Here is a 135,818-nt window from a genome sequence, read left to right as displayed (position 1 = left end):
GGACATCTGCTCTGTTCGGCTCGCCTCTCGACCTATCTTCTCCATTCAAGCACTTTCTCCTCCCCTCTCTTCTGGTCCTATATTTTAATCTCCTCTCCAATATTTACTCCTTTTCCTACTCACCTCCATGTCATTTGCTCTCACTGCCTTGTCAGTACACTCTCTCTCTACCGGTCTACTTTCTCTGAACACACTAAAGTGAACTGGAACTAAATATTATCAGTAAACAACTGGTAGTTCTTAACATGATGTGTAGGAATGAGCATTCACCATATCATATCTAATGACAATTATTATATTAACATTACTGGCTCATCTTTTGTACTATTGTATATACTCTTAATCCTATTGCGCTCTGAGACTGAAAAAAACTGGTGAATGACACTGCAACCCTTCCTCTTGCTCATTCCTCTTCTCTGTAAATGAAACTACATGCAAACAAACACTAATAAATATATATGCAGTAAATAAAAGCTGTCATTATATGTGTGATTAAGATTTTATTGTGCATGTCAGTTAACTTAATAAACAGTTTACATTATTACATTATTTCTAGGGTTACAGATATAGTATTATTATAACATTACACAGTCTGGATAACATTCATACACAGTCAGCAGCTTCTCAACAAAGCTGAATGTACAGAAAACACAACATAAATTATAGATGATCTTGATTATGTGTACTTGGTGTAAAGCCTGATACAGATTTGTTTTTCCATAGTCATATAGAGGCGACCCAAGGACAAACTGCCTTTCATACTGAACACTTGGGGCAAAACATATGCATATATTGCTTATATAGCATTTATGCTTTTGTTCTGTAATAATAAACATTTCAAAACCTCATGCAATCTAAATATTAGCAACTATAAAGAAGGGTTTGCACTGCCGGTGTTGGCATGGTAGCACATCAGTGTGGGTGTAACACAGCTCCAGGGTCAGGAGGATCTGTTCCTGAGCCTCGTTTCTGGTTACTGTTTGTGTGAAAATAATTTCTTCTGGGTTTCTTTCAGGTACTTCAGTTTGCATTCATGTCCCCAAAAATAACAGTAGGTGTATTGTTAATTGCCCATTGTGAGGGTTTTAGCATAATGTTTTCAGGTAGGCTCTGGACCAAAAACAGCAGGATATTAGGATATCGGGATATCAGAATAAGAGGCCACTAAAGATGAATGATTTAATAAAAAACATACTAGGAGGATTTTCAATATGTTTTTACTTTAGTGTTGTTTATTACTTTTGCTTTCCCCTCACTGTTTTCTGCCCCAAATCTTGTTATGGGAATAAGGGAGAAAATGAGGGTTGTTAGATGCTTCCTGAGACACAAGCAGCCAGCCAGCCACATCTTCAAGAGCTCTGACTACATATTTGAAGTAGTGTGCTTCCTGCTCACTTCCAATCTCGAACGCTCCGAAATTGACTGCTGTGTGTGATTGATTGGGGTAACAGGAACACTGTCCTTACCACACAGAGAACACAGCCAATCAGTATCCAGCTTTCTGCCATGGGCAGCATGACCCCAATTGGTATGGGTTATAGGAAGCTAACTAAATTCATTACAGACTTGGAAGCATGTTCGATTTTATTTAGTACAAATCCTATTTCCAAAAAAGTTGGGACATTGTGCACAATGCAATAAAAAGAAGAATCTATGAATTGTTTATTTTCTTTCATTTTTAGTAAACTGACAAAGGTAGAAAGAAATGATTTCCAATGTTTTCACTGATCAACATTGTATTTTGTAAACAGCTATATTAGCCTGCACATGAAGCAGTAGAATATTGTGGGTTTTTTCTAGCAGACTGAAAAGGGCTGTCTTTGTCTTGAATTGGACTCTAATAACCATACAGTGTGCTCAAAATAGTAACCACACCAAGAAAGAGTATAGATAGTATATGCTAACCCAATCATTGCACTGCTGTAATGTAATTGTGAATAACAGTGGCAGACAGTGTTGCAATTAGCAATACTCGCACAACTACTTCAAAGCAAGCTACATAATAAATAATGTATAATACATAATGTATAATACAGAGCATAATTATGTAAACACACACACACAAACTTTCAGCACCTTTGCTTCATTTCTATAGCCGCATTCTGTTTAAATTATTAAATGAATGAGATGATCATTAACAGGCTTAATCCACAGTTTAAATGATAATAAAGTTAATAGCCACAACAACCTTATTTAAATTCATATATTTCATACCCTTGTTTAACAAAGATATTAACATATGACATATAATTGTAAGTACTTAAAATGATTTGCCTTCATCAGAAGGTGGTCAAGCTCACCATTTTTGTTTGTTTGTTTTTTGGAAGATGTGAATAGAAATAGTAGTCAGGGAAAATAGTAGTTGTGTGAAAGGACAATAAAATGGCTATAAACAGCAGATCTATCTGTAACCAAAGACAGCTCTAGCAGGGACCTATGGTCACCACAATATGATCGTTTGTTCAAACAAAACTAAGCAAGATAATGTAAAACAAAGTTTCTTATTGTTGGGTTTTGGATTTCAGGGGCCAGGAAGCATGTCACACAGGGTGTGTTCGAAAACCTAGTGAGCTCTTTACATAGACATGCATGTTCTACCCGTGTCTGCGTGGGTTTCCTCCGGGCGCTCCGGTTTCCTCTCACAGTCCAAAGACGTGCAAGTAAGGTGAATTGGAGACACAAAATTGTCCATGACTGTGTTTGATATAACCTTGTGAACTGATGAATCTTGTGTAATGAGTAATTACCGTTCCTGTCATTAATGTAATCAAACATGACCTTAAAATCCAAATAAACGCCGCTCAGGTGGCGCAGCGGTAAAAAGAAACGCGCTGCAACCAGGGCTGGATTCTGAGAGCGTGGTATCGAATCCAGCCTTGCTTTACCGGTTCGAAGCTGAGTGGCTATATGAGCAACGATTGGCCGGTTGCTCATGTGGGGGGTGGGACAAAGAACCGGATGTGGGTCTCTCTCTGTCAGAATGCGATTGCGTTCTCTGCCGGCTGATTGGAGGCGCTTACACAGAGATGGGAGGGGGTGCCCTTAGGGTGTGTCTCTCCGCATGCAACGCTAGGTGGCGCCAAACTCGTCAATGTGTGGGTGGCAAAGATGCATCTGGCTGCTGCTCGTGTTTCGGAGGGGATACGGGTTAGCTTCAATCACCTCCGTCAGGGCAGGGTTCGGCATAGACAGAGAGGAAGCACGATGCTAATTGAACAATTGGATGCGCTAAAAGGGGAGAAAAAGAGGTAAAAAAAATCAAATAAATAAATAAATAAATAAATAAATAAAAATAAAAATCCAAATAAACAAACTTCACATAGACAGCATTTTACGTCATCCTTCGCGCGCTCACAAGAAGGCTGTTTAAATTCTTAGATGCCTTAAAATGCTGCCTAGTAAGGTACCTTAAATTTTAACTGCATTTTGACAGAATAATGAGGGAGCGCTGAGGGCAATCTCAGCAAGAACTGAGTTCTTTTCAAATGTAAATAAATTATTATTGATTTTTAATTTGTATTTGTAAAGTGTATTTTGCCTTGTCAGGGACAATTGAACTGTTTTCGGTACAGGGAGAGAGATGTTTGCTGACATGCTAGTGTGTTGTGGCATCTCATCCCGTTGGTTTGAATGGCATGAGGCTAACTGTGTTAGCTTAGTAAGCGAAAACTGTGAAGTAGCGCGTCCGAATAACCTGATTTATAAGTTGAGGACTTATTAGAATCCTCTCTACTGAGGCAGGCAGCTATGTAGACGGTAGACAGCAGGGCAGCTCAAACAGACCCATAGAATGTTCCAAGACCACCGATTCTTTTGTTATCTGTTATGTTGAGCTAATTTCATTTGTGACAGGAAAATTGGGCAGATTATCTTGCAGTGTTTTTCTTGTGATTGATGAGGTGGTGTCAGGGTGTCACAACCTCAGAGAAAGATATGTGGAGTAATGTCTTACAGTGTGAAAAGTGTTTAAACTTTTGCTTCAACCAAACAACAAGCTTTAAAAATGGCGACATTTCTGCACTCTGTTTATTATTGTAGCTTCGTCTTGTTAGGTTTTCCCGCCTTTACTCTGTGTGACGGTTGGTGCGCGAGACTGCGCGTGCGTAAATGCGCGCGCTCGCCCGTTCCAGCTGCTGCTACTAGCGCTCGAGCGCTGAGAGTCGGTCACAGAGTGGCCGTTAGGAGCTGCTGAGGGAGGAGAGCTGTGGAGGAACTAACACTGAGGATTTATTCTCATCTAAATAAGTTTGTTTGGATTGTTTTCATTTTAAACTCGGTGGCGTGAAGTTCTCACACTTACGGAATAGGTGTTAAAAGGTTTTTTTTTCTTTTAAAGAAGAGAGGATTTTAGGGGGCTCCTCATGGACAGGTGTATACGCAGGAAAGTGGATTTAACGGACCAGAAACTCGATACCTGTAATTTAATGAAACTTACACGGTGAAGGTAGGCAAGAGTTTATTTAAATAACTCCTTGTTTTATGGAATTAAGCACTGTTTTTAGTTTTACATTTACTGTTGAATTAGGACTGTTAATAATGACCATTTCTGTTGAGATTCAGGGTCACAGAAAGGGAGTTTGTTTGACTGTATGTGTAAATAACAAGTGTGTAGCACAAAGTATCTTCATTTGCTTGAAATTGTGTGTTTTTATTTACAGTTTAAAGAGAAAAGTATCTTAATTTATTACTAAACAACCACTTAACTATTTAAATTATATTCACTACAAACTCTAATTTCTCATTTTGGTCCAGCACAGATACTTTCTTTAAATAAGCCTCAACACAAATCATCAATTTCAGAAAGGTGAATGACTGTTTTCCAATAGTAAATAACTATATGAAATAATTACTACACCAAATAAAATGTTGTATGGTTTATATAACGTATTTGCTGTAACATGGAAACACACAACCCAAATTATTTATTTAAATGTAAATAAAGCTAAACTATTACAGTATTGACTCTCATGACACGTAGACATGAATAAATAATAAACGGAGTGTCTATTTGCACCCGGGTACACATTGCATTCCCCACAAGCTATTCGTACCCCAAAAAGAAAAAGAGCAAACAAACTCAACTGCGCATGTCTACCAACAATATATAAACACTATACATGGACATGCTAAAGGTCAAGGGATAGCAGTAAATTGATCATGAAGTGGCGTTATCTGGGGACGGCTTGGAAATGCCCATATCTGTATAAGTTGTGAGGTATTATCTTGTGAGTAAGGCTGACCACTGGTGCTCATGGCAAGGCGATGCAAATTATTGGCGTTTGAGTGAGGCAATATTGTGGGTACCAGACGGGTGGGACATTTAACATTCCTTAATCCAGTGTCACATGTACTGGGAATATGTCATAGAGGGACCAGAGATCCTGCACCTACAAATACCACTGACCTGTGGGTGGGTATCCAGATGGCACGGGTCAACACCCCTCCAGATATTTCCGTCCACTTGTGGAACCAATGCCTGCTGCACTTAGCCAGGCTAAAGGGGTACCTAACATGATACTAGTTCCTGTACCAAGACTTTTGGCATGTCAGTATATATTGCTATTTTACACCTGGGTGTAGATAATGTATAATGTAAATAATACAATCTGAAAATATTATACAATCTGAAAATAATATAAAAAATAGTGAAATTATTTGTAATCTTGTGATATTTACACCTGGGTGTAAATAGTATAAATTGCTGTTTACACCAGGGTTTAAATTGTACACTTTGCTGCTTACACCAGGGGTGCAAATAGCATCTGCCATAAATAAATGGGACATGTTTGGCATGGATATCTTTGAGATGGATGTTAATGATTTCTGCATAATACAGTTTGACTCTTCTGTATGGTGGGTTTTCTAGAATTGCAGCATGTTCTGGGTCAGATATAAACATACAGTACACCAATCAGACAGTTGCTGTTCATAACCTTCATAAAACTGTTGGCACTCAACTTTAGCCACTCAAATCGAATTGGAGGAGTTTAGCAAAATCTGCTGGTTTGTATATGCTTGATAGGGATGTGTTCAGTAAAAGCTGAGTACAAGCCATTCCAAAACATTGCTGACATGGGTTTTGAGTCATTGTCATTTTTGAACACCCAGTTACGTCTATTCTTTCTACGTTTTTGGTTATTTCATCCAATTTATACAATGCACAAGCTCCTAGATTGCTTGACATTTACCTCCCTGAACATACTTCATCATTGTGGCCAAATAACTTGATCATTGTTGTAAGTGACCACACAACCACATAACTCTCATACTCACGTCTTTCTTTGACACTGTGATTAGCAACAAATTTTAGTCATGTGTTGAGTAAGGTGTCTGGTTTTTTTTGGCACAACACCCTTTAAGTCTATGGTGATGTAAAGCTTGATTGACTATGAGCAGTTACATTTCTATTCAGACAGTTTGTAACTCATTTTATTAATTGACTAACTGATTGACTGGTAGTTCATGCAGTACATTAGATCATCTAGCAAGCTGTTTTGTGGTTTTGGTTGTAAAGAATTGTAATACTTTCGGTTGAGGTGATTTAACCAAAAGTATTACACTAATAAGAAATTAGGTTATGCCGAATTATTTGTGCTTGTATTTAATTATATTGGAATAAAAACACTTAACAACCAAGGTTAGAACAGTTAAGTTAGGGGTGGAACAGTAAGTACAGTCTTACAGACCAAGGTTTAATCCTGGTCTTCACGTGTTGTCTGTGGGGTACTCAGGTTTTTGATGGCTACCTATGAACAAGATCGTGTGTATTGCCTTGCTATAAACTGGTGCCCTGTTAAGGGTGAATTTGTATCCAGTGCCTGGTGTTTTTGATATACTCTGTAGACCACCATGTCCCTGATAAGGATGAAGTATTATTAGAATAAATCAGTAAGTAAAATAAATCATTCCATCATTAAGTCTATAAAAATAGTGTGTGCTTTTGTAACACACTATTTCGGTCACAAAGTTTCCAAAAAGGCAAATTCTTTTTCCTGCACCGAAGCGTGTGTTGGGGTGCATGCATGTGCGTATTGCGTGTGAGAGCTAGATGAAAAGATAAACCTGCAGGGAGCTGGTAGAGAAACAGTGGAAAAAATAACTGTGCTTGTGGCCTGTATCCCAAATCTTATTCCTAATATTATTAATAAAAACAAACTATTTAGATCTCAGTGAAAAGGGCAGGTATTTATGTTATTTCTGTACAAAAGGCTCAGTACTGCTATAGTAATTATTCAAGCACAAATCAGAGCGCCACAGGCTTTGAGGTGGACTCCCATGGCTAATTTTTCCATTAAGCGTAACATTACACAAGCGCTGCATCCATGGAGAGGTTGTTCACCACAGTAAACATCAAAACACCAAGGTCAAAAAAGCTTGATTAGTTATATGAGCCTTCCTAATAACCAAATATACTGGGTCCACGTCATTTCATTTTGATCAACTAATTTATTCTGGTCAGGGTCACAGTGGGCCCTTGTTGCATCAGAAATCACTGGGCACAGGGTATGAATATTCTGAATAACCTATTGCAGACATAAGCAGTGTAGTCTGTGTGTATGCCTGTCTGGCCGATAGCACCGCTGAGATTTGACTCAGAGTGGTGGGCTGATGTAATAGACTGCTGTGCTACTCGAGTGTCCGAGTGTTATTTTGTTTACAGATATTGGTGAAGAACAGCTGTGTTCTGTCTTTATGATCTTTGTAATATAGAAAAGTGGTTACAGTGTTATTGTCTGAAATGGTCATTTGAATGCTATTATTTAAGCCATGCATCACTGTAACCCACTCACTGTAGTGCACTACACACCACAGATATACAGTTCATAATGTTTTGGGACACGATTTGTGATTTGCGACACATCATCTACACCTTAAAAGATTAGAAACTTGCTTGTGTGCTTGGCTAGTACATATGTGGTTCAGTCAGTTCTGCTAGCATACACTTCATTACTTATGTATAATTTTTTTTTCTTTCTTTATTAATGCAGTGAACTAATGTCACCCAGTTCTGTCCTGTGATTTCTATTTTTGCACTTTGTATTCAGAATATTCTGTTAAATAAAACAAAAAAAATGCTGCAAATTGTGGCATGGAGGCACAGTGGCCTTCCTGTGTGCATTTTGCAAGTTCAAAGACATGCAGTCAGGCCAATTTGAGCTACTTGAAACTGCCCTAAGTGTGTGTGTGAATGTGTGTGTGTGTGTCTGCCCTGGTGACCTGTCTGGGGTAATTCCTGCCTTTCGCTTAAAGAAACAGAGCCACTGCAGCCCTGACCAGGATGAAGAAGTGGTGAAACAGACGGTGAATGGATGAATTAACACAATATTCTCTATCTTCTTTGTTTTGTAAAAAAAGGAAAGGAATAGTCAATTGTATTGTAATTAAAAGTCACTGAACTGTGTAGAAGAAAGGGATGTATGGAATACAGTAATCTCCCTCTAGCCCACTAGCATGAGTGTGCTCCTATTTAAAACTGTCTAAAAACTGTGAATCCTGGACTGTATGCATCTGCAGAATGCACTGTCAGTGTAAAATGTATGTTAATCGGATTAAGATTTCAAATGAACTAATTTGATTAATATATTCAAAGAAATGTATTTATGTAAAAACAAGGAGACTATATAGTGCTTTGTAAGCACTTAAGCTCACTAAAGAAGCTGGAAACAGATTTGTGTCAGTTTAGTCTATTTGTTTTTGTTTACATTTCATAGTTTTCAAGTTACAAAAATGCAGAATCAAGGTTATTTTCTCTTAAATATTTGGAGGTTTCATTTGTAATCCGGTCCTTTTGTTTACTCACACAATTATGTCAGATCAAATCAGATCTGTACAATTTATCAAATGTATCTAAATTCTAGGGTGGCAGGGAACTCAGGTGGAGCAGCAGTAAAACACACTAGCCCACCAGAGCAGACATTTCGATTTCGATATCAGCAGTATGGGTGCCTATTTGATATCATTACAGTTATTACACAACAGTTCGCTTTACCAGGGCGGGCTAAAGGGATTTCTTACACCTGCTGCAGTTATGGTCATTGCAGGCTGATTAATGGTGCCTGTATAGAGATGGGGGATAATGGAGAATCTTCATATAAACCCACCTCATGCAGGTGAAACAAAGTGGTTGGATACTGCACACATGTTGGAGGGGGTGTGTGTTAGGTTTAGCAATGTTTTATTAAATTGTGATTAAGTTTTAGTGAAAAAAATTCAGTGCCAAACAATACAATTAAAACGAATATACAAACCACATTTTCAAAGGATGATTGGGTATACAATTATTAAAAGATAATTGTCAATTTAAAAACATTTCTTAATGCAAATAATTTATATTTTTAATGATCTACTTTCAATAATGTGAAAATGTTCAGGAAATCCACAGGAATTTCAATCAATGTATGTCAGAGCCAGAAACCACTGTTAAATGTCTGTGACCTTCGAGCACTCAGATGGCACTGGCTTGCCTTTAGGCCAGATCTGTCTCCTATTTAAAGTGTATTGTGCATTATTAAAGTGAGAACAGACACTGGCAACTATGGACTGGCAGCTGAAGTATCATATCAAGCAAGGATGGACAAAAATTCTACTTTCAAAGCGGCAACTGTTAGTGTTCTCAGGGTTAAAAAGTGGAATAGAACAGGTGATGCAACACAGAGGTAATATATATATATATATATATATATATAAAGGTTGGGAATCACTTTAATGCTATGTAATATCTAAACACCTTGTTTTCAGGACACAGTGTGGAATGTTTCAATCTGTAGTCGGACAGAAAACAAAAAAAAGAAGAAAAGGGGCTTAATAAGCAAGATAGGATCTTTAGGGATTTCCTTACACTGGTGTACATTGCAGCTGAGCTTGTAGATGATGAGCCAAGTCCAATCCTTGCTTGCAAAGACTAAGCCTTTGGTGGATGTTCCTTTTATACTATTGATGATTTCACCTGTTACTCATTAAACTGCTTATTTTGGAACCTTCCAGAACATTGTCAATGGTATAACCTTAGTCTTACTTTGCCTCTGTCCCAATGTTTTCTGTGTGCACTGTGTCACATGTTTTTGTTCTTTATATTAATGAAATGCAGTTAGGTTTGTAAGTGAAAACAACCGTTTTTTAAGGAAAAATTACAGTTTTTCACACCACCTGCTGAAATAAATTAAAAGGACATTTTTTAACCAAGAGTATTAATCAAACAGTCAACAATTTATGATTACCATCTTTAGTATTGTGTATTAATAACAACCTTTACCAGTGTTTGTCAACCTTTACATTGTGTATGTCTATAGTCCTGAGTTAGGTGACATTTAGACATCCCAATGGCTTTACAAACTTTCTCGTGAAACTTTACTTTTAGTTCATCCAAGTGCATTTTAAAATAATGAATAATGTATAGACTTGAAACAAGACTTGCTATTATTACAGGCTTAATAAATAATGTCTCCATAATTTATTCATAAGTGTTTGTGTTGTTCAACTGACACCACATCCTATGCTCCTACCTTAAGTTGTCTGGTGACAAGCTTAATTCACTTTCTTGTAAAACCTCTGCTATTTATTAGTACATGTAATTTTATCCTGGCTTATGTTCGGCTATTATCACAGCAATGCAAGTATACGTTATGGCATACTAACAACACAATGTCAAGGTCAGCCTGATCTCCTGGAAATAAATATGTGGAAAAAATGTTGACCTGTGCTAGCACCTTCTCTGTTTAAATATCAGCTGGGACACAAACATGGACATTTACATGTAGACAACGTAATGGTGTAGCCACTGTTTTTTTGAATATGATACATTGCGTGTTACAGACGTCACTATGTAAGCACACTTGTTTTGTAAATTTTCTTATTTAAACACTTAATAAATTGGTGAAGCTGTTAGATGTAATTTGTGCTGTTAAAAAGTACAGTTCTCATAAGAGAAATGAACTTTTTAAACACTATATCCTTGTGCTGCTGTGGGTAATGCTAAAAACGTCTTAATAATAAAGCGAAGACAGAGCTGCTGGGCTAAGTTTGACGAGTTTTTCCGATAACAGACTTTGTTTTTCTCTACCACATTTCCGAAGGTGCCATTCTGCACCATTAAGCTTGCTAGTGGACTGAAATTATGAAAAACCACAGACATGCTTTTGGCTCTGGTAAAAGCATTTTAAATTCTAATCTAGGATTAAATTTGCTGCTTAGTCAACTGAGCTCCAGTAGTTATAATATTTCTGCACATGATAATGGTTTGAAGCACACAACAGAAAATCAGCTAGCTTAACTCATTGGCTTATCTGAAAGATTTTCCGCATTCAGGGAGTGGCATGTATGCCCCCTTTCCATGGCACATGACCTTTTTACATCATTAATGCCAAACTGAATAGTTGTTTTCATTGCCAAGTGACCTGTGTCTTGTAGAGAATGCCGTCACAGCAATAGGAAATGGAAATTGGACGTTAGGTAAAGCACTGATATGATATAGATGTGTACCATTTTGTTATGTGCAATAATAATGGGCATTAGTGTCACATTACCAAACACAGAGATCTATTAGATCTATTCTATACATGTCTTCATGTCTTTATTAACAGAGCCCCCTCTGTAATGATGTTAAGTGTCAGACACTGATTGGTATGAATGATTAAAGTAATAACTTACTGATTTTTTATTTAATTCTCTTAATCTGTATTTTTAGGGCCTCCTCTGGGTTCTAAACCCTCGTAGCTGATGGAAGTCTTGGAGGAGTATACTTACAATGAGAGCTTCCTCACAGATGGCCTTGGTGGTATCAACGCTACAAATGGAGGTGGAAGGCACCAGTACAATTACTACGCCATGCTTCTCACGCTGCTCATCTTCGTCATTGTATTCGGAAATGTGCTCGTGTGCATGGCTGTGTCTAGAGAGAAATCTTTGCAGACCACCACCAACTACCTGATTGTTAGCTTGGCTGTAGCCGACCTGCTGGTGGCAACTCTGGTTATGCCATGGGTGGTATATCTAGAGGTAGGGGTATATCCATATCTAAAGTTTTTATATACAGTTTGTAAAACCCTAATCGACTTTATATTGACTACACGCTCTTACTACAAAATTGTAAAAGTGCTAAAAGTACAAAAATTATGTGTAGTTCATGTGTGTAGTCAGTAGAAAGCCGTTTGGGATTTGTTTGCCCTAAAAGTTGTTTACTTTGGTAATTGTGACTTGGACAGGCAAGGCAGATTACCAAACTTTGTGTACATGTAGGGCCTTTTGAATTTCTAAATTAAAGGTGTGGTTTAGCTGAAATACTCATTCACAGCTAAATTGCGAATTGAACCTTAATGATGGTCCATTTTTGGCTTATATCTTCTAGTCCCAGTCTGGCCACACAGGCCTTAGGAAATAAACACCAGGCATTTAGAAAACTGATATACACTCAGTGTATTTAATTATTTAGGTTATATATTTATGAGCTCATTACCACATACCTGACATTTATCTGATTAGTGGACCATAAATGTAACGTCACATGTAAGATCCCGATCCTTATCCATGTTTTACAATGTTTATTTTGGACCACAGTCTGTGGGGGAGATCCCTCCCTTGTGTGTATCACTGAGCCCTTCTAATTGGTGATTAAATTACCCAGTCACAGAATCAATTAGATGCCGTCACATTAGAGGCGCTGACTCATACTGTGCTGTTAACTACATCTTTACACCATGTAGATTAATCAAGCTGCAAACTGGACAGGAGTTTGTACAAACAGAAGGTGTTTGCTGAAAATTGAAGACACCTAAATCAACTTAGTAGCTCATTACAACTTGGATGAAAAGACTGAACATTTGTTCACTTACTCATTTGTTTTTAAAAGATGTGTAAAAACAAGAGTGCCTGAATAAGCCCCACATGGGAAAAAATAAGAACTTACTAAACCCACAGACAGTGACCAAATGCAAGGTCCTTCTTAAAAGCTACATTGCACATTGTTTGTACATTCACTCATTCATAATCCTGGTCAGGTTCCGGTACCCCCAGAAACAATAGGTGCAGGACAGGAATACACACTGAACAGGGTGCCAATCCACTGCAGGGCTTTGGACTAAGAATTAGGAACATTTTAAAAACTATTATTTCAAAGAAGGGCACCATTAATTTACTGGCCATTATTGTATAATATCATAATATGTCCTGTTGGATGAAAAAAAATAGTGTGATTATATTTTTTATTTTCATCAAATTCTGCAGTGTTCATTATGCTACCATCATTAAAGATAAATCATAATGTAATGCCGTATCACATCTGAACAGAGTTCAGTCGGTAGTTGCCCTCATTAGGTCAGCACAAAAAATCATGATGATCATTGATGAACTGATCCAGACAGCCCACAGCTGCTTTCATTAGAAGTAAATAATCCTTTAATCAGTGCGGGAGACGCAAACTCCAGAGGCAAGCGTTGTTGGACGATCAGACTGGATGTGTGTGTGGCTCTGTCTGCCTGAGGACACACATTAATCAGAAGCTGTCAGGCTGAGCAGTACCGGGATGCTTGGAAGACACAATGAGATTGACCTGAGTTAGATTAGTTCTCCGCCAGAGTTTATGGCGCATTACTAAAGCGGAGCCAGACACTCTCGTACTCATTAGATGCAAATTCATTGATCTGTTGCATCCAGAAGTAGAAAATTGCAGCCGTTTGATTCAGCATTTTTAGTGCGGTGGAAGAAAATTATATTTGTATTTTTATGATAAGAAAAATATATAATACACATGCAGTATGCATTTTAATGTGCAGTGTTTAGCAAGAATCTGACCAAAACTGTTTACAACAGCAGCAGGAAAGGTTTTACTGTCAAATCCATCAAAACACTGCGACTATAGCCATCAATCTTCTGGTATCTAAGCTTAATAAATTTCAAAATTTTGATGTTTGTGATGTTTTACTAAAGGTGGTGGGTGAATGGAGATTCAGCACAATCCACTGTGACATCTTTGTTACCCTTGATGTAATGATGTGCACAGCAAGCATCCTTAATCTTTGTGCCATTAGTATTGATAGGTGAGTATCTCTGTAATAATCTCCCCATTATCATTACCCAGCTCAGCAGGAATGCACAGTAACAAGCAGGAGGTCCTGGTGTTTTGAAGAGAGTTTCACTAGAAAGCTTTGAGAAATACGTCTGTAGGACTTGATCCTAGCATGGAATGTAAACTAGAAAAAAATAGTGTTTTATAAACTAGAAATAAAAATAATAATGACTTGAACTAACAGTTTATTATTCAAACATCCTGAATCAGAGAATTTACAGAATGCAAACTTTTCAAGTGCTTTTTAACAACTTAACATTGGTCCAAAAAATGTGTTATTAAACTGAGTAATCTATAATCTGATAAAGCCAAACCCTCTGGTGGATAATAAATTGGGGCATGGCTTTGTCAACAGCTAATCTAGATTTTTAACATTAGTCTTAGTGAAGACTCAAATCAGGATTTAACAATTAAAATTCTATTTAAATTAATGACAATATTATATCTAAATATTTATTTGAAATAAACGAATTATGTTCTAACAGAATTGACTATGAGGGGGTTTGGTCTTTATCAGATCATAGAGGGTACCAAGCTTTTAGCCATCAGTGCTCCGAACTGCAGAAACTGAGGCTGAACTCACACCGTAATCATACACACATTCTTCATTTGCAGCATTCCACTAAGTGCCAGGTAATTAGGCAACAATAATGTTTTACTTTCATACTGTAGAATAGTTTAATTCAGCTTAAAAAGAGAAACAGTGAGAAGGTTAGAAAACAAAATCGTTTTTTAAATGGAGCACATTTAAGGTTTATGGTATTATTGTGTTCATATCACACCGTGTTTCAGAACGAAATCCTCGATTTAATGTCACATACTTTGCTGGGTAAATTTTAAGGCTGGGACATAATTGACCACATATTGAATTGTATTGTCTGTAAGATTACCCACAAACGTACTTAAAATAAATGGAACCACAAAGACTATTACAGTGTAAGATAACACTTTGCTGTTATGCTAAGACACACCCTGCACTGTAGTGTTTTCAAATTATACAACAGTAACAAAATTAATACGCCAGATATTTAACTGCTCATTAACAGTCATAAGCTTAAGCCTTTAATCTTTATTCTGTAAATTGCTTTTATTTGTATCCTAAATCCTTACCATTAGCATGCTAAGCACCCACCGTCAGCATCCACGTCTGACTGCAGGAGACGGTTATGATTAATTATATTCTGGTCGTTTTCAGGACCAGTATCCAAATTCTCACGTAGATGAAGTAAAGTTATTACAGTTTTATTTATCATTTTTAATGGTTGCTGTAGTAAAGCAAAGCTCCTAATATCCCATTAAAATGTAAACACATTACTGAGTTTCATGTTTTATTAATAATAAACATCGTAATGCATCGAACATGGCTGTAATGTAGAACAGAGGGACATAAACACAGTGAGCAGAACCATTAATTACAAGCACTAACAAAACTCATAAAAGATAGAGATGACGTCAGTATCTTAAAGCTCTGTTTGAGAACATTAGTGTTATTATTATAATGCAGAGTTTTGATTTTATACTGGAGCGTGATGCTAAATATCCACATCATTAAAAAAATCCTTACACACAGATCCACATATACAGAGTTTAACATGCAGTCAGACTCTCTAGTTCAGTTCCAGCTTCAGGTTCTGGATTTTAATGTGGAGCAGCTTTGTTGTTTATTCGAACAATGTGGTTTGTAGGTTAAAAAAAGAACAGGAGAATAAATAAACAATATTTTCATTATACGATACCCAAAAGCCAGTTGGCTGCTATGAAAAAGCCGTCTTAAAATTAATTTATGGCTGATATATTATTAATGAACTGAACATAATTTACCGTAAATAAGTCCACAGCTGTACACATTAATAGGGATGCAGACATGTAAGCTCAAGCTCAGTAAGCTTAAGCTCAAACTCCTACCAAGAGACTTTAAATAGGTAGGTTTATAAATGTTCAATATTGGTACTAATCAATGGGATTAGCACAATTTAGGCTTTATTCCTTGTTCATACCATTGATTTTATTTGTGTCGTTACCATAAATCCTCGCAATTAGCTAGCTAAGCTTTAACATCTGTCAGCAACCACATGACAGCAGCAGCCATCTGTACTGTTTGGATATCATTTTATTTTGCGAAACAGCCTAAAACATGATAATCGTTTCCTTTTGTTATATCAGTCTCTCTGTATAAGAGTTTACACTATTTTTTACAGCTAATTGCTAGATTGTTTGGCATCAGTGTCTTGTATCTTCTTTCATCACAGCATCGTTATTGGGCTCAGGGCCGGTTTAAAATCTTAAAACTGTTCATTAATGCTGTTTATCAAAATACCTTCTTGTACATGAGAAACATGAGTGACATACAGTAACTGACTTACTGCACAAAAGGCTGAATATATTTTATATTTAGCATAAAAGTAAACAAGTCTGTTGCACTAACCCACTACCACTGAGGTTCATATTTTGCATGTCAGTGGTGTTGTACTTGGCTGCACAGACATAATTGGCTATGTCTTTGTTGGCTTAATGGATTGGCATCCTGTTCAGGGTGCCATGTGCCCACATCTTGCTTGTTTATTTATTTATTTTTTTTGTTAGAGTTTCCAAGAATGTTTATTACTAATGTTCATTCCAAGAGGAGAAAATGTGGGGATTTTGTTCTTTTTGTGACCGAATTTAATTCCCTCCTCAGGTACACAGCAGTGGCCATGCCAATGTTGTACAATACTCGCTACAGCTCTAAGAGAAGAGTCACCGTCATGATATCAGTGGTGTGGATCCTGTCTTTTGCTATATCCTGCCCCCTACTGTTCGGACTTAACAATACAGGTACTGTTTGATACATAAGGGTAGATAGATGTTGGTATCAGATTATTCTGAGAACAGAATTTGTAAAATTATTCTGTTCCCTTCCAAATTTGCAGAGAGCGGCGATGATGCCCTGTGCGTAATCGCAAACCCTGCCTTTGTAGTGTACTCTTCTATTGTGTCCTTCTATGTGCCCTTTATCATCACCCTGCTCGTGTACGTGCAGATCTACGTGGTGCTGCGCAAACGACGGAAACGTGTCAGCACCAGGCGCACATACCCAAGCAGCAACATGGACTCAGGCAACACTTTGAAGGTAGATCTGTGTATTTGAACGTACATAAAGTGCAGGTTTTTTCCCCTTAAGGTAACTACGTTTTTAAAACTTGCACTTTACCAAAATGTCACTGTATAATAAGGATTTCAATTTTAAAGGAGGTGCACTTCAGACACTCTTCAGAGCATATCTGAAGTAATATCTCGTATAAGTAGCTGACCTTAGAGCGGCTTGAACTGGATGATGCATTTTATGTTTCTTTTACTGAGCCTTCAGTCACTGCAGAAATCAATACGTGTACTACAGGAAATGAAAGCTGACCCATACAGTCTCTATTATCCTGAAACATGCTGTATGCCATTGCTAAAAAAAGACAATAACAACCAGCACTTAGCTTTTTACTGAAGCTTATTAAAAACAGGAAATCCTGTTGTGCCCACAAACTTACATTAAAATGTTTTTTTACATTTTCTGCATGTAGCAGATGCTTTTATCCAAAGTGACTTACATTACTATGAGTCCCTAAGCTACAACTGCACTCTAGTTTATCTGTCATGCTACATCTTGATTGTCATTAGTGGTGGAAAGAGATGCAAACATTCTTTACTGTAATTCTCTATAGTAAACAGTTTGCACCTAAAGGGTCACCACTGCATTAGCCTCAGCGCCATCTATTACTAACAGGTGTATAAAGTCAATTGTATATTATTTATCATTATAATCAAAAGCTTAATCCTGATCCGAATGCACCCAAATCAATTACACCCATCTATTAAATGAATGCTTCGAAATTTGTGACAGCAGTTGAAGGTGCTTTTCTCTTTCCACATGAAAAACTGCCCAAATCCAGGTGTGCATTTTTTAGGTACTACTAGCACTGTTTTGTCACCCAGATGGTCCTGTTGAAGAAGGACAGTGATGACCCCAGATGTGCTTTTTAAACTTTTTTCTATTAAATCCTATTTGGTTCAGTACCTGATTAAGTAGAGTGATGTGTGCTTGTGTTGGAATTCAACAAGCACTGCAGTGGAATAGCTACTATACATTTATGCTAAAATAAGAACAAAAATCTTTTCATTTTTATTTTAGATGTATATAAAGAGAGAGACAGAGAGAATATATGTACAGTATATATATATATATAAATATGTAGTCTGTATAGAATATAATTGTAGTTATGTATTATATGAACAAATCTCAGGTAGACAAAATGAAATATGTTATTTTTATAATAACATGTTATAGTTATTTTTTATCTGAAAGTAAAGCAGTTATAAGAAAATTCTCTGACATTTGTCCTTTCCCTCAAACACATCTATTACTCTAGTGACGGATTGATCCTGTTTCTTCTGTTTCAGAAATGCACTCACCCTGATGATGTGAAGCTCTGCACTGTCGTCGTCAAATCCAATGGGAATTTTCCTGTTAATAACAAAAATGTGGTGTGTCACTTTTTACTCTCTTTAAAAAAAATATTATGTCTCAGGGGACACATTATCAGGAAACTGTCAGCCCATGTCAGAACTTTCTGCAGTTCTGACCGGAGGTTGTTCTTATGCTGTCAGAAAATCTAGTAACTGCAGGTACTCCTGGATTTAGAAGGTTGTTTGTGAGTCTGTGAGTTTCATTTATATTTACACAGTGAGGAAATAATTCATAAAAGATTCAAAATGTTAACTTGTCTAATGTTAACATAATCAGATGCATAAAATATGTAGAAAAGTCTTAACAATCTTAAATATATCTTTGAATTACATGCACGTTTAGATGTGAAATCTAAAATATTATGTCTCATATTCACAATTTCGTATGTATTCATGTAAAAAGCATGGAGTTCTAAAAACCTTGCCCTAATAAAGCCTTAGTATTCAGCCCATTAAAATGCTTTTTGATTTCATGCGCATAGATATTTTTTCCTTTTTGTGTCTGTTTACAATAGCAAATTGTTTAAGGAAAAACTGTGGGAAAGAAAAAAAGAATATTAAAAAATCATACAGACTACCTTTGTTTTTGTGTAATACTTCATCTTGCCAACTTACTTTATTAGGAGTAAACATCAGAGTAAGACATTTATGAATCAACTGTTTTTAATTACTTCATTACTTTAATGAATTAAAAATAAGTAGCCAGTCTATGTGAGGTCCATCAGTATGGTATGACCTGCCCACACAATCAACAAAACAATTTTAAATATGACCACAAAAATACAAACTGTGTCTCTGTAGAGTTACAGACTAGACTAAGCTGTAGTATTTTAAGTAATTTAATAAAAAAATCCTCAAGGCCTTCAGACATTAATGCATTTTAATAGCTCGTTCTCTCATAGAAGAGCGTATAAATAATTAAATAAAAGGGCATCTCATTTACACGAGGCAGAAAAGAATTGTGAGCAAGCTGGCTTTGCTCCTGGTTTTAAAATATAGCTCAATTTAAACTGATGTAATTCTGCTCTTTATGTGATCTGTTGGGAAATCTATAACATAAAGGAGTAAAGTATCAGGCCAGTTAGTTCTACACGCGCAGTATACAAGCACTAATATGTTCACAGAGTAATTGTTTTAAATCCTATATAGAAAAAAAAGAGCTGAATGTGTGGAGCTGAATGCTACTAGGTCTGCACAGTCCAACGATTACAATTTGAAACTGTGTATATCTATGTATATGTAATTCTGGTCTCAAATAAAGCAGAAAAGTGACATGGTGGACTTTAGGTGCATTAGGTAGACTGGATGCCATACAGTAAAATGAACGTTGATTTGAATTTTACCCTCACTTATGGTTGTGTATGTTTCTCCCTTGTCCATTTGTGTACTTTAGTTTTCTTCCAAAAACATGCAGAATATGAATTTGGTACTTTAGTTTGCCTCAGGTAGGGCTTAGTAAGTACACGTCTGAGAGTATTGCCAGGTGATGCATTAACACAATGTCTCTAGGTGTGTTTATCCCTTATGCCTAGTGTTTTTTGGATGGCACCAGAAACCCTGACCAGCATTAAGCTGTTTGTAAAAATGAATAAATTACTCACGTGATTAAATATTGTAGTATCATCGTCAGCACTTGTCCAGATAATGGTTAAGTCCAGAGACAAGTCTGCGGTCTGCATAATGATGGATGCGGGATTTTACTGTGTTGCACAAGTCTGCTCTGTATCGACTTTAGGATGTCACATTACAAATATATTTGCTTGAGGAATTAATTAAAGCTGAAAAATGTTTGACTTTCCCCACACTTGCTGTTAGACCTCTAGTCGTGGTAGGTATTAAATAAACAAGCGTTTTATTATGTTAACAGTACAGGAGAGTGTTAAATGACCAATTTTAAATGCTGTTACATATATACGGTGAATAGGAATCCTGTCAATATTCACAGGAGTTCTTCTTTTACTCTAATAAAATATACCTATTTCATGTGAATGTATCTGGGGATTTGCCATCAACTTTTAACGACACCAATCCAAACTTCCCAATCCTCTGTGTGCAGATTTTCATAAAGGAGGTAGCCAACACTGCAGACGACAGCCAGATGGATGAAATCACAAACATAGATCCACCAGACCCGAAGACACTCGACCAGACACCTGCCAGTCAGCATGGGCTCCTGCTCCTCAGCACCAATCATACCGAAACAGATGTAGCGCCCTCTGCTCCTGATGTCTCGCTCAAACCACTGCGAAATGGGAAGGCGTACGATGCCTCCAAAGTGGCGAAAGCGTTTGAGACGCAGGTATCCCCGACCGGCAAAACACAGACTTCGGTTAAGTCCATTAGCAAGCGCAAGATTTCTCAGCAGAAAGAGAAGAAAGCTACTCAGATGCTGGCTATTGTGCTCGGTAAGCATTTGTTTGTTTGTTTGTTTGTTTGTTTTAAATAAGGAAAAGCCTGTCAGGACTTAAAAAACACTACATAGTCAAAAGTGTAACTCCAGCATGTGCTTGTTGAACATCAGGTATTACAATACATTGTGTCCCCTATGCTGTTAAACAGCCTGTACTTCTCTGAAAATGCTTTTCACCGGTTTTTAAAACATTACTATTGTTATTCGCTCCTTTAAAGTTAGGTCTGGCACTGATGTTGGGTAATAAGACCTGGCACACATTCAGCATTATTCAGCAACTGTAAGCTCTACTGACTCAGTCTTTTTTTACTTCAAACTATTTCATCAAGGAGCTCAGTTTGTGCTTTGGGACACTGTCATTTTAAAATGGAAAAGAACATTCCCTAAAGTAATGCCACAGCTCTGGAAACTGACAACAGTTAGACTGGTATAGTGTGCTATATTATTTAGTTTGCCATTTAACTGAACCAGCTTTCAAAAACAGCCCTAGACTATTATTCATGGTGCTTTCAGTCGTGTGGATTTGAACTTATTCAAAATGGATGGATGGATGGGTGGGTGGGTGGATGGATGGATGGATGGATGGGTGGATGGATGGGTGGGTGGGTGGATGGATGGATGGGTGGGTGGGTGCGTGGGTGTATGTATGGATGGGTGGGTGGGTGGGTGTATGGGTGGGTGGGTGGATGGATGGATGGGTAGGTGGGTGGATGGATGGATGGATGGATGGATGGATGGATAGATAGATAGATAGATAGACAGACAGACAGACAGACAGATACTATCTATAGATTTATCCCGAAAGAAAGTATTGAAAATGCGGCTGTTTGCCTGGTTTTCAACCAACCTGAACACTCACATCACCCCACTGCTGCGTTCTCTTTACTGGCTTCCAGTTTAAAACAATGATGCTGGCCTACAAAGCCGAAAATGGACCAGCTCCAAACTACCATAGAGAACTCATCACACCCCGCTCTGTACCACGCAACCTCCGAGCCTCACTCGCCTTGATCCTCCACTCAGGACTCAAGAAAGACACACATCAAGGCTTTTTCTGTCCTTGCACCCAAGTGGTGGAACGAACTTCCCCTGTCTGTATGAACGTCTGAGTCTCTCTGTCTTCAAAAGACGAATAAAGACCCACCTTTTTACTAAACACTTAAACTGAGAACTAACTTGTACTTTGTTCTAACAGGGTTTCAGCAGATTTGTATCCTTGGACTGTTGTTTACTTAAACTAGAGTTACTGTGAAAGCTCGTCTATAAGTCACTCTGGACACGATTGCTAAATGTCAGAAATGTAAATGGATTTCTGTTGGCGTGTCCCAAACCTGTAATACAGTGTATCACAAAAGTGAGTACACCCCTCACATTTCTGCAAATATTTCATTATACCTTTTCATGGGACAACACTATAGAAATAAAACTTGGATATAACTTAGAGTAGTCAGTGTACAACTTGTATAGCAGTGTAGATTTACTGTCTTCTGAAAATAACTCAACACACAGCCATTAATGTCTAAATAGCTGCAACATAAGTGAGTACACCCCACAGTGAACATGTCCAAATTGTGCCCAAAGTGTCAATATTTTGTGTGGCCACCATTATTATCCAGCACTGCCTTAACCCTCCTGGGCATGGAATTCACCAGAGCTGCACAGGTTGCTACTGGAATCCTCTTCCACTCCTCCATGATGACATCACGGAGCTGGTGGATGTTAGACACCTTGAACTCCTCCACCTTCCACTTGAGGATGCGCCACAGGTGCTCAATTGGGTTTAGTCCATCACCTTTACCTTCAGCTTCCTCAGCAAGGCAGTTGTCATCTTGGAGGTTGTGTTTGGGGTCGTTATCCTGTTGGAAAACTGCCATGAGGCCCAGTTTTCGAAGGGAGGGGATCATGCTCTGTTTCAGAATGTCACAGTACATGTTGGAATTCATGTTTCCCTCAATGAACTGCAGCTCCCCAGTGCCAGCAACACTCATGCAGCCCAAGACCATGATGCTACCACCACCATGCTTGACTGTAGGCAAGATACAGTTGTCTTGGTACTTCTCACCAGGGCGCCGCCACACATGCTGGACACCATCTGAGCCAAACAAGTTTATCTTGGTCTCGTCAGACCACAGGGCATTCCAGTAATCCATGTTCTTGGACTGCTTGTCTTCAGCAAACTGTTTGTGGGTTTTCTTGTGCGTCAGCTTCCTTCTGGGATGACGACCATGCAGACCGAGTTGATGCAGTGTGCGGCGTATGGTCTGAGCACTGACAGGCTGACCTCCCACGTCTTCAACCTCTGCAGCAATGCTGGCAGCACTCATGTGTCTATTTTTTAAAGCCAACCTCTGGATATGACGCCGAACACGTGGACTCAACTTCTTTGGTCGACCCTGGCGAAGCCTGTTCCGAGTGGAACCTGTCCTGGAAAACCGCTGTATGACCTTGGCCACCATGCTGTAGCTCAGTTTCAGGGTGTTAGCAATCTTCTTATAGCCCAGGCCATCTTTGTGGAGAGCAACAATTCTATTTCTCACATCCTCAGAGAGTTATTTGCCATGAGGTGCCATGTTGAATATCCAGTGGCCAGTATGAGAGAATTGTACCCAAAACACCAAATTTAACAGCCCTGCTCCCCATTTACACCTGGGACCTTGACACATGACACCAGGGAGGGACAACAACACATTTGGGCACAATTTGGACACAATTTGGACATGTTCACTGTGGGGTGTACTCACTTATGTTGCAGCTATTTAGACATTAATGGCTGTGTGTTGAGTTATTTTCAGAAGACAGTAAATCTACACTGCTATACAAGTTGTACACTGACTACTCTTAAGTTATATCCAAGTTTCATGTCTATAGTGTTGTCCCATGAAAAGATATAATGAAATATTTGCAGAAATGTGAGGGGTGTACTCACTTTTGTGATACACTGTATCTTTACATATCTTATCTCTTGGCATTCATACTCCGTTAGCTTGTGTGGCCTGTTGTCTTATAGATTAGCTGATTCTGCCCCTGGATGTTTGTATTTCACAATTTTAGCGCTTGCAGGACGTGAATTTGAGAAACTGACATGTTGAAAGTGGATGGTTGTACATACTTTTGGCCATGTAGTGAATCTGATATGATAATTACAGATTATTTAATGAAGGATGCTCGTTTTATTGTTCGTCTTATTGTTTTCAGGTGTGTTCATTATATGCTGGCTGCCGTTCTTCATCACACACATAGTGAACACGTACTGTAACGTCCCGGCAGAACTCTACACAGCATTTACCTGGCTCGGTTATGTCAACAGCGCCGTCAACCCAATCATATACACCACCTTCAACGTCGAATTCCGAAAGGCTTTCATTAAGATCCTGCACTGCTGAACGCGGACTCGTACACGTGTGGCCTCTGTAAAGCTCAGAACTGTTTTACAATCCTGGACCATCATGGACCATATTTGAGGAGCTTATGTAAAGCACTTCAGTCTAGGAAATGGAAAAAACAACATGAATGTATGTGAAGTTCTATGTATTATAATATCAGGCAATTTTGTCGTCTCATGCAACAGATCAGACACGTGTGGATGATTGCTAAGAGATGTTTTTCACTACAGCTCAACAGTATTTCTCTTTTTATTTAGTTAAACAATCATGAAGAACTGAACTTTATATAAATTATAATGTTGCAGTCTTCACAGTGGTGGGAACAAAGGTAAGAACCTTCACATTCAGCCGTGCAAGTTTGAATAGTCCTCAATTAATCTGAACTAACTGGTGCATTTAATTATCAGTTAAAATGTACAGTACATATTTATTTATTTTCTAATCATTTAATTTAATATTTGTTTATCATTTTAAATACTTCACATGTATTTTATTCAACACTTAGAAAATGCAATGCGGTGCAACCGAGTATTAATATAGTATTATACACCGATCAGGCATAACATTATGACTAACCCTAATATTGTGTTGGTCCCCCTTTTGCTGCCAAAACATCCCTGACCCGTCGAGGCGTGGACTCTGACACCTTTCTATCAGAACCAACATTAACTTCTTCAGCAATCTGAGCTACAGTAGCTCGTCTGTTGGATCTGACCACACGGCCCAGCCTCCGATCCCAGTGTGCACCAATGAGCCTTGGCCGCCCATGATCCTGTCGCCGGTTTACCACTCTTCCTTCCTTGGACCACTTTTGATAGATACTGACCACTGCAGACCGAGAACACCCCACAAGAGCTGCAGTTTTGAAGATGCTCTGACCCATCACGTTTTGGCCCACGTCAAACTCGCTCAGATCCTCACGCTCGCCCGTTTTTCCTGCTTCTAACATCAACTCTGAGGATCAAATGTTAACTCGCTGCCTAATAAATCCCCCCCACTAACAGGTGCCGTGATGAAGAGATGATCAGTGTTATTCACTTCACCTGTCAGTGCTCATAATGTTATGCCTAGTCGGTGTATAATTTTACTTATTTATTTATTTATTCATTCATTCATATGTTTGTTTATTTATTTATTTTTAGTACGATTTTTATCTTGATCAGGGTCCAGTTGGTCTGGAGCCTAACCTGGAAACATACAGGAAACAAGGCGAGAACACACCGTGGACAGTGAGCTAGTCCATTACACGACAGGACAAATTCACTTAGTCTTTCTTACTTACACATCTAAAGGCAACTGTCAGTGGTGTAAAAAAAAATTGACCCACCAATTGACCCACCTTCATGTTCCTAAATTATTAAATGAACTAGGAGTACCCAGAGAAAACCCGCAAACAAACCCTCATGTTATCACTGCAATCCCAGACTTCACTAAACATGTAAACATGGCATATTTAGTAATTACTCGTTAATTACTTTTGCTTTCCATTTGACCTCAGCTCTTACTTTAAGATACATTTAGTCAATAACTGTAAAATACAAATATATATATATATACATATTTATATTTTCCTATCCTGATAATCTTTTACAAATGTATTCTTCAGTGCCACACATGCATGGTGACACTCGGTAGAATCTAAGAGTTGTAAACCGCCGCGTCATCTCTCCACCCAGTTTGCAAAAAACATATCAGATAATGAATGTGCTACTGAACTACTGTATAATCTCACACTTATAAATACAATTTTATCAGACTCTTCAGTTCAGGACCAGACATCCACTGAATGTGTTAAGCCTGCTTTGAAAGAAACAACAACACAGCATGTTATGTTTCATAAACTGTATGTTGTACTATAAAACTGGTAAAATATCCAGTAACAATAATGTAATAAAAGACATGCTGAATTCAAATTTAGAGCTTTGTATTTCTTATGCTGAATAAAGTCTTTTACACCCGAACATCACACACACAAAGAGATTACAAAAATGTAAGGGTGCAAATATGAGAAGTATAATTACCAATAATAATTTTTGAATGCATTAATTAGGACGGGCGTCCACATGCTTTTGTCCTTATAATGTATGAAGGCAAGTTCACATTTAAATGAGTGAAATAGAAAAAAATTATAGTTTTAAAGTGGCGTAGTCAAGGTCCTGACCCAACAGAGATGCTGTGTGGTGACCTGAAACAAGTAGAGTAGGTGGTATAGGTGCTCAGTAACTTTGCTCCTTATATAAATGAAGTTTTTACAAAATGTGTTGTGTTATATGTGTATTACCAAGATTTGTTTAAATATCTGAAATCATTTAGTGTGATAAACTTAAAATAACGCAGGAAACATCAGAAACCAACTAAAATTGTTGTTAGCTAGAGCTGTAATCATAGTGACTTAAATTTCCTTTATTTCAACTGGATTCAGCAGGAACCTTGAAACTACAATATCACTAAGCATTTTGTATTGTTCCTAGGTCAGGTTGGCATGGGAGGCAGGTTTCTCGGTGCCCGAGGGAATCCTGTAACTAATGTAGTGGCGAGCAGCTCGACGTGCACGTGTGCTCTTTGGGTAGCACAATGTCATTAACCTCATGGCAACCGTTTGTGGAGCAGACGGCTGGGGACCTGAGCTGCTGTGCTCAGATTACCATGCTTTAGAGCACACAGATACACAACCTCACACTGTGTGAAGGAGAAAAGGATTACCAGTCTCACAGTGTAAACAGGGAACTCATTTATACAAAGGTACGCCACCCCACCACCACCACTTCATCTATTGACTGGGTTGGGCGTTTTTTAGCCTCATCAATCTCCATAGAAATACAATGACAGCAGAAAAGTAGAACTTTCACAATGTCATTGTCATATGATGCCACCTTTCCAACCAGTTAGTATGTCAGGTATAGCTGATTTGGTTAACTGGAAGTGCTGGTACTGTGAAGTGGAAGTCTGTTATTGATTGTACTATTCAGTACAGAGTGTGGAGTATGTAGATGTACTGACCTTAACCCTATACAAAAAAAAAAGATTGGAATCCTGACTGGAATCCAGGCCTTATCAGTCCCCAACCTACATACTACTAATGCACGTTTTCATGCAAGAAAGCACATTTGTACTGTCATGACAGATGTTTCCTCACCACCTTCCCCTAAATCTGTCTTGAACCCTGATTTTAGCCGAGGCTCGGTACACCTGCAGACGTTTCGGATCCATTTCACTTGTGGATGTCACTCGTGAAGTTTTTATTATTTGGGTAGAACCACTCTCACTGTGGTTCAGTGGAGCTTCAGAGCATTATAAAGCTAGTTTACATTTTACATTTACATTTTCGGCATTTAGCAGACGCTTTTATCCAAAGCGACTTACAGTTGTGACAGTAGATAGTCTAAGCAATTGAGGGTTAAGGGCCTTGCTCAAGGGCCCAAGAGTGGCAACCTGGCAGTGGTGAGGCTTGAACTGGCAACCTTTTAATTACTTTTGATTACTTGACCAGTACCTCTAGGCTACAGCTGCCCGCTGTGATTTCATTCACAAATCTAAAGTGGCGTCTTCTTACTTCTGAGCTGCTGCCAATCCAATCACAGCAGTAATGACAGACTATCTGGAAAATGAAAGCAAAATTGCAGGTGTATTGCACCCCCAATCTTTTTCTATTTTTTTTGTGATGGAGCACAGGGATGGAGCACCGTCTGCCTTATTTTCAGGCTTTTGCTCTTGTCAAAATAGTGTGACAGGAAGAATTTTGTGCTTCAGCCACTGACAGGCTTGAGGGAAGATTTGTGAGTTGGATAAGACCTTTATCAGGTTTTTGATTCTCTACCGGAGGCCAACAGATAAACTGTTGCAGCTGAATATATACTATATATTGTATGGCCAAAAGGATCCGGACACTTTACAATGAGCTTGTTGGACACCCCATTCTAAAACCACGGGCATTAATATGACGGCACCAGCACCATAAGATCTTTTTAAGACAGTGACAGCCTTTCCAAAGGAATTTGGAGTGTTCTAGTTCTAGTTATGCCTATTTAGTCAAAAGAACACTTGTGAGGTCTCGCAATCAACGTTCCAAATCATCCCAGTGGTTTTCAGCAGGATTAAGGTCAGGGCTCTGTATAGTTTCTCCACACCAAACTTGCCAAACCACATGTTTATCCAATCTTATTATATCCCATTAATAAGGTCAAATAATGAAAACTTGAATGCCAAGCACAATGGACCAACAGGCTGTTTCTCAACAGCTTTAAAGTTTTCATGTTTAGAAATCTACATTCCTAGTAAACATTTCAACAATCTGGGTACCAAAGAAAAGGATCAATTCCTCTGAAAAGGGTTTGTTTAGCACAACTGCACAAGAGAAGATCTATTCCAAAGTTTACTGCTGATTCCACTGAAAATGATTTCCTTAAAAACTGTAGCCGAGTGTTTTTTTTAGTGAGATAGTGATGAGGCCATCAGAAGCTGCTGGCTGAGAGGAGGATGCACGAACCCTGACTGATAAAGTGACGAGCTGGAAATTACTGTTGCGGCCTGTGCGCACTCCAAGCATTCTGCTCAACGAGGAAACAAATGAAGGGCTGGATTCCGAGAATGATCTCGGCACTTCTGCAGCTTTTAAAGGAGCTAGAATTTCCTATTTGAGCAAATTCGAAAGGGGACAGTCGAGCGGAAAATTACACCCATGCAGCTGTAGCTACAGTAGGTAATGGAGCGAGCCATGGATGGGGATCAGACGGTTACTAAAGGGGTGATACTGATGATGCTCGATGCATGACCAGAAAAAATGATTAATTATCTAAAGAAGCTTTCTGTGATGCTGAATCATTCTGCGATCTTCATCTTTTTCTGTTTGTATTATTTTGTAGAGTTACATCAGAGAAAATCCACTGCAGAGTGGTGATGAAACTGATGCTTTACTGTAACTGATTTAGCATTCAGTACGTTTCGCCATATCCTTCCACAAAGACGCAGTGTAAGGGAAACAATACCAAACTGTGTAGGGAAATTTTCTAAACTTTATTAAATAGAAACTGTAACTCAAGAGCTATCCTCTTTTAACCCCGGATTATTAAAATACAGTGTACAGTATATCCAAAAGTATGTGGAAACCACTTCTAACGAAGTTCAGGTGTTTTACAGGTTTCTTCAAAAATGCATAATATGCTTTGGATTTGTGGGAGCAGTCTAAAGATGGTCCTATCCTGTTCCTATCCTGTAGAGGTGAATTTGTAATACAGTACATCTGCTCTTCAGATTGCTTGATCTTATTTAAGAGATTCACTGTATGTTTGTCTTTTTAACTTTGTGCCTTTGCAGCTGGAGCAGTTTGTCAGTTTATATTATCCACATGGAGCAGCTTGTCTGTTTATACTCTCCACACCCTTTAAAATTTGGAATTTCTCTGTGTAGAGAATTCATTTACATATTGTTAAAAATGTTAAACACTAATCTCACTAGATCTTAAATCGAAGCAGTTTTATTTTAAATGGTCTAGGTCAGGGGTCACCAATACGGTGCCTGCAGGCACATGGTCGCCCGCAGGGACCACATATGACGCCCGCAGGGCATGTTCTAAAAATAGCACGAGTGACTATAGAGCTCCGTCTAAAAATGTTTAATCATTGAGAGAGAGAGAGAGAGAGAGAGAGAGAGACTCTTCACATGTGTGAATATTTATTATTATTATTAATAATAATATAATCATTAAAAGTGAATCGTGCAACTTTGTTATTCAGCAAGTTTGTATCAAACAAGTAGCCCTTCGTATTACTCAGTACCCTTGGAGTAGCTCTCAGTTTCACCCCTGGTCACGGTAGGTGGAAGGTAATTTTGTTATTTATTTAAATTGTGCCTCATTTTAAAAGACCTTGACTATTTAAACCTTCTCAGCAACCCACTGGGGGGCCTCATTGAGTCCACAGGGGGTCCCGTTTCATGTTATTGAGAAGAGTAAAAATAATCACACATGATGCAAGGGGAAAATCAATAGGCTATTATCGTACAGCACATGTGTTGTGGAAATAGAATATAAATCTATTTTAAACAACCTACAGCTGATGTTGGGTCTTCAAGAAAGGACAAATATTTGAGCAAATGTCAACAGATGGGGACTAGAAATGATTTCAATTCAGTTGTAAATGCAGTTGTAGATCCCGCTGAAATAGACCCAGGTGAGGAAGCTCCCAGGTACACAAGCTTTGCAAGCACTAGCACTAAACCCACTACATGAAGTAAAAATGAGAGCATACCTAGGTTTATACCTTCATTATGAATCCATCGAATTTCCAATGTGCAAAGACGCACCTCAGCTACAGTGCAACGTTTGTGCACAAGTGCTTTCCAATGAATAATCAGTCGTCTCCAAAAGTGTAATTAAAATAATCTAATCTAATCTAATAGAAAAAAAAGGGTTGGAAACATGAACACAAAATCAAGAACATAAATTTGGTTGGTTTTTAGACCACAAGTGTACACACACAAGAGAAAGAACAATCACACTTCATGCAACTAGACTGCAGGTAACAATTGCCTGTTTACCATGTTTTAACTCTTTCTATAAACTCTTCTATTGTGAACAGAATTGTGGAATTACTTTTCTCGAGGGAGACGGGATACAATGCTGGATACAATGCTGGATTGAAATGTAGGTACTGAAGAATAAAACACTTCTTTTCTGTCTTTTGAATGCGACATTCGTTATCTTAAGAATGCACAAATGCTACTCCAAAATGCAATCTACCAAACCGAATGAAACATGTATATGAAGATCCTGTGAGAAAGAACTCACTGTAAAGTCGGTCTGAAGAAATGATCCGTATAGGACTCGTTCCCAAAGCAAAACAAAGCAAAGCTCAGAAACAGCAGCAGTGAGATTTATACTGAGCAGAATAAATGGAATGCTTTATTATGATTGATTTGCAGCAAGGTGCGATCTTGGAACTGTGGGCCACCCACAAGTCTTAATTTCATTCCAATCATGAACTATTCTAAAGCATGTGCCTGCAGGTGGACACCTGAATCCACCATAAATCTAAAACCATGGGCAATAATATGGAGTCACCTATCTTCTCATCCCCTGTGCAGCTTTACCAGTCTACACTTTTCTGGAAAGACATTCCACCAGGATTTGGAGGGTGTCTGTGGGAGATTGTGCCCATACAAAAGCCAGACAAAAAAGCTTTTGTGAAGTCAGGCAGATGTTGGACAAGAAGGTCTGGCTCACAGTCAACGTTTTAATGACTTTCAAAGCTATTCATTGAGCTTGAGCTCAGGGCTCTTTACACCAGACCCGTCAAACTGTGTCTTCATGGACCTCGCTCTGTGCACATAAGCACAGTCATTCTAAAGTTTAAAAATGGCTTTTGCTTCAAAGTTGGAGGTGTAGAATGTATTTTATATAACTATGTAAGGAAAGAGTGAAGCCATTACTGAAACACTGGAACAGACTGCCAGAAAATATTAAATGTGACCCAAATGTAGAAATGTTTAAATGTACATTTAGCAGACACGCTTATCCAGGGCGACTTACAGAAGTGCTTCCATAGTAGACATTACCTTACTCGAGTTTAAGTAAAATCTGCTGAAACCTGTTAGAACCATTTTTTGCAAGAAATGAATAGTTAGTAAGTATATCAGTAAGTACATGTCAGCTTAAGTGCTCAGTAAAGAGGTGATGAAGGTTTTTAATCGTCTTTTGAAGACAGCGAGAGACTCCGATGTTCGGACAGACAGAGGACGCTCGTTCCACCACTTGGGAAACTTCTCTTTTGTGGGTATTCTTAGATCTGGACTTTCAAACAGGCAGTTATAGTGAGTACCTTCTGATAGTGGTCTGAGGAGGGACAAGCCAAAGAACTTGAAGGCCGTGGCGTCTGGTACAGACTAACAGTCTCAAATTGTGGATTATTTTAGTACTGGTGATGAACCCTGTGCTTTGGGCTGCGTAGTCAAAGTGCCCATTCTAAATCCTGTCCAACCTTAAGGGCACATTGACCATGCAGGCATCAGAACTGGGCATTAGAGCAATGAGGGAACTTTAAATGGTCAGATGAATCCTGTTTTCTTTAAGATGTGGACAGACAGGCACGTGTACATTGTTTACCCTTAGAAGAGACGGCAGAAAATGAGCGACCTGCTGGTAATGCCCTGGTGCCTCAGGTCTCAATGGTTCAGAGCTGGTTTGACAGCAAATTAGGCAGGTGGTATCATGTGAGGTTTCAATATAAACCTAATTTGACATGATAAGTGACTAAATGCATCAGATAGACTGCAAGTTAGGACTCAAATACTGAAATCCCACTCATGTCTGTTGTGACTAGTGCATTTTATATTGTTTTTAATACCAGCTTTGCCAGTCTGCTATTATGAGATGGCAGGAAGACACGGCCATTTTTATATCACATTATTTTGTATATTTAAAAAGGATTCCAGGTCATGATGGGTATTTCTTGGGTATAAAAAGTGTTGTATACTTAATTTTGTAAGTAATGCTCCAAGTACCCGTTTCTCACATTCCCATGAAGGATAGAGTTAATTTTAATAATGTAGTGTAGAGCAGGGAGATCAGTAAGCGGCAGACAGAGGAAGCTCCCGCAGTGTGGTGCCTGTAATCACATGCTCAGCAAGGTGAGGCTCATCCCCTCCGAGGCCAAATATATGGACAATTATTCGGTGCCAGCTGAGCCTGGGGCAGGTGTTGTGTTTGTTTTTCTAATGTGTTAATAAGAGTTCTCCTGACGGTCCACGCTCGGCACTCCACTCCACCAAAAATGCACCTCATTTATTCGTTTAGCCGCGTCTACACTGTCAGGGATTACTAACAGAAGCAATTCGTCTGGTCCGCCGGACGATCATTTGAGCAGATAGACATGATTCATGATTCCTATAAGCCTTGATAAGCATTGATTTGTTTTGTATCTTGTTATTGTTGTTAAAAGAAGATTTGTAGGCACAGTTGGCATTGCTAAGGTGTTGCTTATACTGTATACTAGATTTACTATGTGGCCAAAAGTATGTGGACAACTGACCATAAGCTTGTTGGACATCCCATAAAAATGAAGTTTTCTTTTTTCTATATTATATTGGAAAGGTTTTATAAAAGATTTTAGAGAGTACCTATGAGGATTTTGTAGTTAAAAGAGTGTTTATGAAGAGTGTTTTATTCCTTTGTTCTGTAAGAGTTTTTTTATATTTTATTATTTCGCACTGTCGCCTCACAGCAAGAAGGTCCTGGGTTCGATCCCCAGGCTGGGCGGTGCACAGTTTGCATGTTCTCCCCATGTCTGCGTGGGTTTCCTCCGGGAGCTCAGATTTCCTCCCACAATCAAAAAACATGCAGTCAGGTTAATTGGAGACACTGAATTGCCCTATAGGTGAATGTATGTGTGTCTGCCCTGCGATGGACTGGCGCCCCGTCCAGGGTGTTACTGTGTGCCTTGCGCCCATTAAAAAGCTGCGATAGGCACCAGCACTCCCCCGGCACTTATCCAACTCCTAATTGGATAAGCGGTTAAGAAAGTGAATGAGTGAGTGTATTAAGAGATTTGATCTGTGTGGCTCACTCATTTTAAAAAGCTATAAAAGTGTTTTGTAACCGTCCATCGTCAAATTTGTTCCAATAGACCTTCTTGAAAGTGTTTTAGATCAGTAAAACAACGTGAACAAGAGCTGAGAACACAACAACATTAGGGAAGAACGCAAATACGTTACCAGGAATGCAGCATTTCAGAAATGCTTTATTTTAAAAACACTTCATTTAAAAAACGCTGCATTTAAAAAACGCTGCATTTCAAAAACGCTTAATTTCAACGCTGCATTCGAGGGTCGCTTACAGCGAAAATGCTCCCGACCACTAGGGGCACTTTATAATTTCAGCTGTTAACATACAGTAGCTACAAACTCATGAGTTAAGCAATAAGCAGACACTGAAGACAAAGAGAAAAAACGCTTTATTTCAAAAACAGCATTTCAAAAACGCTTCATTTAAAAAACAGCATTGTAAAAATGCTGAATTTCAAAAACGCTGCATTTCAAAAATGCTGAAATTGAAAAACGCTAGCAAAGCAATAACCAGACGCTGAAGATAAAGGAAATTTGATGTTGGTTTAATGTCTAATTTTCAAAACAATGGTAAGTTTTCTGGTGTAGGCTGTTTGGCTGGTGCAGCTTAAATCACTGCTCCCAGTGGTGCTTAGTTTTTTAGAATGAAGTGTTTTTTGAAATGCTGCCTACCTGGTTACATATTTGTGCTCTCCCTTAATGTTGTTGTGTTTTAAGGTTTTGTTTGCTTAGTAAAGATGTTGTGATGTGACTCAGCAAGCGTAGTTGTTCCTCAAACAGTTGTCACCAATTATATATATACTGTATATATAACTGATTTTCTACAGGGTGCAGGGGTGAACTGTGGCCTGGGTTTGATTCTCTGGCCAGGGGGTTCTTTCTGTGTTCGCATGTTCTCTCATGTGGGTTTCCTTCTCATGCTCCGGTTTCCTCCCACAGTTCAAAGACATGCAGTCATGTGTTCAACTAAGTGTTCAAAAATCCATGAACAAGCATAATGCAGCTGATTTAACTGCAAAATCCAATCACAGTCTGGGTAATTAGCATCAGGTAATAATAATAAGTTCCTATACATGCATTGGCTTTTAATACGCAGTACAGTTTAAAAAGACCAGCAAGACAGGAGGGCAAAAATGTTGTCAGACCAGTTAAGAGCTCTCTACTACAGAGAGCACTGAGCGACTGGAATGCCATGAATGGATTTTATTCTTTGGCATCAAGGTGATTATCCGGAAATGCATTAAAAGATTCTCATTAGGGGCGGATCGGTCTATTATACAACCACAAAAGTGCTCAAACTTGTCCTCAGTCATCAACAAAGCACAGAAGCACAGAAGCATAGAAGCATAGATGGTGTTTTCCTTTATTGTAGAAGCCCTCATTCCTTCGAGGAGACGTGTCCCTGATGCTGGCCTTTCTGTTTCCTTCAATTACTCATCACATTATGAAAATATCCCTGAGTGGGATCAATAGAAACACATTAACGAAAGAGGAAAAATAAATCAGAACAGCAGAGGAAAGAGCACCGTATACAACGGGGAGGAATCAATACAGGAGATCAATGCGTCCGTCCTCCTCGGCCTCACTGATGTTATCTGTCATTATAAAATGATTTAAATGTCTGTCCTGGTCACATTGTCATCTACCTCTTCAGTAACTGCACCATTTCTTCCATCTGTCCCTGCGGAGCCAAGTCTAAAGCTGTCAGCCCTTTAGAGTCGACTCTGTCCGTAGCCGCATGGTTCATCAGCAGGGCTTTGACTATCGGGACGTTTTTGGACTGCACGGCCAGGTGCAGCGGCGTGTCCTTACAACCGTTCTCCGCGTTCACGTTAGCATGCCCGGCAATGAGCCGCAGCACGCTGGTAAAGCTCCCCTTGTGGCAGGCTAAGTGCAAAGGTGTCCAGCCTTCATCCTCAACCACATTTGGGTTAGCTCCAGCGCTCATGAGCACCGAGACGACCTCCTCAAATTGGTGGTGGCAGGCAAGGTGTAGCGCCGTCCATCCTCCCTTGCCCTGCGTGTCCACCAAGCTGCCGTTCTCCTCCAAAATCAGCACAGTCTCTGCGTGACCTTTCAGTGCTGCCAAATGCAACGGCGTCCAGTTCTGCAAAGTCCTAACGTTAGCATCCGCGCCATGGCTTAGCAGGATCCTGCAGATGCCTGTGCATCCTCTGAGAGCCGCAAAGTGCAAAGCGGTGTAGCTGCGTTGGTCTTTGCGATTTACATCTGCGCCGTGTAATAACAGAAGCCGCGTCACCCTAAAGTGACCCCCCTCGGCCGCTAGGTGCAGCGCGGTGGCCTGAGCGTTATCTGTTGTGTGTGGGTCAGCTCCCTTGGACAGAAGGAGACTGGCTATCTTCAGGTGGCCGTACATCGATGCTGTATGAAGCGGAGTACTTCCGGCTTGCACCTCTCGCTCGTTGACTTCGCTCAGCCGCGGGAGAAGATGCCTCACGACGTTTTCGTGACCGTTCTGAGCAGCGAGGTGTAGAGGAGTCCATCCGTCTTTGTCCTTCGGATCGGCTGCTGCTTTGGCATCCAATAACAAGCGAACACCACGGTCGTCACCAGCCTGTGCGGCGAAATGCAGAGGCATCCAGAGATCTTGGTCGCCGAGGTTCACGTCCGCGCCATGCTCCACCAGCAGGCCACAGATGTCATAAGACTTTTTTAGCAAAGCAATGATAAGTGGTGTATAGCCGCTGTTGCTCTGGCAGTTCACTGGTGCCCCATGATTTAACACCATTCTCACACACCCGGCATCGCCACTGGCAGCAGCATGGTGAAGAACAGAGCTGCCGTCTTTAAAAGTCAACGAGATATGATCTTTTTTTAAGACTTTCTTGAAGGATTCAAAGTTCTTGTGTTTTAAGTATAAATAAATGTAGTTATCTGTTAAAAAGACAGAAAAAGGAGTTTTAAATAATGAATGCTTTGAGCAAAGTTTGTCAATAAAACATTAACATCATATTTCAAAAACCAACCTGCCGAACCGACCTCAGGAATTTCTTTTGAATCCTGAATAAGCAAAGGAACAGAGTCAATCAATACATGATACATAAAAAGTAAAAACAGTAATAAATAACACTATAAATGCAGTCTGAACGAAGGGCAAGGGTACAAGGATGTTACTTCTGTAGCACCTTTAACTGCTGATAGAGCGGCCAAACATCAACTTACTCTCCTTAGGAAGGAAAACAAAGCTGATTCAATTTTAGACGACCTCCTCTTTATCGCACTGCCGGGTAACAGGTCTGGGACTTTCAGGACATCACTTAGAGCTTCAGTCAACAGCACCGTCTCTGTAGAAAAATAGACATCATTCCGCTGGGCAACTCTGAGCAAACAGAACACTAAAACTGCCAGTGGTTAATGGAGTCCTTCAGAGAATCACTTCACTCCAAGAGTTCAATTCTTCTCTGTTTAGTCAGGTCAGGTTTTTCAGCAGCAATTATGCAGTGGGAGAATTTTAGTTAACCAGGGGTCGCTCCTACAGCCAAATCCTTCATCATGGTGAATGTGATGGCTGTTAAAACACTACGGCTGAAATTAAGCTTTAATACATGATAAGTAGTAAAAAATCAGGTATTTAAATAAACTTTTTTTTAAATGCATTTTCTCCCCATTTTCCTCCCGATTTAGTTTTGTCTTCTGTTGCTGAGAGATACCAGATTGCATCCGAGGAGAGCACGTCGCTGTACACGCCTCTTCCGACACGTGCACAGCCCTCCTCTTCTCGCCCCTGCATTCTGCACAGGCGTCTCTTTCGCCAATCAGGGTCCTTACACAGCGTATGAAGACCCACCGAATATCCCGCTGCGCCACCTGGGCGCCTTTTGTACCTTTGCCCAACATTATTAACTTTGGCAAATGTTGATTAATTTTCAAAATTCTTTCACTTGTAACTTGCAGTTGCAAAAGCAGATGATTGGTGTTAAAATTGGTCATAAATTAACATTAAATTGTTCACTGTTGAAGTTGTCTTGTACCATTAATGTGAAAATATTATTGTTTGTGAAATTAATGTTTATTATTCTTTGTTATCCTTTCACAAGGTATCACTTCACTGATTGTTTAACATTTCCCAGTCATGGTACAGAGGTCCACATTGTATTTATATGCATTTATTACACGTAGGTTAAAATTAGAACACAACAGGAGAACTTTGACTATTGACAGATCCTCTAGGAGTCATTTTACTGAATTCTTTTCTCTCAGTCTCTCAGGGCCAGACTTTTACTGTAATGAAATTTAAGTCTGGAGAAACTATTGGGTGATTTTGTTGGGTAGAAAGAAACTCAGTTTCACTGGTGTAAGACAATCTTTGTCTTCTACAGGTCACAATTATTTTGTCTCTTAAATGTGTTTCAAATGATTTCATAAGTATAAAATCAGATTCTGAAGTTTTTATTTCTTTATTAGTAAATTTAAAGTATTTAAATTTGTTATTTTTACTAAGAAACCTACTTATGAGCTTCCTACACCCAATCCATCTCCCACCTCACACTAATACATAATGTGCAAGCGGCCTGCAAATGATTGCAGTCTAATACCAGATAACATTTACATTTTTGGCATTTAGCAGACGCCTTCATCCAAAGTGACTTACAGTACTGTGTCAGTATACTGTCTATGCAATTGAGGGTTAAGGGTCTTGCACATGGGCCCAACAGTGCCAACCTGGCAGTGGTGGGGCTCAATCCAGCGACCTTCTGATTACTTGTGCAGTACCTTAACAACTAGGCTACAACTGCCTAGCGGTTAATGTAAAAGTGTCCTAATCAGATGGTGGAAGATGAAACGGGAGAGCTGAGGTACTGCTCATCATGTCAGTAGTGAACTAATGTTCAACTGCATTTAGCTCACTGAATTGTGCTGGCAGTAATAAATCCTGGGTGTGTCTAGTCTAATTGAACCCAGTTATTATTCTAAACTTTATTTAAAGAATTGTAAAAAGTATTTGTCATAAATAGACAAAAATATAATGACACAAAAAGGACAAAAACCCTTTTACAGCCCAGTATGTCTGGGTTCCCTCTGTACCAACCTAATCCTTGCCTGAAAGTAAACCTTAATCAAACATAGTCGAGATTTACCTGCGAATGTTGGCCGTTCACTCCAGTCTTGGTCCCAGCATTGCTGCATCATGCCAATCATTTCCTCACACTCATGTGGCCTGTCGTCAGCAATGGTTTCCACGCTGGGCCTTTTCCCAGACGACACTCGTATCAATATTTCAGTCATATTCATTCCTGTGTTAAAAAGCCGTACAATCAGATCTATCATTGTTCTTATCATCATTATATAATCATTGTTTTTATCTTGAACTGAAATCATGATGCAGATGTACCAGTGTACGGTCGCGTCTGGGTCAGAATCTCCCACACCACAATGGCAAAACTGGGAACAGACAGTTTGATTAATTAAAAAAAGCTTTTTTTTTTAATATTATCAATACAATTTGCAATAATTCAGATTCTCACCTGTAAACATCATATTTTGACGTCAGAGGTTCAGGATTCTGGGTCAAAGTCTCCGGAGCGATGTAGTTAATGTTTCCCCGAGCTGCCAAGTGTTCAATGAACGCCGTCTTGTTACTGTAGTCTTCCCATTTAATCTGCCCAAAATCTGAAACCTTACACACGTGTTATAGAGAGCTGTTATTTTAATGTCACATATTCTGTTCTCAGTTTTCTCCTCAATTTAAAAACTAGATGCTCCACATTTGACATCAGTGACTGCAAATAAAGTCTGTCTTTAGGGGTACAGTGCCATGAAAAATCATTTTCCTCTATTTCACCATTGTTTGCAATTTTATTGGCCTCTTTCTTAGTATTTAACAACAAAGTTTGTTCCCTGTAGAGAATTTCACCTCAAAAATAATCAATAAACATGAATAAAACATTAGATTGTAGCAGGGGGTCCTAACTTTGTCCTAAAAACACTACAAGTGCTAACGCTGTCATGACTCACTATGTATTTCATTGTATGTGACTTTGGAGGCTTTAATCAGTAGCTAATACAGCAGACCTGCCTAATCCTAGTGAAATATTCCATTAATTACGGCTAGAAATAAGTGGAATTTCACAGTCACATATTTTACAGTCTTGATTGGCATCACGACTTTCCCAATAAATTAATTAATAATATTTAAAGATCTATTACCACAAATGTATAAATGTAACATTAGAATACAGCTATAAGGTTAGCTTATGTACTTCTAATCAATCTAGTCCACTTTGTTCGTGGGTAGAATCAAGTGGGATTTTAGTAATGTTGTCAAAGTACATACGAGGGGTCTTTTAAAAAGTTTCCACACTTTTGTACATAGCATTTCTCGCAGCGTCGCAACTATTTAATGCCATTAGCAAAACATTTATTCGGTTGAGCTTGTAGCCACTGATGCAGCGCTGCTTTCACATCATCATCACATGAAAATCTTCTTCCTCTTAAAGCTTCTTTGAGTGTCCAAAAAGGTGGAAATCAGATGGCGCTAAATCCGGACTATAAGCGTCTCTCAGACACGACCGATTACTCCTCCTCCTCCCACCCTCACGGCATATAACCAAAATATAAAAGTGCGGAAACTTTTCAAAGATCCCACGTAATAAGTGTATAATTATATAATGATAATAATACCAAAATAATAGAAAATATATCAGAATAGCTAGAATTTCATGAAGGGAACCATTCAGCTAACAAACCTGATGTCTAAGTAAATGATGGGTAAATGCTTTAAGGTTGTATAATATTTTTGATATGATATCTGATTGGGTTGTTGTGGATGAGTTTTGGTGACTAATCACAATACTACATCGTGTTTCAGACATTAAACCATCTCTATATCAAGGGTATGGAACCTCATTCACAAAGGGCAGATGTGGCTACTGCCTGGTTAGTATGAAAACCTGCAGCCACACCAGCACTGTGTGGGACCTAACACAGGACCTAAACAGCTGATTACGCACCTTGACATGCAGATGATCATCAAGGAGGATGTTGGAGAGCTTCAGGTTCAGATGAAGGAGAGGCGGTTTAATGCTGTGTAGGAAGTTCATGCCCATGGTGACCTCGTGGATCATTTGAAACTTCTTTGGCCACATTAAAACGTGACTTGTGAGCAGGTCCTCCAGAGATCCTTTGTTCATAAACTCCATTACTGAGGCAGGAGGGTCCTTGCGCAGCCCATAAATGGATATCAGGTATTTAAATTTTACATTCCCTCTTTTGGTGACCTGCAACATGTTTCTAAAAAAAATGGGAACACAGGGAACATTTAATTCAGATAAATATGTGTATGTTTATGCAGGAAACACTCTAGTCCATCACATGACAGCCACACAAGCACACAATCATACTCACAATCACACTTATGGTATTTCTAGTAGCTCCAGTTGGTCTGACTTCATTCACATACAGTTTGGTTAAACCCAGGCCCCCTCGTGGCACCCTATCTGACTGCTGCACCACCATGCCACTCTTTATTATTATGATTATTATTCGTAGTAGTAGTAATAGTAGGGGCAGCAGGGTGGCTTGTGGGTAGCACTGTCGCCTCACAGCAAGAATGTCCTAGGTTCGATCCCCAGGTGGAGCATTTCGGGTCCTTTCTGTGTGGAGTTTGCATGTTCTCCCTGTGTCTGTGTGGGTTTCCTCCAGGAGCTCCGGTTTACTCCCACAGTCCAAAGACGTGCAAGTGAGGTGAATTGGAGATACAAAATTGTCCATGAGTGTGTTTGATATTGAACTTGTGAACTGATGAATCTTGTGTGACCAGTAACTACCTGTCCTGTCATGAATGTAACTAAAGTGTGTAAAACATGACATTAAAATCCTAATAAATAAATAATGTAAATGTAATACAGAATAACTACAGGTTTCATCATTTCAGAAGCTGATTGGACCGCCGTACCTGTACTCCCTCGAGTCGTGGAAGCTTTTGACCGCACACCTTTCGCGCCACAGCCTGAGCTTCACTTTGTAGACATGACTGAAACTGGAGCTGGACACTTTATCCCAGTCTAGTTCAAAATCTTCTTTTTTAAAATAAGTAAATCTCTCCAGATTGCTGAAACTCTGTTTGTCGGTTGGGACAGAACCCTGTTCCGCCATGCTGCTGTTCTTATAAAAAAAATCTAATAATCTTTACTTCAGGTCTGTGCAGTAATATCATTCAACCAGCACACATTAAAGTGAAGCTGTTCCTGTTTTGGGAGGAGTTTAGGCCGTGTATTATGTGTACAGGAATGCTGCATAGCCAGTTCCTACAGCGAGCTGTACAGACGGGTAAAACAGCAGGTTTCCGTCACCTGAAAGCTATTTGTGCTGGGTAAGGTTTTCTTTTGCATGAACAGGATATCCAGTAAATAGGACGTGTCATTGTTCCTGGTTCGACTAGATCTGCTATGTTAATTCAAACAAATGCAACAATTTATCACACAGTACTACACATACCTAATTACACACATTTAATTACACAATTAGAGAAGCTGATTTACCTATTGGCATGTATTTGGAATGTGCAAACAAACTGAAATACCTGGAGGAAACCAATGCCAACACAGGAAGAGCATGACAGATTTCTCACAGACTGGGATTAGTGGCAAGATTCAAATCCATTCTGCCACATCGCTGCCCCCAGTGTCATATTTATCAGGACAGGTAGTTACTGGTTACTCAAGATTCATCTGTTCAAGTTTAATTTCAAACACAGTCATGGACAATTCAGTGTCTCCAATTCACCTCACTTGCACGTCTTTGTCTAAACTCAGGACCTTCTTGCTGTGAGGCGACAGTGCTGCCCACTGAGCCTTTCTGTGTATGACCTTAAAGGAAACTAAATGAAGGTACAATATTAGATTCTAGACAAAGTCCTGACCTGAACGCCGTTGAGATACTGTGCAAGATCTTAAAATGAAGAGTTCATGCTCAAAAACCCTACAGAGTAGCTCAATCAAACAGTTCTGAATTAGACACCGATGTAAAATAATGATTGAAATGGGCGGGTTTCCTCTGGGAGCTCCGGTTTCCTCCCACAGTCCAAAGAAGTGCAAGTGAGGTGAATTGGAGATACAAAATTGTCCATGACTGTGTTTGATATTAAACTTGAACTGATGAATCTTGTGTAACCAGTAACTACCTGTCCTGTCATGAATGTAACCAAAGTGTAAAACATGACGTTAAAATCCTAATAAATAATTAAATAACAACTTGGTTTGCCAGCAAATATCAATTTATTGTTTGCTTTTTTTAAATTTTGGCCATGTAGCGCCTTAGTAGTCAGGTCCATGCCTAAATATGTAAAATATGAAAAAAATTTTCCCTTCTCGTTTGTGCAGTCATGCTGTATTGAAATGAATTCATCACTCAATATAAAGTGCACGACCTGAAAAATAAAGTGAAAGCAAAACTGTCATTACGCCGGTCTCACATCACTTGATCTGTACAGTGAAACGAGAAATGAAAAGTAAAGCCCACTTTTAAAATCAATCCACAGCATTACGCTGTGTGCTCCCCAAAACCAGTCCAACCGAAACGTTATGAACTTAACTGCCCTCTCTAAACGTTCTGAGGGTTTGTTCTGCTGGGAATGCGGCTGAGGGTTAAATACTTTTGTGTTGATTATTTCTTCCTGCATTCCGGTGCTTTGTGCTTGGTTGTAGGGTATGATTGGAATGGTTGAGACTGTCCATCACATGTTTTGCATATTATAAAAGAATAAGCTTGAGTGCACATCCTGACATTAGTGCTTTCTCTCTGGCTGTTTCTGTGCATGTAGAGATGTCAAAAAAAGAGGTTTAATTAGGGATATACACCGATCAGCCATAATATTATAACCACCTCCTTGCTTCTACACTCACTGTCCATTTTATCAGCTCCACTTACCATATAGGAGCACTTTGTAGTTCTACGATTACTGACTGTAGGCCATCTGTTTCTCTGCATGCTTTGTTAGCCCCCTTTCATGCTGTTCTTTAATGGTCAGGACCCCCACAGGACCACCAGGTATTATTTAGGTGGTGGTTCATTCTCAGCACTGCAGTGACACTAACATGGTGGTGGTGTGTTAGTGTGTGTTGTGCTGGTATGAGTGGATCAGACACAGCAGCGCTGATGGAGTTTTTAAACACCTCACTGTCACTGCTGGACTAAGAATAGTCCACCAACCAAAAATCTCCAGCCAACAGCGCCTCGTGGGCAGCGTCCTGTGACCACTGATGAAGGTCTAGAAGATGACCGACTCAAACAGCAGCAATAGATGAGCGATCGTCTCTGACTTTACATCTACAAAGTGGACCAACTAGGTAGGAGTGTCTAATAGAGTGGACAGTGAGTGGACACGGTGTTTAAAATCTCCAGCAGCGCTGCTGTGTCTGATCCACTCATACCAGCACAACACACACTAACACACCACCACCATGTCAGTGTCACTGCAGTGCTGAGAATGACCCACCACCTAAATAATACCTGCTCTGTGGTGGTCCTGTGGTGGTCCTGACCATTGAAGAACAGAGTAAAAGCAGGCTAAAAAGGTATGCAGAGAAACAGATGGACTACAGTCAGTAATTGTAGAACTACAAAGTGCTCTTATATGATAAGTGGAGCTGATAAAATGGACAGTGAGTGTAGAAACTAGGAGGTGGTTTTAATGTTATGGCTGATCGGTGTATATTAACTGAAGTTTGTATTTTACTCATATTTAGTGTTAGATATGTTAGATGAGTGGATCATTCGTGTGCATGTGAATGTATTTAATATAAGCCACAGTGATAAATATTTTATGTGTTACACTTTCCATTTTCCACTAAAACGATGCCACCGCTTTCTAAATTTGTGCTTCTACGTTTGTGTTCCTTTTGTTGTATAAAACTGATAAATATTCATGTATTGTTTTCAAGTGAATCTGAGTCTGTGTCAGTTTCCTTTAGATTTTTTATTTGTACTTTTTCCACTTCAGTAACATGAGACCATTAAATGCTTTATTATTAACACTCTCTGAAATATTTCTGCCTGCTAGATGTGACTTGCCCCGGGCTTGTCAGTCATGGTGGGGATTTTTCATACTGATACTGTTTTATTTCTGTTCTATTTTTTTTATCCAGATGCTGTAATTGCATGGGTATAATTGTGTGTGTGTGTGTGTGTGTGAGTGTGTGTGTGTGTGAGCCCTGACAGATGAAAATGTTATCAACGCTGTGTATGGAACTTAGTTGCCCAGGGCGCCTGTACAGAAAGGGGAGGAGAGCAGAGATCGGGGTGTGGCTCTCCGGACGCGAAGCCGACCTCACGCCCAAATCCACCGTATCCAAGTATGGGTGAATATTTACATGTACAGTTACATTTTCAGCATTTAGCAGACACTTTTATCCAAAGCATTTTACAGTAGTGTGACAGTGTAGAGTCTGAGCAATTGAGGGTTAAGTGCTTTGCTCTAGGGTCCAACAGCAGCAACCTGAAAGTGATGGGGCTTGAACCAGCAACCTTCTGATTACTAGTCCAGTACCTTAACCACTAGGCTACAACTGCCTGTGAATAAGAAGGAGGACTGTGCACTCATCGGAGGGAGCGTGTGTCAGGCGAATATACACCCTCCTTGGATGCCATCGGTCCCCAGCAGCGTACTGGCTACACTAAATATGAAAAAATGCATGAATTGCATGAAAAAAATATTTTTTGGATGGCTGATTACCCTAGCTTACACCCGTGCCAGCACGGCATCACACTGTGAGCTAAAAGCACAGCTAGCCCGGCAGGCACAGGCACAGCGTGGACCTGCGAGAGAAGCCGAGCGTGAAACCAGATGTCTTACCATTTTTGCACTTCTACTAAAAACAGAATTCAAGCGCCTCTGACTTACACTTATTTATAACCTGCCAGCAGAAATGTGATTAATGAACGACAGCGAGTGAATACGCTGGGCAGAGCCTGGTTGTGTTGTTGCATAAGCAGCCACTGGCATCGGTAGCTGTGTGTTATACCCAGAGTCTGGAGAAAATAGAAACTGATACAGGAAACGGAGCCTAGAATCACCGGCATCATCATTATTACATCATAAGTTTGTAATGAACGTATCAGATTTATTAAAACGTCAACAAAACACTGCCTCTTATAAAACCGAGCCAATAGAAATATGATTTCTTCTTTTTCTCGTCTGCAGAACGGGAATATCTGGGCTCTTAGATTTGTTCTAAAAACATGAATTACAGCAATTACAGTAATATCATATTGCATGTTCTCAAAGCCACTTGGACTAAAAGCCTCTCAGAAACCTCCTAGAGAGCAATAAAGCTGAGAGAAATGGGTGCACATGCGATGAAGTAGAAAAAGGTCATTCTGATGATCACAGAAGGAAAAAGTGGCATCAGATGTGGTGGAGTAATCATGGGTGGAAGATTGGAGGTAACAGGTATCCTGAGAGGTGCTCAGGAGGGCTGAAAACTCTCCGGGGTTTTATCAGTCCCGGCGAGATACAGGGAGGTGAGAGAGACATGCAGATCTCAGTGAAGGTTTATCCACTGGAGCAGTTAATCTTCTGAACGAGACTGATGGTAAAACCGGCTCTTTCTGACAGGGCAACGGGAAGCGGGCGGATGTCTCGCGGATGTGCAGGTAACCTGGCTGATTTACCAGAGGGCAAACTAGGGGAAAAAAGCAACTTCAAACATAACACACAGGATTTAATTAAAGAAGAACGATCACTTTCACACCTTTATAATGCCTGAGCTTTTACAAAAGTAATAGTCTTTTATTGGTGGATTTTTGCTTTTGCTTTATTATACATTTCCCACCACCACCAATAATCCCTTTCCATGGAAAAAAATGGAAATTGCCAGCCCGCAGTTACAGTGGCAAGAAAAAAACTACTTAACTATCATAAGGAGGAAATCTTTAGGAGACCAAGAGTTTAAAAGCTATGCATTTTCAGCATTTTATATTATTATTATTATTAAATACATTATAAGTTAATGATGCAGATTTGAGAACTGATGAGTGTAATACAAAAATTAACCACATACTGTGATACTGTCACGTCACTCTCGCTGGTGAAGGCTTCATGTTTTGTTTTGTTTGGTGTTTCATTGTTTCATTTGTTTTATTTCTTCATTGTCCTCACCTGTGTTAAGCTCTTCCTGATTGTTCTGTGTATTTAACCCTTGTGTTTGCTATTGTTTGTTAGAAGGTTTGACAATTGTAACACCCAGTTACAAATCCTTATACTTTTTTTAATCACGGTCAGTTCCTTGTTCTTTGTTTGGTGATTTGACGGGTTTAACCGGTGCTTGTGTGTATGGGACACTTAGGATAAACAACAACAATGACTAGTGAATCTACCTTTTTATGCATGTATACATTTTTGTCCTACTTCTACAAACACCTGTTATAACACGTGTCTCATAATAATAATAATAATTAAAGGAAATTAAAATAATCAGGTTTGATATATTAATGTACTGAAGAATCATATTTCAGATTCAATTCATTTTACATACAACCATAATTCCAAAAAAGTTAAAACATTAGGTATTTATTTATTGAATATTAATTAATTAGGATTTTAATGTCATGTTTTACATGTTGGTTACATTCATGACAAGACATGTAGTTAAACAGTCATGAGCGATTTGGTACCTCCAATTTACCTCACTTGCACATCTTTGTACCCCCACACAGAAAGGACCCGGACCATTCCACCTGGGGATCGAACTCAGGACCTTCTTGCTGTGAGGCTACAGTGCTACCCACCGAGCCACCGTGCCACCCTATAGAACTGGACACTGTACAAAGAAGAGATATTTTACCTTTCTCACTTATAATGCCTGCAGTGCATTCCAAAGGGGCATTGAAAAATCGGGAGGTTTTACAACTCTGCACAGGTGCTTATTTACATCATTTGCCCTTATTCAATGAAGACACTCCATACGCTGGAACTTTTAAATGCATCTGTTTTGCCAATATAACCTCTTCTAAAACCCCTACAGGCGACAGCTGGTGTTGAACTTCTGGACGTGTCTGAAAAATCCCAAGAAGCTGAGGCAAGCCCTCCTAGCATAATATCAGCCTCTTGACTCAAATCCATCTTTACTGCGGAGCTCCCACTGCCACTGATATTACCAGAGATCTTGAGCTTAACCAAGTCAAAGACCACGTGTAAGTCGACAGCTGGGTTTAATGCATGTATTAAGTAAAGGCACAATTTAATTTGACTGAGTCACACCGTACACACAGGTCATTTTCTAAATTAGAGTTGAGCGCAGCATGAGACTTAAGCAAAACCTTATTTAATAACCTGGAGCGGGGATTAAAAACGTCCCTCTTTGTTCCTTCAGATATGAAAGTAAAATGTCAGATTTACCCACTGAGAAATTCAGGACTAGGAATCTTTAGCCTTCTTTGCATTATTGGAAAGTCTGACTTCACCTCGTGTTTATATGGTATTTACATATGGTATTTATACACAATACCAGTGAATACCAGTACATCTACGAGCTTACTGCAAAGTGGCCTTTCGTTTCTACAGAATTCAATGTTAGAGTGTCTGCCTGACAAATACACCGACCAGGCATAACATTATGAGCACTGACAGGTGAAGTGAATAACACTGATTATCTCTTCATCACGGCACCTGTTAGTGGGTGGGATATATTAGGCAGCAAGTGAGCGAGTTTAACAAGGGCCAAGTTGTAATGGCTAGACGACTGGGTCAGAGCATCTTCAAAACTGCAGCTCTTGTGGGGTGTTCCCGGTCTGCAGTGGTCAGTATCTATCAAAAGTGGTCCAGGGAAGGAACAGTGGTAAACCGGCGACAGGGTCATGGGCGGCCAAGGCTCATTGGGGAGTGTGTCAGAATACACAGAGCATCACAGTTTGTTGCGTATGGGGCTGCAAAAGGGGGACCAACACAGTATTAAGAAGGTGGTCATAATGTTATGCCTCATCTGTGTATGACAGTGTACCTTAATCATCATGGCTACAAAGCAGTCAGAATTCTTGATGAAAATGTTTTAGGAATTGTTGTTGTTAAAATAAGTATAGAGGCATGTGTATTTACTTGATTGTGTCTGCTGAAGGTGTTTTTAGTGCAGCATTTGATGCGACAATGATGGATGACGAAGTAGCGCGGAGCAAACTAACCTGATTAATCGTCTGTTCGTGCATGTTTGAAGTTTCTGAAGTAGAAGGAGGAGCAGAATGAAAATTCTCAACAGCAGCTGGTAAAACAGATGTTTTAATTTGGCCCCCGGTGTTGTCTGGGAATCCTGGAAATCTGGAAATGTTCGACGACTCGCTGCTCTCCAGATAAACTGTGAGCCAGAGCTACATTGGATTTCTGCCTAAGCCTTGATTATACTAGCAGATTGTGCTTCTGACTTCATGAAACTCGTTAAGCATTGAACCTTATTCAGTCCTGGAGAAGTCATAGGTCTAGGTGAGGTGATCATCCTAAACCATCACTGAGCTGCACTTTGGAAGTGAATCGTGGCCAGTCGAGCTTGTTGTGAAAATCAAAGCTTCGTAGTTCCCGTCAGGAACGGAATCAGACGCCGTCTGACAGAATTGGTAGTGACAGCACGACCTTTAAAGACTGGTAATATGCATTGCATCTATGTCTGCTCAGGCTGGAAGAGAGTTATATAGGATATTTTTGCTGGTGATCAGAGTCTGATGGAACAGATTAATGCACATTGCTGGAAGTAGTTGTCAACAAACTTGCGGTCTGTCTCACTGAATTATTTTAAGCATGCGCTGCTAAATGACGTGTGCTTAGGCCGGATGCAGATAAAACTCTACCAGAAACTGGAAATGCTGCAGTGCTGAAGAAGCCCCCTGACATCAAGGTCCTGGGTTGCCTCATCCACTGGAAGTAATCTCTCCAGTAGTTTTTTTAATACCCCAGAGGATACAGCGTTCTGTGTTCAACCGAGCAGTGATCAAGCCTGTCAGAAGATGAAAAGGTCTTTTTGTGAACTTGTTTTAAAACTTTTTAACATTTTAAAACTTGATTCTTCTCCTTTAAACAGTGCAGATCTGTAGAATGAGTGAGCTGACAGGGAGGGAGACTGGACAGCCGATTTCCACCCGTCTATCGCCACGCTGATGTGCTGCGACTCGTTTAATCAGTTACGCTTTTATCTCCTGCAGGAGTAATTCTTTGAAAGAAGATCTGAGTCCACGCTGTGGTTAAAGACAATCTTATTACTTGCTGCTTGACCAGAACTGATTTAGGGATTAAAAAGAAATGTTGCAATTCGGTCATGCTTTCAATCTTTGGGAGGGATTGAAATGGTCTCATTCACACCATTCACACAGTTTCTCCTCGTGCTCATGTGCCCCCTCCATGGTGAGTGAGTTCTTGTATTTTGATGCTTCTTGAACTGCTTCCTGGTTAGATGAACCTGACCGAAATGTAGTGCCAACATCGAAGATGGCATTGTGATGGGTCACTAAGCTCAGAGCAGACATAGATTTTTTTTGCTTCAGCTCCCCCTTTTGAAATTCCTCTTTAGGTTTTTAGGCGGTTGCAGCGGCTCTACTATCGGTGCGTAACGGACCTCTGTATGGCAGAATTGTCAAACATATTATGACTGGTTGGACCTTTTGTACAAAGGTCTATTTTCCATCATGGAGAACGGAATCTGTGGCCTTCTAAGGGTCAAATGTTTTCAGTAACTTTTGAGTCTCGTTTTTATTTGCACTTTCCACTGTCAGCCTCTTCAAGGTTATTCATTACTGCAGGATCACAGGCTGATACCACTGAGTCCCAGTTGTGGAGAAAAGAGTAATAGACTTTGACTTTGTGCTTTAAAGTAAGGTGTGAGACGAAGCAACAATCTTCACTTTGCCTCTGGCCAGACGAGGAGCCGCCGTCATGCCACCGTTTATCACCTCCGACTGTCTGAGGTGAAGCACTTTCCTATTCTTGTCAGAGTTCAGTGAGAAATCTGCTCATGTGCTCTCTTCACACAAACTAAATAAGCCAAGTTGCTGCTGTTGGGCCCCTGAGCAAGGCCCTTAACCCTCAATTCATCTAGAATCTAGAGTTTTTATCTAGAGCACTGACAGGTGAAGTGAATAACACTGATTATCTCTTCATCACAGCACCTGTTAGTGGGGGGGATATATTAGGCAGCAGGTGAACATTTTATCCTCAAAGTTGATGTTAGAAGCAGGAAAAATGAGTTTGACGAGGGCCAAATTGTGATGGTTAGACGACCGGGTCAGAGCATCTCCAAAACTGCAGCTCTTGTGGGGTGTTCCCGGACTGCAGTGGTCAGTATCTATTAAAAGTGGTCCAAGGAGGGAACAGTGGTCACGCACGTGGGGAGCGAAGGCTGGCCCGTGTGGTCCGATCCAACAGACGAGCTACTGTAGCTCGAAATGCTGAAGAAGTTCATGCAGGTTCTGATAGAAAGGTGTCAGAATACACAGTGCAGCACAGTTTGTTGCGTATGGGGATGCAAAAGGGGGACCAACACAGTATTAGGAAGGTGGTCATAATGTTATGCCTGATCGGTCTATTTGCAATAAAAAAAAAGTTAAGAATGTTTTGAGTTTGTCCCTTGACCAATAAATAACTCAACATTGTACATTTTTAAAGCTGGCAGGTTGCAAATCAGAACTGCATGAATATCTAATCATGCTGTATTTGCACTTGCTTTGCATTTTTAACATTAGGTTAACATAAGGTTATTTATTTATTTTGCTCTTCATCAACAGTCAATATCTCTTAGATAAGGTGTTATTATTCAGCAGAATCATACGATTTATGAACAGTTACCTAACTTACTTTAAAAAAAAGCTTGTTTAGTATACCTGTAAGTCTGAATGAACAAAACTATGAAACTGAGCTTTATAAGTCTACAGCTTTGGTTACATCAATTATTAAACCACTAAGATCCTGTCAGAGTTCAAATTTAAGGCACCAAAAACACTCCAGCACAACTAATCCCATCCTGAACACCTTGTTTTCCTTTTACCTTGTTTATACCTGGCTTAACATGAGTGTGGACATTTCCATCCTGCACTTCTATTCTGTGGCTTCTGAATGATACATGATTCTGTATTTATGTTCCGGCTTGTATGATGCAACGATAAGCCAATATTTTGATATTTTCAGTATCTATTAGTGAGCCCTGTCTCGACCTGACAGTTTCCCAAGAGTCCTGTTGAATCTGGTTTAGTCTTACTGCAGGCATTAAAATTCCAAGCAACATATTCACTTTTATAATTACACTCATGTAATGTAGATTCATTAAGAAGCCATCATGTGGACGTCGCAGGACTAACAAGAACTCCTGGAGGGAGGCACCTCCTTAAGGGGCCTGGATTAAAAACTTTGCCTTTTTCATGAGATGAAAGGGAAGCCTGAAGATACTGAGATTTGCACTGGATATCATGTACAAAACCAAGTTTCTGTTTAAAATGTTAATATGACGTCCAGCAAGTTTGACGTCCTGCTTGCTCACTTTTTAGTATGTCTGAAATGTCTAAGGACACGCTCACAACATCCCCATTAGTACACATGTTCCCCATTAGAATTCCACAAATAAATAGCTCAGACTTGTTCACAAATACAAATTATAATAAACAACCAAGTTTACTCATTATTAAAATTTATACACAAATTCTATTGTTTCACCATTTGGCAACAACCACAGAAACCTTTAATCAAACCAAACAGACGTGCACAGTCAGTCATTTGAGGTGAGAGGGAACTGAAGCATGAATTGTCCTCGAGCTGTGTGTAATTTAATCAATCAGCGTCATCGTTATGTAATTAAAATACATTTGCCAAACTTCTGTCTAATAAACACAGCCCTGGAGGAGTGTGGATTTCTGTGACCACTCACGATGGTTCTGGTTGAAAATCTGAAACACGAAGGATTTGTATGTGTGTCTGCATACGGTGTGCAGGTTTTTACTAAATCAATTTCATACAGGAGTGAAGGATCTTTAGTCCATGAAGCTCCCTGAGTTTCTCCATGTGCCTGAAAATGAGACCAAAGCACAGGGTCAAACCTACTGAAACCTCCTGAACTTACTTCAACAGGTCAGCAGTGTAAAAGGCTAAAAGACAAAAAAGCTCATATTTTCATAAATACGTCATGGCCTGTTTAATGTTTAGTTGATGCTTAATCAAAACTGCTTCTGAGAGTCATCCAAATGAACTTTGATGAGACCACAATGTTTGTGGTTTAGCAGAAAGAACCATGTCCATTAAGATAATCTGCAGTTGGATGCTGTATAATCAAAGACTAGGTTGTAGTTGTGATACAATCACATTTTAGACACTGAAGATTAAATTTACTCTACAATAAAACAATAACACCAATAGAATCAGCTCCAGTGAAAAACGCATCAAGTATGACTATGGTCCCGTATAAATGATACACAGCTTGAGACCAATGTTTCACTTATTAGTTCCTCTTTTTTTTACTAGTCAAAATCATTTTCATACCTTGAATAATGCAAAAAAGGTTTCATATTAATTGTGAAACAACACAATACTAATGCATTCAGAGATAGAAATCAATATTTGGTGGAATAACCACAATTCTCACTTACTCACAGCTTTCACTTATACGCCTTTGCATGTTCTCCACCAGCCATTCATTCTGCTGCTGATTGACTTTATGCCACTCTTGGTACTAAAAATATTAAACATCTTACTTTTGATCCTTGATCATATTCCAGTGGTTTAATAGGGTTAGGGTTAGATGTGAAATCTGATCTAATTGTGACCCAAAACTGCACAGTTTCGTCTCATGCTAAACAATGTCTCAGACAAGTTATTTAATTTAAAGAAATGGCAAAAGTATCAGGGCTTTTTTTAAAGAGAGGAGTTCAAGCGTGTATCTCTGCTCTTTTACCCATAGTGTGGACAAGATGTTCCTCACTGCAAGGATTTAGTAAAGCTCAAATAGCAGGAAATGTTTAAGATTTAAAGTGATTTTAATGCTATCATAAGCAGTTATTAAAAGCCACGAATGCAACGTCCACAAGACAGATTCGACAGTGAAGCGAAGCATTAAGCGGATTAATGCATTTTAAAATGCCTTTGAATGAACAACTAATCTTGCATCTGCATCTGTTTTTATTAAATATCACTTTGCTACTGACCTGCAGAAAATGATTACAGCTCATTATTTATTACTCGACTGTAGTACAATAGTAGGATAAAGATAAGAAGAAAAGTTCGATTAAAAAAAACACCAGTGTCCTGCACAGAGCCTAGACTTCAGCTCCACTGAACAGCTCTGGAATGGACAGCTCTCAACTGAGTCTTTTTTGACCAGCACCAGTGCCCAGGTATACAAATCATCTTTTGACTAAATAGGCACTAATTCCCAGTCATAATTCAAAGTCTTGTAAGAAGCCTTCCCAGAGGAGTGGCTGTTGTTCTAGCTAAAAAGATCACATAGAGATCACTGTATTTTAATACCATTTGTTTTTTAAATAGGATGTCCAACATGCTCATGGTCAGCTGTCCAAATACTTATGACCATGTAGTGAACCTTTATTCACACATAATTTACACATAATGTGTACTCATAAATTTGAACACAACAGTTCGTATTTTAGGCATAAACAAAGATATTTTCTTATGCTTTTTATGTTTTGCCATTGCTTTATCCTGGTCAGGGTCGTGGTGGGTCCAGTTATCCCGAAAGATTTTACTCAACAAGTAGAAATCATAGGGAAATCACATTCCACTAGCACACCAGCGCTCGAGTTCGAATCCTAGCTGGTCAGCTGGGTGCTCCCTAGTGGGCACAATTGGCCACTAGTCTGTTGGGTTGGGAAAAGATCAGACTTTAGAAGGGGCGGGGTCTTTGCTGCTGTGTAAGGACCTTGGTTAGTAGCCTAAGACGCTTGTACAGAAGTGGAGAAATGTGGTGATCAGCGTGTGACTCTCCATGCGCGAGACTGACCCCACAATTCGAATCCACCAAAGTATATAAGTATGGGCGAATAAGAGGGGGTTGGTGGACTGCGCAGTGCGCACACTTCGGAGAGAGCGTGTGTTAGGTGAATATACCCTTCTCGGACGCCGCTGGGGTCTCCAAAAGCGGAAGACTAATTGGCTACACTAAATTTAAAGAAAAAGGGAGAAAATGCTTGAATAAAATAGCACAACAAACACTTCATGTTGCTTTGACTAGGGACTTAATATTAGACAGTGGAAGATATATAGAGATAAAATGAGTGTATTATTGCGCTCGTGTGGGCGCAGCAGTCTACTATGCTATCCCACCAGCGCTGAGATGCAGGTTCAAATTTCAGCAGTGCTATCAGTGTCTACACATAATTGGCTCAGTCTGGGGAAATAGTGAAAGCCCTGCAACACGTCCTATTCAGGGTAGTCCTGCCCTGCTTGTGTTTCACAGTGGAACCGGACCTGCCATGACCCTGACCACGATACAGCAGTTGATCAAATAAATTGTATTTTATTATCCAAGTCAAATATACTGTTTTTCTGAAAATAAGAGTCCTCAGTTCACCCAGAACGAGGTTTTTTTTTTAATGCAGATCTGGGTTGTATTAATCCTTAATATTTTTCCCTCTCATGCTTGTCCAAACAGCTAATGTATTATTAATAAGAGCACAGCACTGTGTGAGTGGTAAACACACTGCAGATAACGAGAGCTGTGACTGTGCGCGTTTGCTTTCTGGAGTGGCTTGTTCCTTTGCATTCCACTGATCACCCGCGACTACGTACGAGCGAGCGCTCACCGGGGGTCACGGCGGGTGATGAGTGCAGGTAACAGGTCAGAAATGCACAGCTGTCAGAACTGACTGGCATTATGATCAGGAATGAGGGTACCTGGGATCGGCTTTGCATAACTTTCCCAGAGCGATGGCGGCGTTCTTTTGCACGTCGGTTCTGGCGGATCCGTCGGCGGCGTGCCGCAGAAGGTTCGGCAGGCAGTCTGTGCCCAGGAGACCGGCAGCCGCTCCCTGTACTTCCAAGCAGTGACCGAGACACAGAGCTGCGTTCCCAACCACCAACTCGTCAGTACTGGCCAGGAGCTTCCTCACGGTCATCAGCTCTGAATGAACGAGTTGGTAGAAACTCAACAATACAGTAGTAGTACTATTATCCCGTGTTACATTCTCCTGTTATTGTCACCTTGATTTTATCATTTTTATTATAATATTTCACATTATTGTTTACTTGTGGGCTTCATTTTATAGTTTTTCAATTCCATCTAAATCATGATTTGGGTTATTCTGCTCCTACAGTTCATTCAAACTCTAATAACAACTTTATCCTGATAAGGGTTGTGACGGGTTTGATCCCAGCTCCCCATAATCTTACCTGACACGACACCCAAAACAGCTCAAGGCAGAAAAACACCCTGGGCATGGTGGAGGTCTGATGCAAGATGTCATTCAGACCCAGGGGCCGTTCAAAAAATTTATACATTCATACACTCTGGTTTGATTTCCGTCAATAAAAGATTGGATTTTTCTCATTTCTTAGTGTGAGAACATGCTAATTTGCCAAAAGGTGATGTTCTTATAACCGTCTTCACCAGGGGTGTCAATAATTGTGAAGGGGACTGTCGTAGCCACCTTCTGCATGTTTTGGGGAGGATTTTACCTGAGGGAAACATGCACTGGGAGACACATGAACTCCTCACAGACAGACCAAAGGCAGGAGTGTTCTTAGTGCCTGGTGTCTGGGATGAAACTAGACCCTGTCCAGGATAACGTGGACACTGGAGACTACCATCAAATCATGGAAATTTTGATGCCAGTCCAGCACTTCAAATACATCTTAACTGGTATCAGTGAATCCATACATTTCACTGAGATGAACCAGTCTGTGTATTGTTTAGGGGTGGTACAGTGGCTCGGTGGGTAGCACTGTCGCCTCACACTGTTTGATTCCCAGTTGGAGCCACCGGGGTCCTCTTTGTGCGAAGTTTGCATGTTCTGATTGTGTAGGTTTCCTCAGGGTGCTCCGGTTCCCACCCACAGTCCAACGACATGCAGTCAAGTTCATTGGACTTACTAAATTGCCCTAGTGTGTGTGTGTTTGCCTAGTGATGGACTGGCGACCTGTCTGGGGTGTTTTCTACCTATCGCCCAGTGAATCTAACCCACTGCCACCCGAATAAGATAAAGCAGTGGTAAAACAGACAATGAATGAATGAATGAATGAATGAATGAGTTCTTTAGCAGGGCTAATCTTATTTCTCCACATACTGTGACTTTGTATCGTTGGCTGGATCAGGTTTATTACTCTGATATTAATTTGAGTTTGTAATGCCCACCCCCCGCTTCCTAATGTCCTGGGTGTTCAGTACTTACTCTTGTCAAGCTTCAGCAGCTCTTCACGCACCTGCTTGCTGGAGGCAGTACACACTGCCAGAGCTTTAATTGAGTATCTCGAGCTTGTCGGTCCGGCTCCCTGAAACCATAAAAGGCCTCAATTTATTATTGTCAGTAAACTTTACAGCATCACATTTGGGTGCCAATGAAAACTAATCTTCTGGATCGCATTCATCAGACCTAAGATTACTAATGAGCAGATTTGTTTGGTAATGCTAACACAGGTCAGTCGTGTTACCTTCAGGATCTTTAGCAGCTTCTTTACTACACCTTGCTGCACAACCTCATGAGTGGCGGCACTTGATTTGAGAAGCATCACACTCAGCAATCCAACCGCTCTCTAATCCAAAAAGAGAAAGATGTGTTGGTGAGAAAAAGAAGCACTTTGTAGTTCTCTAGATACGTTTTTAACCTGCTTTCACCCTGTTCTTCAATGGTCAGGACCCCCACAGGACCACCACAGAGCAGGTATTATTTGGGTGGTGGATCATTCTCAGCACTGCAGTGACACTGACATGGTGGTGGTGTGTTAGTGTGTGTTGTGCTGGTATGAGTGGATCAAACACAGCAGCGCTGCTGGAGTTTTTAAACACCTCACTGTCACTTCTGGACTGAGAATAGTCCACCAACCAAAAACATCCAGCCAACAGCGCCCCGTGGGCAGTGTCATCTGACCACTGATGAAGGTCTAGAAGATGACCGACTCAAACAGCAGCAATAGATGAGCGATCGTCTCTGACTTTACATCTACAAAGTGGACCAACCAGGTAGGAGTGTCTAATAGAGTGAACAGTGAGTAGACACGGTATTTAAAAACTCCAGCAGCGCTGCTGTGTCTGATCCACTCATACCAGCACAACACACACTAACACACCAACACCATGTCAGTGTCACTGCAGTGCTGAGAATGATCCAACACCCAAATAATACCTGCTCTGTGGTGGTCCTGTGGGGGTCCTGACCATTGAAGAACAGGGTGAAAGCAGGCTAAAAAGGTATGCAGAGAAACACATGGACTACAGTCAGTAATTGTAGAACTACAAAGTGCTTCTATATGGTAAGTGAAGTTGATAAAATGGACAGTGTGTGTAGAAAGAAGGAGGTGGTTTTAATGTTATGGCTGATTGGTGTATATATACACAAATTGACAGGTTGATGGGTCAGACCACAGCACACATTTTCACTTTCCATCCCTCCATCTCAGAAAATATGGAGAAAAACAATTAACATTGTTTGTAGATGCCGTGGTGAAGTCTGTGTGGTTGCATTCTTCACATACGCATGTTAGCATTTGATATTAGTTATCAACCTTGCCCTTCAATCTGAATGTTATCTGAATCTTTCAATAATGTTATGGACTGCAGATGGTGAAATCCTTACATTCTTAGAAATCATCCATTAGAGAACATGACAAACCTCAAAGCCATCTGTGCTCGTAAATGACTGAGCCTTTTGTTAATGCTTCTTTTATACCTTTTCCCATTACAAAACTGGTGTTATTGGCCAATTCTCAAACTTCCCAGTCTTACATTGCACCAGTCTCAACTTTTCTGGATTGTGTTGCAGGCAAAAAATCAATAAAACTGTTAGAATAAAACATGTTTCCTTTATTTCATTTGCACGTCTCACCTCCTCTTTATCCTGTTTAGTGTTAGTGCTTTTGTTTATAGCCGGTACGATAACGACGGTGAATGCATCACTGTCCGCCCAAAAACTTCCTGCAGATTAACAGGCTGTCCGAGCCGAGCCAGGAAGAAAATTGTGTCCATCATGGTGCAGCCACATGTGAAATAAAGTCAGCAGAACATCATGAACTGAATAATGGACGTAATTACAGCGGGTTATGTGGGAGCTGATGAATCCCTGCTGTTTCTGTAACACTGTGTGTGTGTTTAATTTCAACGTGTTTGCTTTCACTACCATACAGATCATATTCACGCACTATAAAGCAGGACACCGACAGGCCGGACATCCACGCCCGGCGTGTTTCTTATTATATTAAGACTATACAGCCGAAAGTAAGTGGACAACTTTTTAATTATTCATTTATTGATTCATGGTCTGTTTTACCACAGCTTTATCCTGGTCAGGGTTGCGGTGGGTCTGATTCATTGGGTGAAAGGTTAGAAACACCCCTGACAGGTTGGCAGTTCATCACAATGCAGACACACATACACACTTACCCACTGTGCCCCCGTGCCACTCCTCCTTATAATTATTATTAATTATTAAGAACTAATATTCTGTGTCATGCTTCCAACTTTGTGTTAACAGTTTGTGGAAGGACCGTTCCTGTTCCTTCATGTCTGTTTCTGTGTGCACAAATCCACAAATCCATAACGACAGGATTTGGTGTAAAAAACTGCAGTGCCACAGTGGAGCCTGACCTTCACACCTGAACTGATCTGCATATTTGTGGAAGGTGGGAGAAAATTGGTGTCAGTGGACGATCCCAGTGTCATGGAGACCCACATAGATAATAAACAACAGTGGCTGGAGGTGGGATTGAAACCCAGATCCGAAGGACCCTTAGTGCTGTGCAGCACACGCACCACCAGCTGCACTACAGTACCAATCTAGTAATATATATTGAAAAAGGTGCTTGGGTGATCTATCATGCTAGCCCACCACCACTCAGATCCAGGTTCGAAACTCAGTGGTGCTGTTGGCCGGCCAAGTGTCTACACAGACATGATTGGCTATTTTTGGGGAGGTGGCCAAAGCCCTGCTGTAGATTTGCCTCACAGCAAGAAGGTCCTTGGTTCAGTCCCCAGGTGGAGTGGTCCGGGTCCTTTCTATGTGGAGTTTGCATGTTCTCCTCGTGTCTGTGTGGGTTTGCTCCGGGAGCTCCGGTTTCCTCCCACAGTCCAAAGACATGCAAGTGAGGTGAACTGGAGATACAAAATTGGCCATGACTGTGTTTGACATTAACAATTGTGAACTAATGAATGTTGTGTAAGCAGGAACTACCTGTCCTGTCATGAATGTAACCAAAGTGTGTAAAACATGACGTTAAAATCATAATAAATAAATAAATAAATATATAATTTATGTATAATGTAAAATTGTCTTAATTGAAAAAGTCCGGCATTTTTTCCAGACAAGACAAATGCAAACTATTTGAATAATGAAAACATAGTTTTATCTTTATTTACATTTAGTTTAATCAAATCATAAGAAAATGAATTTGTACTTGTGAATAGAATTTATCAGTACCACTGGATGAGGACAGTGGAATGCAGAAACAGCTCAAGTAACGCAAGAAACAGTTTGGGCAAAGGTCTCTCGCTTCCTAGACGAGCTGTGTGTATTGACCTCTCCGGTACACTCGGGTACACGCCTCCGCTCTGTAAACTGACCTCTCTCGGGTACACAGAGCAACAGGGTTGTTAGTAGACAGGATGACGAGAGTAATAAGACAAACAATGCTGTCGAAGGTTCAGGCACGAAGTGGTTCTGCACTGAGAGGAACAGAGTGGAACCAGAGCAGGTGGAGAAGTAAGAAACGGCTAGGACGAACATGTGTAGGTAAGAACGAGCTTCACTCGGCACGTGTGTAACCTTGGGGACAGAAACACACACACACACACATCCACTCACCGTGATGATGCCCCCATCAGGATCAGAGAGCAGGACCACACACCTGCTGCAGCTCTCAACAGCATACTCCTGTGTGAGAATACACACACACACACACACACACAGGGCTAAATTTACAGCTGAAGTCATAAGTTTACATACACATACTCCTGTCACGACAGTCTTGGGGTTCCAGTGATTTCTTTGTGCCAGAGACTTTCACAAATTTAAGTTCAGTATTTTTTAATTTTGGGTTTTCTAAAAATCAGGTGGGTCAAAAATGTACCTACAGCAACTTGTATTATTAATAATCAATTGGTGTTAAAAGGTACATAATGTCATTTATTAACGTACATAATGTCATATATCTCCAATTCACTTCACTTGAACGTCTTTGGACTGTGGGAAGAAAACCCACACAGACGTGGGGAGAACATGCAAACTCTACACAGAAAGGACCTGGACCGCTCCACCTGGAAATAAAATCCAGGACCTTCATGCTATGAGGTGACAGCGCTACCCACCGAGTCACCGTGCTGCCCCATAATGTCGTTTAACTCCTAATCAGTGTCAGTTTGTCCGCCCACTCTCAGCTGCACCAGCCACAGTTGGAGATTTGCATTTGGTAGCATTATGGGATCACCAAGTCTCAAAACCTACAATTAGACACCACCTGCAAATTATTTTGAAAAGGTACTGGGCAGACAACCCACATGTTTGTTAGATGCTTCTGAAATTTTGACTGAAAGTGTGTTTCACAATCATATAACAGTGTTTTCTAATGTGCTTTATCCTGGTCAGTCGTGGCGGGTCCGATTTTACCAGGAATCACTGGGAGCAAGGCAGGAATACCCTGGACAGAGCGCTACTCCTTTATAAGAAAAGCCAATCATGTCTGTGTTGACACCCGGTCGGCAGCATAATAGACCACTGTGCCACCCAAACGCCCTTAGAAGAAAGTAATTTTAATTAAATGTCAGATTTTATTCATCAATTTAGTGCAAGATTTGTTTAATTAAGCACAAAGACATTTTTCATATCCCTCCTTTTTACCCACCTTTTCCAAAAATGACAAAGCTTCAAGAACTATATACACATAAAGATATAAAAAATGAAGCATAGGTGCTTAGATTTATCAGTATTTACCCTAAATTACGGCCTTAAACCAACGTTCAGTCAGTCACATGTACTTACTTGAATGGCAGGAGCGGGATTAGAGGCTGTGTTGATCATCAGGCCTAGAAGGGGATAGAGAATGCTTCTGTATTCACAGCTTGCACACCTCACCTGAATAATAAATAAATAAATAAATAAGCAGAACATAAACAAATACTACATGTGTTTTGTGAAGCTGCAATGAAATGATAAAAACATACTTATCGCTGCTCAGACTGAAAAAAACATCCTTAAACATTTTCCTTTCAAAATTCATGCCGGCAAAAATTCATGCATAATTTAAACATGTTCAAGGACAAACTATCAAAACTACCTTAACATGAATGAACATCATTATATGAGTCCAAATTTACCATGGCAGCAGAGGAGCTCCTCCAGAATTCCTTACGGCTAGCCATGTTCTTACTGATGACTTCGTCCAGACTCATGGCTCCAACCACAGAAATAAAGTCGAGAAGCAAATCCTGACTGGACACCGAGAAATGTTCCTAAAGATTAAACAAAATACATGTACACAGACCACTAGAAAAGCTCTCATTAAAACTTGGAATAACCCGGCAAAGTTAACACGTAAAACATCTCACCAGCAAGTGCTCAAATGGGGGAGCAAAAACTTCTGTAAACGTCTCTCTAAACTGGGTTCGAAACCTGCAAATAAAGGAACAAAACATATTGAACACTCACTCACTCACTGTCTTAACCGCTTATCCAATTAGGGTCGCAGGGGGTGCTGGAGCCTATCCCAGCTTTTCAATGGCCGCAAGGCACACAGTAACACCCTGGACGGGGTGCCAGTCCATCGCAGGGCAGACACACACATAGGGCAATTCAGTGTCTCCAATTAACCTGACTGCATGTTTTTGGACTGTGGGAGGAAACCGGAGCTCCCGGAGGAAACCCACACAGACACGGGGAGAACATGCAAACTGCACAAATCGAACCCAGGACCTTCTTGCACCAAACCACTGTGCCACCCAGATATTAAACAATTCATTTTAAATTTCTGATGCAACAGAAAAGTGGACATCCTTCTAAGGCTGTGTATTGTAGCTATTGATTCTATCATTCAATTTATGAGTGTTATTTAATGACTGGCATTAAACGTGGCTCTTTTCTTTAACAATCCGTTAAATCTGTGATTAAAAAAAAACGAGGTCCATTAAATTAAGCACATTTTTCCGTGAATTTAGTAGGGCTCTAACAATAACAAATAAATGACTTTTAAAAAGTCTCAAATGTATAAAAATCTTGAGCTGCGGTCATTTTTAAATGCATTATAAATGCAGTGAATACTTCTAGAGACGACAGCAGTTCAGAAGCAGAATGTAAGACCATGCCTAAGATTACCACGTGCAATGCCAAGCGCTGACTGGAGCTGTGTGAAGCACTTCAGGATTGAACAGCGAAGACACACAAACTCCAGACTGATGAATCATGTCTGAGTGTCTAGCAGGCTGACACATGAATCTGGGTTTGATAGATGCTAGGATAACGCTAGGATTATGCTGACTGCTTGAATGCAACTTGCTTACTGTAATAAAAGCTAGAAAGGGAAATCCATTTTAATGTCTGTGGTTTTGTAATAGGATGTAACGATTGGCCATGTGTTGTACCTTTATGGAATCAGATCTGTGCTAACAGGCTTGGAAAACAGATGGCATATTGTTCAGAGCAGTGATCCAGACAAGGCTGATAAAGGTTGATTTACTGAGGTGTGTATGTGGAACCAGCCAGAAAAAATATTAGCTGCTGTTTTTAAATGAATGACTAATTGCTGATTCATTTATCATGGATCATTATTTACGTCCATGTGATGCAGTCCTCCTTTAAGGTCAGCAGGGCTTGAAATTAACACCTGCCTTCATGTCTAATAAGAGATAAATACCAACAAATGCACCAATAATGAAATAAAGAATGAGAAATTGCAGCAGAATTCACTGGATCTTATATTAAGAGAATTTGGCATGTATGGTACTTATGCTATGCGCATTAGCAATAAAAACAAGCACTGAATATTCACTGCATGTTATAACCCTGAACAGGGTGCTAATCCGATACATGACAGGACACACACACCTGAAGTCTTTTGGGTGATTTTCCTTCAGGGAACATAAAAAAGGTTCAAACCAGGTCACTCAGAGTCTACTCTGATGCACTGTGGTACCCACATTACCTGATATGCCAGCCTTATAGATTAATGTCATTGCTAAATCCTGAGTGATGTTATGCTAGTGGTGAAGGCTACTCTGCAGCCTGGTGACAGTAAAAGAAGACCTACGGTTAGAATAACCTCAGCACCGTGTCACACAGCGTAACCAATGCTCTAAATTTCTACAGCTGGCAGTCCAGCTGAAAGCTCAAAGATATTTGATCATCTGTCCTTGACTTTGTCACACCGTGTGACCTAAACCCCGATTCACCTGTAAGAATGGAATTCGGTCTGCACCGACAAATCATAGCAAACGACAGCAAACTCCACCGAGCGATCCGTCTTTTACTGCTGCGACTGGAGGTCGAACAGGTCGTGAAAAACAAAAAGTTTCTGGCTTCCTGAATACCAGGCTTTGATGAATTGCTTTGGCTCGCAACGTTTTCATTTGCATTTTCACAAGGCCCGGGTACTGAGAGGAATGGAGCAGGTCTGGGTTTTTTATATGCTCGGCTTTGATGCATGGGTGCATAATGGTGGGCGTCCCAGGTGGGTCGTGTGGCGGATTTCATAAAAGTGCTCTTCCTCTACGGCCATAAACTTGATGGAATCTAGTGAGGTGTGATGAGGGCAAGTGGGTGTGGGTTGGAAGTAAATATATCGACCAAACATTACTTCTTTTCTCCAGCCAGGTTCTCCAAAACGGCGAGTGCTGGGATTCCTGGTGCGTCCTCATTGTGAATGCACTCCATTAAGTTCTCCACCATCCTACAGGTAAAAGTCATGAGGAGAAAGTGTAACTGAGTGTAACTCTATCAAACAATTTCAATCAAAGTCGAGAGATTGAATGTGTGATACAAAGCGAAGGCATTCTGACTGATTTATTAGTCCTTAATAAAGAGAGCCTGAAAGAGATTACTGACAGATAGAGAACTTCAAATCAACAAAATAAAAGTGAGAGCTGATCATTTTGGCTACTCAGTAGACAGTATACAGTCCAACCCCATTACACACACTTAATCTTGTTACAATAAAGGTTATATAATGGCGCACTCAGATTGTCCAGCGCTCTGGTACACTAGTCTCAAGTCTCAGTCGTGCCAACAGGTGCTTAACAGACACAACCGGCCATGTCTGAGGGAGGGACGGAGGGTCACAATTTATGTTTTCCTCATTGCCCCTGCTACAGTGACTCCTGCTGTCTAGTCAAGCGGTATTGGAAATTAGTAACTTGAGTAAACAAGGGGAAGGAATATTGTTGTCTACTGTCATTAATGTGAAATTTCGAATAAATCTTACCAGGATTACATTTTTTATGTCTCTTACTTTTTTAGAATGAATGAATGCCTTTATGTGTCATTTATACATATACAGGTGTATAGTACAACTGAATTTTTTTTCCACGTAGAGCATAGGGCCATTGTACGGCGCCCCTGGAGCCGAGAGGGTTAAGGGCCTTGCTCAAGAGCCCAACAGTGGCTGCATGGCAGAGGTGAGATTCAAACTCTCAACCTTTGGATTGACAGCCCAAAGATCAACCCACTAGGCCACCACTGTCCCTGTTCTGTACTTTTCTCCATACGATTGAGTTCAGGTGTTTCAGCCACAGCTATTACTACGCACATATAAAACAATCACATGACACGAATGATATGCCTCAGTCTTTGCTGTAACATTTTAAGGAAGGTCCAATTCCAGCTTGGCTGTTTATTTATGGTCCATTAAGACACAGTTTGACAAGCTCATGGACAAGTGTTGATTTTGTTCCAGCATATTTGCAGCCCACAATAAACTAAAAAAGTGTAAGCTTGTTTTTTCAAATATATAATAATATATAATGTGTGGAAACTTGTTTTTGGTTGAGGACGAAGTTTCTTTCGTCACTTGCTTTGTGACTGAAAGACTAGAACAGATTTTTTCTATCCCTAAAAAAAAAAAAGCCCCAGTCCTTCAGCACAGAACACATCTTACCTGTACAAATTGAGTTTTTCCATGACCACACGTCTCCCATGCTGGGTGTGAGAGTAAACGCAGAGCAGCGCTAGACACTCCTGTTGTACTGCTGATGATCTGGAAGTCAGCAACTGAACAATCTGTTCTCTGGTGCTCAGACAATCCAGCAGCAGCTGCTGATTTTCCTCTGTAAGTGGCAGCATTGCAAGGACAAGAAACAGTTTTCTCAGAATAATTAATCTTAATAAAACGATTGTAAGGCACAAAAACAGAACGACCAATCATCTTTTATGCATAAAAGATGTTTTTTGGAAACATGATGAATCAGCTTGTCAAGTACCAACATTTTGTGGAAAGGAATTTGCTGAAAGCAAATCCAGGGCAGAAAAGTCTCAAAAGACGGTTCATGAATATCTTTTGAGTTCATTTAAAGAGAAACTTTGCGCATACGAGTAAGATTCAGTTTTTCGGGGAAGGTGTCAGCTCGAGCAAGCCTGCTTTTATGATCCTAGACAAACCTAATCCTAGACACACACAAATTTTAATACAGCTGACAGCACACATTTATTATTTCATGTAGAAACTGCTGACGACCTTTCTTTATTTGACAAGCTTGTGTAGTAAACTGAGAAAATATGTTTATAAGGGTTATTTGCACAGGCATTCGAAGACTACTTACAGTCACCTCCTTTCTAACCCACTCAACAAAAGCAGGGCAGAGAAGATTCAGGCTCTGCGATTCAGCTTTGAACTAAATGTCAAGCTGAAGCATCTGTGCCTGGGCTTCTTTAGGTGAGACTTCAAGCATTGCCATTATCAATGGAAGGAAAAAGCGCAAGGCTGGTATTCAAACAGCCAAATGAATGGTCATACAGCTGAGCACTGGACAATTCTACATGACCTATAATTAAATCTAGAGAGGTAATACTGTATTCTCCAATATATCCAATATATTTATAAGTGCATGTATCTCAACAACAACAAAAAAACTAAAAGCCTGCCAAATATTTACCTACAATCATAATCGTAAGCAATGTGTGTGCACTCCTGCGCAAAAAAAAGTGCCAAGCTCAAAACAGGGTTTAACAAACCCTTAAACTCTTTGAGATGTTGTCGAAAACACTATTATGATTAAATACACTCTCAAGCCAGAAGCACTCACTCCCGATGTCAACATATAAAAAAGACTGAAAGGAAACATCTGAAAAGTCCAGGCACGTCATGTAGGGATGAACAGCGAGTTCTTATAAACAGAAAGAAACTGTCAGATAAATTCAAGACCTCAGTAAACACGGCTCTTTTAAAAACAAGAATGAGCAGAAGGTTCTGTCTAGAGAAAAATGTTAAAAAGCCATCGTTGTCTGAGTAAAACGTGGAAGACAGGATGAAGTATTTTGGCAGGAATGGTTCAGCAGAGTTGTGAGGAGTAATGAGTCCTGATTTGAAAGTGTACTGCGATGCACCAGAGAGATTTTTTTAAAGACCTGGTGAGAAATGCAAAAGTTTAGAATGGTGGAAGTTTCTTGGTGTAGGGAGTCTTTTTAGCTGCTGGTACTTTTACGCTGCTTCACTGTAAAAGTCAGTTCTTGCAAATGATTTGTAGTTAAGTTCTGTAATAGCTTGACGTTTGCCATTTTTGGCTTGGTCTTTTTTCCTTTCTTTTTTATTTCTTTGCATGGAATTGTGTGTAATAAGAGTCTTGGGATGTTGATTATACACTTGTATTTTGTGACTAAATAATTCAAACACACAATTCTGTGTCCAAAACACAACTGTGTAAAAACAAATCCAAGTTTTAATTCTTTCTTATGTTTATTGGAGGCTTCAAGGCTGCTGTACAGTATAGAAGGGGCTGCTCCAATACTGAAGTTTAATAATCATCTAATTAAATGATGCTATTTAGAGGGCGCTTGGGTGGCACAGTGGTAAAACATGCTAGCACACGAAGACCTGTTCAAATCTCAGCTCTGCTACCGGACAATGCTTGGCTTATTCGAAGCGGGATGTGCCGAAGGGGGATTCCTCATATCTGCTACAATTATGACGTCTGCTGGCTGATCGGTGGCGTCAGCACAGAGACGGCGAATACTGGAGATCGGTGCATGACTCTCCGTGCACTATAAGGATCTCCATATAAACTTGCCTCGTGCAGGTGATGAAAGCCGTCAGCTACTGCACACGTCAGAGTGTGCCAGTCAGACTTCCTCAGTTTGTACCTCGTACTGTACATCTTCACATGTATAGTACAATGAAATGCTTGTTTGGAAACTGGGATAGGAGGGCAGGGTCAGCCTTTGTACAGTGGCACTGGGGGGGTTCAAGGATACAACAGTGGGTGCATGGCATAGCTGTGATTCAAACCCACAATGTTCCAACTAATAGCCCAAAGCTCTACCCACTATCACACCATTTTACCACAGCCCTAATTCAGAATTGATAGAATAGCTTGTGCTAGATTTTGACGTTTATTTATTTCGAGCACTCATGAAAACGATCACTTACTCCCTATCTCTCGTACTGAGTTCTGTTTTTTTCTGGTAAACTGATGGAAACTCACTCTTGCAGGACTTATCAAAATCGGCTGCTTTAACGGCTTAGATTGCAGTCCGTCGCACTCGAATAAAAGCACCCGGAAAATGCATAAATGAAACGCTAAAACACTTTTATTTACCATTTCCATTGCAAATGGTCCTCCACAGTCTGAGGACAGAAACACACAGCTCGTCGCTGCTCGCCTCTTTAGAAGTCTGTGCAAGACACCTAGACAGAGAGGGATGAAAGCTGGAAGGAATCACAAAGCACCTATCCAGGCTTAATGTTTATAACAAAATCTAAGCACACTTCAGGAAAGGAACGGCAGATTTGAGGGGGTAATGCATATTCATATCCATTTGTTTATAAATTAGCAAGGCTGTAATCAAACCAGGTCTGGCGTGCAGAAATCTGAGGCGATGATGACAGGAAAATCGTTTGCTTTCTGCATTAAATCACAGACTGCTAAGCCGTGAAACATCAAATCAAAATATTTAAACTGTACATGAGATGAGAAGCACTTTCCTTCAGTTTTACCTCCTTATGCTGTCATTGCCGGTGATAATACTGAAGCCGTTGTTCAACCGGAATATCGCCTGCCCAGTACCTAAGAGGAACAAAAAGATACTGTATTGTAACCAGGTGTGCAGCAAGAGCCATGTTTCAATGCCAAACCAACCTGGCCAAATCCCTCAGCGACAAGGGCAAAGGAGACAGAAAGAGGAAAAGAAATAAACAAAAAAAACTCATTAAGAGTCAAGCACAGTGCTCTTATCTGGCTGAGAACAGTATACCTTCTGTGGAAAGAAATTAGCCCACAAGGCCTCTTTTCAGGTATCTTCTCGGTACAGAGCGCTGGCAAGGTGCGATTCATTTTAAAAAGTGATCAATGCTGCATGGTGTGTAGGTCTAAACTTCTGGACATTGTCTTTATTCTTTCTTTTAATAATGACCAGAATCATGAACCTATTTTAAAAAGAAAAAAGGCAAAAAAGCTAAATAGAGTCCAGCTATTGTTTAGCTCAATAATGATCTTATATACACCGATCAGCGATAACATTAAAACCACCTCCTTCTTTCTACACTCACTGTCCATTTTATCAGCTCCACTTACCATATAGAAGCACTTTGTAGTTCTACAATTACTGAATGTAGTCCATCTGTTTCTCTACATACTTTTTTAGCCCCCTTTACCCTGTTCTTCAATGGTCAGGACCACCACAGAGCAGGTATTATTTGGGTGATGGCTCATTCTCAGCACTGCAGTGACACTGACATGGTGGTGGTGTGTTAGTGTGTGTTGTGCTGGTATTAGTGGATCAGACACTTTAAACACCGTGTCCACTCACTGTCCACTCTATTAGACACTCCTACCTGGTTGATCCACCTTGTAGATGTAAAGTCAGAGACGATCGCTCATCTATTGCTGCTGTTTGAGTCGGTCATCTTCTAGACCTTCATCAGTGCTCACAGGACGCTGCCCACGGGGCGCTGTTGGCTGGATATATTTTTGGTTGGTGGACTATTCTCAGTCCAGCAGTGACAGTGAGGTGTTTAAAAACTCCAGTAGCACTGCTGTGTCTGATCCACTCATACCAGCACAACACACACTAAGACACCACCACCATGTCAGTGTCACTGCAGTTCTGAGAATGATCCACCACCTAAATAATACCTGCCCTGTGGTGGTCCTGTGGGGGTCCTGACCATTGAAGAACAGGATAAAAGAGGGTAACAAAGCATGCAGAGAAACAGATGGACTACAGTCAGTAATTGTAGAACTACAAAGTGCTTCTATATGGGAAGTGGAGCTGATAAAATGAACAGTGAGTGTAGAAACAAGGAGGTGGTTTTAATGTTATGGCTGATCGGTGTATAGTGTTCTGTTGTTTGAACCTTCCAATCTGATCCACTTTATTTTGGAACATGACAATTATAATCATGACTTTGGGATCTTGTGCAGGCCAGTCAAGCACTTCCAGAGTAAACTCAGCAAAGCATTACTTTGTGAACTTATTTGTAAAACCACACATGACATCCACTAATCTGTTGCCACAAAGCTGGACACACACAGTTCTACTGCACATGGTTTACGTTCTAGCATGATGCATCCATGACAAATAGCCACATTTTCACCTCCATCAAACTTTACAGTTGGCGCTGGGCACCATAATTCAAATTGACAGCTACGTCCCGTCATTTATCAAATCCAGATTATTTATTCATGGCGAGTGAGGCAGGAATCATCGTTCTTAGGTCTGTTAGGTCTGGTGGAATTGTGCATGATGATCTTTGGATTGTGTGTCGCTGTCCAGGCAAAAAAGCCCCATCTATTAAACTCTGGATAAAGTTATAGGACTGAAATTGGAACCACAACAGGAGATTTTTCATGAATTCATCAGCCCCATCCTGTGTGGCCTACGGTTTTCCACTTTGCAATTACAGCACTTTCAACTGGCCTGGCAGTTCCAGCAGGGGAGAAACACCAAGCTGAAAATCACTAAGCTCTTCAGTTTGACACATTCTACTGCCAACGTCAGTCTATGCATATTGCATGAATGTATGTGTGATGTTATGCTAATCAGATGTTAACATATTTTGGACGTACAGTATAATTTGTTTTTAAATATGTGGATTTTGCCTACAGGGTTGCTTGTGCCATGTGTTCCTTTATGGCATGGATAAGAGTCTTATCACAAATTGTTAATGAAGCGCAAAGGGAAATCAATATGACCAACGCACTTTTCCCTACTGTTCTATTCTCCTTATTGATTCTAAAGAAGATCTATTATTGGCTTGGCTGCTAAGACGATACCAAATCAGGTCTATGGTCTCAGTCAGCACCATATTGCACTGCTAAATAAGATAACTCTACAAACCAAGCACAGACAAAAGGATGTCCAGTCAGAACGATTGTGACATAGGCTGTGATATAGGTGATGTAAGGTAAAAGATAAGGAGCACATGACCAGTGATGGAAGTGTTATGTGCACTCACTGTCTCTGATAGCTTGTGTAAGAAGCTCCACTCCACCACAGTAGTAGAGGTTAAGCTCATTGGATTTGGCCAGGTTTCGCAGCAAATCAGGGACCCTTGTGGCCTCTTCCTTTCCCTCTTTCAGCTCCTGCTGTGCTATCTCCTCCTGAAGGGTCTTCCTCTGCTCCAATTCCACTCGTGTCAGATAATCTATACAGGTGGCAGAGATAAAAAAGCAACATCTTTTTTTACTGAGGGAGCAGCAATACTGCTTGAATTAAGGTTCATATTCAGTAATGCAACAAAAAAAGCAATGGTGTGGCGCCTTTTATAGCAATGAGGATAGTGTTCTAAATAACAATGGTTTTCAGTAAAAATATGCTTTTTCTTATTTTCGCTCAAACAATGATAGTCTGAATTTTCACAGTGTATGTTGGACTCATCCCAAAGGTGTTAATAGGGTTGGGTTCAGGGATTTGTGCCATCCACTGCAATTCCTCTGCACAACACATCAAACCATGTCTATACAGACCTTGCTTTGTGTACAGGTCATGTAATTTCCACACCTGTTAGCAATGGTTGTGGCTAAAACTCAATCATTTATTAGAAGGGGTGTCCACGTAGTTTTGGCCATTTAGGATATGTCTAACCAGCACACATGCAAATGCACAGTAAACAGATCTGCATTGCAGGGAGAGAACTTCTGTACTGATTATAAACTAGAAGACGTTCTGCCACGAAAAGCCCTTTGGTCTTTTTTTATGGTAGATATCACAGTAGCGCTTGTACAAGCATGAGTAATTAGCACCAGATGCAAGATCTTACAGTCTGTAAGCCAGTGACATTTGTAGGCCAAAATTAATACCCATCTGGTTGCTATATTATTATTCATAAAATTACAAGTCTGATGCAATAAAAGGATGCAATAAAGGGATGAGGTTTTTTATTTTTCTGTTATAGCCGAGTTGATAGCAGTTTGCAGGATCCACACATCCTTATCAAATGTGTTCGACCATCTCAAGTGGATCTAACGTTACAAAACAAGTTCATTGGGACAGAGACGTATTTAGCACTATCATCTCTTTTATTAATTCTTTTAAATGGTTTGGGAACTTATTATATATGATAATTGTTGCAGCTAAGAGAATTCAGCTGCTCAACAGTCCCTGGTGAACGTCGTCTGATTCTCCTCTCTATGATGCACCATCATTTTTCAATAGGAGACAGATCTGGACTACAGGCAGGCTAGTCAAGCACATGTGCTTTGAATCTACAAAGCCACATTGTTGCGAGTACAGAATGATGCCTGGCATTGTCTTGCTGTAACAGCCATGGGCCTCACAGGAGACGATTTCACTTCACAAGTTTGCCAGCAAAACAGTCATTTCTTTGTAAATTCAACACTTAAAAAAGCTTCAAAAGAATAGATTTTTTTATTTGTTCTGAAAATAGGGCTTGCAAAAAAGGCAGATTGCGCAATAACAAAATACCGTTTTTTAAGAACATTTCATTTATTGAAAGAAAAAAATACATTCAACACCAACTGGCTCTGTCTAAAAGTCACTGCAGCTTTAGTAAGTTAATTAACCAACTCTTTGTTTACAAAAAGATAAATACAAGTGAGAAAACATTTCATGTTGTCATGGCAGCAAGGCGTGATGGTTTAAATAAAATAATAGATGTAAAACTTCAATGTCTCTGCATGTTACAGATTTACAGGCAAGTATCTTACCTTTTACCATGCCTTCTCGCTCCGGAGCTATGTTCATTATCTTCTCATAACACTGCCTAGACTAAAAATAAAAATAATAAAATAATGCATAATAAAGTTTAAATAATAATAATAATAATTCATCAAACAAGGCCTGCATGAGTTATTTTACTGCTCTCGAATGCGAGAGAGTAACTGTTCTTACCTCAGTAAAATTCCTCAGCGCTAGATGTGCTTTTCCCATGAGCACATAAGCCTTAATACACTTATCGTTGCACTGCACGAGACAAGGTAGCATTAGATTAGCATAGATTAGCAGTTTTAGCATGTCAAACCTTCAGGAATAAAAACCTAAGGGGTATAGATGGGCATTGGGGGCAAAAGTCTGAATTTAAGCCAGTATTTAAATACCCACATACAGATCCTTACAAAAAAGCAACACATTTGGAATATACAGTAATGGATAATACATATAATTACAAACTGATAACAAAATTATTTCATTGCAATCTATTTCTTTTTCAGTAAACACTAGGCGTAAGGCAGTAATTCCCTGGACAGGGCGGCAATACAAAGCGTGTAGTAGACTGCTGCACCACATGAGCACCATGTTGGAAATAATCAGCTCACAAACTTGTACTTCCATGCTGGCCTATTTCTTCAGGCAAACTGTCTTTAATGTCCCAGGGTTACTGAGGTCCCACTGAGTTATTCCTCATATATTTTCCAAACATTTGCAAACGGATTCAGTTCAGATAATTGGCCACGCTGGAACCTTCACCTTTTTTTCTTCAATTATTTAGATTTGTTAAAAATTCAGATAAAGGTTCTTGGCAGATGAGATGAAAGCGTTCTTTTAATATATCCAGGTACATCAATATATTAATATTTTCGTTTTTTGACTTGTAATGAGATGCAGCTACATAATATCATATTGCTCCATAATGTTTTTGGGATCAGTTGAATTCGTTTAAAGGGGGTTTGTTTTTGTTTCACCTGACCATTGTTTGGACAGCACCACTGGGGATTTGAGCCCTGGATCCCAGCAGTAGTGGGCTTATGTAATTTACTACTGCACCACTTGAGCGTCCTTGTTTAAAATATCCTAAAATAAAATGTCCTTTTTAAGTAGAGGAGTTTTGTATGGGATGTAGTAAACAGTGCATTTCTAACTGTTTGTGTAACTGTTATTCCTGCTGTTTTCAGGTTATCCTGCAACTTTTTTTGTGACTGCAGGCTTTACTTTTGTACTGTTATTATTAGTCTGATTTCCTAAATTTACAATGTTTTTCATTAAAAATTATATCAGCCGTATAACAATCCGAATGAAATGTAGAATATTTAAATTTCTAACTATCTGTTATGGTCGCATTTATAACAGGTGAACAATGGCTGCAAATGTATTAAATCTGTTTGACTTAAACAAGCTTCTGATGAATAGGTCAAGCCGTCAGTGTTTAAGTAAAAAGACTCAAGAAAATCTGACCTTCTGCACAAAAGAATTTACATGGTCACTTTCACATATGTGAGTATTTTGATGTTTTTTGTTTATAATAAAATACATAATATGTAGACTTTTGGCAACCACTGCAAAATACACTATAAAAGTATTTGGCCACCTGACCACGGGCTTGTTGGACATCCCATTTCAAACACAAATGGTATTAAAATAAAGTGACCTCTATATGATATTATTAGCTATAACAGCAGTCACTCTTCTAAGAAGGCTTCTCACAAGGCTTTAAAGTATATCTATGGGAATCTGTGCCCATTCGAGCAAAAGAGCAAGGAAAGCCTCAACTGATGTCCCAGTTTATTCTAAAGCTGTTCAGTGGGACTGAGGTCAGGACTCAAAGAAACTGTGCTTCTCTTCATGTCTTTAGAGCTTGGTCATGCTGTAATAGGAAAGAGCCTCCATAAACTGTTGCTGTAAAGTCAGAAGCATCTAATTTTCTTTATATAGTTGATTTATTACATCTTTTAGCAGCTGTTGTAGCTGAAACTCAAAATTTAAAAAGGTGTGTTCCAATACTTTTGTCCATATAATGTATACAGAAAGAATGGTAGAACAACTGCGCTCATCTCAGTGTAACATCAGTCGTGATTTATGCTCAGAGAATTAAAACGAATTCAGCCTAGTTTCCTGAAGCTGTGCAACCATTCTGTTTATCGAGCGCTGCACTTCAGTGGCCTACTAAACTCCCCAAACAGGACGGGATCAGGGTAGCCGTGGCTAAACTGACATTATGATGAATGAGGGGGCACGTCTCGGACACCTTTGCTCTCACTAACACTTACCTTAAGGGCCCACTCGCAGTCACTTATAGCCTCCTTAAATTTGTTCAGTCTGATAAAGGCCTGCATGATCAAGAGCCACAAAAAGAAGGAAGAAGGTTTAGTAAATTATCATGATTTAGGGGTTTTATGATTTTAAAACTACATTTTATGACCAAACATATGTGGACATCCTGATATCTGCTATTCGCTACCAAACCACCACAAAAGTTTCATTGGGGTCAGAGGTTGATTTTTGTGTTGGGGGCCTGATGAGCAATCAATGTTTCTATATAGGTCAAGGAGGTGAGATTAGCGCTCTGTGCAGTTTAACTTCTTCTACACCAACATCAACAAAGCAAACTGTGAGTAGAACACTGCCATGCCACTAAGTGTCATTTTGAGCTGTAGCATTAACGTTAAGAAAGAAAGCCCATCCATTTATTTCTCTCTGGCCATGCAATGTGCTTTACACGACTGCTTAGTCATGGAAACCCAATTCATAAAGCTCCAGACAAATGATTTATGTAATCTTGCTTTCAGAGTCAGTTTGAAAGCAGTTGGTAGTTAGTGGTGCAACCGAGGTCAAAGCAGTTTTAGAGCTACATGCTTTAGCATCCGTGGTTTGTGGCCAAATAAGTCACAGTTGATATATTGATGCTCCTAGAAGGTTTGCATTTTATAATAACAATTGACCTGGGCAGCTCTAGCAAGGTAGAATTCCTATGACAGTGCACCACCATCACTGAGCTCTTTAATAAGAACCAATCTACTTTATTGTCATGTTTTACACATCTTGGTCATGACAGGGCAGGTAGTTACTGCTTACACAAGATTCATCAGTTCACAAGTTTAATGTCAAACACAGTCATGGACAATTTTCTTATATCTCCATTTCACCTCAACCGGAGCTCCCAGAAGAAACCCATGTAGACATGAGAAGAACATCCAAACTCTAACCAGAAAGGACCCAGACCGATCCACCTAGGAATCGAACCCAGGACCTTCTTGCTGTGAGGCTACGATTCTACCCACTGAGCCACCATGCCGCACTTGCATGAATTATAATTTAATTTCATGTTACTGTTTGCAATGGGCATGGCTGGTATCAGTTTGGTCATAAAATGTATTAAACACACAGTTCACCTGTTTAATAAAGATAAATAGTGCTTTAGAAATGAGAAACCTGGGCTCTATTAGTGTAGAGAACTTGCATGTCACGAAGCTGTTCTAGACCTTCAGTATACGCTCTCACAGCCGATTCAAAGTCTCCCACAGCAAAAGCTTTATTTCCTTTATCCTTCAATGCTGCCGATTAAAAAACAAAGTGATGTTGATGATGCGCCTTGAAATGAAGCTGGTTAAAAGAGGCATGTTTTTTAAGATAAGCAGTTTACAGACACCCACCACTTGCTTTCTTCTCCTTTATTTGTCTTCTCTGTTTTCTCTCCTCCGCATCATGTTCTAATGCTTTCATAAAAATCTCTAAAACATCACAGTTCAGTGCGTTCACTGCACAAGTCAATTATAAGTTTTAACAACAGCATGCACTGAAGCAGGGCTGGACAGGAAAGTTGTAAAAAGTAAAGCTGATTGAATTAGGATAAACACAAATATAATTAGTGATAAACACAAAAATCACTTAAGTGAGGAAACATCTACCCCCCCCCCCCACCCCCCTGCCCAGCCACAATAAGTAAAATTAGTCAATTTCTCAATGAATTAAGAACATCAAGCAATTTAATTTAGTCATTATCTCCAATTTTAACTGCCCCAGTATTTAAGGTTCGCCTTAAATGTGGCTGTTCGGCCACTCATGTTCGCCAGACACAGCCAATCATGTCTGTGTAGACACCTGACCAGCTGATAGCACCTCTGAGATTCGAACCCCGGATCTCAGTAATAGTGGACCCAGGAGCCTCAAGCAATTGCACTGAATTGTTTAAATTTCATGCGCCTGATCCAAACATACACTGATCAGCCATAACATTAAAACCACCTCCTTGTTTCTACACTCACTGTCATTGTTATCAGCTCCACTTACCATATAGAAGCACTTTGTAGTTCTACAATTACTGACTGTAGTCCATCTGTTTCTCTACATATCTTTTTAGCCGCTTTTACCCTGTTCTTCAATGGTCAGGACCCCCACAGGACCACCAGTTACAAAGTGCTCCTATATGGTAAGTGGAACTGATAAAATGAACAGTGTGTGTAGAAACAAGATGGTGGTTTTAATTTTATGGCTGATCGGTGTATAATGGAAAACAAAAGTTAATGTTAAGATTATGTGTCTAGAGAAACAGTTTATACACAGCCATTTGGGCAAAGAAGCTATGTGGGAAAATGTGCCAATGTGACACATGCCAATCCTTAATTCAGCAATAAGAAGAAACTGGCACAATTTAAGGGGGACTTGCATGTGAATTAGTACATTAAATTGTTGACCTATAAAAAGGTAAATAGAGTAAAACATTGAGTAAATGAATGGCCACTTTAGCTGAGCACTTGTTGTCATTTCTTAAGTTTAATCTGGTGAAATTTAAGTCACTTAAAAGTCTGAAAAGCAGTTTAGACAGTTTGCCTACCTGGGTTTTCACCAGGTTCACAAGTTGCAGTCTGAAAACCAACATAAAACCACATTCATTACACAACTGTTTATGCTTGTAAACACTTTTAGCATCTTTAAGTTCTTTTTCTTTATTTAAACATTAAAAGTTGGTTTATAGTGACAGCTTTGGTATTTTCTGTCGCTGTACATAAAACGATAACATACAGTATCAGTAAAGCAGCTAACCCTGGCCTAAAAAACTAGCTTGGAATGTAATTGAACAATCATCGGCATGCACACAGGACACAAGACGTTTAAATTCATGTCATTATCAAAGCTGTGAAATTTTGAATATTGTGAATATTTAATAGATATTGTGAATTTTAAATATATTACCATAGACATTAATATTAGATCAGTAAAAGGGTCAAACCGTAGCACACAGCACGACATATTAATGACAAAGTGAAATATTTATAGTCCTGATTATTTTGTACCGTAAGAAATATGTGCTGCAAACTAATGTAAGAGAATCTTACAGGCTCTTAGGTGGCGTAGTTGTCTAATAAGCTGACCCAGTGGCACTGTTGACCTGGCTGGGCACCCAACAAACACAACTGGCCGTGTCTGAGAGAGGGAAGGTCAGACAGGGTTTGTTCTTACTGCCACTGCAAAAACGCAACCTCTCGGGGTGCTGTCGGGGTGATGCGTGACTCTTTGCATTGGCTGACACAAAGAAGCTGTCATGCCTGCTCACATGTCAGAGCAGGCAGGTGCTAGTCTGAGGCTCTTCTCAGCCAGAGTGGGCAAAGGAAGGAAAAATTCAAAAATAGATAAATAAATATGCAAAAAAAAAGATCAGACTTTTTTGCAAGCTGGATACAATACTATATTTTTACTATTAAGTTCCCTGAAGGTAAAAAAAAGACTGCAGCTTTTTAATAAAGCACTCATGTATAATTATTTTAATTAAATTATTTTAAGTGCTTTATAATGCATTATTATCCCAAAACCTGCTTATAATAAAAAAACAGAGAAAACTGGACCACCAGTGATTGAGGTGGCATAAACACATCACTAATCCAGTTTTATTTGGCTTATTTTCTTATTAATGGTGTTGAGGGTAAATAATGCATTTTTAAGAGGCTGGCCCTAAAAATAGTTTCATCCATTTTAATAAGGGTCTCAAACTGGATTTCCTCCATAAAATCCTCAGTTTATTTAAAAGAGAAGCATCTAAAGCCTGAGACAGTCAGTTCCAAGTATTAGATTTCAGATTTAACATCAATGCATATTTACCACAGTCCCACTCACAGAGGAATGGCTGTTATTAATGACCGTCCTGTTGATCACAGATTTGCAGGATTTCTCTTCTTGCATAGAGGCCACAAGACGATCTGCCCTCTCTACAGCTTTCTCATGAGTGGCTGTATCAGTGGAGTTCAACTCCATCACCAGCTCACCTGAAACCACACAATGCAAAAAAAACACACTGAGAACAACCTTACTTGATGATAAGTGGTAGCACAGAGGTTAAGGTAACTGGTTCAAGTCCCACCATCACCAGGTTGCCATTTCAAGGTTGACCAAGTCTTAAATTGATTGGATTGTATTCACTCATAATTCACACACACACACACACACACACTCTCAGTTTCAATTCAATTCAAAAAGGTGTGGGATATATCTCTTTCTTTCTCTTGAGTGGCACAGGATCTCAGTGGGTAAGCACCGTTGCCTCACAGCAAGAAGGTCCTGGGTTTGATTCCCAGATGGAGCGTTCCGGGTGGAGTTTGCATGTTCTCCCCATGTCTGCATGGGTTTTCTCCAGGTGCTCCAGTTTACTCCCACAGTCTAAAGACACGCAGTCAGGTGTACTGGAGATTGAATGACTTGATGACTTGATTCAACTGATGAATCTTGTGTAATGAGTAACTACCTGCCCCGTCATGAATGTAACCAGTGTGTAAAACATGACGTTAAAATCCTAATAAATAAATAAATTCTCTCTCTCTCTCACACACACACACACACACACACACACACACACACACACACACACACACACACACACACACACACACAGGGTGCTGAGTTAAGCTGTTAAACATTTTAAGCCGTTAAAAGTGAATCACCTGAGAAAGAGGTTCAGCTCTAAGGGAATTCTAAGAATTGCATATTGTCACACCGTTCCGTACATTAGTGTCCCATAAATCAAATACCCCTGTCTCTCTTCCTCTTCCTCTTTGTTCAAAGGCAATGAGCCAAACTTACACTCTAATTAATTCAGAACTTGACCATAAATTTAACTGTACGGAACACTGATGTGCGGAACACCGTGACACAAGTTAGCATCAGTGCTAAACAGCTAGTCTGCTGATAAGCTCATTCACAAACACATTTGACAGGTGTAAAACTTGCAATGCTTACTTGTATGATCCACATTTCGCAAAAACGTCTCTAATTTTTCATTAGCGTACAATTCCATGTTTTATTTATTTGTTTATGTAGTTACAAAAACACACAACAACAAGTTACGCGTCCTCGCTGATGACTTGTTACCATAGCAACGACAGCAACCACGTGATACAAGTTCGGTCTCGTCCCAATCCACATGTTGTGGCTAAAATAACAGAGCCATAATTCCCTTTAATTAGTGTATACCTCCTTCCACAATAATTACATATACAGTATATATATATATATATATATATATATATATATATATATATATATATATATATATATATATATATATATACGTATATATATATATATATAAAATGAAACTAGATATATATGGAATGAAAACTGATATATATATATATATAATGAAACTTGATACATATAAAATGAAACTCGATATACTGTATATAAAATGAAACTTAATATATATAAAATAAAACTCAATATATATAAAATGAAACTCGATATTTAAAAAATAAAACTCAATATATATAAAATGAAACTAGAAATATATGGAATTAAAACTGATATATATATATATATATATATATATATATATACGTATATATACAGGGGTTGGACAAAATAACTTAAACACCTGGTTTTAGACCACAATAATTTATTAGTATGGTGTAGGGCCTCCTTTTGCGGCCAATACAGCGTCAATTGGTCTTGGAAATGACATATACAAGTCCTGCACAGTGGTCAGAGGGATTTTAAGCCATTCTTCTTGCAGGATAGTGGCCAGGTCACTACGTGATGCTGGTGGAGGAAAACGTTTCCTGACTTGCTTCTCCAAAACACCCCAAAGTGGCTCAATAATATTTAGATCTGGTGACTGTGCAGGCCATGGGAGATGTTCAACTTCACTTTCATGTTCATCAAACCAATCTTTCACCAGTCTTGCTGTGTGTATTGGTGCATTGTCATCCTGATACACGGCACCGCCATTGGATGCACATGGTCCTCCAGAATGGTTCGGTAGTCCTTGGCAGTGATGCGCCCATCTAGCACAAGTATTGGGCCAAGGGAATGCCATGATATGGCAGCCCAAACCATCACTGATCCACCCCCATGCTTCACTCTGGGCATGCAACAGTCTGGGTGGTACGCTTCTTTGGGGCTTCTCCACACCGTAACTCTCCCGGATGTGGAGAAAACAGTAAAGGTGGACTCATCAGAGAACAATACATGTTTCACATTGTCCACAGCCCAAGATTTGCGCTCCTTGCACCATTGAAACCGACGTTTGGCATTGGCACGAGTGACCAAAGGTTTGGCTATAGCAGCCCGGCCGTGTATATTGACCCTGTGGAGCTCCCGACGGACAGTTCTGGTGGAAACAGGAGAGTTGAGGTGCACATTTAATTCTGCCGTGATTTGGGCAGCCGTGGTTTTATGTTTTTTGGATACAATCCGGGTTAGCACCCGAACATCCCTTTCAGACAGCTTCCTCTTGCGTCCACAGTTAATCCTTTTGGATGTGGTTTGTCCTTCTTGGTGGTATGCTGACATTACCCTGGATACCGTGGCTCTTGATACATCACAAAGACTTGCTGTCTTGGTCACAGATGCGCCAGCAAGACGTGCACCAACAATTTGTCCTCTTTTGAACTCTGGTATGTCACCCATAATGTTGTGTGCATTGCAATATTTTAAGCAAAACTGTGCTCTTACCCTGCTAATTGAACCTTCACACTCTGCTCTTACTGGTGCAATGTGCAATTAATGAAGATTGGCCACCAGACTGGTCCAATTTAGCCATGAAACCTCCCACACTAAAATGACAGGTGTTTCAGTTATTTTGTCCAACCCCTGTATATATAATGAAACTTGATACATATAAAATGAAACTCGATATATATAAAATGAAACTTAATATATATAAAATAAAACTCAATATATATAAAATGAAACTTGATATTAAAAAAATTAAACTCAATATATATAAAATGAAACTAGAAATATATGGAATGAAAACTGATATATGTAGAACAAAAACTGATAGATAAATATATATATATAAAATGAAACTATAAAATGAAAAGTGATCAGTTCCATTCCAAATATTTCGAGTTTAATTCCATATATATCAGTGTTCGCTATATATTTCCTGTTTGGCTTGCCACAGGAGTTTTGGTTCCTGATTTTTTGGAAGCACACATACAGTATTTGTTCCACGGACATAATACTGGAGCAGTTTAGTAATCAAATTCTCTCATTTTTTATGCATACGGTGCCTCTAATGATGTATTTGACAGGCATCAAATCAAATGCATTTATAATAATCAGCATGTCAGATGCACATCACCAACAGGGATAACGTGTCTCCTTTGACACAGGAGAAATGAAATTCAAATGCATCCACGTGGCTCTGAAGAAAGGAGGAATCGATTTAATTACAAGCAAAAGGGAGGAAAGATTTAACAGCAAAATGGATTCACAAAAGTAGCTTTACAAATCCTAAACAGTAAATATAAGAAATATGTCACTACAACCGAGAAGTATGTAGTGTGCAGGATCATGTTAATCTGTTAACACTGCACTGCATCTTTTTTGTTTAAATATTCTCATTTACAAACCTTTAAACTACTGCTCATGACCCAGTAAGGCTTGGCTTATTAATAAATTCAGTGTGATTCATCTATCATGCAACATTACAGACTGATGACCACCTTAGGTAGTACATGAATAATTTGTGAACCACAGTAACGCAGCAGTTGAAGCTCTAAGATTTGCCTGTGTGAAGAAACTGAAGTTACAAAAAAATTTTATCAGGTGTAGCTGGAAGTAACACATTTTAGTGTAATTGTCAGAGAAACAGTCAAATCCATCAAACACCAGCATTTACCTCTATCAGCTTTAATTAAATGAGTTTTCATCATCATATTTGTCACATTTGTCATAACCTTGTCTAGCCTTTGGGAGCTTGATAATTAGCTCATAAATTTTAGTAGGTGTTTTGGGTACAAGGAAAAACTCTACAGGGGTTTGGTGCCTCAGAACAGCTGTAACATTTATTTATTTATTAGGATTTTAACATCATGTTTTACACACCTTGGTTACACTCATGACAGAACAGGTACACGAGATTCATCAGTTCACAAGTTTAATGTCAAACACAGTCACGGACAATTTTGTATCTTCAATTTACCTCACTTTCACGTCTTTGGACTGTGGGAGGAAACCGGAGCTCCTGAAGGAAACCCACACAGACACGGGGAGAACATGCAAACTCCACACAGAAAGGACCTGGACCACTCCAACTGGGAATTGAACCCAGGACCTTCTCTAAGCCACCGTGCCGCCACAGCTGTAATATAGAGTTAGATGTTTGAGTTGTGTGGAGTTTCTGACTTTCTGTGTGGAGTTTGCATGTTCTCCCCATGTCTGCATGGGTTTCCTACGGGTGCTCCGGTTTCAGTCCAAAAACATGCAGTCAGGTTAATTGGAGACACTGAATTGCCCTATAAGTGAATGGGTGTGTGTATGTGTGTGTGTGTGTGTGTGTGTTTGAGTTGTAACTGGGTTTGCTTGGTTACAGGGTTTCTTTAGAAGTACAGTTCATTTTATTATTATTTTTTATTTTCATTTTCATGCTTTTTAACACTGATTTATCCTGGTTAGGATCATGATGGGTCTGGTTTTCCCTGAAATCACTAGACATAATGCAGTAACACACCCTGGATAGGATGCCAATTCATTGCATTTATTTGAATAACCACTTAATCCTGGTCGGGGTCCCGTGCCACCTGCAGCCAATCCATTTTCTGCATGTTTATTGGAAAGTAGGAGTAAATCTCACATAACAAACCCACAAAGACACAGAAAAGCAAAATGATTTTCATGTTTGCTGTTCTATTGTCATAGTTCTCAATGTTCTATTTCGTATCTGATTATTATTATAATACAAAACACACCTTGGAAATCGCACATATGCTACAGATACGGTAGACAGACTTTAAATACGATATATTACCGGTCGAATTGTAGAACCTTTTCTATTAGCCGAGCATTTAAGGATAAACTCAATGCGGATGCTCAATAACCAGCTGAAATAACACTCTGAAATTGACTTTGCATGGAATTTGAAATGGCTGAAACCGGAGGGAAATTAAACAGAGAAAATCTTATAAGGTACTAGCTTGACAAATATTACGGGGCCACAGTGGATAATTTGCTTTATTGCATTGTAATTTGGGGCTCCATGCATTTAAATAGCAGGTTCTCTTTTGCAACACCCTTGAGAACAGTAACCCAGACAAGATCCAACCACAAGACCAAACAATACCAGACAAGAAACAATAACATTTATTATAACCTTAATAATCACCATTTGGGCCCTAAAGCATGAACATTTAGCAGACACTTGTATCCAAAGTGACTTCTTTGACCATATGCAGTCCAAGCAATTGAGGATTGGATGCCTTGCTCAAGCAACCTGGATGCTGTGGGGCAAACCAGTGATCAGTATCTTGACCACTGAGGGTTTGATCCCCAGGTACATTGGTCCGGGTCCTTTCTGTAGCAGTGACACCAGGTCAGAGAATGCATTTCTGCTTGAAATATTGAAAGCTTTTCTAAAAGACATATCAACTGCAAATACTTCGCTGAATTATTCAGTGGTGACTGCTGGACCTAATATTTAAAAAGGTTGGGACAGTAGGGAACATGATAATAAAATGAAAAGCTATACTTTAACTATATTTGACAGGTATTGAATTAGAAATTAGTGTACATTTATGAAACAAAATAATTATTTAATCAAACCCCTTCAACTTATTCCAAAAATATTGAGACGGGTGCAAATTAAGACCAGGAATGCTGTGAAATGTTAAAAATATTCCGGTTGGCTATCAGTAATTGTATACTCAAAAGGTTTGTCTGTACCAATCCTATGTGGGTTCCATACAATTAATAAATGGGTGACACATGGGCTACAGTCAGTAACTGCATACTCACAAAGATTGTCTGTAACAGTCCTATGTGGGTTTCTTATGATTATTAAATGTGTGACAAAGTGACAGAAGGGCTACAGTCAGTAATTGTATACTCTCAAAGGTTGTCTGTACCAGTCCTATATGGGTTCCCTATAATTAATAAATGGCTGACAGAGTGGCAGATGGGCTACAGTCAGTAATTGTATACTCAAAAGGTTTGTCAGTACCAGATTGGTATTTTTCTAAAAATAAAGAGCATACTGAGCATGTATTCCATGCACATCTGTTTGTAGTCAAATACACGTCATCTAAAAGAAAGTCATCATGCAGCTCTTAATTCCTCTGTGTGTGTAGCAGAAGGAACCATACTGTAGCCTCCTGTAGCCTCCTGTAGACCGAATATTTGGCCTTGTCAGAGTCAGTAAAAGTCAGCAGTGTTCGTTTTTCACTCGGGATCAATCACATTACTCAGGAGCCCTGTCCTGACCCTCTGTGCTGCGTTTAATTGGCAGCTCGAAGTCGCTGGGACTGACCTCCAGTCTCCTCTCTCTCAGCAGGCTCTCGACTCGCCTGAACACTGAACTTTCTTTGTGCTTCTCCAGCAGCCTGGACACCTCCTGTATATGAAATATATAAATATATACTGATATATTAACTTTTCTGAGTGTTTTCAGGTAACTTTCCACCTTCAGCACTCTGTCCCAGCATTCACTCTCTCAAATCAGAATAATAAATCACAGTTTAGCATTAAATACTCACGTCCGTGTCCTCAGATGGAGCCCTGTGTCCGGGTTTGTGCACTCTCTCAAGTGAAAGGTCATGAGCGACCGAGTCTCTGCTTTGTGTCTCGCCGTCAGCCAAATCCCAGCTCAATCTGGAGTGGAACAACTCGCTTAGACACACTTCTAACACCTAGAGCACAAAAGTGGGAAGATAATAAAAACACCCCGATTGCTCTGTAGGTGGATAAACTGGCCGTGGGTGTACGTGCAGGGGCTTTACCCTGAAGAAAGCCCTTTGGAAGGCAGCAGTGGAGTCCACATCGAGCTTACCGGTGGAGATATGAGCAGCGCAGTGCAGAAGCAGTAGTGAGAATCCTCCTATAGACTGTAACTTCTGAGAGCGAACATACAGAGTTTCTTCTGTCTCCTGTGCAAACAGTTCAAACTTGGGAACTATTTACAATGACTAAGCATTTTTATTCCTAGACTACTGACCACACAGTCGATAAAGGCAGGAACACAGACAGGTAAAGATGTTTGCCTCTGGTCAAAATAAATACTGCAGACAAAACTCACGCAGTTGTTGAACCTGGAGGTGCAAATTTGAGTTTTGTATGTGCAAAACCTTACTCTTTAATATCTGCTGCTATATAAACCCTACACTGCTAACTGTATATCAGAATAGGTTTTTACCTCACTTATCATTTACTCAGTACCGTGTACTCACCAACACTACTCTTGTATTTGGTCCTGTCCCCCTTAGTTTCTTTAGATTATACATGTTTCTTGTATTTATTGTAGTGTTTTTTTATCTGCACTGTGTATATTGTATTGTTTTGCACTTGTGTTGCACCCTGGTCCTGGAAGAACGTTGTTTCGTTTCAATATGTACTTGTTTATAGCTGAAATGACATTAAAGCCTCTCTTGACTCTTGACTTAAAAGTCTTACAGAGTCTGTCATACAACCTGTGCCATTACCCTACATCAAACGACCCAGTACCCTGACCCCAAATTCATTGAAATATATCTAAAATGATTCCACCTTTAGACACTTAGGTAGCACAGAGTTGTATTAAGATAGCCCACTACTGCTGGGATCTAGGAATAAACTGCCACTCGTGCCATCAGCCGGTCAGGCATCTACATACAGACACGATTGGGGATAGATTGGCATTCTGTCCAGGATGTTACTGCATTGCGCCCAGTGATTCTGGGCAGACAGATATACCAGACAAATATCTTACCAACCTTGGCAAAAAGACCACTGTTCCATGTACTTTGTATTTATACACAGTTGTTTGTACAGATGCTCTTTGGATGTACATTTGCTTAGACACTCCTGACTTCCAAATTGTTATGATTCACTGTATAAAGTTTTTTTAGGCCTTTCTGCTTTCTGTTTGCTGCTAGTTTAATAAATACATTCAAACTAACACCATTTCTACTTGAGTCACCTGTTAGTCAATGATAATTACTAACAATTAGTAATTTAACCAGACAGCTGAAGTCACTGTTGTAGTGGCAAAGAGAAGATACAGATGTCTGACATTTCTGGTCAGGTCAGTAGCACTGCTGAGACTTAAACCCCGAGTGTTGAACTGTCCACAATGATGAGCTGGTGTATTAGAATGCTGTGCCAGAAGATTATCCTTATTTACTTATACTGTGAATCTTATAGTGTGCACTATTACTTTTGATGTATGTAACTAGCTACTGAGGCTTAATCTATCTATCTATCTATCTATCTATCTATCTATCTATCTATCTATCTATCTATCTATCTATCTATCTATCTATCTATCTAACTAGCTATCTATCATGTTTACCATGTATTACTTCGATTTGCCTACACTGCATGAGTTCTTCTAAATTTATTATTTTTTTACACTCAGTATCTACTAAATTTACTGTGTGACAAAAGTTGCATGGATTTTAATCACTGTTTAACTCCATTAAACTTACTGTACTGTGACAGAACAGTTAGAATCAGAAAATTAGTTTCTGTTGGGAACTCGGAGCTACTCTTTCCCCTGTGTGAGTAAGAATAAATGAGGACATGATGCCCTGAAATAGACTGGTGCTCTGTAGAAAGTGCTCTCCAGTTTTTCTGGGATCCACCACAAACTTTACACAGATAAAGCAACTATTAAAAACAAATAAAATGATGAAATAATTGTGCAGTGTTGTAAGTCTCAGACAGTTATCTGTTATTATGACATGCGGGCGGCACGGTGGCTTGGTGGGTAGCACTGTTGCCTCACAGCAAGAAGGTCCTGGATTCGATCTTCAGGTGGGGCGGTCAGGTCCTTTCTGTGTGGAGTTTCTGCCTGGGTTTCCTTCGGGATTTCCTCCGGGAGCTCTGGTTTGCTCCCACAGTCCAAAGTTGTCCATGACTGTGTTTAACATTGAACTTATGAACTGCTGAATCTCGTGTAACGAGTAACTACCGTTTCTGTCATGAGTGTAACCAGATGTGTAAAACATGACGTTAAAATCCTATTAAATAAATAAATATTATTATGACATGCCTACTTTGGCCATAAATACCTGGTAATAAAAGGAATTGCGGAAGGCATTGCTGTGGTAGTTATTTCTAGGAAGACTTGAAGCAAGCAGCAATTTTACCGCCGGAGCCTATAAAGTAAAGACCAAAGCATAACTAATCTGAGAAATTTCCATTTCATTACATCAACCATTTCATTATAACATTGTTCAGCGGATGTAAAATATAACGTCTAATAATTCAAAATGAAAGAACGTGTACGTGAGGTCCAGACCACTTTGTGTGTGTGGAGCAGCTGGAAAAGAAACTGGCCATGCTGGTAGATGAGAAACTCTCGGGGGCCGAGGCTGTCAGCGCTGACCTGAACCAGTTCCCCCTCGCTCTCCCACTGCGCGTCTAGAAAATCGATAAAGGGCCGCCCCGAGTCTGCAGCACAAAGACATCACTATTATCAAGCCGTCCAATCTTATTGTGAAAAGACACGGATGAGCACCTTCTACAGCAAATCTCTTCTAATAGTTTCAGCAGTTGAAGTGAATTGTTATGGATTTGGTGAGGGACCTTGGTGCTGGATGCTGAGTAAGCCTGCATGCTGGGCTTGGGTTCTGAGCTGCTGTTCCACCTCTTGGATGAGCTGGAAGAGAGGGGAGAGCTGCAGGATCGTGTTCCAATCTTTGCCTGGAAGTTCCAGATAAAAATAAACATAATTAAAACCTTGTTAGGGATTCACGATGGTTTATTAGTTTTGAGAGCTTCTCGCTCAGCCTCATGAAACTGAACCGCCATCTAAAGCTGGTCCTTACTGCCCCCTAGTGGTTTTATCATGTAATGACAAGTAAAAAGTCCATGTACTGTGAATATACACCGACGAGTCATAACAATATGACCACTGACAGGTGAAGTGAATAACACTGATTATCTCTTCATCACGGCACCTGTTAGTGGGGGGGATATATTAGGCAGCAAGTGAACATTTTATCCTCAAAGTTGATGTGCTAGAAGCAGGGAAAATGGGCGAGACAGTTTGACAAGGGTCAAATTGTGATGGCCAGACGACTGGGTCAGAGCATCTCCAAAACTGCAGCTCTTGTGGGGTGTTCCCGGTCTGCAGTGGTCAGTATCTATCAAAAGTGGTCAGTATCTATCAAAAGTGGTCCAAGGAAGGAACAGCGGTAAACCGATGACAGGGTCATGGGCAACCAAGGCTCATTGATGCACGAAGGCTGGCCTGTGTGGTCAGATCCAACAGACGAGTTACTGTAACTCAGATTGCTGAAGAAGTTAATGCTGGTTCTGATAGAAAGGTGTCAGAATATACAGAGCATCACGGTTTGTAGCGTATGGGGCTGCATAGCCGCAGACCAGTCAGTTGGGATCAGTCAGATGTTATGCCTGATCAATGTATGCACAAATTGGTCATCATCTGAACAGAAGCATTTTAAGTTAAATGAAGCAAAATATACAAGCAGATAAACTAAGTAATTCTTAGTGTAAAAATGAATATTTTTACAGGCTGGATGGTGGAATGTTTTTCCTGAGTTTGTTTGGGTTTCCCAGGGGTGCATAATATATCAGTTAAGCCCCATGACTGCCCAAAAATTTGTGTTTGTGTGTGTGTGTGTCGTGTGTGTGTGTGTGTGTGTGTGTGTGTGTGTGTGTGTGTGTGTGTGTGTGTGTGTGTGTGTGTGAAAGACACTTTAAATCCCTTTACACATTAATTGTGGGTGTTACTACTTCCTTTTAATAACCGTCACAACGTCTGGCACAACGACAGTTGGATGCTTGGCTTGACCGCCGTACTTGGCAGAAATGTCTATGCTAAAAGAATAAATGTGTAGTGTACCAGAGCTCCGCTGGTCCCGGCTGCTTGTGAAGAAAGTGGAACGTTTGCTCTCTTCCAGCAACTGAATAAGCCGTTCCAGCTGAGGGAGGATTCTGTGCTGCATCACAGCCATTGCTTTCAGAGGATTTTTTTCACCTTTGAGCTGCAGTGGGCTGTAATCCCTATACCAGAACTCTCCAGATAACATAGCCTAGACAGAGAATTACAAAAGAAAATGCTAAGACTACAATGTAATGAATTCCTATTGCTCACAGCTCCAGTTCCTCCAGATATCGACGTGTGGAATTCATTACATGTCCTGTGGTATGTAAAACAAACTAGTATTTGGTTCATGTTACCTCTGCGGTGTCAGCATGGAGCTGGTTGAGCTCGCGGGTCCAGTTCACTGAGGTAAGAGCAACGTCCAGCTCAGCGCGTCTTTGATTCAATTGCTCCCATATCTCCCTCTGCCTCGTCTTCTTATCCTACATGAGTGGACAGCAATATACGAAGTTTGCTTTATAATGAATTCCATTCTCAGCAACAAAGGAGACTTGAAACCTTGGAGAATCTACCCAGGAGTGGTCAACCTGCTAAGAAAATTAGCCAAGGCATCCACAAAAATTTGTCACAAAAGATTCAAAAGGGACTAGGGAACAAACTGCATTAATGAGAAGCCAAATTCTTTTTGGAACAACTGTTCTACGACATTATGTAAAATAAAAATCATTTTCTTAATGGGGCACAGCAGATGTGTGTTTTTGAACTGTCTACTTGTACTAGAGTAAGAAAATGTTTACTGATGGAAACAAAGCACGTCTGTCAGTCGCTCTGGAAATTAGCGAGTGCTTAAAGCCGCTAGCACACCAGCACCAAGATTCTGAATGCCCCGGTTCTGCTACGGTCAGCTGGGCGCCTTCTAGCGGGCACAATTGGCTAATGCCTGCAGCAGACAAAATTGGTCTCTCGTGTGCTGAGTGGAAAAGACCGGACTAAGAGGCGGGGTTATCAATGTTGTGAAAGAACCTTCGTAGCCCAGGGTGCCTGTACAGAAGTAAGTAGAAGAGTGCAGAGAGCGGAGCGTGGCTCTCCTCACGTGCAAATCCACCCTTCTTGGACGCCATCAGGGTCCCCAGCACCGGATTGGCTACACTAAATTGGGAGAAAAAGGGGGTAAAATGCATAAAAACAAGAACTGGCTGACACTTAGGTCCAATACACTAGGCTCGTACAGCCAAGACTTAAACCTGGTGTTTAAAAACCCAGTGGTGCCAGTGCTGACATGGTAACAGCTTTACACGTCTTGGAGGTGTGTACTAGCCTGTGGCCCTCTTCAGATAGCAGGGGTGTCATGCAGCCAACAGAGGTGTCGAGAATGCATGTGAAAATTGGATGTAACCAAGTGGGAACAGGCTCTAGTCGTTGTAATAACAAAGCTAAAGCGTGTCATTATTTATTTATCTCATTAGGATTTTAACATCATGTTTACTGGTTACACAAAATTCATCAGTTCAAGTTTTAATGTCAGTTATGGACAATTTTGAATTTCCAATTCACCTCAATTGCACGTTTTTAGATGGTAGGAGGAAACCGGCGATTCCGGAGGAAACCCCCACAGATACGGGGAGAACATGCAAACTCCACACAGAAATGACCCAGACCACTCCACCTGAGAATCGCTGTGAGGCGACAGTCCTACCCACTGAGCCACCGTGTCGCCCAAGCCAGCCAATTCTTTTCAGTGGTACCAAACAGGGTGTAAAGTGTCCCCACAAGTGTGCGTGCTGAAGCTGACCAGTTTGTCATCAACCAGCGTTGTTGGTGGCTCCCGGTCCCACTGCTGCTTAGCCATAAACACACCGACTCTGTTCAACACAGCTGTGAGTTCAGTGTGCCAGTGACACTGCTGATTCCACTCTTCATCATCACCTACACACAGAACAGATACCATGCTTTCAGATACCACATCTCTCCGTGATTTCTCTACTGAGTATCCGGCTCAAAAACTACAAACACTTCACCTCCAGTAAGTATGAGAAGGACGTGCTCAGGCAGGAGGAGAGAGAGCTCCGAGATCTCAGCACTTCGTCTCAGAGCCTCGGTACGAGCTGCCTCCTGAAGCTCCGCTGCTGCCTCCTGGAGCTGCTTCTCCGTATCTGACCACCCAATCTACCACACACAGACACCGTGATGAAGAAATTCAGATCCTTCCATTCACATTCAGAACAACCTTTCAACTCCGCAGCCCCCCGTGAGCCTTACATGATCCGGTTCCTCCTGCAGGGCTGTGTAGAGACACTCCCGCAGAGCGCTCTCCAAATCTGAAACCAGCTGCTCCTCTTTTGCTTTCTGCTGCCTCCAGAACCGAGCCCTTGTGCTGCACTCCTTTTGTAAAGCCTCCACCTGGATTAAAAAAAAACTTAGAGACAAAAGTACCAAAACTTTCGGTACCTAGAAATAAGAACTGTGCTTTTTCATTAGATTTGTCTGGTAGCAATGGTCTGAAGTTCCCCAAATTGAATACACTAAAACATAAAACATATATACCTCTTAATGATTAAGAGGAGTGTCCAAAGGAACCAGCACCCTCTTTTAGGTTCACTAATTGTTTTAGAGGAAGCACATGTTGGCCCTTAACCTTTTCAGATTAGCAATTATGTGATAGTTAAGACTCAGAGTGTGAGAACTGGCATTGAATAATGCCTCTTTTCCTTTGTGTGGTACCCAACAGTACAATACAGTCTGCATCTACTGTAACTCCAGTGGCATAACTAATGTGCTTTTGTCCATTTTCAGTTGCACAGGGGTGAAATTATGGATTAAAAACAGACTGTATATTACTGTGTAATGTAAATAGGGGCAAGTTGGTCTTGTTCCTCTCATAATTGTTGCCAATTGTCCTATCGCAATTCCCTCGCTGCTTGCACCACCACTGCGCTGGCCGAGGAGAGCTGAGACTTAAGCGCCCCCTCTGACAAGAACGTATATTATTACCTGCCAGTGGTGACTTCTCACAAAAGTCATATCGCACACATAGAGACCAGCTCTGACCTCCACAAATAATCAATTGCTAGTACAGGCACCTGACTCAGACAATGCAGGCTGTCCCTCCCTCAGGCATAGCTAACTGTGCCTGTTTGGACACCCGGCCAGGTCAATAGAACATCCTGGGATGCTAAGTCAAGAGTGCGAGATCTCAGTGGTAGTGGGTTATTGCATTAAACTGCTTCACCACAAAGCACCCCTATATTTATATTAACAAAATAACACTATGAGATCTAAAAGCTTAGTCGACAATCACTTTGATAACTAATCACATTGCAGTCTTTTGTGGACAAATGTTATTCTCATTTCATGTCTTGTATCAGGTCAGGAATGTTTTTGCTTACCACCACAATGTCAGATGTTTTATCTATGATCTGGCACTGGGACACAGTCACTGGAACTACTGTCCTCTTCCAAAAGTCTAGCCGAGCTCCCACAACTGAAGCCAGATCCCCGCTCACTGGGTCCACCGTCTGTGCCCCGATGTGAATAGGTACCAGCCCTGAAAGCCATCTATCTCAATAAATAAGCAGAATGTGTTATTTAATCTAAATAGAAAAGCTGAGTTAAGGTGTGCCTCACCTTTGCCATCTGCATCCTCCATGGTTCCTGCAAGAGGCACCATATACCCTGATACCCAGTCTAGCTGGGCTCCTAGAACAGGAACAGCCAGGCCCGAACCTCCAGGGTCCGGGTATTCCAGCCCTGGAAGAGCAGGCAGGGACAACTCTGTGGCAGGCAGCTTAATCTCACCTACAAAATAATGCAATTAAATAAGAAAATAATGTATCCGCATAGTTTTAAATGAATTACTGCGAGCAGTGAGGAAGTATTCTGTAGGGGTGCCAGATGTTGGGCTGTTGCTGATGCCATGCATTTTGAAATTAAATTTTAAATATTTTATGCCACTGATGCTATTACAGCACTAATTCTAAGGACACATGATTAGCATATAAAAATCTGAACAATCCACCTACCTACACTTCCCCCATACTTGACCAACCCACAGGCCCACTCCTGCTGTGCCTCCAGTCGGCTTAGTAGCTGGATCATGCAGTGCTGGCTGATCCTCCAGATCTGGTCCAAGTCCAAGCAAGCTGCCTTCAGCCTGCCAATTTCACTGTGGAGATCCAGAGTCTCAGATCTCCACTCCTCACAGCAGGTCCGCAGCAGCTCAACAGTCCGCATCCGTGCCCATAAAGCCTGGCCGTCCATCAGAGCCTGAAAACCCCCAGCATGGGGCACCACCTTTCCCCCACGGAGGCTGCCTCCACCAACCCGCACCATCCTACCACTCAGTGGCTCGATGAATGATTCACCTAGCAGAGGGCCTCCGACTGGCAGCACCACTCCTGCAACACAATCAGTTCAATTTCAGTCCCTCCCAAAAATAATGAGACCATTTTTTTACCCCTTTATAAAAAAAAAAAATAGCACATGTACTTACCCGTATGAGAGTCCAGAGTAACCCCTGTAATGAGCACCATATTTCCTGTGCGGGGGTCCAGCATGGGACAACCGATCTGGATGGGCTGCCGGAGACGTGACACAGGGCACACATAAACACCACCAACCGGATACACCATTCCCGTCTGGGGGTGTATGGTTACTGCCAGGATTGGGACGAGCACTCCAGTTTCATAATCACACATAGGTTCTCCGAACGCCAGTCTTTGGCCCAGACGAAGCGCCCTCAGCTTAGCGGGGACCGAGAGCTCAGAGTGGCGAGACTGAGGGTAAGGAATAAAGCGCAGCAGGGGAGACTCCCATTTCCCCAAATCACCTATAAACAAAGGAACGGTTAGAATCATTTATTCTTCAAGTGATAACTCCTCTCTACTCTGGACAACGTTAACTGTCAGTCAATCACAGGGCATCGCATGTCGGGACCTTAAATTATTGCAGTTATTGTACTGCACTTCAACTTACTCTATCCAGGGACAAAGTCTATTTTAGAAGAATGTACTTTGACCCTGTCTACTCACCCCCAATGACAAGAAACCAGATTTCCTCGACTGAATTAGAGGATCATAACCAATATAGGCATCATAATGGCACAATAATAATAAGAAGAAGATTATTTGTCATTTATACAATAAATGAGCGTAGGGTCAGCCATTGTACGGCACCCCTGGAGCAGACAGGGTTAAGGGCCTTGCTCAAGGGTCCAACAGTGGCTACATAGTAGAGCCTGGAACCAATAATCTTCTGAATGACAGCCCAAAGCTCTACCCACTAGGCTAACACTGTCCCAAAGTACTTGAGCCTCAGTAAGTATTCGGGTGTCACATAGCTCCAGGGTCCTAAGAGTTTAGATTTAATCTTTATCTCCATCTATTGGTGAGATTGAAAAGTTCTCTTTATGTTTATGGTGGTTCCCTGCCAGCACTCTGAATTCCCTAAAGCATTTAAATCTTTAGTAGTTGGACTACTCTGCAAATCCCCTCTTTACTAAGTGAGTGAGTAAGTAAAAGGGGTAAATTTGTAAATGCCCTGTTATGGATTGCCAGCATGTCTCCAGGCTGCATTATTGCCTTCCACCCAGTGCTTCCAGGTGTCTTCAGACGTGACCATCGTGACCTTCATCAAGATGAAGCGGTTAAATGACAATAAATAAACATAAAAAAATGGGCACACATGTTCTCAGCTCACCCACACAAGCATCGGCCGTGTAGACCAGGGTGGAACTGGCAGGATCGAAGCCCACATTTCCAGCTATGGGTAGCACCAGGCCCGTCTGAGGATGCAGGAAAAAGTCAGACGGTACAGGCATGCTGTGGCCACTGGCAAGGAGCATGTGTGCATTCGGCATTGGCTGGATAAGGCCAGTGAAGGGATCTACGTGGATAGTGTCACAAGCCCGGACAGTCCCATCAGGTGCTGTATGAGGGTAAAGAAAAAATTAGCTGTCAAACTATATCATAAAGATACATGATGCCAATATAAGACTTTACTTACCAAGCATTATATTCTCAACCATTTTTGATGTCTCAGAGCTAGAGCATGTAGTTTTTCTATAGCTGACATTAGGCATGAAGTCAAACTAAATATACTCTATAAGGCTAAACATAAACATTTTATGTCTCCTTCCCCTTACAGACATAACTGCTGATACGTTCTGGACTGTTTATGTGGAAATGTGTGCTCACGCAGGCAAACCATTGTGAGGTCAGGCATTGATGTTGAATGATACTGTATGGCCTGTCTCACAATCACAGTTCCAAATAACAGATGTTATACATCTAAATTAAGTCATTACAAGGGGTGCCCACATACTTTTGGCCTTTTAGTGCATGTAAACAATTCTGTAAAAACGACACGAATCCTCTGCAAATGACCCATGTGATGCAAATGAGGCAGTGCTCACCGATAATGTCATCTCTACTTAGGGCTACTCCAGATGTGGGGCAGAGAAGCTGGGCACCAGTACCCTGTTGAAGTAAAGTCCAGCAGCCCTGTCTCTGGGCTTCCACTAACACCAGCTCTGCCATCTTCTCAGCCAACACAGCAACTCGATCCATAACACTACACAGAATAAAACACATACTTGATACTTGACTGCTTTTTTTGCAGTTTTTTTTATTTAGTTCATGAATATGCAAATCATACATACCACTGCTGTATGGGCTTATCCCAGAGAGACGCTTGGTTGTCAGAAACAAGTGTTAGCAGCCAGAAACATTCTCTAAGACCTGCTGTGAAGGCCTTATGCATGTCATGCTGGGGCTGTAACTCAGCTTGCAGGATCTGAAGCTGGCTGTCGAGCAGCTGGGTCAACTGAGTGCCCAGAACTTTTCTACGTGCTATTTCTTGCTCCACCTGCCTTTCCAAACACTTAAGTTTGTCCTCTGGTAATATAGTGCAGCCAAGTTTGAGTCCCCACAGCTTTCCCAGCACCCCTTGGTAAAGCTGCTTTACCTGCAAACAAAGATTTGAACTACAACAGAGGACAACAGATGTTTGTCCTCACTGGATAAAACAAATGAATATTTTATAGCAAAGTCTGTGCTGCTGGATTTAGTAGGGTATTGGGTACCAAGGTTTAGTCCTTTCATTCATTTACTGTCTGTTTAAGGACTGCTTTATCCTGGTCAGGAACACGGTGGGTCTGATTCATTGGCCAAAAGGCAGGAAGCACCTCAGATAGGTCACCAGTTTATCACAGAGCAGACACACAAACACACACACTTATACTTCACTCTTTTAGTAGCTCCAACTGACCTGACCTGCATGTCTTTGAACGTCTGGGAGAAAACCAACTCAGACACAGTGAGGAAATGCAAACTCTACACAGAAAGGATTCTAGCTGTCTAGCTGCACCATCATACCACACAATTTTAGTCAACATAGAAATAAGAGAGATGTGTATTGGTGCCCCTATAGTAAGGTTAAGGGGTTCATCACATCATATAACACAGTGAATGTGTGTGGAATTTAACAAGGAGAAGCTGGAAGGGGAGGACAGTGAAGTGTATCAGATATTCTGGAACGTTTACCTCTTCTCTGAGCTTCCCAAGTCTGGCAGTGACAGTCACACTGTGCTTGAGCAGGATTTCATAGAAGGTGCTGGAACTGAAAGCCTCAAGGTCCACCTGCTCCTCGTAGTCCCAGAAGTCACTTGGACTGGTGACTGGGGCTGTGGGAAGTACGGGCAAGGTGAGAAGCTTGGGCTATAGCTCGGTTATGTTTGAAAGGAGCTGCAAGCCCTATCCAAGCACTTTTTCATTGCAATATGAAGTGAATACATTTATAATTATAGTATTTATAAATAATTTTACAGTTCAGTATTAATTTATTACATTACTTATAGCATGCTTTTAATCGATAATAAAATAATGCTTTCATATTAAAATAAAATATTTAATTACAGTTTGACAGACAGGCTGTTATGAACTGGCAAAACTTCAGTCTAACCTCCTAAATGTTAAGAATGTCAGCTAGACATTCATTCATTCATTCATTCATTTTCTTATCCGCTTATCCAGTTAGGGTTGCGGGGGGTGCTGGAGCCTATCCCAGCTTTTCAATGGATAACACCCTGCCAGTCCATCGCAGGGCAGACACACACAAACACATACACACACCCATTCATCTATAGGGCAACTCAGTGTCTCCAATTAACCTGACTGCATGTTTTTGGACTGTGGGAGGAAACCGGAGCTCCCAAAGGAAACCCACACAGACACGGGGAGAACATGCAAACTCCGCACAGAAAGGACCCGGACCGCTCCACCTGGGGATCGAATCCAGGATCTTCTTGCTGTGAGGCAACAATTTAATACCTATTTACTTCACATATGGAATTATAAAGAAAACTGGGCTAACCCTGGTGTTTAGGCCCCTTTTCATACAGCGTACCCCATTAGGTGTGGGCCTTGAGTGTTCCTGAACTGGGATATCAGTGGTCATAATTTAGCCACTTACAATGTAACATTCTTTTTATGCAGTATTTGTGCACCTTTGGTATTTGTATCAAAGAGTTGTAGGATGCAGCTACGGTATACAACTGAGGTTTGATCAAATTGAAAACGTAATTCTTTCTCAGGATAACAACAGGCTTCTGGGATTTGGCACCAGTGCAGTTTGTTCTGCTTTATGGTTTCACTGGAAAAAAGGCATATCATAATAATTCTACAACACCAGTCTCAGCTATTACTGCTGAAAAAGCAAATACAGAATTCATGGTAGCAGTCGAGCATGAAGGTGGTGTAGAATCAAGATAACCTGTTGTTACTGAGGGAATGATGAACTGTCCTTTTACTAAAAACACAAGTCAATGTGAGGTCATCTGTACATGGGCTGATGCTGAGGAATAAAATTCTTATGATTAGTTTACACCGATCAGGCATAACATTATGACCACTTTCCTAATATTGTGTTGGTCCACCTTTTGCTGCCAAAACAGCCCTGACCCGTCGAGGCATGGACTCCTCAAGACCTCTGAAGGTGTGCTGTGGTAACTGGCACCAAGATGTTAGCAGCAGATCCTTTAACTCCTATAAGTTGCGAGGTGGGACTTGTTTGCATGAGCTTTGGCCGCCCATGACCCTGTCTCCAGTTTACCACTTTCGATAGATACTGACCACTGCAGACCGGGAACACCCCACAAGAGCTGCAGTTTTGGAGATGCTCTGACCCAGTCGTCTGGCCATCACAATCTGGCCATCGTCAAACTCACTCAAATCCTCACGCTCGCCCATTTTTCCTGCTTCTAACATCAACTTTGAGGATAAAATGTTCACTTGCTGCCAAATATATCTAACCCCCTAACAGGTGCCGTGATGAAGAGATAATCAGTGTTATTCACTTCACCTTTCAGTGGTCATAATGTTATGCCTAGTTGGTGTATATCTGAATGAAAATCAGTGATTTCTTTTTACTTTAAAGAAATGTGGGCTGAAATACCCCCACAGCAATTGAAAATATCTTATTTTAATTAAATTTCAAGATAAATTATGGAGCAATTGCTTTTTATTAAAGTATTATCTATTTATCTATGGATTATACTATTTTGTTCTCTTTGTGTAATATCAGGTAATAAAAGGCAATTAGAAAAGGGGAATTGCTTTTCCATAGCCATGTAGGTAATATAATTAACATGAGCATTAAATATTAAAATTTTGAATAATAAAATGAAGAAAGGTCCAATAAACATAATTAGTATCATTATTTAAAATTGAAGTTCTTTATAAGTTTAACATGGTGTAATTAGAATATAAAATCCTTATTATTATGTGGTACGGGGTAGTCAGGGACCAAGATTGGGAAACATTTTGTAGTAGAGGTCAGTAATCACTGGAGACATTGCATACATCTCTATAATCTTTAACCTAGATTGTTATGGGCAATAGAATTTATGGTTGTCGAGGCTCTCCAAACAGATGCAGCCTTGAGAAAACTGTTACAACATTCTGAAATGAAGCTGAGAACAGAAATAAAAAGTTTACTAACACTCCTAAATCTGCTGATAGCTCAAATATTCACTAACAGCAGACAGTATCACACACCTTTATGTGTGTTTTGTGTTTATTTGAGTTAAAAAAGTAAAAATGTGTTCTGATTTTTATCCCAGACTTAAGGATACGCAGTTATATTATGTATTTGTTTATTAACTATGTTGATACGTAGAATGATGATGAAACGTAAGATGATGTTCCACTAGGTTAAGCTGTGTTTACTGTGTGGATTGTAGAGGTGCCCCGTCCTGTAGGACATGTAAACAAAAACTGTGTGTGCTCTTATCAAAAAACGTCTTCTCAGAAGATTACCCAGACTGCCTTTTTGTGACACCTGCACATGCTAGTTTTTGCCACATTGATTCTTGGGAGTCTGAATTATACTGGCATCATTAGTTCAGTTTTCTTTGAATAAAATGTTATAGTTTTTAATCCCTAGCATTCAGTTGAGAACAGCACAATTGATTTTAGCTTATTAACTATTATCTTTACTTGTACTAATACTTGAAATTCTAAATTACTCCATGAAAAACAATCTAAATACTTGGGACAATAGCAGTTTAACAATGTGAATTTTGTGAAATGATCGAAACATCTGTTTTGAAGCTTTTACAGGTAAACATGCAAGACTCCACTGTGCCAAGCCAAAGCCATATTTTGACAACATCCAAATATGCCGCCTTAAGTGATCTCTGCCCCTAAGTGCAACTGAGATGGACTGATGGGGTGGCGGGGTGGCACGGTGGCACGGTGGCTCGGTGGGTAGCACTATCGCCTCACAGCAAGAAGGTCCTGGGTTTGATCCCCAGGCGGAGCGGTCCGGGTCCTTTCTGTGTGGAGTTTGCATGTTCTCCCCGTGTCTGCGTGGGTTTACTCTGGGCGCTCCGGTTTCCTCCCACAGTCCAAAGACGTGCAAGTGAGGTGAACTGGAGATACAGAATTTTCCATGACTGTGTTCGATATAACCTTGTGAACTGATGAACCTTGTATAATGAGTAACTACCGTTCCTGTCATAAATGTAACCAAAGTGTAAAACATGATGTTAAAATCCAAATAAACAAACAAACCAACATAACTTATTTTATTGAATTGATTGGTGTGGTTAACACACCTAAACGTAAGAGATAAACAATAATTGTACTGAATTTACTACAGTGACAGAATCAGTGTCATAATCAGATGATATGAATGAATGAACCAGCAGCCAGTGAGAGATCAGTAAGATCTGTTTACCTCTTTATTGTCTGTAAACTCACTATCAATGGAAATACTGTGTGTAATATCTTACATCATGCAGCGTGATTTGTTGTGTAATTGCGCATGAGGTGATGTGGTCCAGGTTGTGTAACCGCGCAGCATGAATCACTGCAGCTGCGTGTGTTTGTGTGTGTTGAGTAAGTTACGGTAGTAAAACATCACGTTTGTTTATTGTAAACTGTATCAGAGTTACCTCCGAGCACTGTGTCATCTGGCATTCCAGCCTGCAGGTTTTGGTGGAACTTTTTCAGTGCCATGACCCTGGAACCCTTCGATGAGTAGCTGTCCATGTTGTACATAAGCTGCAGGGTTCGATAACTGACCTGAGCGGGAAGCTTTTCCGGCCAGCCGTACTGCCTGAACAGCGTCTGTGTCGGAAATGAAAATCAGCCACTTTTTGACCATGTTGAGAGGGTAACCAATACTTAAGGTGTTATTAAAGTGACACATACAATTTGTGGCCAAAAGTACACCTCTTAATTCCCAACTTCTGGTCATAAGTACTGTATTAGAAATCAGTTAAATAAAATAAACCTTTCAATTTTGTGGCAGCAGAATGACTGCAAGGTCCATGAAGACAGAGTCTGATGTGGAGGGACTTTAGTGGCCTTCATTGGGTGGCACAGTGGCTAAGTGGGTAGCACTGTCGCCTCACAGCAAGAAGGTCCTGGGTTTGATCCCCAGGTGGGGCGGTCTGGGTCCTTTCTGTATGGAGTTAGCATGTTCTCCCTGTGTCTGCGTGGGTTTCCTCTGGGAGCTCCGGTTTCCTCCCACAGTCCAAAGACGTGCAAGTGAGGTGAATTGGAGATACAAAATTGTCCATGACTGTGCTTGACATTAAACCTGTCCTGTCATTTTTGTACCCAAAATGTGTAAAACATGATGGTAAAATAGTGGCCTGACCTCAATCCCAGTAAAAACAATGGGAATTAATTGGAATGTCATTTGTGAGGTAGGACTTCTCATCCAAATGAATTTGACTAAATGGGAACACATTCCTACTCTCACATTACTGAGAAAAGTCACAAAGGGAAGCAGAGCAACTCCAAGTCAATGATTGTTTTGAAATAGTTAAGGCTAAGGTGTCCACATACATTTTTGCCCTATATTATAGGTACGTAAGACTAACCAGTAGTAAAAGGCACACACATAGTACGACGGCGGCTCCGGCCAAAAGACCTCCGATCACCCACCAGTCCGGTCGCAGCATAAGGTGGGGTCGGCGAGTTATGCCCATACGAATCATGTGATGTACATCAGTAGGAAAGAAAGGTCCGACATCGTAGCAATCTCCTCCAGCCGGGAGAACCTTCACATACTAAAAAAAAGATTTTACTGCTTGCATTATATAGCCAGCATACTTTAAATTAAGTTTGATGCATTGATAGGTACTGCAGGAGGAAGTTTCCTTGTTTCCCATCCCAACACACACCCCTCTTCCCTTTCCCATTGACCTTCACTCATGCATGATGTCCATGCTGGCCACAGAGAATAAAAATTAGCAACCTTCAAACATGTGAAACCCTTGAGCTCTTTGTTTCACCAGTTGGAGCCAGACTCCAACACTGAGTCATAACACAGTATGGAACATGTTAAGTATTGCTGCACCACTTTGGGTCTGAAAAATAGCCAACCAGCCAGATAGCACCACTAAGTCTCCAGCCCAAACATGGAGTGATGTATGAAGCTGAAGAAGCATTTCTAAACACCAGGGGTTTAATCAGTTAACAAAAGATTAAGCTTTCTACAGATGGAGAAAGGTAGCATTGTTGTTATTCTACCTGGAAGTTTTGAAATGCTGAAGATGGTGGTACCCACCAGTGGAGGTTTACATTTGTTATAAGATACAGTGAAGAAAATAGTGTTTATGCAAGGACACCGTGGAGCTAGAGGGGCGGCACGATGGCTGAGTGGGTAGCACTGTCGCCTTACACAAAGAAGGTCCTGGGTTCGATCCCCAGGTGGGGTAGTCCGGGTCCTTTCTGTGTGGAGTTTGCATGTTCTCCCCGTGTCTGTGTGGGTTTTTTCCGGGAGCTCCGGTTTCCTGCCACAGTCCAAAGACGTGCAAGTGAGGTGAATGGGAGACACTAAATTGTCCATGACTTTGTTCAATATAACCTTGTGAGCTGATGAATCTTGTGTAATGAGTAACTACCGTTCCTGTCATGAATGTAACCAAAGTGTAAAACATGACGTTAAAATCCTAATAAATAAACAAACATACTGGAGCTAGATGTTCCTCAATAGTTCTGGGAGATCTCTTTCTGGATATATAAAACTACGCTACACTATTTTAGCAGGCTTTACACATTTTTAGCAAGACTGCAATCTTTAGGGGGAGTAAGAACAATACTACGTTTTCTCCATTAGTTTGAGTGCTTTTGTAGCATTCTTCTGCTTTATGTATCCTTACAGTTCTTCTATTTGGCTTTTATAAAAATTTGGTGTGATATGAGCACGGCTTCCATGTACACATTTAACACAAACTGACAAAGCATTGCTACAACCCACACAATTCACACTGTTAATCAGGCTTTAAAGTGCAACCTCTAAATGGAAAAACATCTCAGCCTTTGGACACAAGAACTGTCAGGAACTCATGGATTGAGTATCCATGGCCAATCAGTGCCAAGAATTAGCTAGAGTGGTGTAAAGCAAACTGTTTTACCCGACCTTTGGAAAGGTTGTTGGCATACAGGTTCACATACTTTTTATCGGCCAGAACTGTAAATGATTAATCAGTGTGTTCAGAGAAAACTATTACATAACAATGTTTTTGTTTTTTTTGCTTCTTTCTCTTTCTTCCTCCCAGTTGAGACATATTCAACTCCCCATTGCAATTGCAATCTCCTGACTCCCAATCCAGCCTGGTGTATCGTGTCTGTAAAGCTTCAACCAGGTAGAGCTAGAACAGAACATTAAACTGCTGCTCCACCCGAGCACCCAGACCACATACAGAGACCTTTAACTTGTGAGTAGAGATTAAAAGTGCAGGATACCATTTGTTTGTGCTGGTTGCTGCTGAGTCTGAGGACGTACACACCAGGCTCGCTGAAGCTTACGGAGAAGAAGGATTTTGCAGACCTTGTCATTGTTAGCTCCTGTGCTAAGACTCTAAAGACTCCCCAGTCGAAGGCTGCATTGGTGTTGAAGAGGTTCTCGCTGTAAAACAACATGACAAACACTCATTTACGGCATTTAGCAGACCAAAGCGACTTGAAAATGTCACTGAATACAATTTAAGTAATAGAGGGTTAAGGGTCTTGCTTAGGGGCCCAACAGCGGCAACTTGGCGATGGTGAGACTTGACCCAGCGACCCTCTAAGCGCAACAAAAGCCTCACAGAAAATAATAGAATGCTTTTATTTCTCATATATACAGATACATGTGTAAAGTACAACGCAATTCTTTCTTCGCATTTCCCGGTTTGTTTGGAAGCTGGGGTCAGAGCGAGGTCAGACCATTGCACGGCGCCCCTGGAGCAGAGAGGGTTAAGGGCCTTGCTCAAGGGCCCAACAGTGCCTGTATAGCAGAGCTGGGATTCAAAAGCCTTACCCCCTAGACTACCAGTTTGCTTACTCACACATCATACTGTGGGTAGTGCTGCCTGGTCACAGTAAACAGAAGAACGTCCTCCGGATGCAGGCACGCTATTGGGTTCACCACCCGTGTGACCCGTCCAGTCCCAGCTCCTCTTGACATTGAACCAGTAGACCAGTAAGAGTCTGGATCCATGTTGGTGTTGTTTTCTGGTAAAAGATTTAATGTTTGCATCATTCAGGATTACTTATTCTGACCTTAATGAATAATATGACAGGCTGATGAATGAAGTACCTTGAAACACCACCTCTACCATGCTGTGCGTGCTCGAGGGGTCGGCAAAGCCGCTGCCCTTTTGGCCGGTTTCCAACACCAACATCCGTACCCCTGCTGGGAGAGTGCGAAGGAACCCATGGAAGCCTCCTTCTGCGGCAGGGCAAACAGCTGGAAGATTAATACTGCAGAACTGGTCGTAAATTCATTGAACATCCTGCCCTTGGCCTCGGTCACTCACCCGCCGTCTGGATTGCGTAAACAGGCCTGGAGAAGCCGAGACGCCGGTCACACTCCAGCTTCCCTTGGAAGTCCCAGTGTTTGAGCACAGATAACAGGACACTTCCTGACGTACTCACCTGTTTAAAAAACAAGGGTCACTCGAAGAGAAACAGTAAAACCGTGTTTGCTTTGAGAAGATAAATGGGGCCCACAGGACGCTCACCAGACCCGCTATCTATGATCTTTGATTTAGCCTCCTCTTTCAAAGTCACACAACAGAGCCATAAGTATGCACACACCCACAGCCATCACATACACTGAATGGCCAAAAGTATTTTAACCCCAATGAGCCATGAGCATTTTGGGCTTCCAATTTCAAATCCGTGACCATATATGTGAAATAGGCGCCCACTCAGGAGCTATATCTGCCTTAACTTTTATAGGAAAGCTCTTCTAAAGGTTTTGGAGTATATTTCTGGGAATTTGTGCCCATTTACGTTGAACAAACAGGCCTGATTTGCAATCAGCATTTCTTATTCATCCCAAAGGTGTTCAGTGGGGTTGAGATCAGAGCTCTGTGCAGGCCAGTGAGGTTCCTTCACATCATTTTGGCCACACCCTAGCATACATCCTATCAAGCATATTATGATCAATAGACAAACACGGACAGTTGATTGGGTAATTTTGAAGAGCTTGTTGACTTTTAACTTGGCGTTGTTCAGGGATGCCACCTTTCCAGCGACTCAGGATGCAACATCTAGGAGCAACAACAGCTCAGATCTACAGCGAGAACAAGTCTACATGGTGCTGAATCTTGTTTCAATGGAAAACTTTTAGTCCTTGGTAGCAAGAGCGAGATGGTGGCAGGAATAATGTGACTTGGTGTAAGACACACTGCTTTTGGACTCTGGAGCAGTGGAAACATGTTTTGTAATATATCAATATATCATGCTTATAAATATATATCTTTATATTTATGCACAGTTAAAAGACATTGTGTGTATAAATCTGAAGCATATTGGAGTAATTGCTCCTCCTAACTCGATATCATTATGTTCACACAGTATGATATACATGTAGATATTTATATGATTAGTGGATATGCAGGCAGCGGGACGTACCTGTCTATTTGCCTCATTGTACAGCAGCTGAAGGGTAGCAGAACTGCACACTAACTGCAGCATGGGCGTCGTCCTGCCTTCACACCATCCTGAGCACTCGCTTTTGCCTGAATCTGTCCCGGCGTGACTCTTGCATACACACAGACCCAGAGAAGCATCAAAACCCTCGTACAACTCTGGAGATGCACAAACCTGGAGAAGAGAACCATGATGCCAATGCACAAACTGAAACTGCTTTACACTTGCATTCATGACAGGACAGGTAGTTACAGGTTACCCGAGATACATTACATTTACTTAGACACTTTCATCCAAAGTGACTTACAGTTATGACAGAATACAACTTTAAGCAATTGAGGGTTAAGGGTCTTGTTCAGGGGCCCAACAGTGGCAACTTGAACAGTGGGGCTTGAACCGGCAGCCTTCTATTACTAGTCCAGTACCTCAACCACTGAACGTCCTCTGCCCTAAAGTTCAAGTTTAATATCAAACACCATCACAGCCACTTTTCTCCAGTTAATCTGACTACAAGTCTTTTGACTATATGAGGAAACCCACTCAGACACAAGGAGAACATGCAAACTCCACACAGAAAAGAACCTGGACAGCTCCACCAGGGAATCAAACCCTGGACCTTTTCGCTGTGAGGCAGCAGTGCTACCCACCCAGCCACCCAAAAATGCTGTCTCATTGCACTCAAATACGTCCCCAGAGATTCTCAGAAAAAAACAGGATTTTGTTTTTTACAGGGTTCATTGACTCGTTGGTCAGCAGCATTCAGAACAGAAGATCGGAACCTGTGGACAAGATCACTGAGCACAAACAACAGGAAAAAACATCCAATAAAGAACATTTATTAATGAATGGATGGATGGATGAATGAATGCCTTTATTGTCATTGTATATAAAATACAATAAAATTTTCTGCTCAACTCTGGGAAAAAAACATGCACACAGTATATAACAATGAAGTCCTTAAATACTGTATTAAGGTCTAAAAATATAAAAAAGTATATAAAAAGTTTATAGGTATTGCACATGTACAAATAACAGTATTATTGCACAATTTGTAGTGTTATTTCACTTCAGTTTTACAATGATATTGAGGTGGAGGGGTAGGAGGGCAGTATTTATTTAATACAACAATGGCACTTGGTTTTTGTCTGGAGGTCTGAAGTCTGGAGGTTTGTGTCCTTAGGACTCTATAACACCTTCCAGATAGAAGCAGAGAGATTGTGTACAGGGTGAGTTACATCTTTCAGAATCCCTCTGGCTCTGTTTAGGCCCTCCAGTGTGGGCAGGGACCGGCTGATTATTTTTATTTCCATTATTATATTTCGGGCGGTGTGTTTGATCCTCTGGAGAGCTTTTCTGTCTCCTAATCTGTATCTATAAGATCAAAAATGACGGATTTCTATTGCTTGTATTTTACCCTACTTATTGATTATAGAGAAATTTTGTATCATGATTAGTCATTAGTGAGTGGCATGTTCCATGGCAGACATTGTAGATTGCATTAGGGAAAGAGTCTACAGAGCCCCTTAGTGGCGTGGTATTAAAAAAAATAAAAGGTAATGACATTGCATGCTCTCGCAAATATTTTGCATTCCTTTGCAAAAAAATATTTGCACAATATCATATCAGGTCATCATCAGTATCATTGCTCTTGAGATTAACTCCAGAGATAGAGAAATGCATGTACGACACTTTGTTATGCAGCAGTGATGCAAGTATTTGCAAGAATTTATATTAATGTAAACGTCTACATTAGGGGAAAAGAAGGAAAATGCAAAATTAGGATTAAAAAATGATTAAATAAACTTCATTTCAGAATTCAGTGTGGCTGCTGCACTATCATCCCGTGTTTTTATTTTCCTAATGAAGTAAGTTTCTGATTTAGCTTGGTAAACAATCTGATACTGATTTTATGCTATTGCTGAGCTCACGTTGAACATCTAGCGTGGAACGATGTTAAAGTTCACGGGCGCCTCTGAGAATAAATGAGGTAAATAGGTAAAAGGACATGTGCTTTTTTGGACTGACCTGATAAGTGCAGAGTTGTTTCCACTGCTTGTGGTCCAGACACTGGCCGTACTGATCCCGTGTTCTTCCGTCTCTGCAGATCTCATAGACCTTTAGCTCGCAGGCATTTCCTCCCTGTGTGGAGCGGTACCCCGGAGAACACTGGCACTGCCCGTCACTGGCCTACATTAAACAAGCATGGGTCATTATATTTGAAGGAAAGATGTGCAGTCACCTTGACTTCTGCATTAAATTTGGTATGATTAGCATACAAATCATAATGTTGATTGTGTGTGCATGTGTGTGTGTGTGTGTGTGTGTGTGTGTGTGTTTTATATATAAATGTTTCATTGCATAATCCACCTTCTATTACGTTACATCACTACCTTAACAATGTCCTGTAAAACTGACCCAACTCCATTCATTTACATTTTCAACACTTACAGTACTGTGACAGTAAACTGTCTAAGCAATCAAGGGTTAAGGGCCTTGCTCAAGGGCCCGACAGTGGCAATGTGGTAGTGGTGGGGCTTGAACCATTGACCTTTTAATTATTACTCCAGTTCCTTAACCAACTAGGCTACAACTGTCCTATGCCTTCAGTGATCAATGAAAACAATGTACAGTTCATAAGATATTTTGCTGCATTTTTACCCTTTCTAATATTGTGCTCTTCCTGTGACCTTTGCAGAATGCCCAGTCTTATGGAGATCGGCAACAGTACTGGTGGTTTTCCAGTTTGCCCAGCATTTCTTATTTCTGACTTTGTGTCTTTCTACTGGACAGAACACCTTTACAATCCACACCTCCACTCCACATACCATGACATTATCGAATGTGTTTGATTATTTATATGACTTGAATAACAATTAGACCACATTTTAGGTCGTAAATAAGGAAATTAAAGTGACCCTACACAACAGAGTGAAAGTAAATCCTGGACGGTTCTTTCTCTGAGTGAAATGTGATGAGAGGAGGCCACAGGCCAGCGGGTAACGGACCCAAGTAACCCAACCTCGTTTAGGCTGAAACGTGAGCTTCCGAGCTGGAGACTACAGATTGCACAACTGGATACTCCTGATCAAGTTTGCATACATAGGTGGTGTGTGGTCACCTGACCAAGAGATTTTTGGACATCATTTTACAAAACCATGGCCATGATTATGGACTTGCACCACACAATTGTGCCCCCCAGTCAAAGCTTTCCTCAGCACTCATTTTGGACTAAAACCATAAAGGACCCATGCCTAAACTGTTGCCCAAAAATTTGCATTTAGCAGACGCCTGTATCCAAAGCGACATTTAATAGTGTGACAGTATACAGTCTGAGCAATTGAGGGTTAGAGGCCTTGCTCAAGGGCCCAACAGCAGCAACCTGGCAGTTGTGGGGCTTGAACCAGCAACCTTCTGATTACTAGTCCAGTACCTCAACCACTAAGCTACCACTGCCAATATATAATTCATATATTCATATACATATAACTCATCTTGCATAACTGATGGCTCAGTGGGTAGCACTGTTGCCTCACAGCAAGAAGGTCCTGGGTTTAATTCCCAGGTGAAGCGGTCTGGGTCCTTGCTGTGTGGAGTTTGCATGTTCTCCCTGTGTCTGTCCTCCAGGAGCTCTGGTTTCCCCCCACATTACAAAGACGTGCAGTAAGGTGAATTGGAGACACAAAATGTCCATGACTGACTGTGTTTGATATTGAACTTGAACTGATGAATCTTGGGTAACCAGTAACTACCTGTCCTGTCATGAACGTAACCAAAGTGTGTAAAACATGACATTAAAACCCTAATAAATAAATCAAACTGCATTGGAGGCTTACCTGAAAGACCTGGCCCTCTCCTAAACACTGACATTTGTCTTGGCCGGGTAGAGCTTGCTGTGCGGTGGGTCCGCAGGGCAGGCAGGCAGCAAGACCCTCCCTGGGAGCGTAGTGATGTGGAGGGCAGCTGATACAACCACTGATGTCAGTGGCCCAGAAACTTGGTGCAAACGTTCCCCTTGGACACGGCACTGCAGTTTCACTGCTCTCTGAACAGTAGTGACCTTTATGCAAGGCACAACACAATCAGAAGCCAAAACACCAGGTACAAAACAATCCAAACAGCAAAATCTCAGATGGCATTCCCATATTTCCTCCCATATGCCTCCCGGCGACACATCTTTGACCTTACCTGGCTTGCAGGGCGGCTGATACGAATGATCCAGTGTGGCGTTTAATCCGAAAACAGCCGTCACTCCTGGGCTTGAAAGCCACCAGAGAAGGATTGGCCAGCATCCCTCCCTAGCCGTCCCCATCGTCTCCCAGTGTCTCTCTGAGACGGTTCTCAAAGAAAACGGAAAGTGCTTTCTCTCTCACGATGAATGATTCATGAGGAGTTTGGTGTCACACATGCCAGCGAGCAGGAAAACACAAGCCACCCGACGCCACCGGCTCGTCTTACAGGCTTGGTGGCTGTTTCAGCACAACTGATTACTGATTTGAGCCGTGGTTTAGCCGTCTCTCAGCACCTGGTTGTGTTTATAAATACTGTGACTTTTAATAATTCAGATTATACTAATTAGAATAAAAAGAGTCATTCAAATCAATTTTATATTTCAAAAAAAGTTCTTTATGTTCTATGAAATCCAGTTTACTTTTATATAACAGACGTGATTGATTGTTCCAGTATCCCAGCATGGTTGTTTGCAAACCCTCAATGTTATCTGGGTTAAAGTTGAATTTTCTGGATTGATTACCTTCTTTCAACAAATACGAATGAATCCAAATACGCCTTTGTGCAACTGTGACAGCAAAACTCCAGATTTGTTCCGGATAGCAAACAGGAAAAAGAGAAGTAGAAGTTTATGTCAGATGTCTGAAGGCCAGAGATTCCTGCACTTATCAGCTGAAGATTGCATAGAACTGAGCAAACATGAGAAGATAAAAAAAGAAAAATCAAATTCTTGACGATTACTAACAAACAGTTTTAGGACCAAGTTCACAAAACAGCATAACAGCCGGAACTTTATGAACATTTTGATGTATGCTGTACTTCCACAGCATATATTCACCTTAAAATCTTCTGACTTTGTACTTATGGTACGTGTGGGTCGGAGGAGGCGTGAGCAGCAACATACCCTCCTTAACTGCAAAAAAATTGGGATCCCCAGCAGTATAGGACAAATTGGCTTAGCTAAATTGGAGAAACATAAAATAATGAAAAGAAAATGGGAGAAACATACAATAATTAATGTAAAAAATGTCAACTTGTTGTATGCCCTGGAGGTATATGCTTGCTTGTATATGGTGAATATTACTTTTCAGAATTGATTATACGTCAGACTTTCATCTCATTAAAATTTAAATATCACTGTTACCATCTCTATTTAAAATACATTTAGTCCTTAATGTCCCTATATTTAAATTCTACTTAAACCCCTTCTCCAGGTTCATGAGTGACTGTACCTTTTATCTAGAGCTGAATGATATTAGCAGTAATCATTTACAGAGTAATGCATGTGCCATATATGAACTCTGGAAAGAAGCTGGAAAAAGATAAGATCAAAGCCTGTAAAATGTTAAATAATAATAATAATAATTTAGGGGCAGATATACAAGCTGGGATCAGAGTGCATGGTCAAGTGTTGTACTGTGCCCCTGTAGCTGAGAGTGTTAAGGGCCTGCATGGCAGAGTTGGTATTTAAACCCACAACCTTTTAATTGATATACTGTATATAATATGTAATGTAATGAGTTCATGGTTTTATATATTTTTTTCTAATATATAAGATGGTAAATGACATAATATTTAGCAAATAAACAGTTACTGTGCATCAGTGATTTGTTGTTAGCTTGTTTTTACTTGGAAATTCATCAGAACATGGAGTTTTACCAGGAGTGTCCAAGCTTTAGTATAAAACTATATTTGTGCTCTCTTTGACATCCTCTCTGTTTAAAAAAGCAGAGGCTTCAAGGACAAACGGGGACTAAAAACATCCAGCATGTCCAATCAGTTTGCCCTCAGGAAGTAATCGGTGACCAGAACACAACAAATTCCTAAACCAGTTCCTGGAAACTTCATCTAACTCACAAAGTCATCTGGTACAACGGTTCGAAAAGGTTCAGAAATAAACGGTTCATATTTTGCTCTGTATTGTTAGCAAACGGAGGAAAAAAGTTGCTATGTAGTGGCTTGTAAACATGAACTGCAAGTTTCCCTCAACTGCCTCGCTTCCCTCCACAGAACTTCTGTTTTCGACTTTATCACCAGTCACCATCCCAGCAAGCAGGCGAAAATCAAACAGCACCCTTTGAGCAGAAAACAAACAAACACTACCTTTGTTCTCTGCCCAACAAATAGAGCAGATAACGTGGAATATGAAAAAGAAACTCTGAACGCCGATTCCAACACAGCCGAACAGGACACGTTTAAAGCTTTTGAAGGGTAAACAGACAAGGCAAACACCCGGCGTCTATAAAACATTTAGGGTTTGAGTCAAAAGTTTTGGGATTTCAATCATTTCTGCATCTGTTCTTTTTTTGACTGAACAATATTTGATGTCTTGTATGTGTTTTCATGTCAGCACCTTAAAAAATTTATTCATTTGTTGACTATACATGGTGACTTCTCTTTGCCCATATAAATAGTGCTAGTTTGGCTGCACCCACTACAAAGCACATCAACAAGTGGTCTGTGTACCCAAAAACCCAACCTGTCAGTTTATACAAAGATGAAATTAGAGCAGACACTAAGAGCAGATGCTCAGAAATAATCTAAGAACCACCAAAAACACACACTGTCCACAGTCAAGCAAGCTTTTTTACATAGCCATAGGCTTAGAGGCTGGCTTGTAAGAACGCAGCCCTTAATTTAGTGTTTCTTGTCCATGTGATTAGCAGCAAACTTCAGCTGATCCTGATGCTGCATTTGAAGCTTGACAGCCTTTAAGCTGACGTGTCTACAGCTTGCTCGGCTGTGGACAGTAAAGCATGTTTTTCTGCAGCTTTTCATTCATGGACACCCTGTATTTGGTGATTTGGATTATAATTGACCAATTACTGAAATCATTGAGCATTTTCCCCAAAATTTTCCTCCCAATCTAGTCCTATCCAATCAGCCTTGTGTTGACAGAGGAGGGTCAAACGGTCACATGCTCCCTCCGACACGTGCGCAGTACTGACTGCATCTTTTCAGCTGCATGTGGTGAGTTTATATCGTGGAGAGTCATGCACTGATATCCGTTATCCCCTGTCTCTGTGCAGGCGCCATCGGTTAGCCAGCAGAGGCACCAATTGCAGCACACTGTTCAGCCTTTGTCCCGCCCTTTACAGACACACAGCCAATCGTGTGTCTTGTGTAGGCACACAGCAGGCTGATAGAAGAGCTGAAGAGCTGAGACTGAAACTCAGGAGCTCGAGATCTCAGAACTGGTGGGCTAGCGCTTTTTAGGTTGTATGTCAAAAGACTCCTAGTAAAGAAAGCCAATAAATGACAACCACTGAGAGGATGTAGGGACGTCCTCAACTGTCCTTGTGTCCACTGGGCACATTTCGGTTCAGGCATGAAATCACAGTTTAATCAAATGTAAGTTAATAAACCTGTGATCAGCTCAGGGTGTAAAACACCTGTGCTAATAAACATCACCTCACCTGACTCAGCCCTGCGTCATCATCAACCTTGACATGACATCACTAGGATCATTCCGGAGAGGTGCCGTTTAGCACGCATCAGCTTTAAAACGGCCAATCGGATGGGGGGGGGGGTCTCCTCGCTCCCGCGGCGCTCCACTATCATCCTGACCCTCCACATGTTAGATGTTGACACAGGCAGGGGGCAGAAAGGTTCCTGATAAGGAAATGCTTTAAAAGTTGGGTCGGGGAGGAACTGCTCACACATTTTAACAGCAAGTTGAGAAATAGACACACAGGATTAGTGGGCTGAAAGAGAGTTTAATAAACTGAGCTGTGATCTTCAGGAGGGGAAACGGATCTGATCCTGTGGTTTTTGTGTCATACAGAGAGAGGATACGAATTTTATTTGCAGACAAAAGAAAACATGCAGCTTCAGTTTGTGATCTTTGCTGTATATCTGGTGACCACAGCAGGTTTGTAGCCAGTAGTCTGCGCCAGTGGTTCTTAACCTATCGCCTTTGGGCTGCTTGTGCCACATGCAAGAAATACTTAGGTGTTTACACTTCAGTCTACTACATATTAACAGAAGTATGGACAAGATTATCATGAATCTTTAACATATTGTGGTTTTTACATTGAAAAAATGAAGTAATAAAATCCTAAATTAGTAAATAAATAAATGACAATTGACTTATAAAATTATGCAGATTTAAATGTGTTTTTTAATTTCAATTTCACTAAAATAAGATTTTTAAAAATCTGAAGGCTTGCAGCACAAAGCTATGCTTTTGTTTTTAATATGGAAGATCAATACATTAAAAAGCAAATGCTTTTATTAATATTTTAATTTAATTTCATGATTATAGTCCATCATTCTAGTTGGGTAGACTTGTGTCCATTTAAGTGTTAATGCACATGTGCAGCCTGTAAGATGGTTACAAACCACTGGTCAACTCTGAAATTATGGTTGGACCAAATTAAAAGTAAAACTAAAACTAATTAAAATTGTTGTGCTCTGTATGATCTGCAGCATTTCCAGTTCCACAAGATTCTGTCAGTACATGGGATACAAACCTGGCCATCAACAAGGCTGACCTGACCAAGCAACATGAGTAAGTTTCTCTTAAAATTCCTCAGAATTAATATTAGAATTAATTAGTCTAAACCCTCCTTATCTTCTGTCCTGCAGTGGAATGTGGAAGACCCATGTGGTGAGCAATGACCTGTACTCCCAGGACTCCCTCAACCCCATGGCAGCTGAGCTCCGGCACAAACTGAGCCAGGAGTCTGAACGGCTACTGGCTCGCCTCAGACAGGAACTCGTGGAGCTCAGACAGAGGCTCTCTCCTTACCCCAGCCACCCCCATCACAGCCCGACCAACATCCGCGATCTCCTTGCTCCCTTTACCAGGCGCCTCCAGGAGGCTCTCGACTCCAACACCCACGACCTCTGCGGCCATCTCATGATGACCCTGCAAGGGCTTCATCCGGACCGACCCTCCCTTTACCAAGAGGCAATGCAGTCGGTGGGTCAATCTCTGGACGAGGGCCATCGGAGGAGGACCGCTGCCTTTGAGGACTTTAAAACCAAGGCTTTCGAGGCGGTGGAGGAGGACCGAGACAGCAGCAGGAAGGAACTCTGGGAGGAAGTCACAGCCAGACTGGGGCAGGAGATCCTCTCGTTCAGTCTGGAAGTCCAGGGCAAGGTGGCGGCCCTAAAGGTGTCGCTGACAACACTCCTGACTTCATCGGATCCCCCGAGAAGTGAGATCATCACCAAAGTGGACCAGTTCTGCAACCTTTCCGCGTCACAGAACGAAAAGTTCATTTCAAATTTAGAGCAGCTCACGGCCAGGCTGGAAGAAAAGCAGAGTCAAGGGGAGCAAAGCAGTCACGCCAACATAGACTCCATCCAGGAGGACTTCTCCACCAGGTTAAACGCATTACTCCAGGACATTGTGCACACTCTTAACTAGAGAGACGTGCGGCATCAGAATTACCACTGTAATGTAAATAGTAGTCATGTCGAACTGTACAGTGTTGTCTTTCATAAAGATGTCTAGTCAATGCAACTTTTTATACGCAACCGAAAGTGCAAACGTTGTATCAAGTGCAAAAAAAAACCACCAGTGAACTGTTTTTGAGATGCTGATTTATTGAGCTTTGTGTAATCAATGTCTATATATATTCTATTTTTTAAATAAATGCATGCAAAATGTGATTAAAAGTGTTTTTATCATCTATTGTTCATTCAATCAATGAAAATGCTTCAACATGCACGATTCCCAATTCAACTGCACACACACTTATATATTATCTACTCTTCATGATTGCAAAATAAAATCTATAAAACGCTATTACATGCTTTTAAGATTAATAATGTGTAGCTAATTTGTTGAAAAAAAAAAACAAAGTAATGTACAAAGCAGCATTAGAATTCAATATAGCAAGGCAGCAAAATTCAACACATGCATAAACCAAAAAAGGGGTTGAGGTCAGGGTTTAGTGTTGCTTTGAGCACAGGGACATAATCGTACTGGAAAAGAACCTGCTGCCACAAATTATGTAATTTATTTTATAAATTATATTATTAAATCGCATACTCTTTTTAGCAACGGGTTAGGATAAAACACCTGAACTGAATAATTATAAAGGGTGTCTATGTATTTTTGCCACATTTTGAACTACCTGAAGACCAGAAAAGATCAAGGAATCATCTGGTTTTCTCTTTGTGTAACAGTATCTCAGGTTGCATTTCTTTGTCATGTACAAGGGATCTTTAAAAAGTTTCCGCACTTTTATATTTTGATTGGAGGGTGAATGTTTGAGGGTGGGAGGAGCAGTAATCAGTCATGTCTAAAAGACTGAGAGACGCTTACAGTCCAGATTTAGCGCCATCTGATTTCCACCTTTTTGGCTCAAAGAAGCTTGAAGGGGAGGAAGATTTTCATGTGATAATGATGTGAAAGCAGCGCTGCATCAGTGGCTACACGCTCAACCGAATACATTTTTTGCTGACGGCATAAAAAAGTTGGTATGACGCTGAGAACAATGCATCAGAAGGTGACTGTAGAAAAGTGACGCCATTTGTTTTTTAAATTCTTAATAAATAGAGGTTTTAAAAGTGCGGAAACTTTCTGAAGATTTAAGAGAATTAACAAATCACAGATTCTTCTTTTCACTGCTTTTTACACAAAGTCCCAACATTTCTGGAAATAGCGTTTGTATTTGCTTTTGACCTTTAGCTACTTTTCAATACATTGAATGTATGTCTGAAGATATGTGGGGGGTATTTTAGTGCTCCATTTTGGTTCTATGATTTAAGGCGAAGGCTTCTTATGTTGAGGATCTAATCAAGCTTAGAGCAGATGCTAGACTGGCTCTTTTGGCTCCTTTATTTGAAGACATGAAGCAAGCCGCCGTCTTAGCAAAACTTCTTCATAGTGAACCATCCAGCCAGAACCAGCATCAGCGCACCAGCAGAGGCGAATATGGCTCCCAGCACCACACCAGACACGTTGTCATGGGCTTTATTAGACTCCTTAGTTCCTCCAGCTGAACAAAAGAGAATTATAGCATGTCAGTGTGGGGGAAATACACTATATGGCCAAAAGTATGTGGACACTTTTGCTTTCAACTTTGTGGTAACAGTATAGGAACGGCCTTTTACTGTTCCAGCATGACCGTGCCCCTGTGGGACACACATAGCCCTGAGCTTTCACCTTCACCTTCAGCCCATCATCTAAACCAAATCTAAACAAGATCTTCTTGCCTAACATCAGTTCTTGACCTCACTGATGCAGTTCTGACTAAACGAGCACAAATTCCCACAGGCACCTTTCAGAATTATGTAGAAACGGAAGCTGGGGGATACATATTAACGCATATTAATGCAAATGGTTTTGAAATGTCATGTTTAACAATCTCATGGGAAGTGTCCCAATACATTTGACTATACAGTGTAGACACCTGTATGGCTGGTTTATTTCAAGATCTGGATCAGAATCTGCTGAACACAATAAATGTAATATTTATATAAAATACATTTGAAATAAAACACTAGGACCTAAATGAATAGCTTGATAGTGAAATCCAAGTTTTGTTACCTTCAGTGTTTATACTGTATTATTCTGATCGTATTCTGATCAGTGTGTCTGGCGCCACCCAGAGGCTGAAATATACGGCGACAAGCCTCACTTACTCCCAGCTAAAGGTACAGTACGTATATTACAGTAACCAATCCACCTTCATGCTTTGGTAGGTGTTAGGAAACCGAAGTACCTCAAGAAAACTCATACCCACAAGCTAAACTACTCACAGATGAAGACTTTTGAACCTTATACCTCCAGTCACTTATTCTAAGCTGAGGTTCAAACCCAGGTCCTCAGAACCCAGGTGCTTTGCAGCACCCACACATTAAACCATAAAAATACATCCAATAATTGTTATTTAAGTTAGTTAAGGTAGTTATTCATCTCACATAAGAAGCAAAAAAAGGTTCTTACCATAGGCAGCAGGAGTCGGATCAGAGGCTGAAAAAATGACCATAAAGAAGCATTTTATTTACATACAGTGCTACAAAAGTATTTGCCCCCTATCTAATCGCATATGTTGGTGCATATATGTCACATTAAATGATTTCAGATCATAAAACAAAACAAATTATTATTACACTTATTTATTTATTTGTTTATTAGGATTTTAACGTCATGTTTTACACTTTGGTTACATTCATGACAGGACACGTAGTAACTGGTTAAACAAGATTAATCAGTTCAAGTTTAATATCAAACACAGTCGTGGACAATTTTGTATCTCCAATTCACCTCACTTGCACGTCTTTGGACTGTGGGAGGAAACCGGAGCTCCCGGAGGAAACCCACGCAGACACGGGGAAAACATGCAAACTCCACACAGAAAGGACCTGGGACCTTCTTGCTGTGAGGCGACAGTGCTACCCTCTGAGTCACCATGCCGCCCTAATTATTATTACATAAAGGAAATGTTTAAAGCTCAGCACATTTTAAACACATGCTTTCATTTTTTTTTCTTTTGGCTGCTCCCTTGTACATAAATGCCTATGGCTGGCATTTCAGACTTGGCACAGATTTAAGCTATCTTTTATCCTCCCGACATTAGCCAATCATACCCAGGCAGACGCCCAACAGGCCAGTAGCACCTCTGAGATTCAAACCCTGGTTCCCCAGATCTCAGCAGTAGTGGGTAAGCATACTTTATTGCTGCATATCAGCCATATCACCCTTGTGAAAAATAGATAATTTTTTACTTTATGTGACTGCAGTTAATGCTGCAGTAATCAGTTATTCAATTAAAGTTGGTAAAAAAGTGTGATTTACTTCCCAGCTGCCCGCTTGTAAAATGTGATGTTTATTGATTTTAAAAAGATTTAGAGTTAGAAATACACAATACAAAAGCAATGAGAATGAGGGGATTATTTTCACGAAGCTGTGTTCATAAACTGTAAACTATAATATTCAGATTTTACTTACTCATGGCAGCTGTGTATAACGGCCCCATAGTAACAGTAGCTGTGGTAGGTTCTCCACTTTCAACAGTAACAGCTCTCTTTCTTCTGTTACAACTCTGCACCACCAACACACACAATTAGTTACACACTGCATGTATTGTTGTGAAGAGAAATGAAAGATTTTGAGAATCTTACGCTGAGAATGTTCTGGCACTTATCAGGTTCACACAGCCTCAGAAAGCAGTGAAGAAAGATGGAGGATTTCTCTAGATCACGATGCTCCACAAAGCGAAACGCCTCAAACGAGAACCTGGCATTCTTGGAGCGCCCGTTGTTCAGTACCGAAACCTTTGAATCAGCGGTACACCTGTGAAGGAACACGATTAATTGCACCGAAATCAGGACTTTCAGACATCCTTTTTTACTTATGAGGTGCATCAGAAGTGTAATGCACAGTGGTAGCTTGAAGGTTGCTGGTTTAAACTGCACCATTACCAACCTGCCACTGTTTGTGGCAACAGTTTGGTTCCAGTAGGACTGGACACCAGTGCACAAAAGTGGGTCTATAATGACATGGTTTGGCAAATTTGGTGTGGAGATACAAATGTGGTGTGAGCCTGACCTTCTCGTCCAACATCAGGACCTTATCTAACCAGTGATCTTCTGACTAAATAAGCACAAATTCCCAGGCATAGTCCATATTTTATGGAAAGCCTCTCAAAAGAACAGAGGATTTATATCTGCAGAAGGTTGTGGGTTGGTGGGGGACATCTGTATATGAATGCCCTTGGGATGTCCAGCAAGGTCTAAGTCAGATGTGTTATGTAGGTTAAACAAGTTTTGAGTAACAAAGGTAAGAACCGTGTTTTCTTGATGGTACCAGCTTACACATTAAGAAAAATCGTTACAAAAATGAATTCTTACACAGTGAAGAAGTCGTGTTTCTCTCTGTTGGTTAAATTGTAGGGTGAAGGAGTTGCAAAGCAGTGATCCAGGAGAAGATTAAAGCTATCATAAAACAAACACAAATAAACAAGTCAATTGATTTAAGCATCTAAAAAACCCTGACCATTGTCAAAGTTATCACTGTAAACGGTTGCCACTTACTTCCCACTGAGATTCACTGATTTGACTTCAACATAGACCTGAGTACGCAACTGTAGTCCATTAGATGGAACGTCCAGTGAATGTGAAAACGTGGTGTCCTGAGAACAGAATAGATTTCAAAACTTGGTATCAAAATTGGAACAGGAATCATGTAGAATGTAATTAAGAATTAAAGAACGACTCACATTGTACACACTCATGCTGAGGGTATCTATAAAGCTCCCATTTTTCTCCTTGGTGGCCACTGACACGGATGATCTGGGAAATATAAGAATGTCTATTTAGAAATGGTTACTTTCATTAATCACCTGTAAGTCTTACAGATTAAATAGAACTTCAACTGAACATGTCAAAAAGGCCAGATGCTCCATGTTAAATAGCTTTTATGCAGATGTTCTATTGCTGTTTTACAGTGACACACACACACAGAAGCACCATATTTATTTATGTCATTTATAGAGACATTCATTTATCTTCTATATTTACTTGGTCCTGGTCTAGCTTTCCTGATCTCTTTCTCTTTTGACTGAGTTCTTTACTGTCAACTAGGTGGTGGTATTATGCTCTAGTATTATGATGCAAAGATCCCCTAAAACTATTCAGCCAAAACTCTATTTAGCAGTAGGTTAAATATTGGATGCAATTGAGGGTTCCAGCAGATCAACAACCTAAAAATATCAAACCAGGCTTCTGGAACAGGCTACAACCAAGCTTTTGATCCTGAGCTTAATTATATCAATAATATATGGACTGAACTGGCAAGTCAAGTATGTGCTAGAAAACCATCTCATTTGGTAAATCTTTCTCCATTCAACCAGGTAGAGTGATCAGAATTGTAGCCAGATCCAAACAAGAGTGGCATGGATATACAACCATCTCAAAGATGCTACTTGAGTACATTTTAATAAAGCTTTAGTATTTGAATTCTATGGGGAAAAGTGGGTGGGTTTGGGGTATAACTTACGCCACTATCTTGGTGTTGTTAATGAGGTACTCCAAAGGGTAACGGCAGGTGAAGCGATAGAAGAGATCTGTGGCATAGCTGATGACTCCCACTGAGGAGCTGGGCGTGTCGATGTAGCCACTGATGATGACCGACTGGATGGTGGAGAACTGGCTGAAGGGTCCAGAGGCGCTAGGAACCTCGTTTACGATCTGAGAGTCAAGAACACAGTGAACTTATGCTTGCTTAGGACCTTTTTTATGTATTAAAGAAGGAAAAATCAGTGTGTGTAGAGCTGTAGGAACAACTATGTGAATCCCATGGATTAATTAATATGATCTGATTTTCAACCAAGTCAAGATAATATAAAAAAAAACACATTCTGGCTAAGCTAATTTTGAAGGTGTGACTTGTTAAAGTGACCTGCCCGATAAAATTATACATCAATACAATGCCCACCCAAGAAATTTAACAAAACAATTTGTTTTGGAATAATCAAGTCCAATCAACTTTACCAAACTAAGAAGATGTAGCAATTTAAGAAGGTTATCCAAGCTAGAAATCTTAGAACGGTCTAAAATGCCTCTGATAAGCAGCTACTGAAAACACGCTTAATTAAATATAGGGTTTCATAAAGCTATTTCATTCTCGTCTGTCTTGGTGTGTTAATTTTGAATAAAAAAGCCACATAAATCATAACTATTTGAGTGCTAGACAGATTATGTCTGTTATTATGACTGGGATTAAGATTAGACCTCATGCTAAGACTAATTAATTCCATTCTAAAGCATCGACAAACTTCAATCCTCCCCATGTAATCTTGCTTATTTAAATATGTAGAAATCATATAATTTGGACCAGAAACAAACCCCCTTACCAGCATGGACTCTCGGCACGGATTGCCATGGCTGTCATTAACAGGCAGTTGGTAATGGATGACCGGCGGATCCACGCTGGTGTCTATGGTCCCTTTGCAAAGGCTGTTGTTGTGCTGACCATTCAAGGACAGATTACCCGGGTTGAAGCCTGCCCACTGTGCCGTACACGCGTTAACCTCCAGAGTTATGACGCTGACACCACAGTCCACCCTCAGGTCACTGTTGTCTGAATGAATATACATAAAGAAATTTAGTATCTGATAACAAAATACCTAGTAAAGGTCAGTGTTTGTGAGCATTAGACATACCTGGCACCCTGTTGTACAGGGAGGAGCAGTTATAGCTGGAGAGGGCCGGCTGTATAACCACAGCTAGCACTGAGAGACTGAGCAACTGCAGCATCCTCACTGCTGGGGAAACAATCCTACCAGGTACGCTGTCCTATAAAAACAGATGTGTTAATGAGAACCATTTTAAGGTGAAAACAAAATTTAGAACATTCTGAAAGAATCCATAAAGCCCAGAAATGCATTTTTGAAGCTCAAACTATTCATTAATCTACAGTCTAATTTAAAAATGATGCTATTCTCCCTTGATTGTACTGCAAGGATCACACCAAGAGAAAATCTGCACTGCAAAAGAAGGTAATAAGGAAATCTTTAGAACTTAAGCCTGAATAATATGGTCAGGGTCACAGTAGATCAGATGCCAGCTGGAATCACTTGGCCAAGGTGGGATTAAACCCTGGACATGGCACCAATTAATTACAGGACAACATCTAATAAAGATTTATAGTAGCCAGCCAATCGTCTGCATGTTTGGGTGGTGAAAGAAACCCTGCATTTCTTAAGCATACCCACATGGACCAGAAAATCTGAACCTCAAGCCCACAGAGTCAAAAGTGGTGCGACACCCAAATCACCTGCTGTGCCATCATGCCACCAGCACTAGGTCTATTGGACCTAGGGTTGATCCTTCTGTTTGTAAGGAGTTCGGCATGTTTTCCCTGTCTGTATGGGATTACTCTAGGTACCCCAGTAATCTTTCACCTGCCAAAACATAATCTAAAAAACATTTTATTTAGTACTTTCTTCGAACCAATACAGTTCTGACAGAATCACCTACCTTTGTTCAGTCCTGAAATGGCTTGATGCAGAATATGCCAGACACTTCGAGATGCCCCTTATATAGTACCTCAATTTCTATTTGATGGGTGTAAAAAAGGTGTGTATAGGATAAGGGGAATCCTGCAAGCATCCGACCCCTCCCATTGTGCTCTATGGATCACCATTTCTTTAAACAGAAATTCAAACCCTGAGCATTTGGTCTGATTAATCTCAATTTAAACATCTAACAGGAGTTGGTCTTAAGCTATTTTAGTCCTCCTGGATCATGGTGCCCCAAGAGACGAGAGGGCCTTGCACAAGGGCCCAACACTGGCTGCAAGTTGGAGCTGAAATTCAAACTCACAACGATACAATGAATAGCCCAGGGCTCTAACCACTGAGCCATCAATGAATGAATAAATCAGTAAGTATCATCCACTGGGAACTAACATTTATTGCCAAAGGCGATGAAAAAACAACCAGTTCTGCACTGGCATGCGTGGCTTACATGCATATTCATTTTCAGGTTTCACCGGGGATATAAAAGCCCTACAGGCTAATTGACTGTTCAAAAGAACATGAGATTTTGTCTGACAAAGAGCACATTAAACAGTTATGTTTCTGCCAAACAGCCTCACAGTAAGAGAATATGTTTCACCTTGTACATTTCAGCTAGTCACACTTTGTTTTTCTCTTTTTTTTTACTATCTAGTATTAAGCTCAGATTTCATTAATGCTGCAGTGAATAAAGAAAGAAAATCATACATTACACAGTGTTCAAGTATATGACCAGTATCTAGTTCTGGAGTTAAACATTTATAACAGGATAAAACAAACCTATTTAATTAGTTTAGATTCCAAAATTCTAATCAAGTAAGAGGTCACAAATACAAATCTAGTCCCTGTATGTCCTGAAGGTTGTTTTTAAAAGCATCTGCAAGTTACACTACACTATTAATAATCACATATTGTTCATTTATTCATTTATTGTCTGTTTTACCACCGGTTTAAACTGGTCAGGGTTGCAGTGGGTCTGATTCATTGGGCGAAAGGCAGGAAACACTCTGGACAGGTTGCCAGTCCATCACAGGGCAGACACACACGCACACACTCACACTTAAGAAAGAAACCTACACAGACACAGGGAGAACATGCAAACGCCACACACAAAAAACCCTGGCCACCCTGCTAAATGTTCAATGCATTAAAGAAGAAAGTGTACCATATATAAAACCCCTGTGATAAATTGGTACTCTGTTTAGATGAATTCTTGCTTTGTGGCCAGTGTTTTGAATAAAGCCTTCTCACTCTTGACCAGAATAAAGTTGAAAAAGTGGTTAATATCAGTAAATTATGGTGCCCTGTCCAGGGTTTTCTTGTCGTGCATTCAGTATGTGTTAATAGATATTTTAATAACTTCCTTAATAATTTAAACCATTGTAAACCACTTCGCAATTCTTATAGTTCTTTGAGAAGCCTTCTCAGAAGAGCGGCTGTTGTTATAGCCAAAATGATCACATAAAGATCACTCTATTTTAATACCATTTGTTTTTGAAATGTGACGTCCAACAAGCTCATAGTCAGGTGTCCAAATAATGTGTACCTGTAGATATGAGAATAAACTTTTAGTGAATAATTAAAAGTATTTCTAAACATTACTGTTAGACTGTCACACATCCTGTCATGAATATAAAACTCTTAACAGAGCCTGGATTGAAAATAGAAGAAAATGTTCGAACCATCATTCATTCAATGCAGATAGAACAAACTGATAAGTTTGTTGGTGTGTTTTTACTCTAGCTTTGTTATTTTTATACAACAATGGTGTGATTGCATTTCTTGAAGTACCTGTGGCCACGATACTATGAACTGTGTAAGGAAATACAGTGGGATTTGTGGCTTATACAGAAAACTGAGACTGTTTTGTTTACTGTGGTGGTATAAAGTAAGGGGAGTCCTGACTCCATACCTGAGGCTCTGAAACACAATAACTGTGGGCCAGATCGGTCACCTGGAGAACTCGGTGTCCAAAATTCCAGTTAGTCAACAGGGAGTTAGAGCAGTTAAATTTTTTTAAAGAAAACAATGTGGATTGGCTTACTGCAATACGATGTAAAAAGAGTCAAGGGGAGTATGGGGCTGCAAATATATTATATGTTAAAAGTGAATCTCTTATAACACAAGAACAGTAATCAGTGATTTAACAGGACGTTTTTGTAAAACAAATGCCACCACCTGGTGGACAAGACATCGGTCTTCACTCATTTTGACTTTATATTTGGGGTCATTGTCTCGTTAAAACATCTAGATTTAATTTGCTGTTCAATAAGATTACATTTTCCTCTAGTAAGTTTTCATTCAATGATGTTGACATTAAGCCACGAAACAGTTCTATTTTTTACTTCTTGTTGTTTAACTGTTGTTCTTGCTGCTTTTAAGTTTTCCTGCAACTCTTTTCCAAGGACTTTTAAGTTCTTTCTTATCTTTCCTATCATTCTGAGAGTGTGTTGTGAAATTTTGCTTCATGAAATCTTAACAATCGATTGAAACACTTTTCATAATAAAACCAGGTGCAAATTGGATGGGAACATTTGTTTGCTTCTATTTTTTAATAAAATAGTTGTTAATTCTTTAAAAAAAATCTTTTTTGTTCATATTGACAATGTCAAAAGACAATATGTGTAAATTTAAAGTGGATATATGCACGGAACATATGTTAAATAACAAAAAACTAAAGTGATTATTACATGTTGTTTTTTTAGATTAAATCTTAAGTAAGATTAATGGCTGGTCAAATTTTTGTTTGTTTTCTTTGCCAGGTTTAGCCAGAGAATGAACAGGACTAAAACATGCATGGGAAGTAAAAAAGGAATCATGCTGCTGACAAAACTGTTCCTTTCCTTCCTTTCCAGTTTCCTATCTCAATCCGACCTTGTTGACTCTATTTAAAAAGTCCTAAGCAGTATGATTGTAACTTAGTTTACCCATAAAATAGTATCATAGTGTTTTCAAAATTAAAAAATTTTCTACTTGTTTAGGTAAATCAAACAAAACATATTTTTCACAATCAAATTATTTCTTTCATACTACTTCAAATATGACCGAGAAACAATGTTTAACCTTAAACTTTGTTTATGATCATGAATTAACTTTAATTCAAAGTAAATATTATCAGAGATTTTGCAGAACTTATGCAAAATGTGTACAAGAAATTCAATACAAAAAATCAGGACATTTTACAAGAGGTCAGAGTAGCAGCCAGTCAGTCACCAGAAAGGTGTGTACCATGACTAATATCAAACAAAACATTTCAGAAATAATTCAACTTGAATTTTGAAATTTAAGAATAAAGCAGATATAAAAATCAAAACACAAGAATCATTAAGCTGCCACAGTGCATTAAAACAAGCATTGATTTGAGCACAATTGTTAATGTTTACATTTTTGACATTTAGCTGACGCTTTTATCCAAAACCACATTCAATTATAACAGAAATTTCAGAAATTGAGAGTTAAGGGCTCAGGGGTCCAACAGTGGCAACTTTCCAGCAACCTCGGATTACATCGGTGCTCCTCTGCCCTCTCTCCAGGACTTGTATACTTCAAGAACCAAGAAACGGGCAGAGAAAATTATCACTGACTCCTCACACCCTGGCCATTACTTCATTCAACCCCTCCCCTACGGCAGGCGCTATAGATCCATCCACATTAAAACCACCAGATTCAAGAGCAGTTTCTTCCCACAGGCCATCTCCCTCCTAAATAATTAAATGACTGATAATACAGACCTAAGCGTAACAATATTCATCTGCTGCCAATTGACTACACTGTAGTATTCATCCTACATGTTGTGCACTTTACTGTTTTGTAAATATTTCACATGCTGCTAAATTACATATCTGTATATTGCCTGTATATAATCTTATAGTTTGTATAATTTTGTGGTTTTGTGTTTAATGTTTAATGTATACATTGCCTGTACACTGTATTATTACTAGAGAGATACCATCAGCCGGAAACAAATTCCTTGTGTGTATCCACATACTTGGCCAATAAAGTATCTTAACCGCTGAGCTACCACTGCCCACTGTTTAAATGGACATTTTAAGACTACCAGCTAAAGCATAAGTTTAAAATAGCTCAAGTTTTTTGTTTGTTTGTTTAATGAAGGTTGAGGTGCTTGCATTGCTTATCCAATCTCTTGACTTGAATCAACTTGATATAACATTGGGAAACTTGAGAAGGACAACAAAAAAGAATAGGTAAGAATTAAACCACAATTCTGCACCACAAATCTTTTCTTTATTGTTTGAAATAGAAGTCTCATGGCTGTAATTATCAACAACCAACAGCTTTGAAAGAATTTATTAATGTTGTTGCCTTAACTCATTTTGACTTTATATTTAGGGTCGTTGTCTCGTTAAAACATCCAGATTTGGTTTGATGTTCAATAAGATTACATTTTCCTCTAGTACGTCTTAGAACATAATTTCATTTATGTTTCCTTCAGTGATGTTTAATGCCCCAGTATCACTTGATGTTGACATCAAGCCACAGAACATTATGCTCCCACCACCATACTTCACTGCAGGTACGGTGTCCCTGGGGTCAAACAATCAGCCCTGAATCATTGCCAAAAGTTCCATTTCTGGGTAACTGTTGTTCTTGCTGCTTTTAAGTTTTCCTAAACTTTTGAAATAGAAGTCTCATGGCTGTAATTATCAACAACCAACAGCTTTGAAAGAAATTACTAATGTTGTTGCCTGAATTCCTATTTTTCGTTAACTATTAGTTGATTATACTTCTTAAACAATTTTTGTTGTGATATGAAAGTGAAAGGTTAAAAGACAGCATATATGAGCAGTTAAATACAGTAAATACTTCATGAATTGTTACTGTTAGCATACAGTCTGTGCTGTCCATGTCTGGGAATGTATACTATCTAGTATGCGAGTGTAGTATGCAGCCTGTACTGCCCTAGCCTGGAAATGTATACTCTGTAGTATGCGAGTGTAGTATGCAGTCTGGGACATGAGTGTGTGGGATCGTTTGCCCAGTCACACTGGAAACTTTTCACCCCTCCTGCTTTTATATTTTTCACTGGGACGTTTTCGTGCACCGAAGTGGCGCATTAAACAGCGCAGAATTGCTGATGTAGTGCAAAACTATGTGAAGATGGACTTAATGAAGCTTATCGGAACGGTTTTGGCAGTTTGTTATCATCCAGGCTGCGCGCTGAAAGGGTTCTCGAGTAAGTACGAGCGGATGGATGTGCATGAAAAGTAACGGTTTATATAAAGGCCTGTTCAGCCGTAACAGCTGTCATGTTAATGTGTGTGTGTGTGTGTGTGTGATTTTTAATTAGGCTTAAAACTAGAGAAATAATCTTAAATCAGTGACTTTTGCTACATTAAAAAAAAATCCCTTTTGTTTTCCTTCAAACTGATTTGACTCGCTCAGTAGAAATATGGGAAGCGTTCAAGTTCTCAAAGTTTTGTGTTAATAGGTTTTCCAGCGAAGTCGTAAACATATCGCGTTAGCTCAGAATTCGTTTCATTCAGCCTTTTAAAAACTTAAAAAGCATAATGCATACTATTTCTAACAGTTGTTTGCAGGCTACGTCCGAAAAACTACTCTCAAGTTAACTAAACACTATAAATGCATATATACATACATATACAGGGTCAAAACTATACATACCATACAGCAACTTTACTATTAATAAAACATTCTACATATACCCTCATAGTTTGGACTCATGATTATGATTACATAATAATCATAATTAACTACAGCTGTTGATTTGCCTTTGCTCATACAAATAAGGCTGGTTCGACTGCATTCATCACAAAGAACAGTGGTCTCTTAGCCAAGGACAGAAAGAAAACCCAAACTGTCAGCTTATGATGAGAGAAGGTTTGTCCAGATGCCCAGATATAATCCAAGAACCACTAGAAAACAAGTGTGCCATGAATTAAAAGCGAGTCGCTGTCCACAGTCAAGCGAGCTTGATGTCAGCATTAACTTTTTCTTTTTACATGGGATCTCCCACATGTTTTGGGTTCTAATTTTAAAGCAGGGGCTTCTTTCCCATGCAGATGTAAAGCTGGCTTGACTGTGGACAGTGTAACCCATGTCTGTATTGAAAAATAAAAAATAAAACACAAGCTGCAGTTGTTGGGACATTTCTTAAACGTTTTTGTGAAACACCTTTAAATGCTTTTGTGCATTAATTATTCAAGGTCTAAATGTAAATATAATTTCAATTTCAGTGTGTCAATTACTTCTAAACAGAACAGTGTGTTTTCTCCATTGTGTATTGTTGTTGTAGGTCAGCGAATATGCCGCCGGGGCATCGAGAGGCCTTGCTATAAGATCGCCTACCACCAGGACAGTACGTTCAGGGTTGGTTTTGAGGAGGCCAGATGGGCATGCAGAGAAGATGACGGAGAACTGCTCAGTATCGAATCCGAAAATGAGCAAAAGCTGGTGGAGAAATTTGTTCGAGGGTCACAGGTCGCTTACGGGGACTTCTGGATCGGTCTGAGAAGAAACCAGGGCCGCAGAGGGTCAGGAGCCGGGGACTGCTTATCACACTATTATTGGCTGGATCGGAGTCGGACCACCTACAGGTATGATTTGCATTACAGACTGAAGCCTACCTGGTTTACACTGTTTAATGTAATAAATGATTTAGACTAGGGTACTGTGTGTATATTTTTTCCACTGTAAACACACTTCTTTAAAAACACTCTTGTGTCTATGTTTTCAGTTATCACTGCTGAGATTCGAACGTTGGTGTAGTTAATGCATCAAATCTTACTCATTTATAATAAATAACATTTGGCATTAGAAATTAAATCACTATTTAGCAAAAAATATCTCATTTAAATAATATAGAAGAAAATATGTTGTGATAAGGGGTGCAGCGGTAAATTACGCTTGCCCACTACTTCTGGGATCCAGGGTTTGAATCAGCCAGGCATCTACATACAGAAATGATTAGCTATGTCTGAGGATCTGTATTGGCATCCCCAATGTGTCCTGTCTGAGAGTGTGTTACTCCATTTCACCCTTCCAGGGAAATCAGACCCACTGTGACTTTAACCAGGATAAAGCAATTTTTTACAGGTTTGCTTTGATTTGCATAATAATGTCAGTGTGAGATTAAGCTAATTAAAATTAAATCTATTTTTCATGATCTTTCCAGCAGTCACTGCATTGACTCTATATTAATGCATTAATCTTAAATGAATGCAGCCCACCCACCATCAAAGAGTAGAATGACTACTGGCTAAATTGCTCTGTGTTGCAGGAACTGGCTGTTTGAAGAGCCCTCATGTGGTTCTGCACACTGTGTGGCTTTGTACCACAGACCCAGCGCTTCTGCTCCTCAGCAAGGCAGCCGGATGTTCAAATGGATTCACAGCAACTGCAACATCAAGAACAACTTCATATGCAAGTACTCAGAAGGTGGGTCCAGAATGTCCAGATATTGGACTGTATATACTATACAGTATATACTGAGTGCAGTATGCAGTATATACTGAGTGCAGTATGCAGTATATACTGAGTGCACTATACAGTAGAGACTGAGTGCACTATACAGTATATAGTGAGTGCAGTATACAGTATATAGTGAGTGCAGTATGCAGTATATAGTGAGTGCAGTATGCAGTATATAGTGAGTGCAGTATACAGTATATAGTGAGTGCAGTATGCAGTATATACAAAGTGCAGTATGTAAACACACCCATGTCTTTATGGACCTTGCTTTGTGCGCAAAGGCACAGTCGGGTTGTCCACATACTTTCAGGCATTTAGTGTGTATGAAAGAACAAACACTAATATGCTGAAACACTTGTTTTTTCCACTGTATGTAATAAAGCTGTTTTTTAAAGATCTCCACTGTTTGTCTCTGTATAATTTAGAAAAATCCCTGGTTCCCACTGCTGCAGGAAATTCCAGCACTCGCTCAGGTAAACAGTGTTGCATTGCAACTGATTTCAGATTCTTTCTCCAGCAGTCAGAACGAGGACTATTTAGTCTTTTCAGCAATGTAATTAATGTGCAGCCACAACAAATTCTTCCACTCCTTAGAAGTAGAATTACTGCATGACAACTTCTGTATCCTTATTTGTTTACCTAGTTGCAGTAGAATTCCACTTGAGAGTATTTTTCAGAAACCAGCTAACGAAAGACTTTTGTCAATTGACTTTGGTTAACTGGTTAATTTAGTAGCTAAGGATTAATTAAGTTTTCACATAGGACCAGAAAGGGCTGAAAAGCATTTTTCCTGCAAATCATCGTTTAAAAAAATAGGCTAGCACATCAGAGCTGGGGTTTCGAGTACATCGTATCGGAATGAGCCAAACCATAACTGGTGCAATTACGACCTCTGCTGGCTGATTGATGGAATTGAGGAATAATGCTGATCATCTGTGCACAAGGCTGATTCGTATATGAACTCGCCTCATGCAGGTGAAAAGATGCAGTCAGCTACTGCACACGTGCCGTCTGCTCCTCAGTCAGCAGTGGAGGGTTGTATCGATAGAAGGGTAGCATGACACAATCAGGGTAATTGGATACGACTAGATTAGGGGAGAAAATTGGGGGGGGGGGGGGAGTGTTTACTTGTCTAATATAAGTAAATACAAGTAGTTTGAAGGTCTGAAACTGATTAGTGTGAGAAATTTGCAAGTTAGTTGTTTGTAGTTGGTTGTTTATCATTCAGTCTAAAAAAATATTACATTTGATGTATAAACTAATTCTATCTTTTCATTCCAGACGTAACCCTGAAACCAAAACAACTACCTGCCACTTCGGATTATGAAAAAGTAAAAACAGGATTTTCTGAATCATCAGGTAAATCAGAGCTCCAAAATAAGCGATCTATGTACTGAATGAGAATCACAGAGCTGGTCTGTTTACAATATTTAAATGATTGCTCATTATTAGAACCAATGTCCTGCTGAATTGTTTTTGATTCTGTGCTCAGTGACTGTATCAGATGCCTCCATCAATGTTTACTACATCCTGCTGGGTACTGTGCCTGTCCTGCTGCTGCTCATACTGGTGGTCTCAGTGGTCCTCTGTTACAGAGTCGTGGCTAAGAAGTGAGTGTTAAAGCTTTCAAAGACGTCAGTAATAAATAAGTCATTTTGAAGGGTGTGAATGCAGATTGATTAGTGGTAGGGACAGCTGTAGCCTAGTGGTTAAGTTACTCTACCAGTAATCAGAAGGTTGCTGGTTCAAGCCCTCAATTGCTTAGATTGTATACTGTGACAGTACTGTAAGTCGCTTTGGATAAAAGTGTCTGCTAAATGCCGTAAATGTAGTAAATATATTTCAGCTGCCTTGGCAGATTATTTTGGTCCAAATACCTGTTATAGACAGACAGACAGACAGGGAGACAGACAGATTGATTGATTACTTTATTGATCCCTGAGGGAAATTGCAGTGTTAAACAGACAATTTACAATCACAGCTATCACACAATAACACATCGATGTCATGTTTACGTCAAATATCAGCTCAGGCATCTACAACTGTCCAGGTTCAGTGAGCCTGTGTCTACTGTAGACTGGATTCCTGTTCTTGGGTGGCAGGAGTAAATCTTAAAGAGTGGTTGAGTTACCAAAGCCTTTCTGTCAGCTCATACCAGTCTGGCTGGTTCTTCTCTGACCTCTCTCATCACCGAGGTGTTTGTACCCACAGAACTGCTGCTCACTGGATGTTTTTCCTCCAATTTTCCTCCCAATCTAGTCGTATCCTATTACCCGATTGCATTGTGCTTCCTCTCTACTGATGTTGACCTCCGCTCTGACTGAGGAGAGCCGTGACTAACACACGCCCCAACACTTGTGCAGTACCGACTGCATCTTTTCATGAGGCCACACCCTGATCCTCATCATCCCTAGTCTCTGTGCAGGCGCCATCAATGACCCAGCAGAGGTCATAACTGCATCAGTTATGAGGAATCCCCTCCGGCAACTGCCAATTAGATTACGAATATGTGCCCAGCCTGCCAGGTGGCAGAGCTGAGATTAGAACCGACGAGTTTGGGATTTTTAGCTCTGGTGTGCTAGCGTGTTTTACCGTTGCGCCACTTGAAAAACACTGATTGGTAACACTTTGTATCTTCTCATTATTATGTTCTTCCAGGAAAACAGAACAAAATGAAATCTATGCTGTTCCTGGACAGTGGTTATCATCTTCTGCCCTGAAGAACACCAGCGCCTACGCTCCCAAAAAAATCCCCACCCAGCATGTCGCCCATCTGGAATACATGAGCTCAGAAATCAGCAGAACGTATAGTATCACAGATCCCAGCAGCCCCTCACTGGACTACGAGAACGTCCCGAGCGGCACCACGGGCTTCGTCACCAACGCCATCTACGAGACCTGCCGCCCTCCAGCGGGCATGGAGGCGGGGTGGGTGGAAAACGACATCTATGGATAGTAAACATGTCCAGTAATGGAAGAAATCCAAGTGACCTCCAGCACAACTGGCTGGAAATCATCTCATCTCTTTCTGTCCTTGATTTTGTACTTTGATTTGCTCTTTATTAAACCAATGTGAAGGACATGGGGTCCTGTAAACACTCGTCCCCCGGGGGACAGCAGGTACAGTTTTCTAAAAATAAAGAATAGAAAGAATCACAAAGGTGTCATCAGCTCGGAGCCACTTCCTCCGTGTATGCCAGTTTCCGAAAACAGGACGGTCCATTCCGAAAGCCTCACCGATGACCCTTCTGCTCATCTGAACAATGTCCTGTCCTGTCTCACTGCTCATGTCCCTTTTGTTTTTCAGACTCTAATGATCCGGCTGTGCACTACCAGATCAAAGACAGTTTTGTTAAGCTTGCTAAAGGAATTCCTCTCACTTAACTATACATTTGTGAACGTTTTATTATTTTTTATTGTTCTCAATGTGTTGTTTTGATAAAGAGTTACTAATTTGAGGATTTATATGTATATTTGCATGGAGAGTGCAACCGAAGCTAGTAAGAACAGGAGCAACAGCCTCTAAGCACATGGTAACAAATACGTAGCTCACTTGACAGAAAACAGTGTCACCTGTGTTCCAGCAGCATCTAATTCATGGTGCATTTATTGCATATAACGATTTCAAGAATAAAAGGCCCTTAAAAATGTATGTCAAATTTTACCTTCAACTGTATACATGATTTATTTATATGTGAATTTGATTGTATAGTCGTCATGGCAACAGTTTTGGTTTTTGTATGATGCATGCAGCAGGTGTGTTGAAACGAACATCATATTCAAACATTTTTAACACTATCTAAGGACTAATAAACTGGTTTAAAAGGATTGGTGGATTAAATGTGTATTAATCAGTTTTGAATCATTTTTATTAATCGCTTTTTCCTGGTCAGGGTCGCTGTGGGTCACTGGAAATCACTGGGTGCAAGGTAGGAACATGCTGGATTTTGGCCACCCCCCCTCTCCCCAGATATAGCTACTATGTTTGTTGTATGCCTGACTTGCCCTGACTTTGTACACAGGAGCAGAGTATTGCTAGAATAGGAAACAGCCTTCCCCAAACTGTTGTCAATTGTAAACATATCATTTGTCAGTTATAATACTTCTGATCATGTGCTACTTAGCAGCCAGTCAAC

General features: G+C 40.3%; 9 protein-coding genes and 1 long non-coding RNA gene across 16 annotated transcripts; 4 read left to right on the top strand and 6 right to left on the bottom strand.

Moving 5' to 3' along the window:
- The first annotated feature begins 4,243 nt into the window (after positions 1-4,243).
- On the top strand, positions 4,244-24,613 carry drd2a (dopamine receptor D2a). The gene is made up of 8 exons (XM_063016267.1): positions 4,244-4,444; positions 11,684-11,994; positions 13,921-14,030; positions 16,737-16,873; positions 16,969-17,168; positions 18,488-18,571; positions 20,610-20,958; positions 24,159-24,613. Exons 2-8 carry the CDS (start codon positions 11,716-11,718, stop codon positions 24,344-24,346), a joined length of 1,347 nt encoding a protein of 448 aa, XP_062872337.1. The 5' UTR covers positions 4,244-4,444; positions 11,684-11,715; the 3' UTR covers positions 24,347-24,613.
- Positions 24,614-35,268: 10,655 nt separating this feature from the next.
- ankk1 (ankyrin repeat and kinase domain containing 1) lies at positions 35,269-42,016 on the bottom strand. The gene is made up of 8 exons (XM_063016519.1): positions 41,817-42,016; positions 40,873-41,152; positions 39,388-39,539; positions 39,255-39,304; positions 39,001-39,156; positions 37,085-37,206; positions 36,889-36,922; positions 35,269-36,796 (listed from the first exon to the last, which is right to left on the bottom strand). Exons 1-8 carry the CDS (start codon positions 42,014-42,016, stop codon positions 35,544-35,546), a joined length of 2,247 nt encoding a protein of 748 aa, XP_062872589.1. The 3' UTR covers positions 35,269-35,543.
- A 4,434-nt stretch (positions 42,017-46,450) lies between these two features.
- Positions 46,451-47,927, top strand: LOC134334065 (uncharacterized). Its single transcript, XR_010015453.1, has 3 exons — positions 46,451-46,513; positions 47,576-47,778; positions 47,884-47,927. It is a non-coding gene; the product is annotated as an uncharacterized LOC134334065 (long non-coding RNA).
- A 4,542-nt stretch (positions 47,928-52,469) lies between these two features.
- On the bottom strand, positions 52,470-80,697 carry ttc12 (tetratricopeptide repeat domain 12). 6 transcript variants are annotated; one of them, XM_063016715.1, is made up of 21 exons: positions 80,573-80,697; positions 79,442-79,605; positions 78,180-78,210; positions 76,999-77,076; positions 76,778-76,899; positions 75,616-75,675; positions 73,523-73,594; positions 73,339-73,399; positions 71,628-71,816; positions 69,168-69,237; positions 68,770-68,858; positions 66,117-66,285; positions 64,821-64,913; positions 62,581-62,644; positions 62,350-62,484; positions 62,015-62,107; positions 60,842-60,910; positions 57,480-57,581; positions 57,221-57,320; positions 55,728-55,953; positions 52,470-52,890 (listed from the first exon to the last, which is right to left on the bottom strand). In XM_063016715.1, the coding sequence occupies exons 1-21, from the start codon at positions 80,628-80,630 to the stop codon at positions 52,824-52,826; spliced, it is 2,112 nt and encodes a 703-aa protein (XP_062872785.1). In that variant the 5' UTR covers positions 80,631-80,697; the 3' UTR covers positions 52,470-52,823. The 6 variants fall into 6 exon arrangements, 5 of the variants coding, with proteins under 5 accessions (XP_062872785.1, XP_062872786.1, XP_062872787.1 ...); XM_063016716.1 differs by having other exon boundaries at positions 79,457-79,605; XM_063016717.1 differs by lacking the exon at positions 80,573-80,697 and adding an exon at positions 80,278-80,301.
- Positions 80,698-83,610: 2,913 nt separating this feature from the next.
- Positions 83,611-94,939, bottom strand: LOC134334418 (uncharacterized). Of its 2 annotated transcripts, XM_063016713.1 has the most exons (14): positions 94,619-94,939; positions 94,224-94,394; positions 93,986-94,143; positions 92,859-92,999; positions 92,618-92,765; positions 92,392-92,525; positions 90,956-91,081; positions 90,618-90,807; positions 89,336-89,452; positions 89,049-89,200; positions 88,819-88,905; positions 86,551-86,697; positions 86,308-86,460; positions 83,611-86,165 (listed from the first exon to the last, which is right to left on the bottom strand). In XM_063016713.1, the coding sequence occupies exons 1-14, from the start codon at positions 94,926-94,928 to the stop codon at positions 86,013-86,015; spliced, it is 2,187 nt and encodes a 728-aa protein (XP_062872783.1). In that variant the 5' UTR covers positions 94,929-94,939; the 3' UTR covers positions 83,611-86,012. The 2 variants fall into 2 exon arrangements, with proteins under 2 accessions (XP_062872783.1, XP_062872784.1); XM_063016714.1 differs by lacking the exons at positions 83,611-86,165; positions 86,308-86,460 and having other exon boundaries at positions 86,646-86,697; positions 89,036-89,200.
- Positions 94,940-94,960: 21 nt separating this feature from the next.
- On the bottom strand, positions 94,961-104,877 carry LOC134334277 (uncharacterized). The gene is made up of 7 exons (XM_063016518.1): positions 104,855-104,877; positions 98,138-98,277; positions 97,255-97,559; positions 97,009-97,166; positions 96,294-96,521; positions 95,126-95,424; positions 94,961-94,993 (listed from the first exon to the last, which is right to left on the bottom strand). Exons 3-7 carry the CDS (start codon positions 97,353-97,355, stop codon positions 94,961-94,963), a joined length of 819 nt encoding a protein of 272 aa, XP_062872588.1. The 5' UTR covers positions 97,356-97,559; positions 98,138-98,277; positions 104,855-104,877.
- Positions 104,878-104,961: 84 nt separating this feature from the next.
- Positions 104,962-111,338, bottom strand: LOC134334276 (multiple epidermal growth factor-like domains protein 10). The gene is made up of 7 exons (XM_063016517.1): positions 111,215-111,338; positions 110,863-111,086; positions 109,055-109,216; positions 107,012-107,203; positions 105,910-106,027; positions 105,690-105,821; positions 104,962-105,017 (listed from the first exon to the last, which is right to left on the bottom strand). The coding sequence occupies exons 1-7, from the start codon at positions 111,336-111,338 to the stop codon at positions 104,962-104,964; spliced, it is 1,008 nt and encodes a 335-aa protein (XP_062872587.1).
- Positions 111,339-114,908: 3,570 nt separating this feature from the next.
- On the top strand, positions 114,909-116,895 carry zgc:162608 (uncharacterized protein LOC100037332 homolog). Its single transcript, XM_063016758.1, has 3 exons — positions 114,909-115,127; positions 115,685-115,766; positions 115,844-116,895. The coding sequence occupies exons 1-3, from the start codon at positions 115,079-115,081 to the stop codon at positions 116,628-116,630; spliced, it is 918 nt and encodes a 305-aa protein (XP_062872828.1). The 5' UTR covers positions 114,909-115,078; the 3' UTR covers positions 116,631-116,895.
- A 1,183-nt stretch (positions 116,896-118,078) lies between these two features.
- Positions 118,079-123,472, bottom strand: LOC134334275 (zona pellucida-like domain-containing protein 1). The gene is made up of 10 exons (XM_063016516.1): positions 123,379-123,472; positions 123,070-123,296; positions 122,214-122,404; positions 121,435-121,507; positions 121,250-121,347; positions 121,067-121,150; positions 120,338-120,509; positions 120,165-120,258; positions 119,160-119,186; positions 118,079-118,209 (listed from the first exon to the last, which is right to left on the bottom strand). Exons 1-10 carry the CDS (start codon positions 123,470-123,472, stop codon positions 118,079-118,081), a joined length of 1,191 nt encoding a protein of 396 aa, XP_062872586.1.
- Positions 123,473-129,209: 5,737 nt separating this feature from the next.
- Positions 129,210-135,510, top strand: laynb (layilin b). Its single transcript, XM_063016766.1, has 7 exons — positions 129,210-129,427; positions 130,508-130,808; positions 131,492-131,649; positions 132,108-132,155; positions 132,964-133,041; positions 133,175-133,292; positions 134,341-135,510. Exons 1-7 carry the CDS (start codon positions 129,352-129,354, stop codon positions 134,636-134,638), a joined length of 1,077 nt encoding a protein of 358 aa, XP_062872836.1. The 5' UTR covers positions 129,210-129,351; the 3' UTR covers positions 134,639-135,510.
- The last annotated feature ends 308 nt before the right edge of the window (positions 135,511-135,818 follow it).

The sequence above is a fragment of the Trichomycterus rosablanca genome, chromosome 20, assembly GCF_030014385.1.
Source record: "Trichomycterus rosablanca isolate fTriRos1 chromosome 20, fTriRos1.hap1, whole genome shotgun sequence".
In the NCBI taxonomy this organism is placed as follows: Eukaryota; Metazoa; Chordata; class Actinopteri; order Siluriformes; family Trichomycteridae; genus Trichomycterus; species Trichomycterus rosablanca.
This window is presented reverse-complemented; position numbering and strand designations above follow the sequence as displayed.

Coding starts and splice junctions, on each gene's coding strand:
- LOC134334276 (XM_063016517.1), bottom strand. CDS start 111,338: ATGGGGACGGCTAGGGAGGGATGCTGGCCAATCCTTCTCTGGTGGCTT. Junction 107,204..109,054: donor AACAACTCTGCACTTATCAG/GTCAGTCCAAAA, acceptor TCTCTTCTCCAG/GTTTGTGCATCTCCAGAGTT. Junction 105,018..105,689: donor GGTAGAGGTGGTGTTTCAAG/GTACTTCATTCA, acceptor GTTGTTTTACAG/CGAGAACCTCTTCAACACCA.
- LOC134334275 (XM_063016516.1), bottom strand. CDS start 123,472: ATGCTGCAGTTGCTCAGTCTCTCAGTGCTAGCTGTGGTTATACAGCCG. Junction 121,508..122,213: donor AACAACACCAAGATAGTGGC/GTAAGTTATACC, acceptor TATATTTCCCAG/ATCATCCGTGTCAGTGGCCA. Junction 121,348..121,434: donor TCAGCATGAGTGTGTACAAT/GTGAGTCGTTCT, acceptor TTCTGTTCTCAG/GACACCACGTTTTCACATTC.
- zgc:162608 (XM_063016758.1), top strand. CDS start 115,079: ATGCAGCTTCAGTTTGTGATCTTTGCTGTATATCTGGTGACCACAGCA. Junction 115,128..115,684: donor ATATCTGGTGACCACAGCAG/GTTTGTAGCCAG, acceptor TATGATCTGCAG/CATTTCCAGTTCCACAAGAT. Junction 115,767..115,843: donor GACCTGACCAAGCAACATGA/GTAAGTTTCTCT, acceptor TCTGTCCTGCAG/TGGAATGTGGAAGACCCATG.
- laynb (XM_063016766.1), top strand. CDS start 129,352: ATGGACTTAATGAAGCTTATCGGAACGGTTTTGGCAGTTTGTTATCAT. Junction 129,428..130,507: donor CGCGCTGAAAGGGTTCTCGA/GTAAGTACGAGC, acceptor TTGTTGTTGTAG/GTCAGCGAATATGCCGCCGG. Junction 131,650..132,107: donor CATATGCAAGTACTCAGAAG/GTGGGTCCAGAA, acceptor TGTATAATTTAG/AAAAATCCCTGGTTCCCACT.
- LOC134334277 (XM_063016518.1), bottom strand. CDS start 97,355: ATGCATAAGGCCTTCACAGCAGGTCTTAGAGAATGTTTCTGGCTGCTA. Junction 96,522..97,008: donor AAGTAGAGATGACATTATCG/GTGAGCACTGCC, acceptor ACCCTCATACAG/CACCTGATGGGACTGTCCGG. Junction 94,994..95,125: donor ACCCCCGCACAGGAAATATG/GTGCTCATTACA, acceptor ATTGTGTTGCAG/GAGTGGTGCTGCCAGTCGGA.
- ttc12 (XM_063016715.1), bottom strand. CDS start 80,630: ATGGAATTGTACGCTAATGAAAAATTAGAGACGTTTTTGCGAAATGTG. Junction 77,077..78,179: donor TGAACCTGGTGAAAACCCAG/GTAGGCAAACTG, acceptor GTGATGTTTTAG/AGATTTTTATGAAAGCATTA. Junction 66,286..68,769: donor GACCATTTGCAATGGAAATG/GTAAATAAAAGT, acceptor TGCCACTTACAG/AGGAAAATCAGCAGCTGCTG.
- ankk1 (XM_063016519.1), bottom strand. CDS start 42,016: ATGGCGGAACAGGGTTCTGTCCCAACCGACAAACAGAGTTTCAGCAAT. Junction 39,305..39,387: donor TCAAAATATGATGTTTACAG/GTGAGAATCTGA, acceptor GTCTGTTCCCAG/TTTTGCCATTGTGGTGTGGG. Junction 36,797..36,888: donor TCCTGAGGTCGGTTCGGCAG/GTTGGTTTTTGA, acceptor TCTTTTTAACAG/ATAACTACATTTATTTATAC.
- drd2a (XM_063016267.1), top strand. CDS start 11,716: ATGGAAGTCTTGGAGGAGTATACTTACAATGAGAGCTTCCTCACAGAT. Junction 16,874..16,968: donor GTTCGGACTTAACAATACAG/GTACTGTTTGAT, acceptor CCAAATTTGCAG/AGAGCGGCGATGATGCCCTG. Junction 20,959..24,158: donor GATGCTGGCTATTGTGCTCG/GTAAGCATTTGT, acceptor TATTGTTTTCAG/GTGTGTTCATTATATGCTGG.
- LOC134334418 (XM_063016713.1), bottom strand. CDS start 94,928: ATGGTGCGGGTTGGTGGAGGCAGCCTCCGTGGGGGAAAGGTGGTGCCC. Junction 94,395..94,618: donor CAAGTATGGGGGAAGTGTAG/GTAGGTGGATTG, acceptor ATTATTTTGTAG/GTGAGATTAAGCTGCCTGCC. Junction 93,000..93,985: donor AAACATCTGACATTGTGGTG/GTAAGCAAAAAC, acceptor TTTTTAATCCAG/GTGGAGGCTTTACAAAAGGA.